General features: G+C 38.8%; 1 protein-coding gene across 1 annotated transcript; it reads right to left on the bottom strand.

Moving 5' to 3' along the window:
* Positions 1-71,531: 71,531 nt before the first annotated feature.
* On the bottom strand, positions 71,532-141,575 carry LMBRD1 (LMBR1 domain containing 1). Its single transcript, XM_066179719.1, has 16 exons — positions 141,505-141,575; positions 140,840-141,016; positions 131,758-131,818; positions 124,930-125,027; positions 123,912-123,979; positions 119,418-119,506; positions 115,483-115,556; positions 98,844-98,969; positions 96,319-96,471; positions 91,913-91,977; positions 91,056-91,158; positions 89,819-89,923; positions 88,448-88,597; positions 83,044-83,119; positions 72,669-72,760; positions 71,532-72,510 (listed from the first exon to the last, which is right to left on the bottom strand). The coding sequence occupies exons 1-16, from the start codon at positions 141,562-141,564 to the stop codon at positions 72,373-72,375; spliced, it is 1,635 nt and encodes a 544-aa protein (XP_066035816.1). The 5' UTR covers positions 141,565-141,575; the 3' UTR covers positions 71,532-72,372.
* Between the last annotated feature and the right edge of the window lie 481 nt (positions 141,576-142,056).

Here is a 142,056-nt window from a genome sequence, read left to right as displayed (position 1 = left end):
AGGGTAGTCAGCCCAAGTTTGGAGGGTACGTATCTCGGTCCTTGTTGGGGGTTAGGTTTGTTCCTTCTTTCTCTAAAGAATTTTTTCCCCACAAGTTACCAAGGAAACCAAGTGTTGGATACTTGAGAGTACTTAACTGAAACAAAGAGGTGGACAAAAGGTGGAAGGGGAAGATAACGCAGATAAAAGACAAAGCTTGAGGCAGCTGCGTGCTTTTCTTCTTCCGGCGTTCGGGGAGACGCGTGTCTGTGTCTGCCGCTCCTCGAGGATCTCAGCCGCCGCAAAGCACGCCGAGCGGAAAACGGCTGTTGCTAGCTGGAGGAGTTTCACTGTGGCCAAAAAGATCCAGTCCTGAGAAATCTACTATCACCAGTTCGACCTGAATCCTGAGTTTTCTCTGCCACTCGCAGAAGCTGGGCCGCTTTCTGCCTCGCCTTCGGCTTCTTCGGCGCTGCTCCTCTTGCTGCAGCGTGACCCTGCACCCCCTGCGCTGCCAGGACATCCTGCCCCTGCCTGCCGGGACACTCTGCCATCCCAGCTACCAGCCCGGGACTTTTCCACTGTTTCAGCTTGGTGCTCCGAGGATCCTGCAGGGACACCGAAACCAAACTGCCCTGAATTTTGTGAAACAAAGCCCTCAAGGTTCTTAGTACTGTTGTCGTTTGTCATTAATGCTGTAGTTGTTTAGTGGGGGGGGGGAGAGGTTTTTTTTGTGTTTGTTTGCTTTGTATTACATACTAATAAAGAACTGCTATTCCTATTTCCCAAATCTTTGCCAAAGAGCCTCTGATTGTACTTTGCTGCAGTTCACTTCTTTTTTTATGGTGCAGAGCATGGCAGTAATACCATGCAAAACAAAAATAAGGTCTGCTTTCCTTCAGATTAGTTAAAACCATTTGTGGTTTTGGACTCTGAAACACCAGAACTAAAGATTATAAAGATAACCAGTATCAATACATTAATTTTGAGAGTTTCCATTTATCTCTTTCCAAGACTGTAGCTGTCAATGCAAACAAGGTCCCTCTATTGGATATAATAAATCAAGTGGACAGTTTCTGCAAGAAAATACATGATAGAATGTTAAAAACTCTTCAAAGGATCATTAATAAAAGGATGAATATTCTTTCAACATATCTATGCTTTTATAGTAGTCATGTACTGCTTGCTGCTTGTTGCCTAATGCAAAAATTGTAATGCAAGGTCTGTCTGTTCTTGACATGTTGTGTTATTGAAGATTATAAACATCTCCAGTGCTACTGGTAACATTGTGAGCTGCTTTCCTGCAGTATTTACTGTAGACTTTCAAAAGTGCTACATGACTTAAGGGTTTGACTTATAATGGCCATGGTGACTTTCACAGGAATATAACAAAGCGTTTTATTAGTGTACTTTTGAATGTTTAGTAATTCTACAACAACAGTTTGCAGTGACTTTCTGTACAGCTCTAACAAGCAACTGAGGTTTTAAAAGACACAGGGGGAACAGTATTTGATAAAAAGGCATAAAAGGAATTGTCTCTCTGCATCAGCAGTAATAGCATCTAATACTTGCAGGGAAGATGGCCTAACAGGACCATTAATTATATTTTTTGTCTGATTTCATGCCAATAAAAAAGCAACACCTTCTAGTCAGTCTATTTTTTCATACTTTGCCCAGCAACAAAAAAAAAAACTCTAATAAAGAACAGCTTCAGCTCCTTGAAGACATCCAGACCTGTCATTCTTAGACAAGGTGGGAAGATAAAGACATTTTTCTTGACCTTTCTGCTTTAAAGTAGAAGTGTACATGACAATGTGCCTCTACATTTTAAATGAAGGAGGAACTAGGATACACTTAAGAAATACATGCTCCTAAATCTAAATACTGGACTACTCCTTAAATAATTTGTTTGTTGATATGAGAAATTCACATCAGATAAGCAATATGTAGCTTTAGTACACAGTGGTTTGTTTTTTTAAAGGTAGAAAATTAAGATATGCTAATATAAGCCTCTAGCAGGTAAGCCCAAGTGTAAGAATAGAAGCTTTCAGCCACAGAAAGAAGAAATTAGACAAAGTAAGGTGAAACAAAATGACAGAGCAATGTATCTAAAACTGCACATTGGTTCTAGGGCCTTGAAAGAATGTCATGTCTGATAGTATCAGACATCAGACAAAATGCCTGGAGGATGAGAATAAAATACTCAGGGTCAGACAAGCAAAGACTATCCCTATCAAGTTATGTACGAGCAGTAAGAGAACCTGAGCCTGGCTAGGAACTAAAGGGTGAGCTGGAGCAGGGATTACATGTGTTAACCTGACACTTCTTAAGGCTTTGTGCTAGATGCCTGGGTGAGAGGCATAGCATCAAAGGGAAAAACAAAAGACTGTCTCGAAAGAAATTCCTGAAAGACAAACTGCAGGAAAAAAAAATCTTAAGATCTTCAAATAAAGTTAAAGAACAAATATAAGTGTGTTTCAGAGCTTTGTCACATAGTTCTGCCTCAAATTCAGCAACACAATTGAGACTAATCTAATAAGAATACCTTTTTTTTTCTTTTTTTTTTTTTTTTGTTCCACAAAGTTATTTGAAATGTCACATACCTTGGAGAATTAGTTAGCCTGCAATAAGAAAAACTTCATCTGCTCTAACCTTTCAAAACACTATTTAGCTAGAAAAACATTCTAGGTGACTTGACCTGTCTATTAATGCTTGTCTTATTCTGGATTTATATGAGTTCAACAAGACCTGTAAGAATAACATATTAATATGCATATTATTTTCAGACCTCTTACATCTTGTTCAAGATCAAAGAGCTTTAGACTTTATCCCCATAAACATTTCATGCCATTCTAAAATGAAAAATATTTTTAAATAATATAACCTAACTGTAGGTGTTTGTTCTTTAATTTTGCCATCCACATTTATTTACAAAATGTAGAGGTTATGCAAAGAAGATTCTGGTATGTTAGAAGGATTTTGCAGGTAAATGTTATTTCACAGTTATGGCAAACCATATCTTCTTTCTTCATTTTTGTAATATGTTTCCATGTCATTCTTTTTGCACAGAAAAGAGTGTTAGGTGTGCCTGGGCTTAACGGTAGTGGTTTGTGGACTGTGGGTCAGGCGAAATGCTCTGCGAAGACAAAAAGGTTCAGTCTTACTTGTGAGCATCCATAACTCCGGAAAAGTGTGAAATCTCGGGAAAAACATGGCTTGCAAAAGTAGTGAAAGCCAGCAGGATGGTAAGAAAGGCAAAACTCAGAGGGGACTGTCATTTAGGGTGTCGTTGAAAGACACATGTCCTCAGAGAATGCCCAAAAATCTGACCCTCTCTTCCTGTGGGTAGACGTCTTCCTACTGTGCCCCTTTATTTCTGTTCTTTCTCATACTACACTTTCTCTAGTGCACACATTCTGATAAAACTTCATTTCAGAGACTCAAATGCTATTGATGTTCCCAGAGAAAACATATTAAGAAGTAAATCTCCCTCAACAGAATAGCTAGCACAGGGTTCACATTCACAGGTGTAGTTTAAATTCTTTATTTCCACAGGAATAATTTTCAAATATAGGCTGCCCAGACAAGGAAAACATATTTAATTTTCTAGGCACATCTCACAGTATTTTAGAAGGATGTTTAGAATTTGAAACAAAATCTTTTTTACTTCATCTGTACATTTCTTGGTTTATCGTGTTGGATTAATCCACATGCTTCCATTGTCTCACAGTGGTTCAATCAGCAAAGATACTTCATACAGGCAAAGCCAGGACCAGCAGGAACCCAACTCCCTGCTATTTGGTATCAAAAGAAACCATGATTTTTTTAATAAGTCTGAGAGAGACATTCATCAATGTGGATAACTCTTACCCTCTCGTACAGCCACCACTCTTCCACTAGACCTGTTCTCTGGTTTCCTACTTCCTTCCTAATATGAGGATATGACCTCACTTTCAGCATAATTGCTCATGCCATTCTTTATATATTAAGAGCCTCTCTGTTTTTTTCTACATTTCATGCCCAACATACCCTGTCTTTCAACTCTTAATGAAGTTTATAGTACAGAGAGTGAGAGCAGTAAGGGCAGATCGCTTGTCTCATGAGTCAGGGAGGTATGGCAGATGGTGGACTAATGTGTTAATTAAATGGCTGCTTTGCCTGTGATTTTCCTGTTGCTCACCTCCTGATGTTAAGAGCTGAGAAATGATGGAAGGGGTTAATGAGACAGAAACTTATCCAGGTGGTCAAAACTTCGCTGCAGCTCCTGAACACTAGGTGCCATCTCAGCAGTCAACAGCAAAAGGGATGAAAGTGACTGCCATCATTGCATGCCACCAGCACTACAGAGCACTGAATCCTGCTGCAGGACTCATGTGTCCTTGCAAAATGTATCCCACTGAGGCAGGCTGAGGTAGCATAGTGTCAGAGGATGAAGAAAAAAAGGCAGAGGCACTTAATGACTTCTTTGTCTCAGTCCTTAAGAGAAAAACCAGTTACCCTCAGGATATTCAGCTCCCAACTCTGGAAATTAGTGATGGAGAGATGAGTGAAGGCCCCATAGTCCAGGAGAAAATGCCTGGTGCTCCAGCTGGACACCCACAGGTCCGCAGGTCCAGAAGAGATTCACCTGAGAGTAATGAGCGAGCTGGAAAAAGAGCCAAGCCACTCTCAAAAATTTGGCAGCAGTCCTGTTTAACTAGAGAAATCCCAGTAATCTGGAAATCAGTGAATGTAACACCGTCTTCAAGAAGGATTGGAAATACGGTCCAGAGTACTGTCAGTACCCTGACCTCAGTAGCATGGAAGGCCATGGAGTAGATCATCCTGAGTTCCCTCACAGCATGTGCAGGACCACCAGGGGATCATGCTCAGCCCCTCACTTCAAGAAGGACACTGAGGTGCTGGAGTAAATCCAGAGAAAGCCAACAAAGCTGGTGAAGGGTCTGCAGCACAAGTCCATGAGGAGCAGTTGAGAGAGCTGGGGGTGTCTAACCTGGAGAGGAGAAAGTTTGGGGGAAACCTCGCTCCTTTCTACAACTACCTGAGGGAGTTGCGGTGAGGTGGGAATCTGTTTCTTTGCCACGTCTCAAGTGAAAGGATGAGGAAAAAATGGCGTAAAGTTGTGCCAGGAGAGGTTCAGATTTGATATTAGAAGAAAGAATTTTCACTGAAAGAGTGATTCAGCATTGGAATAAGTTGCTAAGGGAGCTGGTGGAATCTTTGCCTCAGGAAGCGTTCAAGAGGTGTCTGGTTGTGGCACTTGGAGATACCGTTTAGAAGTCGTTATGGTTGTGCTGGGTTGATGGTTGAACTGGATGACATTGAAGGTCTATTTCAGTCTTGATTTTCGTGATTCTATCGTTCTGTTATGTTGAAGGAGAAATGTTGTCAAGATGATAGAACCAAACACACCAGAGGGGAGAAATTATAGTAGTGCTATGACTTAAAGAGGGATAAAACCAGTGTTCTACAGAGTAGTTATCCCCATTGCTTCCTACCTTTTCCTAGGGTAAAAAAACTGCCCTAGATTAGTTGATCACATCCTAAGTTCTTTCCTATCTACCACAGCTAATACATTCACTTTTTCAGAGATAGCAGTTATCCACGGGTAGCCTCAGCTTACACCTTTCCAAGCAGAAGTACTTGCATCTCCAGCAGCTGCTTACACCAGTAAACAGGGAAACATAAAAGATAATTTTATCTTCATTACTGTGTCCTTACCCAAACTTTACACTGTCACATAGGAGTCCTGTGATGGGTGTTCTGTCATCAGTTTATGCTCAACATATGTGATGCAAAGCTGTTATCCTTTCTTCTCAGACCTTACTTCAATCCCATTTTTCTTTCACAAAGGAGAACCCCACTCCTTTTCCAATACTGTGATGCCTACAGAAATTCATAGTATCCTATGGTACCCTGACAGTCCTGCTTTTCCTTCTGAACAATGTCATTTTCCTGCTTTTGTATTTATCCATCTGCTTCCTATTTCCTCATGCTTACACTGGATATAGGCTGGACAAGGGATTATTTCTTTGTTCTGCATTTAAACAGTGCATGGAGTTGAAGCAGATCCCCTGGTTAATGATTACAGCTCCTAGACGCAATGGCAATATAAATAAATTAAACAATGTTAATAACCCTAGTCACTTCATTCTAGAGATTGAACAATATCCAAAGATCACACACTACCTCTGTTTTACTTCTGGGAATGTTTACAGGGATAAAGATGAAGAATGTTAAAAGCCTGTGTCCAAACCAACAAATATCCAGACTGAAACAATACTTGCAAGCATAGTTAAGTGAATCTCTGGTGGATTCAATAAGAATCCAATACTTGGCAGGTCATCAATCATTATAAACCATTCCAAACAAAGCTTTATATGTATCCTTGCTCCACAAACAACACCCTGATCTTGATTTTCATCTATATCCACCCACTTTTCATTTCACATGTAGTTACATTGGGGCCAGTCAGTGAAAGTCTGCCTGAGAGTCAGTAGGAAGCAGGCCAAGATTATTCTAGATACTTAGAGAAGCCAATGGATATCTGGGTAATTTTGAAAATATCACTAATATCCTATCTATCTCTTTTGGCTCCAAAATTCCTTAGAAAATATTACTGAGAATTATCTTAATTTGCTTTGAAAAAATTAGTCTGTATTTGTGTTTCGAATTAATTTTTAAATACATTAGGGCAGAATATAATGGATAATATTGAGAAACTGGAGAGAGTCCAGTATAGAGCTACTGAGATAATCGAAGGTTGAGAGCACATGGCCTGCAAGAACAAGTGGAAGGAGTTGGACTGATTTAATCCAACAGAAAAGTGGGCAAGCGGTGATTTAACTACCTGCCTATGACTGCATTAAATAATTACAGAAGTTCTGGAGATAAAGTGATATAAAGTTTGGCAACCACCACAAGCTGAGGTTTAGGAAGTTCAAATTAAATAATAGAGGGGGTAAAAAAATCATGAGAAGGTCAATTCAGTGTTGACTCTTGTTGTCTGGAGAGGTTATGGTCTCTGTGCTTGCAGATTTTCAGGACTTGATTGGACAAAGTTATGGCAAACCTGTTCTGTTTCAGGTAGGCATACAAACTCAAGGTTTTCAGAGGTCATTTCCAAACAGCATTTCTATGGTTCTGCAATACTGTGATGCAAATTTTTCACAGCATCAAGACAGTAAACATTTTAGAATTGTCAATCTCTTGAAAAAGCGTCACTTTGTTCCTTAGCCGATCATCTGTAAAATGAACACCGTACCTCCCTACTTTCCAAAGGGGCTAGTTAGGGGATAGTTCCCAAGGGAACTATCTGGATGAATGAATTATATCTGTTAAGCTGCCATCTACTACAGTTAAGAATGCCAGAGTAAATGAAAAAAAAAAAAACAAAAACTAAATAAAAATGAGTGACAATATATATATATTGATCTAAACTGCTGTAACTTTAGTGACTGAAACAATATTACACTAATTTACTCCAGCTGAGCTACCACCCCATGTTGTTTATCCAGCCAAATGAGCAACTGTTAAGTTGAATGCTCCTCAGTATGAATTATTAAAGTCAAGAAGTTTTGCACACAAATTATTGGCTGTCAGAAAAACGATGTTTGCCTCAATTTAGGATCACCATTGAGGAAACTTTAGAGAGCTGTGAAGGACTCCAGGAGAACTATGTTTAAAGGACTACTCTTACTGAAGGTTAGTTATGGTGACAGGGTGCTAAGGACTAAATGCTTTTCAGGAAGAGACACCATTTCTCACATTCTGTTAGAAGTATAGTTAAAACTAGTACCTGAAAATTCTAAGCTGCTATATTCCTTTGAAACTCTTTCTATTTCAAGACTGCAATCTCTTATGCAAATTTGAAGGACAAATAAAGGACCCTCACAGTACTTAACTGGCCTCTGTGTTTGTCAGAAAAAAACCTTGCACAGTCAAGCAAGGCACCATAAATTGAAACAATTTTCAAACACACTTTCCGGGAGATGGAAGAAAAGTTCATAAAAAGGTCAAGACTGCAGTCATCAAAGTAGTGGAATCAGTGCTTGAGGAGAGAACTACCATTTGCAGGGAATGGAAGTGTGCCAGATAAAGAAGCTTCTGCCCAGACTTCTTCAACCCTTCCATAAGAAGAGGGCTAATTTCTTAAAGAGCCATTAGAGAATTATGCTGTCTCCTTGAAAATGGGGCATCACTCAAGAAATCACTTATGAGGAAAGAGGAAATCTTTTCTGAGAAGCCAGGTCAACTTCACAGATAGTCTGGTAGAGAGATTGAATGTGATAAGCACTGTAAAAGGGTTCAGATTAAATTAAGTAACTCTTTATTTCTATAGAAAGCCAGCTGAACTTTGAAGAAAGAGCAGGTAATTAATTTAATAGGGTAAAAGATACTGCTAGGACTGGTCAGTAATTAATTAAATTGGAGACCAGTATGCAGGTAAAAGAGTGAGCAAAATCCAATAGATTTAAGGGCATGTAGCAGTGAGTTAGCCACTGGCAGTTTGAACAAATGTCCATACTGTCACAGATAAGGCCCATTTACTAGATGATTTTTGAATGCTGGTACAGCCCAAGAAACAGGAGGTGACAGTACTTCTATCCATAAGTAACTGTCATTTGGAACCTCCTGAGGAAAAATACTAGAAATAAAGGCTTTTCTTTAACTTGGCAGCCAGCCACTGTTGGTGTCCCCCATGGATCAGTGTTGTCCTCAGTCCTGTTGAATGTCTTTTTTTGATGATCTGGGTGAGGGGATTGAGTCTACCATTAGCAAATTTGCTGATGACAAAAAGTTGGGGGAGATTGTTTATCTGCTGGAGGGTAGGAGGACTCTGCAGGGGGACCTGGACAGGCTGGATTGATGGGCCCAATCCAAGGATATGAGATTCAACAGAACCAAGTGTCAGGTCCTGCACTTTGGCCACAATAAACCCCTGCAGCACTACAGGCTGGGACTGAGTGACTGGACAGTGGCCAGGCAGAAAGGGACCTGGGGGTGCTGATGGACAGACAACTGAACGTGAGCCAGAGTGTGCCCAGCTGGCCAAGAAGGCCAGTGGAATCCTGGCCTGTGTGAGCAACTGTGTGGCCAGCAGAACCAGGGTGGTCATTCTTCCCAGCCCAGGTGAAGCTGCACCTTAAGTGCTGTGTCCAGTTCTGGGCCCCCAATTTAGGAAGGATGTTGAGGTGCTGGAGCAAGTCTGAGGAAGGGCAACAAGGTTGGTGAAGGGTCTGGGACACAAGTGTGTGAGGAGCAGGGGTTGTTCAGCCTGGAGAAAAGGAGTCTCAGGGGAGACATTATCCCTCTCTACAACACCCTGAAAAGAGGCTGCAGCCAGGTGGGGGTTGACCTCTTCACCCAGGCCACCAGTGAGAGGACAAGAGAACACAGTCTTAAGCTGCAGCAGGGGAGGTTTAGGTTGGACATAAGGAAGAAGTTCTTCACAGAACAGGTGACTGGGCATTGGAATGGTCTGCCCAAGGAAAAGATCAAGTCACTGTCCCTGTAGGGGTTTAAGGATAGAGTGGATGCAGCACCCAGTGCCATGGTCTAATTGACAAGCTAATGTTCAGCCATAGGTAAGACTCGATGATCTCAAAGGCCTTTTCCAACCTAGTTGATTCTGTGGTTCTGTGAATAATAATAAAATATGTTCATAGCATAAGGAATACAGAATAATAGTAACATTAACAAAGAAAAAAGAAGGAACAAATAGAAGCCTCTGTGTCAGCTGTAACTCTTCTTCATAGTAGACTAAGGCAAGACAGCCTGACTCTTTTCAGGCCACACAACTCTGTTCTCTTAGCACCCCAGCAACAAGGAGGGAGCTGGGGATTAAGTTGTTTCTTTTTTACTTATAGAATTTTTTCCCATAAGTTGCTAGGAAACTAACTGCTGAGTACTTATGGATACTTTAGAAAAAACAAAAGAAAGTGGCCAGAGGAAAGGAGTGTAGCACCTGGCTGCACTTCTTTTGCCTCTGGGAGTTTTCTCTTGGAGGGGGAAAATACCCCGAGTTTTGGGGACGGGTAAAGGATGGGGCTGGGGGCAGCTTCTCTCTCTCACTCTCAGCATCAGAAGGACAGCCAAGCTGTTGTTCCTGCGGGGAGAATTCACTGTCACCACCAAACTCCAGTCCTAGGGATCAACCACCATCTGCTCGTGTGTCCAGAAATCCTGAGCTCACCTTCTCCTGCCCTGCTGGAGCTGGGCTGCCGCTGTCCCGCCCCGGCTGCTTCTTCCTCACTGCTCTGGGTCTTGCAACGCTGTAGCCCCGTACCCCGTGCCCTGCCGGGACACCCCGCAGTTCCAGTTACTGCTGTGGAGCTTCTGGTACATCTCATCCACCAGCCCCGGATTTCTGCTCATTCCTGCTCTTGCATCTTGCTGCTCCTCAGAGTCCTGCAGGGACACTGGGATCAGACTGCCCGAGGGTTTTGTGAAGGAAAAGCCTGTCTCGGCCGAGAGGGCCGTCAGGAGGTTCCTGGTTCTGTTTTGTTGTTAATGCCATAGTTGCTGTTGTTTGTTTGCCTTGTCACACATACTAGTAAAGAACTGTTATTCCTACCCCTCATATCCTTGCCTGAGAACTCCTTAATTTCAAAATTATAATCATCTGGAGGGAGGGGTCTACATTCTCCATTCCAAGGGAGGCTTTTGCCTTCCCTAGCAGACACCTGTCTTTCAAACTAAGACAGAGGGAAAAACAGAGGGGAGTACAAGCGGAGCATGGCTGTGCTGCTAAATTGACAAGCCCACACTGACAGCTTCCCCCAGAGCACTGTGAATGTTTCTTCATGGACAGCTACAACCACCCTCACATTCACATTGTCCTTGTAAGTCTGTGCTGATACCAAACCACAGCTACTTTGGGTTTACTGTCCAGTGAACACTCCTGCATCCAGCTGGGCTTGCTGCTTCCAGCTGATGTCTGACCCAGCTGAACATCACACTGACTACAGCTATCACATCCTTATGAATATACTCAGTATAACTCTGATGTACCTGATGTACCTGGAGTGTAATAGAAGCTCTTTACTAGGAGATATCATGATTAAAAAACAAGGCTATCTACTGTATGCACTGATTGAGGAAAATGTCCTGGTAAAAACAGTGTGCATTTATGTGGCTTAAGGCTATCTTAATGTATATTCCTCAGAGGTAATTTTGTATTTCCAAATTTTTGAAAGGTTGATTTTGCAGCCTTGAAAATACTCTTCTAATATATTTTTTAATCTTTCCTTATTAAGCCTTTTCTCTCATGTAAGTCAAGAGGAAAACTGTCATGTAATGCAAAAAACACATGCAGCCTGAAGTGGACAACTGATTGGAGCAGCCAGTTAGCATCATTTCAGATTTTGTCTGTACTAGTAAATATAACAGGCATTGATCCTAGGAGTTCATCCATACTTCATACCCATAAATTGTTAGAACTGCCTCTGGTACAGTTTCTTTTGGGCCAGGCAGCCTTGCCACCAGCTTGTTCAAAAATATAGGAGAAGCCAATAAGCTCTTCCTTCACAAGCAGGTTACCTGAAGTAACACTTTTCCTCACATTTCTCCTTTTTCCTCCAGGTCCACTAGGTTTCCCAATCCAGTCTCCAAGCACAGTCTCAATTTTTACTGTTACCTCCAAACTCACCCCCAGCTTTCCCCAGTGTCAATGTCCCAACTGATGACAGCTGACACGATGCAAGGCTAGAGGGGTTGCTGATTGTGTTGAGTGCTGCAAGTACAGGGTGCAAACTTGAAGCCCAGTCAGGAATGCTGCCCACAGCTGACAATGCAGCCTTCATCATAAACCAGCCCACAGGATTTTCACATACCAGATACCAGCTCTGTAAGCAGCTCCTTTGGAAACTGCAGCAAGTTTTATCTGACACATAAAACTGGGAATAAGGAAACATTTACAAACCTGAATATTTTCAGTCCTTGACATCACTAGTTTTCAAATGAAAATGGGGAAAATTCCAGACTACATAGCAAAGTAGCAAAGTTTTCATTCAGGTCTGCTGTCGTATTGAGAATATCCTCCGCATTTTCACTGAAGATGCTTCCATTAGCAAATTAACAGTTAGAGGGGTGAAAGGTGCACAGAGCTGTACTTGCTCTGCTTACAAGTACTCCTGTATAAGTATTATGATAGTTGTACACAGGCTGATAAAAATGTTATCCAGTATAATCTGAAAGTAATGTAAAAATACAAGACCGTTTAATTGTGTCTCTCCATTTTTAACCTAGAGTGGAAAAGGGAGAAGTGTCCTTATCTACCTGTTTCACCATGTATTAAAGAATTCTTATCAAGTTTTTTGATAAATGTTACTTAATCTATGAAAGATTAGAAAGCTTAGGAAATGGATGGACAGTAAAAAAATAAGAGTTATATTTCATGACAAATTCAGTTCAACCATTTTAAGCTATTGGGATACCACTGTCATTTCTTGGATGGAAGAATTCCTTTCAGTTTGGTTTTTGGGTTATCAGAAGCTCTGGTAATAGATACATTTCTCTGAGTACAGGAGGCAGCAGAGAAACATCTCTATCTACTCCTACAGGAGACTGATATGACAAGAAGAGGTTGAGTGTCACAGTGGGGGACAAAACAGAATTACTACATAAAATTGTGTATCTATAAATGTATTTTCCAATAAAGACTAGGGTTATGCGGTGTGCTGTCTTCATCTCAGGGGGATTCATGAGAATAAGTAAGATACCAGCACTGTAAATGCTTCTTTTGGCAACTGCAATAGCTACTGTAGGTCTGGCAGTAACTCACATGAAGTTTTTAACTTAAAAGTCACTTTTATTGGCTGATGGAGTACAGGCCAGAAAAGCTGTATTTTCTTTCTCTTCAGAAAGCACTGAGGGATCTTTAAATTTCCACTTGAATGACCAGCAGAAATGGGCACAAGCCTGGTTTTGGATTTTTTTTCTCATGTCTTTTTTAAGTAGGTCATTTTCTCATATGTCTTTTGAAGACTGCTATCTGAAGCATGTCCAGATAACACAGTTGATGCCAGTTATACACTCTCTGCCCTCTCCTCAGCAATTCTGTTCATTTACTAATTTGTTCTGAGGTGGCTAATGCATTGTACCCTTTAACGCCTGAGAGATGCAGCAGTGGTCTGTACACTGCTGAGTATTATATTCCACTCTATTCACGACCCCCTTCTTCAGCTGAGGCACCATCTGGGCCACCCACCATATCTGGATTTAAGAGCTCCCTCAAGACCAAGAACAGAACATTTCTAACAAGGAGGTGACAGCTGAGTTTAAAAAAATCCCCAACAACCAAATTAAAAAAAAAAAAACCCAAAAAAACACCTACACAAATTCTTCAATTTATCTATCTTAAAGACTTTTGAGAAACAAACACAGTGTACACAACAGGCAGAGATGACAGTTCTTGGCACTGACACAGCCCAAAGAGGTGGAGAGTGTCAGACCAACACATGTAGCAACCCTAGGCTGCAGCAGATTTAGACCAGCATTTGAAGAGAAGGGCACTGTGTTTGGCACTTAAATTAATATAGCAAGGGGGAAAGAAAATAGAGGGCCAGAAAAAGGAAGGGCATTTTATTCCCTCATCTTTTCAAATCTGACCAGAAATACAGTAAACTCTGAAATAAACCATTCTAGCTAGCATGAGATGACAGCTGCCACCCTTTAAAAACTGGTAAGTGCTAGCTAAAATGACCATAGACATTATGTCACACAAGCTGTTTTTAAGCAAGAGAACAGAAGTTATCCCACAGTACATCATCAATCTCAATGATACCAGTAGTGAAACAGACCCCAGAAGCTGCATACACAATCAGGATGCATCCAGGCTTGACATAGCTGAGCTGCCTGCAAGCAGTTGGTTCCACAGAAGTGCCTATCCTGTTTTTGCTATCCCAGAATTTAGTACCAGCCACCAGTACACAGGGTGTCAAAAGTAATGTTGGTCAACTTTACAAGTGTCTACTCCCTTGGTTTCTCTGAAGAGGGAGACAGGAAACACAGACTCCCAGACTGCCAGATTTTGGAAGTCGTTTTATTGAGAAAAATATACACGCCATGTACTTTCTCTGGGAAACTGACAGCATTAAAGCAGTTGATATAATAGTGATTCCTTGTTCCTAACAGATTTTGTTTAAAGCAACCTCTAAGAAACCTTCACCCACTGAGCAGATGGGTTACTGGGTTCACTTGTACCTGAGTAAGGGTACTAATGAGTTGGTCTTTCCAGACTGGCAGGTGACGTTTTAGACTATGCCCATTTGAGCAAAGCAGTGAAGTCTCTCTCTGCAGGAGCTCATATGCATCCATGCCAGTATAAGCACCTCTGCTTGTGTCCTGAAGTCTGTCACCTTGGACATACTGCCCTATCACCAGGTCTGTTTTCCACCCCTCTGTTAGCTGCGTTGGTGCAAGCTGTGGAACCATGGCATTGAGTTCTGCTGTGCAATGCTGACATAGCCTTAGAAACTCAGAGGTCAGAGTTTGGGGAAGCACAGAAGCTCAGAGTTTGGGGAAAAAGGGCAAGCAGGCATCAGGATACTGAACTTGGCTTAGCATTAGGAAAAGTCTCTAGGCCCAACACTGATAACATGCGTTACTGAATACACACAGTGCTCTGTACCATTGAGAAATTCCTGAATACTGATTTCAAATACATTGCATTACCACAGGTGACATTCAGTAAAAAACATAGGATGGTTTTAGAAGGCCTGGTGACCTCAGCCCATATGGTTCCAGCTACCCAGGCAGAGCTGAAAGCTTTAATCACAGGCAGAAACGACACAACCAAAGCCTACCAGGAGAGAATACTTAGAGGAAGAAACAAATGGGCCATGACATTCAAATATTATACCCAACGTGCCACAGAAGAGAAAGGAAACTCAGGGATCCATGGTTTAACAGATCTAAGTTTGATTAACCAGCATAGCAATTGGTAAGATTATCTTCTCTTCCTGGTTCTCAAGACTGCTACCACATGCATTTTCACTACATTCAGTGTGGAAAATATTCAATAATATCTGTTCATACTTGAAAAAATTCTTTAGAAAGCATTGCTAAGCCCCACATTTACTGAGATAACTAATGGAACATGGCATTGACCTAGAGGTATTTAGTGGCTTTGAATAGAAAGTCGGGTGTTTTTTTTCACTTTCACATGTTTATGCAGTAGCTAATAACATGTGAATGTAAAGATACTTGGTATTATCTCTCCAATAGAAAAAAAATGTAAACTTGTATCAGTACCTAAATAACGAATTGTGTCAAAATACTATATCAATTTCAGTTTTAGAAATTATAAAAATGTGATTTAAAATCTCTCCCTTATAGTACAAAATGGATTGCTATAATTAATCATCTGAAATCAAACACATAATGTATACACTTCTTGAAATCATACAACCCATCATTCAGTTTTTTTAATCACTTCCCAAAAGATTATTAGTGCATTTTGAATAGCTACCCTGCTTTTGTTACAGCTGCCACATTGTACTCCTGAGGTGATAATCTTTCAGGGGAAAAGAGAGAAGCCATTGCTCTGTTGTCTTCTTGCACATCCAAAGTTATCGGTGCAGGCACAGCAGCTTACATCCTGTATTCAGAGGCAGTAGTGTAAATCTGGCACTAGCACATAGCTATGAATGGACATTAGAGTAAGCATAGTGTGGGCACAATGCATATTCCTTTTTATTAAAACTCTAAAGCATTTTGAAAGCCCTCAGGTAAGAAGTACTAAAAGAAATGTAAAGTATATTAACAATTATCAATGTGCACACTTTCACACATAGAAATTCTGAGTATAAACTGCAAAGGACTACTGTTAAGGGAGTACTGTGAGAGATATAGCACAAACCACTTCAAATACTGGGAAATGAAAACATGCTTTTTACTGCCACACCTGCTCTAACATACACCTGGCTCAGCTCAGACATGCTCGGTGGCTGAAAACATCTAAACTGGAGCTGAAAATCTGGTAGTCATGTATCAATTTAAAGCCTGTGATGACTGACTTGTGATCCCAAAGGTGCACAACTGACAATGACTGATATGGCCTCTGTTTTCATGTTTATTCAAATAGTATGAATATTCAAGCACATCAAATTTACAGAGCATGGAGAACAGTCCCTACACTGTCTTAGTCCTGCTATGCTCTTCCCATCCTAAGCACTGAAGCTGGGACACAGGTCACTAAGTGTGAGTGAATAAGTGCAGGGAACATTGCACTGTGGGTTCTGCAAATGCACATACCCAAATCTTCCTATTCATGTCACTTCACACTTACCACATGGAATTATTTCTTGTAATTGTTTAGGGATGAACATTAACCATATTTTCTGGCCAGAGCAACTGCTTGAATAGACTCCTAATATTTTTAAAAATTCTATCTTGCTTTTTCCCTTCACTTTTTTTCCTTACATTCTGCTATTTCTTTTCTTGTATTACACTATCCCTCTCATTGTGAAGTTCATTCCACGCTCTCCTATCAGTAATTTTGGGGTTTTGTCATCCTTTTTTTCCAGCTGCTTCCCAGAGCTGCCAGCTATGGTGGCTCCATCACTCATTTGCAGATCCCTTGTCAATTCCAATGGACTCCAGCAGTCCCTTCAGATCCATGTGTCATGTTGCTAAGCAACATGCTTATTGGTAGGGCTTTTTATTATTGTTACTGTTGCTGTTAGTATTAGGAAAGGTAAACTTTTTGTTATATTGCAACCATTTTAAACACACTTTCATTACATAATTTGCTTCAGTTCAAAATAGAGGAACATGTTGCTCAGGGGAGTGAAGGAGCAAAGCAAATGAATCCTGCTGTGGTACAGAGATAATGTGAAGTTTGTCTGCATGGGCACTGCTATACAAAAAAAAAAAAAAAAACAGACAGGTATAACAACACAGCCATATGTTTTGTCACTCGGAAAGCACTGCATAAAGAACCCCATCCTGATACTGTCGTCACATTCTTTGTCAAGTGACTGGAGGGGTATGAATTACCATGAGCCTTAGAAGCTGAGGAAACAGTGCGAATATTAATGTTCTAATTAAAAGAAAGGAATCTTGCATGCCCAGTGAAGCTTCTCTGTAGATCAGGTCCTTGAAAGGAAGTTGCAACAGATTGGTACTAAAGAGATTTCTGTTTTATTATTATTATTAGGTTTCCTAATACGACTAGATCAAAGCAGTTAGCTCCATTTCAATAAAGGTAATTTTACTATAAGCAGTTATTTATATTGGGAAAGGCTAACAAGACAAAGTGAACTGGGAACGTGGTTTTTAATCTTGGTCCATTAGAGGCTTTTTGCGTAACATTAGGTAAGTGATTCATGCTCTTTTCTTGATTCTCCTGATCTAAACTTTAGGTGTTTCCCTCCTAGTTCTTAGGATTCACCACAGCCGAGTCAACAAACACTTCCAAAAATATGGAGTTATTTCAGTGGAAAGTGCTACATAAATATAAATTGATATTTTAAAGGAATAGTAGTTCCTACAAAAATCTTTTCTGACTCATACAAAGTGCTTTTGCTCTCCACTTGAGAGATTATTTTTGGTAGTATTTCAGCCCTCCCCCAGGTGTATGACTGAAATAATCAAAGTATGTATTTTATGCTTATGAGAGATGCTAGTTTGAAAGGTACCAAGGTGGAAGCAGTCTAACCACAGAGGAGATAAAAAGTTAGTTTTAAAAAGGCATGAAGCCAGTGATTTTGCCTAATAGACAATGCTGCTTCTAATGTCAACACAGTATTTTTCCTCCATGTTTGTATAATTATCTCTCCTAATCTAGACATTCAGACACTTGCCTCATTCAAATGTAAGGGCTTAGACATCTCTAAGGGACTGTTTCTCTATTTAGATTTAGGCATGTAAGAAGGAGGGAGGATGAAGATTACAGTCTGTCAAACAGGATTTATTTCTTCTAGGAAAAAAATACATTTCAACAAATATTAAAGGAATTCCCTTGCTCGAAAAAAGTTAAAGGACCAGCAAAAAAAACAATAACAAGTGATGCAGAAAACGTTTATATTCCGGGCTTCCCACCTCCCAAAATTAGTTTGTTGAGGCTGAACAAAATTAAACTTAACAACCAGCAAGAAAGTAAGCCAAAAAAAGAGGTTCAATATTTAGTAAATAAATGTATTCAATTCAGCAGGGTCTTATGATATTCACCACAAGCACTAGGGAAAAGGAATTAGGACAAACCATTTTCATCCCTTTGCGTTTAAGAACATTATCAGAAGTCTACTTAGTTTTAACCACAGAAGTCCCAAAGGACTAGAAATGGGAATCTTTGAAAATGGGAAGGTGTGGGTTGTGTGAGCAGAGGGGGTAAGGGAAGGATCCAGAGAGTTACAGAGCACTTGACTTCAATTCCCAGAAAAATTCTGGAGCAAACTCTTAAACAATCAATTCAAAAGCAGCAGAAGACAGTAAGATGATAAAAGACAGCACACTTGAGTGTGTTAAGAACTGATGATTTCAAACCTATCTAATGTCCTTGTCTGCCAATATAATTGGCATAATGGATTAAAGGGAAGCAGGAGATATAATGCTTTAGCAAGGACTTAGAAACTGTCTTGAGACACATTCTTTTAAAAAGGCTGAAGAAATATTAGCTAGATCGATTGTTCTCACAGCCTAAATACAAACAGCAGTGCTATATGGGCCACTTCAAAGCCATGCTCAGCAGCAGCTGTTCAGGCACCAAAAGCAGTAGGTGTGAGACATGGCTCTTCAGGCTTAGCTGCAAGAGCAGAGTGAGAAAAAAGTGGCTACAGGGGTCAGAGGGGTTTAAGTGAGTGAAAGAAAGGGAAATGGGAAGTGAAGTGTGATAAAAGGAAACAGGGGCAGTGAAAAATATGAGTAGGATCTCGATTTAAATACTCACCTAAGGAGCAGGCCAGGTAGGGAACACCAAGCTGGAGAGGCAGAGATGGTCAGTGGATTCTAGGTTAGAAATCTGCACAGGTAAATTAGGAATCTGCACTGGTGAATTAGAGTGTAGCGAAATGCATTTCTGTTTGGGCAGCAGCAGTGAACTGCAAATCCATTGTAACATTGCCCTGCGTCTACATTTTCAAGATGTTTGGAATTTGGCAACTAATCTGCACTGGACCTAGTGCACTATTGCTCTGTCAGAGCTGCCCACAGTCCAGAAAACCTAGACAAAGATATTAAAAAATAAATTTCAAAGGCAAAAAATATCCTGACTGTTATGATAAACTCTTTAATGGACACGGAGAATGAAATGTCACATAGGAAATTTGTAGAAATGCTGTCTTTCAAAGCTTTTGATGCCTCTGATATACATCTCTGAATGAATCTTTACGCTGCTTCAGAGTGGATTATGCTGGATAATTCCATGAGGTCTTTTCCAGTCTGGCATTTCCATGAGGACATCCTTTTACTGGCAGTTTAAAGAAGCAGCGCTGCACTCTGGACAAGGTCCAATGAAACAAAGGACAATCCTGCCACTAAAGCCCAGACTTGCAGGAGACATGCAAGCTGAAAAAGTGGACCTCTGATCGTCAGAGCCCCACCTGAAAAATGTGCTAGCAGGAAGTCTGCCTATTATCTGCCCTCCTTCACTATTCTCAAAAATTTAAAAAGTGAAAGGAAGTTGCTAAGTTGGTGAGTGCTTTGACAGTCAGATAAAAATATAGCAGTTACCATTAGCCCAGTTTCAGGAATACCAACACTTATTGTCCAAACTGACTTTTAAAAAGCCCATTTAATAACCCTGAATTTTTTATACAGGAAAGCCTACAAGTACAGACCCCTTTTCCTGGATGGGTATCATGCTTGTCCTTCCAACATAGTTTGGTGAATGCAGACTGACAGCTTCCTGCCCCTTGAGCAGTAGAGGCAGGAGACATTATGAGAAACCACCAGCACCCTGCCATCCTCAGTGGGAGAAGCATGATTCCTCGTGGTGGGGCTTTTTTCCCCTTAATCCTGGGTTTGCTTGTTTTCCTGCTCCCAGACTGCCAGCTGCGGTTTGGCAGTGGTCCCCAGGCCCCCCAGTCCCCCCACACAAAAGGCAATGGTTTGCCCGGCAGTGACTGGGGAGGGGCTGCCCAGAGCTGGATCTGGATCAGGGAGACAGCAGCCATCAGCACCAGCTCAGAGTTTAAACCTGCAACACCCAGCCCAGGCCATGGTGAGGCTGAGCCCCTGCACTGCTGGGCCTTAGCAAAGTAGGCAAAACAATCTCAAGCCATAAAATTGTACCTAGTTTACTTTAGTGGCAACGTACATAAGCTTTTATCTAGTGATTCAGAGACGTAGATGAATAAATAAAAGACAGTGTACCAGTGGAAACAATTTCCTTCTCCTTTCCCCAGGCTCAGCTTCAGCCCAGAATTTCTCCTCCCTTCAGCAGCTCTCCTCCACCCTTACTCATCCCAGCTCCTTTATTTTCAGTACGCTTGCACTCCAGCCCTCCTAAACCCTTGGCTGAGGGAATGGATGGAGCAGGAGGTTGGAGTCTGGGTGTAATGGCTTCTCTCTGCCCTCCTTTCTTCCTACTCATTGTCTTCTGACTGCCCCTTTGCTCATCCAGAGCCTACCCATGACTGGACCCCCTCAGGAGAGTCCCTGCTCTGGCATGGGCCACCCATGGCCACAGTCCCTTCAGAGCCAGCCTTGCTCAGTCACAGAGCACTCCTTTCCAAAAGTGAAACTCCAGTTGTGTCCCCAGCAAGTGTCCCCTTCTGCACCTCTCCTTCTGTGTCTCCTCAGATGTGTCCTCATGCAACTCCTCAGGTGAATTAACAGGTATCTCTTGCCTCTGTCAGCTCCTACCCTTTCTTAGACGCATTTAGGGATCACACAGTTCCAGTTTTGGGTTTGCTGCAGTTTTGGGGCACTGTGTGTTGTTTCAAGCTGTGGCCAAGCCCTGTGGAACTAGCCATGACCTCCCCAGGCACACACACCACCAGGTATGCTGAATGCAACCTCTAATAGGAAAATTAATTAATATTCAAGACAAACCAACATGTCATAAGAAAAAAGCAATGGGCTTCAAGGAGACATCACGGGCTGTGAATTGACATAAAGGCAGGAAATGGATCACCTGTGTGGGCCCCCTGGTCCTGCTCTAAACATAGAAATCAAATGGTTCCCAGACAAAACTGCACAGGATTTCTGCTCTAAAACACTGAGGACTGAAAATGCGGTTAAAGGTAGTTAGGAGTGATGGAGCAAAGTTCCTTTGAAAATCTGGAATTTATATTTTTTTCTCTTTTTTGAAGTTTGTGAGACATTCTACTGCTACAGTCAACACTGTCAACAGTTCTTTCCTCAAATATTGCAGATATTTGGCATGACATGTCTTTATAGACTGAGCAGAACAACCACTTGAAATTGGCACAGAATAGCTTATTTTTTAAAAAATTGCTAATAATGCCTATATACATTATTTAAAAGAAAATTAATCCTTTAGAATAGTAAAAGTCTGTATAATTAGGAGAAATGGAATCCAATTAGGTGGCAAAAAATCAAGTAATCAACAAATATCTCTGACACTGACATCTATTTGGCTTGGGAATGGCATCCCAAGGAAAATGGTGTACACTCTATCTTTATTCACTTTGAATTTAAATGACCAGGAATTCAATGACTGTTCAATAAAAAGCAGCCCTGCACAGAGTGTGAGTTACAGTCTTACTTCATCTAACTTATGTTTGTATATCATATTTCTTGAATTCAGAAAAGAGAGGTTCTCACATAAAGCATAAAAGCCATTATTTATATTCTCAATATAGATTAGACTGCAGTCAGAAAGAAATAGTTATAGATATCTACAGCAATTTAGGGCCTTTTTTGCATTGATTTATTGATGGCTACTCCAGATTTCAGCTGCACTAGAAGATGCAAATTTTCACCCAAGATTGCAGTAATTGCTTTCAAATCACCAGATATGTTCCATCAATGTTTATGGATATTACCTTCATGTGAATAAAAAAATCACAATGTAGGCACTAAATCCAAAGCTGCACTAGAAAATACGTTCCTTATGGCATACATTGAAATGATCATTTGTTGTTTCTATAAATTAGGGCTGTGTCAGTCAATCATTTTTTTTAAATGACTGCCTCCAACCTGCCAGCAGTTCTTTAGAAATGGGTGTCTTCAACCACTCACAAGGGACAATCTGTACTCACTAGCTCACCAATTTATTCTCACCCACAGCCAATGAGGCAAATGATTTTCCTGCTGGGTTAATGACCTCTGATTGTGCTGTTCCTACTGTCTCACTAGCCTGGCCTCACAATAGGCAGTGATCTGATGCCGATGCTGTCAAGATAAGGAATTCCCGTAAAGTCAGCATTTGTTTTGAAGAAAACTACAAGGATATTTAAAAGTGGAATAATAGGAACAAACATACTGCTTACAAAGTGTTGTTGAAGGACGAAGGGCAATTTTAAAATTATTTTAATAGACAATATAGTCTTAAATGGTCAATTCCTTCTCTGCTAACACAAGCAGGCTGAAGCACAGCATCACAGAACAAGTCTCTGCAGGCTGGTGGTGGCTTCCCACTCCTTGCTCCTTCTTTGCTTCTGTTCAGACCTATAGCTTCGTAGGGGGAGGGGAGGGGAGGGGAGGGGAGGGGAGGGGAGGGGAGGGGAGGGGAGGGGAGGGGAGGGGAGGGGAGGGGAGGGGAGGGGAAGGGAAGGGAAGGGAAGGGAAGGGAAGGGAAGGGAAGGGAAGGGAAGGGAAGGGGAGGGGAGGGGAGGGGAGGGGAGGGGAGGGGAGGGGAGGGGAGGGGAGGGGAGGGGAGGGGAGGGGAGGGGAGGGGAGGGGAGGGGAGGGGAGGGGAGGGGAGGGGAGGGGAGGGGAGGGGAGGGGAGGGGAGGGGAGGGGAGGGGAGGGGAGGGGAGGGGAGGGGAGGGGAGGGGAGGGGAGGGGAGGGGAGGGGAGGGGAGGGGAGGGGAGGGGAGGGAAGGGAAGGGAAGGGAAGGGAAGGGAAGGGAAGGGAAGGGAAGGGAAGGGAAGGGAAGGGAAGGGAAGGGAAGGGAAGGGAAGGGAAGGGAAGGGAAGGGAAGGGAAGGGAAGGGAAGGGAAGGGAAGGGAAGGGAAGGGAAGGGAAGGGAAGGGAAGGGAAGGGAAGGGAAGGGAAGGGAAGCTGTATCATGAATCAATTAGTCCAGTAAAACTGAATACTAAACATCAGAGTCTGCAGCCATTTTATATTTCCCATAGCCTCATCTGAGCAGAGGAAGGACATTTTGGTTGAAAACTCAAGGAGAAATACAAAGTTATTTGAAAGACATTACCAGCAGCAAGATCCCCTCTTGGTCTGAAAATGAGAATTTATTTCCCCTAAAAATACCTTAATTTTATCTACAGATCATTGTGCAGAATCTGGGGCAAATGTAACATACTTCTGTAAGAGAGACCTTGAAATCTAAAGACACATATATAAGTTAACAGGCTGCAGTTGGAAATCTGTTATAATTAAGAGCTGGTTGAGGAAGACAGTTCATGTTTATAGGCTGAGACTTATCTTGAAACACCTTGGAAAATATGCCATATGCATCAAATGGCAGTAGAAATAATGGTATGTTTACTTACCAAAAGTCCCTGGTTCTCAGGGACTTATTGGGCACTTCAGAAAAATAGAACAGAACGTTTCTATATAACCACAGTAAATTATCATCTTTATTGTTCCACCAGCATTTTTCTCTCCTTTACCTGGTCTTAATCCACACTGTGCATTAATTAATCACCATTATATAAAACTTAAATCTTAAATCACATTGCAGAGTACTTAGGATTCAGCCCATTGGTTAGTAATTAACCTACCTTGCCTTTAGCCATAAACCTTTACATTGCAGCACTGCTTTTGATATATGAATCAACAAGTCTGAAAGTCTTGAACTCTGTTCAGATTAATAGCTGACCAACTATAAGATAGATTTTTCCATTTAAAGACACCTCTAACTCATTGAAACTTACTGCTTTCTCAAAAGTAGGTTTATGTGACACATAACTGTGACTTAAGGTACCATGAAATTTAAGATTTCACACACAAATGACAGTGATAGGACTCCTATTGATTTGCCACCACTTGCAAGTTAGTATGTTCTGTATATTCCTGCTGGGAAAGCTCTGCAGGTTTCTGCTGATCAGTTAGGGTAGCTCAAGGCAACCATCTGCATCTCCTATTTACCTCTGTGGGTACAACTTGTCAGTTTAAGAAAGAACAGGGCACCAACCATGTGCGTTACATCCTTTCATGGAAACAGGACTCACGTTCTCATTCACAACATGTCTCAGCCATCCCTCTGGACTCTGAGCACCTCTGGGAGCACCTTTGGGCCTGCAGAGTACAGGTATTACTGAGACCAAGTAAGGTTCAGGTGGGACCACTTCCATTCTGCCTTGCCACAAATCTGGTAACTGCATTTGCACTGTTCCTCCTTCAGCTACAACAAGGCTCCTACCAGGCTCTTGCTTCTTACTTCCTTTCCAGAAACCTCTCACTTCTGGTAGCACAAGAAGTTCTTCCTTGCTTCCTTCCTTTTCAATATGGGGCTGACTTTCCTCAAGAGAGGCTGAGCCATTTTTGCTGTTCATTTATACTCACTCTGTGGACTGGGCAGTGTGCAAGCAGCACCTGACTGATTTTCATGAGGCAGTAATGATGGAAGCAGACAGAGCTGCATATGGAACACTTGTCAGCTGATTTCAAGAAAAATCCAGCCTGTTTATGAAGTAGGGGCCAGAACTGAAACGTAAACAATATTTTCTCTAGGCCGCTTTTTTTTTTTTTTTTTTTTTTTTTTTTTTTTTTTTTTTTTTTTTTTTTTTTTTTGTCCCCTCCCTTTGTTGTAAGTTAGGATTCTGCTCTTTGGATGCACTGGCTAAGCAAAAGAGGGTGAGGAAGAAAAGAAAGGGAAGGGGAGAGGAAGAGAGAGAGAGAGAAAAGGAGAGACAGAGGGAAAGGATTAGGGAAAAGAACTGGAACTGCAGGTCAAAACATTAGGTAGATGTCACAGTAGCAAACCCTAAACAAAGGAAAATCAAAGTATAATCACCAATCTTATGATTATATTTTTGAAACAAGAAAGTTTGAGGACCTAACTGGATCTGGATGAAATGCCCCTCTCTTTCTCTATCAGTTAAGCTTCAGAAAGAGATCTGTGGCCCACTTAAATTACTAAAATTTGAATTGCATTTAATTCCCAGTTGATTACAAGCAACTGATTTGGTTTCATCATAAGGAAATTAGTAAGATTAATTGGGGGGGAAAAAAAAGCATATGGAAATACTTCTTGGTTCCTGCAAAAACACTGGGGGAAAATAAGGGCATAACAGCCTATAAACAGTTACTATCTTATCAAATTTCTCCTAAAGTGAAATATTTTAGGGGGAAAAAAAAACCTGCTTGCATAACTAGGGACATTTCCACAAAATCAGAATGACCTTAAAATAAGATCGTGCCTAAGATTATTTATTTGACTATTTCCCTTTAAAAGAAAAAATCTTATGCTATGAAATAGGAGCTCATTAGATCATTGCTTAGATAAGCTCTTTTGGACTCTATTGATATTTTTTACCTCCCACAGTCTCATTAACAGACTGGAAAATTTCTTGCTTATTTTTCTCATTCCTTGTGGAATACATAGATTTCTGATCATTTTTATCCTTTACTTAACTTATTTTCTATGCTGGAATTAATATTTTTTTCACATAGTTAAAAAGATAGAAAAATGCACCACCTCAGATTTCTTTTTAAATAATTACTTCAGTATGATTAATAAAAGAGTATATTACTGACATGTGGAGGTGGTTTTATTTACCTGATATTCTTTGTCTGACCAGCAGCAGCATAATGGCAGGAATATTAAAAAGCAGCAGGGAACTGACATCATCCTACTTTTACAGGGCAAGTATTCTTACGGAAAAAGAGGAAACTTTCCCTGAAGGGAAAGCATGTTCTTGGCAAGGCCTTGAGCTGTGACTCAGGGTATCAAAAGTCATTTTCCTGTTCCACCACAGATTTTCTCCATTATCTTGCACAAGATTGCTTAAGCTGTGTGCCTGAGCAAAAGTTAAAAATATCTTCCTTCCTTTGACTGCTGTCATGACTATTTATCACATGCTCTTCAAGGGAAAAACTATTTCATCACTCTGCGCATGTCTCTGCAGGGAGGGACTAAGATGCCAGGGAGGCAGACATAGCTTATCGTGCTCCCTCTGCCCATCACAAGAGGAGCACAATATCCAGAATGCTCATTTACAGTGGGTTACGGTAGATTTTGAAGCTGAGTCCATACAGATTCCTGACAGTTGGAGCACTTAACAACAAACAACAAACAGATGAGACTAAAAGTTATTGTTCTCTATATTGTGACATGTCAGTCTAACATAAATTTCCAAAATACCACTTGGAAAAAATAACAATGATTAGTTATTAGGAAGCTATGCCTAATTCTATAAAGATAAGTATTTAGCTATGTATACATATATGCTTCTCAAATGCAGGCTTATTTTTGCTGTGAATTTCACAAGTTGAAATGAATGATTGCTTGCTCTAATAGTCAAGATTATATTCAGGATTTTCCAATTTAAGTCAAAGAATCTAAACACTCACAGTGAAACAATTAGTCAGAAATACAACTTTTGCTTGGTCTTCTGATGGTGCCCACAAAAGGAGATGTCTTTACAAAACATATGGAATTTCACAGGACACAGGATATTCTAAATCTGAAACTGAAAAATAAGCTTAGGAAAAAAATGTTCTAGCTTAAAAGCCTTTTTTTTTTTTTTTGGTAAAGACTGATATCTGTTCTACTCTCTGTACTCCAACAGTACATGACCCAGAAAGGCAAAGTGTGATTAGACATCAGACTAAAACACCAACCTTCACTTGTGTACACAAGTGTCTACAAGTGCACAAGGTGTCTAATTTCCTAATTTGGTCAAGGAAGATCTGTCCAGTAAAGTCTGTGGTGTCTCAGGATTAGTTCAAATCACTTAGACATCTGAATTCTTTTAGATAAATTGCATTTTAAACATTCTTAGCTGTACTGCTTAGGTTTCCAATAATCTGAGCTGAATCCTGCCCTTTTTATCTCCAGTTGACTACTCACACACAGGGTGTGTTCTGTTACTGAAAACTGATATCTTGCAATCATCTGAATACCACCAAACAGTTTGGGTAGCCTTATTTTAAGCAGCACTGCAAGGTGAACTGCATCCGTCACAGGTGTTTATGTTTTGAAAAAGGTAAACTTGTAGTTACACCTCCGGGGCTAACGAAGCCTTGAAATGGTTGATGGCTCAGGGGAAAGGTCTACAGACAGAAAACAGAATAGTGCCCATAAAATCCTACCCTGGGTGCTGCAAAATGATTAACCAGGATAAAATAAGGATTCAGTATTGCAGCCACATGCAACATCAAATCACCAGTCTTGTCCAAAAGGTGTCAGAAGCATCACCTCAGCCTCTCCTCCCTGACCGATGCTTTATCTGAGTCGCTAGCATGAGCACAGTGTGGTCCCTACCTGGCCGGCTGTCAAATGTGCCTTGATCATCCCTGGATGATGGCCTTAGTATTTAGTCTCTTAGGCTGGCATGGTGATAGAAAGCTGAATGTCAGTAGAACAGCAAAATCATTGCAGTTTTTTCCACAGTTACCTGTTCTTTTGGCCCAGTAGAGAGATGGGATGTACCGCACACAGCTTGATAGACATGGGCAAATTATAAACAAAACTGCTGGGGACTTTCATAAACTGTGCTGTGAGAAAAGTAGCACTAGCCATGTAAAATTATTTTAATACTGTCAATAATAAATTGTCCATACACTTTGCAACTTCCACATGAAACATCCTCAGCCAATCTCCAAACAAGAAAACATAAGTTGATATTCTTAAAGGATGTAGGAAATTGAGAGGTACTTCTCATTCTGGTGTGAGTTTTGCCACTGCTTTTCATAAGAAAAGATCATGAAGGCCCAGTAATCAGGTGGACATGAAGGAGAGCATTGAATACCAAGTTAAAGGATTAAAGAGCCTAGAAGACCACAAATCTAATAATTGTTTCTTACAACTTGATGTTTCCCTTGGCATGCTTACAGAATTACTGTGGTCTCCTGCTGAACATTCAAAGCTTGAGCACTCCCCATCTGTTGCTGATAGCTGGGGTCCCAACTGTTCGCATTTTCAGGAGTGTGCCAAAGCACTGAGTCACTCTTATTATCTTCAGCACACTGTTTTCAAAAGTGTTTAGGACACTCAGTCACACAAAGTCATTGTTGAGGCAAATTCTTGATACTGGTGAATATTTTAAGAGGGAAGTTGGTGGAGGGGGTTTTGTGGTTATTTATCTTTGTAGGAAGAGACAGGGCTATGTGTAAGTCAGGTTCATAAAAGATATTTTTCCATTCTTTATAATTAATTTATTTAATCTCACCAAGAAACTAGTCATAAACTTACCTTCTCATTTTATTCATTTTCCCTCAGGAAATGGTCTTTTAGGACTATCATGGAATATTGTAATTTATATTAATTGTATGTTTATGATTCCAACAACTGTTCGTTCTTCAGTAAATTACTCAGTTACTTACAGCATTTTTAGGGTCTGTTTATTATTGTTCTCCAGAAAATCTACTTTCTTTCAAACTGGCACTTAGTAACAGGTACCTCACCTAAAGTGTGATCCAATATCCAATTAGATCCAATCCAAGCAAGATCAAATATCCAATACAGAGACATATAATCCAAGGAAAAATATAAACTTTTTTTAATATTCAGCATCACCCATATCATCACACCTCATTTATACCTCAAAAATAATATGAATCAAAGTCAGATATATATGGTGGGGTAAAACTAGAAGCATCTTTCAGGAAATCTTTCTTCATTTTAAAAGAGATTGGAATCTATTCCCTAGTGATCCAGGTCAGGCTAACATTACTCAATGCATAGACATAAAAAACATATTACTTGCTTTCATCTGTGAAGGGCGATGCAAAGATCCCTGCACCAAAGAAGAAAAAGGCTGTCATCCTATATGGTACAATTTAAATATAATATGGACATCCAAACAAGAGCTGAAGATAGAATAAGCCATCTGACACTTTATCCAAATCAACAGGCAGTCTCAGCTTGGATGTACATTCTGTAAAAAAAGAAATACAGGGTTTCTAGATCCCAGCTGACTCTTGCATGACCACATGAAGCATTCTAGGTAGTCTGGTAAAGGCTAACAAGTATGATTTCTTTTGACTATGAAGCTTTCCCAATCATTACAGTCAAATAAACTATTTCATCCATGTAACATGATCCTCAGACCTTGAAGTACTTACAAATCTATTATTTAATGACAGTAATAGCATTGTAGCCAAGAATGTTATCAGAAATATGCCATTATGCGCATCTGTAGGATTTGTCACAAACTCTACAAGCAATCCTACTCCTCTCCAAAATACTCCATTGGCAATCAAAACGGGTGCCAATAGCTTCATGTCACAGGCCTGCCTCAGTCCTTTGCCACAATGTACACCATGTCCTTTATTGACAAAGTATCTGTCTAAAATTATATGATTGTGGCCTTCCTGCCTCTCATTTGCATCAAGATATATCTAGCCCATTCAATCCATGAGAACTCATGTGACAGAAAAAAAAACCAAACAAACAACAAATGGTCAAAACATACAGGACTAGAACGATAAGCACAGTGGGCATGCACTTTAAAGCAGTTACTGTCATAGCATGAAGTGAACAGCATATGGAGCAGGCAAGACTTTAAAATTAACACCTATCCATCCCCTCAAGTGTAGGACTTGGGAGGGCAAAGGCTGCTTCCATATGCTGCAGGGAAAAGAATAATTTAACTCCTTGACATTACCATATTTCTTTTGCATCTTTACCACATCAACTAAAGTTGAGTGAAAACTACTAATGAGGCCACACAAATAGAGCATTACCCTGAATAACACATAATTTTGGTACTGTCTGCCACTGCCCAAAGGAAAAAAAAAAAAGCTTTGTTACCTTAGTTACTTTCATTGACTTAGTTTTCTAAATAAAGTAATAAAGAATGTCCTTCTGCAGATTCTTCTTTGTTGCTCGGCAGTGATGCCAAAATGATTTTTGCTTTTCTATTTCCTTTTTACATATTCGTAGCTCTGTAGACTACTTTTGTATCGTTATACAGTTCCTAGCTAACTCCAGTACTTTTCCTACCCTGACAGGCAGAAAGACAAAACACATTCCAAAGGCTCCTCTCCTGTTTCCTCTGAGAACCAAGGTTAAAACCAGCCTCTTGAGATAATTTCTCATAAACAAAGAACAGCTACTACAGCTAGTAGCAAGAAAGGGGTGGTTCCTGAAGAGGTGGAACCAAGGCAGGGAATTACCTCATTACTTGTACTTCTAATTGGGAATTCTTTTCAATTATGCTAATTTTCTAAACTTATAAAACTGTATTTGCCCTATGTGAGGTAGGTACTTTTCCATCTCTGGCTCTGGAGACCTCCTGTACTAATATTTTCTCGGAAGTGTGTGTTTTATTTCTAGGTCTTTAAGGTCTTTAGGGCATATTTCTATGCATGATTCAAAATTACATGGCAGAAATTTTGCTAGGACCTTCTACTAAACGCTGTTGGTCTTGACTCTTTGACCAAATAGGGACACAGCCTAAATCTTCAGGGCGAGATGCCTTCCCAAGCAAAAAGTGGGAACAGGGGAATGAGGAAACAGGGAAGCCTGCCATCCAGAAGTGAGAGAGAAGGGCTCCCAACCAACAGGACTCTGTTCCATACCACAGAGGGGCCACCACCCTGCATTTTAGGTGATCAGATACTTTCAATTGCTCATAATCCATCAAGACCTTCAGCTGGTATGTAAACATAGTGCAGTTGGATTCAGAGACAAGGCAATTTATCCAGCTAAGGATCAACTGAAAGGGGGTTTTAAACATGCCCTCTGATGATATAACTAGATAGCACACAACTAGAAGAGCCAATTCCTTTGCTCTAAATTGAAATTGTGCTTCTGCATAGTGGAGAGAGAGCACTGCCTTTGTTCCAGGACAAATGCAGACCTGGATGCAGCATTCTAATTCTAACTTGTTTCTTACAAATTTCTGGGTTTGGAGGTCATGTCTAATTGCCAGTCTCATGCACATGTAAGGGAGAAATATTTTAGTTATAATTAGTATAAATAATTACAGGTACACAAAAAGGCAAAACCCAAAAATGTCTCATAAGAAAGCATTCTTTGTGCCATGTGTTTCTGTGCACCAAATTGGTTTTCAGTCCAGACAACCTCTTTCATTTTTCCAATTATGAACCTCAGCCTAATTTGGAGCAAACATAAACAGCAGGTGAAGATGCGAAAAGGGCACTTGCTTCTGACAAACATTGTGAATCTCCCTTTTATTTTTAATACTGAACCGTAATCTGCACAGATGATAAGGTAATTAAAGCATAATGGATGTAGGGTAAATTATAGTGACTTATATGGCATAGGAGAAAGACACTTCAGAGTAAGGCATTAATGCCTGAGAACAGAAAATAGTCATTATGCATTACCAGGCCACTGACAGATGGCTACAAATTATAAACTGTTAAGGAATTTTTAAACTGAATCGGACATAGTGATCTTCATAAAAGAACCAACAAGAAAATTCTTTATCATAATTAAAACAAGGACAAACTGGTGACTTAAACTGTAAGATGCAATTATCTAGGTGTGGGGAAAAACTCATCTTCTGTCAAAACACTGAATCTCTTCCTAAATGTGATTCTCTGTATACTCAAGAATATACCAGTTGCTTTAGGTCAATCCCTGGAATGGTGGCCATTAAATTTCAAATTAAACAGCCATCCCATTTCTTAAACTCTACAATGACTCAGAGCAAACAGCCTGTGACAAACCAACAGTGCATGAGACAAAACATGGGGACAACCCATGTGTGTCATGCTGGCACTCCTGTTGCTGTCTAAACCCTTTTGCAGACTGAGAGGCGCCCACATCCAACTCTGAATCCACCCTCTGAGAGGAGGCTTGCAGAATAAGCACAGAAGACTTCAGTTTAGCAGACCTAATGGTGGAATAAAGGCTTGGGAAGTGGACAAGGGAGTTAATGCATCTGTTCAATCTTACTCATTTAAAAACTATGGCTAAATGAAGAGCTCCACAAAATGGGTTCAGATATGCATAATTGAGCCTAATAAATGTTTTAGTGTTTTATGAGTAATTCTTAGAGAAGAACTCCACTGTAATGTAATATTACAGTCTTCATTATATAATCTTGTCTAGTAAAATTTAGCTGACAATTCTATTTCACTTTTTTTTTCCTTTGGCACCTTGTTTAGATTTCCATCTTAAGTAGGACTTTTAAGAGACACTTTGGCAGAAATCTTCCTCACACAGAACATCCCGTTTAAAAATTAATACCTTGCTGGCTCTACTAATCAAATCTGGAAGAGTTTACATTAGTGTTTTAAAACCAGAGTGCATGGTTCATTAAAACCCAGCTTCACCAAGCTTAAAAGAGAAGTGAATGCAAATGGATGCAAGGGAGATTGAGCTGCTATTACTTTTATTTCTTCTCTGCTCCTATGGAATATGATTCATTTACCTTGCAACCTTTAAACCTGACCTTTTTAATTTGGCCCACTACATGTAACAACAAAGTTATCTCTGCTGGTGTATATGTTCCCATGCTAAAGGAGAATACAAGAGACTCAAGAACCATTTTTTAAATTAATGCTATTCTGCTTTGATTGTCTCACACCATTCTGCTAGACTCTGAACAAGTAAATTCTAAAACTCCAGTGCAAGTAATGATCCAATTTAAAAAAAGGTACAAAAGGTTGTAATATACCTAGCCTAAGAGATATTATGAAGATATAAATACCCCCGCATAAACTTCAGCAGATCAGATCATTTCTGATTTGGGCTTGTAAGTTCAGAAATATCACTCCTAATGTATAGATCTACGACAGTACTTTCACCACCATAGATTATCATGTTTCTTCCACATATTTCTAACTCACTACATGAAACTCCAGACTACAGATGTTAAAGCTGAAATAAGTATTATTTGCAAGCATCCTGTTGACATCAACAAAAGGCTCAGCTAAACCACCTCAAAATTGCCTCTGAAAATAAAATGCACAAACCCAAACTATGTAGGACTGTAATTTACCTTTGTCAGTGGAGTGATCTACTACACAGTCCTTGTCTATCCTGCAAGCATTTCACCCCTTTAAGGCAGCATTCAATTACCTAAACAAGGAGCTTGATTCGATTAAGTCACCTCTACACTGTTCAGCTCCTCTGAGCTGCCTCCACATCCAGTCTGTCACCACCCTGTAGCTGCTTTGGCTATGCAGATTTACTTACAAGACCTGGGATGCTCTTTCAGATTAAGAGGAGACTCTTCCTCTGCTGTGCTCCAACTAGAATGGGGTAAGACAGGGCTCACAGAACATCAATTACACAAGATGGATTTATCACTGACGGTGCAGAATAAAGTTATTGCAAACACTGCAGGAATCAAGAACCTAATTTACCACTCAGTGTCTAGATGTGGCTCCATATTTTACCTTAACATGTTCTAGCAGTAAGAATTCACAATGTCCAGGAGCACTAATGATAGAAAAACTCTTAAAATCCACTTTATTTTGCATAGTTTTTCATTTTAATTTGCCTACCAAATGCATTAATTTAAGAATTAAATGATTAATTATGGAAATTTTCTTCACCAAGCTGGTGTTAACACATTAATTTGTTGCCATGTCAATATTCCCTTTGCAATTTCCCATATTCAAACAATTCTTACAAAATCAAACTTCAAACAATTCTTACAAAATCAAACGCAAATATATTGGGGGTTTTTGTCTTTAACTAAAGTTGCCGGCTTATTCTAGAAGACAAGGTGACTTATGTTTCAGCATACTTAGTATGCAACTCACATCGGGTGTGGTTCTCAGGTCTACATTTTTCCTGTCTGAATTTGTGTAAAGTTAAGACTTGAGTTTCTCATTTAAGCTCTCTGACTCAATTGGACAAATTGTGATATAGACCCTTTGCCAGTGAACATTTTATTCTTTTGATAACCAGCATGAACAAAAACTACTTTGTTACTCCAATGGCAAAACAAATTCCTAACAAAGCTTTCTAAACTTTACCTAACTGAACTTCAAATGGGATTTGTGCCATCTGTGGCTAGTGGAGAATTCTCTCTCCAGTGAAAACTGCCTACTTTGAATGCTCCAACAGCTTTGATCCTCTTTCTTTCCACAAAAGAAGTGCCAAAGCTTTGTGCTGCCATCCAGAAGGACCTAAGCAGGCAAGAGAAATGGGCTGACAGAGTTCACCACATGAAGAACAAAGGGAGATACAAAATCCTTCAGCTGGGAAGACACAATTCCAGGTACCAGTGTACGCTGGGGAACGACAAGCAGGAAAACCACCTTGCAGAAAAGGCTCTGGAGGGCATGGTTGACACCTTACTGAACACCAACCAGCACAAACCCTTGGCCCTTGTGGCAAAGAAGGCTAGTGACATCTGAGAGGCATTAGGAGGAGTGCTACCTGCAGGTCCTTGGAGGCGATCCTTCTGCTCCACTCACCACAGGTGAGGCAACACCTGAGATACTGTGTCCAGTTGGGGGCTGCCCTTCATGTGAGAGATATAATGGAAAGTCTACCCAAGGGCTGTAAAGACGATGAAGGGACTGGAGCATCTCCTCTGTGAGGAAAAGCACTGAGCTTTATATGTTCAGCCTGGAGAAGAGGAGCCTCAGCAGGGAATCTCACCAATTAATATGAATGCCTGAAGGGACGGTGTACAGAAGATGACCCAGGCTCTTTTCTGTGGAGACAGGACCAGAGACAAGAGGCACAAAGTGAAACGCAGGAGGTACTGTCTGGACATAAGGAAAAAATTCTCCTGTGAGTGACCAAGCAGGTTGCCCAATGAGGTTGTGGCATCTCCTCATACTTGGAGATATTCAAAAGTTATCTGCATACAGTGCTGGGCAAGGAGCTCTAGGGGAAGCTGCTTGAGCAGAGATGTTGGACCAGATGACCTCCAGAGGTCCCTTCCAACCTCATCCACCCGGTGAAAAAATTATTCTGTGAAAAAAAAAAAAAAGCCTCAGTAACCTCTTCACTGCTCAGAATTCAAACTGGATTTCCACATGCAGCCATGACAAACTGATGGAGAGGTAAGATTAACAGAGCTTTACAAGGACATCAAGTTCTGACTCCAGCTACTAAAGGTAAGAAAGTATTATTAAAGAAGGTATGAGATTAATCGGTGTAGTGGATTAGCCTTGGCTAGGACAAACCTCCACACAGCCTCTCACCCTCCTGCTTTACCTCCAGTCAGCAGGACAGGGGAGAAAGTAAGGACAATAGAACAACACCCTTCCCCCTTATCCCCCTCGCCCCCATTCCCAGGCTGACACCACATCTACAGGTAGCTCCTTCCCTCTCAAATTTTCTACCTTTCCTTCACCCTGAGCCACACAGGGAGATAGGGAACGATGTCTACGGTCAGACCCTAACAGCTCCTCTCAGCTGCTCCTTCCTTGTCACGCATTATTTTGCTCCAGTGTGGGCTTTGCATGGTTTGCAGCTACTTTAGGCCATATCTACCTGCTTGGGCAAGGGGCTGCAGCCCAGATAACTGAGCACCTCCTCTTCCTGTGACCTCATCTTCCCTCCTCCTTTCCATCAGGCACTTTTTACCCTTTATTAAATATGTTTTCCTTAAGGCATCAGCACCTCAGCTGCAGGCTTAGTTGTGCCCAGCAGCTCCAGTCTCTCCTCACAGGGGCCTCCAGCACAGCCCCTACTGCTGCCAGTGTGGCCCTAATCTACATAATTTTAGATTTTATCCCTTTTCACTTCCAACTTCTCAATTATTGTTTTCGTCAGGATTGCTCCTAAAGAGTGGCACACAGTTGAGTCTAGACATCAGGGTTTGTAGTTGTCTGGTTCATTTGTTTCTCCTTTCTTTAACAACAGAAGTTCAAAATCACAAAAGATATCGCTATGGAATAGCTGTAAGCAACAAGCAACAGAAATAGCATTTACAAGGGGACAGTCTTGCAGAGCTCAGACATCTGTCATGGTACTATCTTAAGAAGCTGGGACAGACCGTCAGTGTGTAAGCCCAGAGCAACAGCACTGTGAACAGAACAAAACAAAATGCTTTGGGTGGGAAGGGACCTTACAGACTGTCTATTCCCAACCCCCCTACCATGGGCAGGGACACCTTCCACTAGACCAGGTTGCTCAAAGTCCCATGCAACCTGGCCTTGAACAAGTACTTTCATCCACAACTTCGTTGGGCAACTTTTTCTAGGGCCCCACCCTCCATCCAGTAAAGAATTTCTCCCTAATATCTCACCTAAACCTACCCTTATTATTAGAGTACTTTTCTAAGTGCACAAGTAAGCCAGAAATATTCCTTTGCAGAAAAAAACAACCCATTAGAAATGGATGTTATTTAAATATATAACACAGGAGGAGAAAGGACAGTTCTCTGTTGGAGGAAGAGATTAATCCTTTAGAAATTGACAGCTATAATACTAGTTTCACTTCATGGTAGTCTTGCAAAAGTCAATAGAACTATTTGCACAGGAAAATGAGCAAGTTTTGTTATTAAATCTCATTTGATTGTTCAGGTTTCACTCATTTTTTTTTATATCTATCAGTGTAATTTTTTCCATCCAAAATGCAGAATTCCAGGGCTCAGAACATTCTACCAGTTACCAAAATGATTAATCTGCTCTAGTAAGATTAACAATGAAGAAAAATCAATAAATTAAATTATCTCTTTTCAGCTTAAACCCTTTTTATTTGGTCACATAAAACTGTTGATTGAAGACTGCACCAAAATACGTGTACTTTATGAACTTAATTTCATGTAGATCAAGAAACATGGATGGAGGTTCTCTTAAACACCAGAAACATATATATATCCCTATGACTGATTTCCATTGATTCAGGTTTGTGATTTCTGATGTTTATTACATATTTCTAATATGCATACTAAAAATAAAGACCTCTTTGTGTGTCTATAGCTCTCTCTATTAATTTCATGATGAATGTTCTATAAACATATTATCCACCCAGGTGCAGAAGTCAAAGCTAGGCCTTCTCCCAATTAGGGGGAACTGTGAAAACCAGGTAGGATACACAGCAATGCCACACTTGGAAGCACAAGGATTTGAGTACTTATGTCAGTGAGAGAACTTCTGGGGCAGAGAATTGAATTCTTTTACTCATCCCCTAACAGTCCAGCGGCGAGACATTCCCCAAGGAGATGGGATTAATACCCTTTTCATTGAGAAAGTAGAACCAAGTCTTCTGCATCCTGGATGAGTGCCTTACATGCAACATGGAATATATGAAGGAGGAAACCTAGCTAAGTCTTTCTCTGTCATGAAGTAGACACATCTTTAAATTATTGGATTTTCATTATTTGGAAGTAGCTAATTAAGCACCTCTCGTCAGAACACAGTTTCCAAGTCAGTGAAATTTCCAGGAGAGGCAATTTAAGATACATATAGTTACACTGAAAATCTTGAGAATGGAAAAAAACACACCCCATATATGGAACTAAAGTTTTTTTCTTAGGCTAGAAGGGGCGAGCAAGGAGATAATTTTGAATGTTAACATGGTATAAAGGGATGTGTCAGTCCTATTGTAGAAAATAGAAGGGTAAACTCAGGTGATAACACTTGTTGGCAGGACCATCTGATAGTGGGACCATCTGATAGTGTCCCTGGAGTTTGACTGGCCAGTGCTTCTCATCAAGCCCAGTGTTCTTAGCAGCATCTTGGTATCTGGCCTTCCTGCACTGTGACAGCAAAGCTCCAGGATAACCAGGTCCTTCCCCTCATGTGACACGCTGCAAGCACAGGTGAGGCTTTCAGGCTCTACAGCTATTTCAGTGGCCTCCTGTCCAGCCTGACTCCCTATAATGCACCCAGCTGTCAAAACAAAGCTTCCTGATGAGCTTTGGATTTCACTGAAGTTTTCCCTAGAGGAAGGACATAATCACTACCTGTAAGCAACTTTTATTTTGGGGTGACAGGAACTGAATTGTTCATGTTAGAACCATAATCTTTAGTTTTTATGTTATGGATATCTCTTGCCATATATTTTGAACTACCTAAGCAGTGCTTGTGCTTTTCAAGCAAGACTTGACAGTATTTAAACCAGACAATGAAATAAACACTGCTGCTGCCAAACAAGAGACAGGCCAGAAGTATGAGCTTAGATCAGCAAAACCTGAATTAATCACAAATCTGTGGCTCAGTTCCAAGCCTACTAGTGAAAAGCTAACTAGAAAATAACCTAAAACAGAGAGAAAGGAGAACCTGATTAGTGTTGCTGGTTTAAGCCCTTGGCTGGGACCATGGACTGCTGCCTCCCCAGCTCCAGCTTCAGCCCTGGGAATTGCCTTGCTGGGGAGGAGGTGACACACACAGCCCGTCCCCCAGCCACTGCCTGAAAAACCATAGCCATTTGTGTGTGGCTGGGGGCCACTGCCAGGCTGCAGTTGGCAGCTCAGGAGAAGGAAACCACTGAGGAGAAGAAAGCCCCACCATGACTATCACTCTCCTCCTGCTGAGGACAGCAGGATGCTGGCGCTTTGTCACTACACGTTCTGCCCCTCTGCTCCAGGAGGCAGGAAGCTGTCAGCCTGCATTGGCCAAGCTGCACTGGAAGGATAAGCATGATGCCCAAGGAAAAAGATCCACATTTGTAAGCTTTTCTTATGTAAGTGTGTTAAAGAAGCACTATTTTCAACTTTTTCAATCAATGTGGACAATGAGTGTTGGTATTCCTGCAACTGGACTAATAATAAGTGTTTGGTGTATTTTGGTTAGACTTTTAAAATATTCACCGGCATAACAATAAATCTTTAGTTCCATATACATATGTATGTATGTATAATGTCTTCCCTTTTGTCAAAAAGGAAAAATAAATTTGAATGGATCATCTGCTGCTTCTAGCTGGGGGGAGTTTTCTGTTAGCTTTTTGGCCTTTCTAAGGCATCTTATTTCATCTTCCTGACTGCTTCTGTGAAAAACACCTTCATGAGGGCAGTGGTCTATTACAGGGACCAGACACAAAGACCTGAGTCTAAATAAATTACCTGTAACTACTTGGGACGGGTCCAAAAAAAGCAGGAATTGAACTGAGATCATGTCTGCATTTAAGATAAATTCACCCTAACTGTCAAAATAGTATTTCTCCATAGTACTTTTCATCCCTGGGGTTTCCAAGGCACTTTACCTATGAAATCTGTGTGTTAATTATTCATTAAATTCTGGATTCATTTTCTTGATCTTTGATACACAGTAGTTATTCTATAGGACACAGCAACAGTCTGGGTACAGAACTGCGGTAGAGAAGTAAATTGTTAATTACACTATAAGTTAATCATAAGGCAGAACACAGTTACATGCCGGAATGTATTTTCCAGCTTAAAAAAAAAGCACCTTCAGCAACATAATGCCTGTGAAATTATCCCATATATCAATTTGTCAACGAAAAACTGTGTCCTAATGAATCACTGGGACCTTTTACAGTACATTGTACTTGATAGCCATAAAGCTCTTAAGGGCTGTGACCTACCAGTAGAGCCCCACAATGAAAATAATCTTTTCCTTAGATTAATTCATAATGAAACTCTTCTATTTTGACATTTTGAAATAATTTTGATACCTGGAATGGGGAACGAACTGAAACTTTCTCAGAGGCCACAAATTTCCATTACAGAGACAAATTTTCAAGAACAGTAATGAGTCCTTGGCATTTAGTACAACTGCATTTTAGTATGATTGGACATGCTCTGGAAGAAGAAAAGTATCATTTTCCCCTCCTCAGCTGGAAGAAAAATGACAAAGAAGAAAGCTGCAGAAGAAGCCTACAATGCTAGCTTTGTCAGGGAAAATTTACATCTCTACAGTTTTAAAGGAAAAGACTTTCTGCATTCTTCCGTTTCTGACTTTCATGTCTGAGCTGGCAATTTGCCTGAAGGACTGATCCTCTGACAGAATTATTGTCAGGGAGGTCAGCTGTAAATTTCAATCAGTCAGTACAGGGCACAAGGAAAACATTGTCAGGAGTATTTTCCTGCAACTTGGCATCAGATATAAACACTGAATGTATGGCTCTAAGCATAAATCTTCAAATAATAATTCACCCTGAAAATCAATAATTTTAAATTCTAACTACAGTCTGTTACTTATGTACAAAATCTCTACTGATTGAGCTGCTTTTCTGTGCTATGGAGAAAACTTTGGACACACTTACTGGAGCCAATGAACACCTCAGAAAAAAGAGAGGAAACATTATTTTATTACAGATATTAAAGCCCAGGAATTACTGGGATAATCACTTGCTAAGCAATAAATTAAGAGGAACCAAGAATTAAGAATTACATTGGACATCCATACAAACTGCATCTAAAATAAGACTAAATTACAACATTTGTATCCAATTTTTGGTGTTGCCAGTTCATAGATTTTAATCGTGGGGCTTTATCTTAAAACTTTAGATTTTTTTATTGTCTGGACATTACTACTAATTTAAATTAAGTTTAAAAAGCAAAGCCAGGGGAGAAACAAAACAAACCAAAAAAACAACGAAACCAGCCAAACAAAAAAAAAACCAACAATCAAACAAAAGCAACAACAAAAAACCCCAGCTAACGCTTTATATTCCTGACCATTCTGCTTACAGGGAGAAACTTGGAAATGGGCTACAAAGGCAGAAAGGTCAAAAAGATAATGTCAGAGGGCATGTATCTGAATGTGTTCTGACACATCTAAATGTATCATCATTAGTAACTCAATACCAACCTCATGTCAATTTTCTGAGTCCTGACAGGGTATTAAACAGGTGAGTCCTATTCTGCTTTCTGAAAGTTTCCTGACACCTTCAGTGCCAAGCCCTCTATGTGCTGGCTGAGCTGGGACCTTGGTTCAGCCACGTAGGGTCAGTCATCTCTACTTCCCTTTGAGAAGACACAACCTCAAACAGTGGAAATCGACAATTCTGATTTAGGTTGGGTGAGAAATCGTTACCAAACTTTCCAGCACAAGCCCCCATTACAGGCAGCAGTATATCCCTCTGACCCCCGCAACCTTGAGGGTGCAGCCATCATCTTTTAGCTGCTTATGCACATTCTCACTCAAAGACTGAAAGGGCAAGCAGCTCAGGCAGAAAGCCAAAGGCAGCACAAGTAAATCCTCACAGGTTCAAACACAGCCCTCCCAGTGCAAGGGAGCGTAGAATCAGGTTCACACAAGGTCTGGATGTCAGTGTTTGAAAGAAGTTCTCATAGTTTTCATATGGGTTCCCATGGTACCGTACAGTGAACTTCAGTCCTGCTCTGCTGACACAAACTCAAGTCTTATGTTAGCAGGATAAGCAAAGTGTTTTCACATCTACTTACCACTGAAGACAAAAATAACTTCTGTGGCTCTTTCTGTCCTCTGGCTACAAAAGTCTTGTCTTACTTGGTGGTTTGAGGATTCAGAAAACACAAACTGAAATGGAAAGACTGTTGCTATTGCTAAAAGGTCTTTTACATCCTCTGCTGTCTTCTAGGAAATAGTCAGCTATTACTGTATGTGTACAAGAGTTAGGACAAAAGCCGCAAACCTAACTTTCTCTATACCAACAAAAAATGTGCAGATAGGATGGAAAAAAGGAGATACTTTCTTTAAGGATCATTTTCCTCCTTCAGGGCTGGAGACATAGAGGGGACTTCACAGTATTGGGGCAGGGTCTTCAACAGGCCAAAGACTTGAAATTATGCCCTTTCTTCCACTGTGTACCTCCTGTAGACACAAAACATTATTAGAACACAATTAAAATATATAACTATTAGTAAAAATTCATCTAGAGAAGGAAAAAATTTTATTAAGTCTGTTAACAAGTGTATTCCCACCAACAATATATTTCTATGGAGAGCATAAAATGCAGGGTCCTCATGCAGGTTCTCTCAGCCCATCCTGCCCTCCACTCCCCAAGTGTGTTACCTGAGTGCATGGCCCAAGCTGTTCAGGAGAAAGACACGCATTATCTCTTCCCTTCCTAGGGTTCCCATTTGAAACAGGTTGCAGCAGCAAAATACTTTTTTCTTCCCCAGATACATCGGGGGGGGGGGGGGGGAGGCGGGGGGGGTTGGCTGTTGTTATTTTGGTTGTTTATTTTTTTTCCTTTAAGAAAAATAAAAAGGAGTTTTTGCCATTACCAGAAAACACAAAGAAAGGGGAAGAGCTCATACCTCTCACACCAGGAGGAACTCGTGGGGAGATAGAGAGGTCCCAAATAATTACAGTCTCATGCTTGGTCCCAGCCTCAGGACATCTTTTAAGTGGAACAGGGGTCCATTTGCAATGGATTGCTAGTGACAATATTGCAATATGCAGCACTTGAATTAGGAACCAGAAAGAAATTAAAATCTTCACCCTCTGTGTGACAGAGTTCATGAAAAATCACTGAAAAACCTATCACAAAGCAGGCAAATTTTTCTGAAGCATGCTTTCCCTGTTCTTGCAAGGTGAAAGCAAGCTTGGTAACAAAATAATACTTGTTTTATTTCCTTATTGCTAAGGGGCTCAATCATTAAAGTTGTGCTAATAAAGTACACTTCAAACATCTGATTAGTGTCCTAATAAATCCATTAAGGGACTAATTTATCACAGTGCCATTTTGCCACTTGGTCAAGTAGCAACAGGAGACAAAAAAAAAAATTCAGTGAACAACAGGAAAAATCTGCAGCTCCTTTTTGATTCCTTTGCATCACTATAAAGATGACTTCATGTATTTTGAATGAGGTTAATTTAAAACAATTTTCTCTTCTTCTTACCTCAAGTGCTAAGTGGTTGTGGCAAGGTTAAATCCTAAAGGATGAGATGAGGTTTTTCTGTTAAACTTCTACTGCAGTATTCAGGCAGTCAGGGGTGCAAAGGCTGGCATTTACTCCTGATGAGACACCTGAAAAATGCTTAGTTCTAATCAAAATAACTGGAAGAAAGGAATCATGCCTACTGTGTTCATTCTTTCTTTAATATTAAGTAAAGAGAACAGACAGAAATTTGGCAGAGCTACATTGAAAAGTAGCTCTGTGCAACAGGATGGATTTGTAGAATACTTACAATTCAAATTTGCAGAATTTTAATGATTTGGTGCTGAGAACATGTGTGTCCCCAGTACTGGAATTTTGAAGATTTTGATTCCGTCTGCCTCTGATGCAATCAGAATGAACACTTCCTCATGGCTGGAGCACACCTTAGATTTCATTTTAGTTAGCACAGGCCAAAACATCTCCACAATACAACTCCAAACCTGGTAAGCAGGAATTTAGCACATTTGGATTCACATCCAAAGTCTGTTCCTTGTTTGAAATCAAACATTAACATAGTTGCTACCTTTGAGTCTCTCAATGAAGAGGTTCTGGCATGCATGGGAATTTCTTGGCCATCTCCATGGCATAGCCAAAGCTGCTTTCCCTTTGGAATCTAGTCTTTCTACCGTGGTGGGATTAAGGGTTAATAAAAAACCATGTTTGCAAAGATTACAGGTGGGTTTCTGTATCTGTGCAGCACATTATGTTCCTGAAAGAGAGAATTTACAACCAGAGCTACAGGATTGCAATGCATAGGTGTGAAAAAATAGCTGCATCCAGAGTTCTGAAAATCTAGGATGTTATTTTAGACAATGAAATAAATAAATTGAATATTTAAATGTCTCCCATTTGTGATAATTTGAAAAAAGTACAAGTTGTGAAGCAGATATAGCTGAGAAGTTAGTAATTGCAAAGTTTAAAGGAACAACTAGACTGTAAACAAAATTTCAGTATTTTTTTTAAATATAAGAAAACATAAAGACAAAGAAAACATTTTAGAAATTAAGTTAAATGCTCCAAAGTGGGAAAAAACTGTGTCATCTGTAGTGTTTCTATGTCTGTTCTGAAAAAAAAGGACAGTAGGTATTTTTAAATAGTACCTTAAGAAGAACTTTCTAACTGCCTTTTTTTTCCTTTTAATTTCTAAGATAATAGGAAAACAAAAATCAAAACAAAGCAAAAAAGGCTGCCCACACACAGAGATTTAAGAGTAAGGTATCTCTTTATTGGACCAAACTGCTGGTCCTTGCCCTAAAAACCAGATCAGCTTTCATTTCTACCTGAATCTTTTTTTCTGCACCAAAGTCCAGGCCTCAGCATTCAGTGACAGGTTATTTAAATCACAAAAATTCAATTAAATATTTTTACTTCTGCAATTTTACATTGCCTGTCATTTCCTATTTCTGTCCACACCACTCACCTCCTACATGCTGTGCATCTTGCTTTTGCATCCTCTTGAAAATCTCCAATTAATTTATTCATTGTTGGTAGTACTATATTTGTCCTCAGGTTTAAAATGCATGATGACTCAAAATTTAATTTGAATTTGTCTTAATCTTGTCATCTTTGGATTTTATAATCAAGCTACAGAGTAAAGATATAATCAAATTTTCTCTAGCTTCGCTAGAGAGGTAGTCTTGACTGTTGGGAGTGATGTCTTACAGAGAATATTATGTCTCTCTGAGAGAAGACTCCTACACTTGTGTCCATCAGTAATGCCCCTTCTTCCTTTCTTTTCTCCCTAATACTGTCACAAAAGAGATGGTGTCTCTGAGGACCTCTTTTCATGCACAGTTGCTACAGAGGCTCAGTTATATAGCACAGGATTTGTTGCAGAAATTTACAATCAGCTTGGTTTCCCTGACGTGCCCACAAGGATAAGGAATATAAATCCAAGGTTACCACATTTGAGTTTCAAGCATTTTTCGTGTACCTCACCCATTTCTTTTTATCTATAAGAAACTGTGGAGGTTTGACTACAGACCATCAAGAATGAAAAAAGGAAACTTCTCTAGGAAATAATCTAACTGACCCTCGAAGCAGAAAATAAATAAGACGAACTCAAGTTTTCTTCTAGCACACATTCTGCGGTCATAACACTTTTGCACAGAATACTCGCTTCTGGAAGAATTGCCATTATTGTGATTTTATCAATACGTGTCCATGGGAAGTTTAATTATTGGTGAATTATGATTCTGTGATTCAATAATCCCTCAGCAGTTGGAGAGGGAGTTTGAAGGTGTATTTTCAAATACCATCTAAAAAACCAAGAATTTCTTTTGTTCTTTAGAATGTATTTGAAAGAGGAAGCCAAAATCACTATATTTTATTGAATTGCCTATTTTGGCACTTTTTTAAGAGATATATTGCCTAGATCAATAGCTTTAAAAGAGGCTATTATACATATGAGAAAAGATACATCTGCAAATATTTTTTCTTGACCTCAATACAGTATTTCATTTGGAATTTAGGAACATTTTATACATCAAATTTTTATTCATGTGAAGGTTTAAGAAAAGTCTTGAAGCTTACATTTGTTCATTAAAAGAATAAAAGGGGAAAAGAACAAAGCTATATTAAAAAAATCTTATCACCATGGTAACTAAACACATGCTAATTTTGTAACAAAATTTTACTAGGATGACAGACTAGATCACTACCTCTATATCACTTGATCAGAGATTAAGAAAACCCCAAATAAATGATTTCTGAATAAATAATAATTACCTGAATACAGAATGCTAAAAAAAGTCATGAAAATACATAGTTTCAGACATGTTTATATTATATCATCGAACATTTTCAGACAAGTACCTTTGTTTTAAAACTTTTAGAGGCTATTGGCAAAGAAGAAAACGTGTGAAGCTAATGATTACTTGCTTTCAAAGAAGAGTGTAATGTCTAAAGGCTAACTACATGTAATATTGAAAGTACTCCCCCATAGTTTTTTAGAGAGGATCAAAATTGCACCCAGTGTTTTGCACTGAGGAAAAAGTAGGAGATGTGTTTGATTGGCAGAAGTGCACAATGAGCTGCTCGCCTTACCTACGCACCACCTACCCATGCTCCAAATGTATGAGAATTTACAGGGGATGCAAATTTTTTGAAATGCCACAGAGTGCAAACACCTCAGATCAGTAAAGGGGCAAAAAAGATCCATCAGACTAATTACCATCAGCAGGCAAGAAAGAAACATCAGATTAATTTCTTTGTCCATTTAGGGTTTGACCTTTCAGCTGAAGCTACCAACAAAGGTTTCCATTTAATGGCAGTTTTGGTGGCAGTTTCTGTGGCATGCCCATCCATCTACAGCCTTCTACCACTTGCATCTTCCCAATAACTGAATACCCACTTCGTTATTAGGACTTTAATTGCACTGAGCAACACGTTTTTATGAGTTAACACTTATGGAGCCCTCACAGAAAGCCTAGATTTCTCTACTTCAGTATTAATATATTGCCTGCTGTCCTATGCTTTATGGAGCAAAATATTAATGTTCACTATAACAAATTCCCCACCAAAATAAATTAGTTTAGTGATCACCACTTCATGGCACACTGCAAATGTCACAATTCCTTTTTAAAGATTTAATCTCCTATTTAATATGCAGAGACTCTTTTTCAGTTCTGGTACTGACCAAGCTATTCTGAATGAAAAATTTTGGGGGGGCGGGGGGGGGGGAGGGTTGGTGGGTTTTTTGTTTTTTTGGGGGGTGGTTTGTGGGGATTTTGTTTGGTTTTGTTTTTAATAATTCCTTCTATGGTCCCATCAGGCCTAAGAGAACAGAAATGTTACATTTTACCTTATAACTAATATGCATTACTTTCAGCTACTGATAAAAGCCTATAAAAACATTTCTCAATAGCACAGTTGGCAAGTTTTTTTTTCAATACTTCCAAACAACATAATTATACACTATGTCAGAAACTGGACCTTTTTTTCCTCATGCTTGTTGTAGGATTGCCTTCATTTTACTTCATGATAGTTCTTATGTGGTCAGATACCATTTCCAGTAACCAATGAATATTTCAGTATTTTATATTAAGTGTTCATTGGAGCAGGAAATCAAATGATGCTGTTTTGCTTCCCTAGCAGGTACTCTAACTACCAGCCTCTACAGCCCCAGCCTTTTCTGCTTTCTGTCTTTCACTTAATGAATTTTTAAGTAGTGTGTACAAAGTGGATTTATTACAAGACAAGAAAACTTAAGGAATGGTGGAAAAACTTCATAGTCCTTGACTCTTAAATCAGTGGTTTCTAAAATAAGAAGGGGGGAAAATATATACACTTAATCACATTAAATGACATCTAAATATGTACTGGGACTTCTATGTTCCAAAAGCAAATGTCTATCTTGTCAATTCTGCCAGTACAGTTATATGATAGAAACTAAGTGATTTGAAGGTACCAGAGTTTAGGCAATGATGAGTAAAATTTAGTTGCAGAGTCAGGTTCAGTGGCTTCAAGCCTAATGGATATTCTGTGAACATTAGTGGGAGCTAAGTGCTACACTGAAGCACTTGGAGGAGCATGTGAGTGCATCATCTTCTTGATGTATCTACAACAGGGTATCCAGACTCTACAGGATTTATCTGATTGCTACAGAGACAGCAAATAGTTTTGTTTCTTAAACAACCTCAGCATGAAAGTCATCCTTAGGAGCTCTGTGGAATCAATTTTCCACATTTCACTCATTCTTTTATGGGTGGTTTCCAGCTCTAGATGAAGTGCAAGTGAGGGAAGACTAAGGAAATATACTGAGCTTGTGAATGAAAAAGAATTTTCTCTGGGTTTAATTATTTGTAATTTTGATGACAAAAATAACATCAAGTGAAGCATGTTAAGAATTGAAAACCATTTACTGGGAATGTGCTGTCATAATTCAAATCCATGCTATCCATGAAACAATGCCAGCCTCATCTCACTTTATAATAAGTCATTTTAGCACAGCATTTTAGAGGTTCTATTACAATCTCCAAGAAGCAATAAACACCTTGAAGCAAATTTCATTAAGACTTTGTTCTGAAAAAGTGTAAAATGAAATAAGGCTCTAAGAAGACAGGCTCAGTGAGGTATCAATGACATTAAGAAAAGGAAGATATGAATTTGTTCTCTCACTGCAGCCTCACCTCAGTGGATAAGGGTAAAACAACATACACAGGCAGGATAGGAAACATTCCAATTTTCCTTACTGAAACATTGAGCTGGGAGAGAAAGACTACCTGGAATCAAACCTACCCTTCATATTATAAGGGACTATACGATAAGAAGACAGTAAATTGAGTAAACAAGGTTGGTTTTACAAACAGAAGAGGAAACACCCATGGATTCACCACACAAATTTCCTGAGACCTAACACAGGACTGAGTCACTGATAGTTATGCCAAGAGCTTACTTGGTTGCTTAACTACCATAGGGATACAACTATGGAGAGCAAAAACTTCATAGACAGATGATTCTGGAAAAGCCTTCACATACTTGAAACAACAGATCTGCAAGAAGCCAGTCCAGCTTTACACTATTTATTGCCAAGAGGCAGGCCTCTTAGGAAGTGGAAGACAATGAACACTTTATTCGTTACCTCTGCACAAAACCGGTCACTCGGTAAGCACCTTTGCATCAACAGAAAGATGGCACTAGTAACAGAAGAGGAAAAAGAGCTCTGATAAAGCACACTCACTGAGTAAACAGGTTCAATTAAAAAATTACCTTTTCCTATTTGAACAACAGAAAAAGTAAGAATATTCATCCCAAATGCAAATATATGGCATTTAATGCCATTTGTCTTTAAGAGGAAAAGGAAAAAAAAAAAGACAACCTGACATACCATTTCTCCCTAGAAATCAAAAAAACTGGGTCTGGAAAGGAATTTGGAGGTCTAAGCAAGTGTAAGCGAAACGAAGAGAGATGGCCATCAGGCAAATTCAGTTCTCAGCTGCTGTATGAAAATGACTGAATGGTGTCTCACCAGCTCAGAGCAGCCATGACTGGAGCTCCTGATTAGCTTGGCTGGAACAAATAGCATCCAGAAAGAGAAGTGATAAGGAAGAACTCTTGCAGGAAAGAACTTGACACTGCATGCTCTATTATTTCTTTTCTTGGATGCAGAGGGAAACATGCCCTGTGAGAAACTTGACAAAATACAAAGGGCAACCTCTCCATGCTCAGGTAAAAGAAGAAAAACATTTACTCTGCCATGAGTTCCTGTACTTCTTGCAGTCAACGACTGGAAAGGCTCTCCTGGATCAATATCAGACTTCTATTCCACATTGTGAGTAGCTCGAAGAATATGGCTCTTCTTTTAGAACACCATACACTTCAATTTTGAAAATTCCACTTGTGGATTATACCTGCTGTTTTAGGTTGAAGACATTAATGGATTCATAAAGTTAACTCTGCAATAAAGTTAACTCTGTTAAGTTTTTCCTACAAACTATTTAAAAATTATACAGCCATCTTCCTAAATGTTTATCCAAGTAAGGTCTTTATTTATTGCTGTTGGTTAAGTTCTATAGTTCCTAAATTATTAAGTCCTATAGTTCTAAATTATTCCTTTGTCTAACTCACAGCTTAAAAGCCATTTTATATACTCACATAAGTATTAAGTGACTGAAAGACCTTTCTCATTCCCTTTCCTATTCAGATATATGGTCTAATAGAGCATCTGAAAAAGTAAGAAAACAACCCTCGTAGAAAAAAGTATTTATTACAACTTTTTTTATAATTCTGTACAGATAAGAAAAAATTCTATCTTACTTTTTAAAAATATACTTAAGTGAAAGGAATTTTCATTCTGGCACCTTCCTTATCTGGACTATCCAGGTATTCCTAAAAGTTTACACACATGCAAACAAGCAATGAATTTTTTTTTCTGTTGTTTGTCAGTAAACAAAACATTAAGACAGAAAAGCAAGATGAAGGAGGACTTATGACATGAGATAACAGGATGTGTAAATGCTTCAGATCTTTCTGCTTTTGTACTTGTGAGTAGGAATGACTCCTACAAGTGATGCAGTTAATGGTAGAATTTATGTAGATGAGATTAGGGGACAAAGAGGAAGCATTCAAAGGTTGATAGCTTACAGTGATGGCATTACTTTTCTTCCTCAGGAAAGCATGAGTTGTGTGCCAGGGCTTGAATCTTCCCTCTAATTACTTCCTGACCCAGTGAACAAAACACATTGGTCACACATCCAAGTCTTTCATGCTGTGATTTACTCTTCTTTGCAGCACTATGCTGGGCCATTAGACAAATCATCCATAGCACTTTCTAAGACCATGAGTCAATGAGTTGGATTATTGCCAATTCAGAAAAGTCCTGCTAAAACTAGCTGTTAAAAGTTATTCAGCAGAGGTCCTAAATTTCTGAAATTATCAGCACCAGAATTTAAAGGTTCCACGGAATTTGCAGTGGCCTTTGGTACCCTTTTGGAAAGCAACAACAACAACAAAAATATACTTTTTAAATAACCCTTGTAAGAAAGGTTTACTACATATAGGGTATCTCCCTTTCCATGCCAGGGTCCTCCTGGCAGCCAGCAGAGCCAACCCTGTCCTGGGGTACATCAGGCCCAGCATCACCACCTGGGCAAGGGAGGGGATTGTCCCGCTCTGCTCTGCACTGGGGCGGCCTCATCTCCAGTGCTGGGGGCAGTTTTGGGTACCACAGTAAAAGAATGATATAAAGTATTAGAGAGCATTCAAAGGAGGGCAACAAAGATGGTGAAGGGCCTTGAGGGGAAGTAATACAAGAGTGGCTGAGGTCATTTGGTCTGTTCAGCCTGGAGGAGATTGAGGAGAGGTCTCACTGCAGTTACAGCTCCCTTGTGAGGGGAAGAAGAGGGGCAGGCACTGATCTCTTCTCTGTGGTGACCCAAAAGAACAGGACACAAGGGAACGGCCTGAACTTGTGTCAGGGAAGATTTAGGTTGGATATCAAGGTAAGGTTCTTCACCCAGAGGGTGGCTGGGCACTGGAACAGGCTCCTCAGGGCAGTGGTCCCAGCACCAGCCTGACAGAGTTCAAGAAGTGTTTGGACAATACTCTCAAGCACAGGGTATGACTCTTGGGGATGGTCCTGTACAGAACCAGAAGTTGGAGTCAATAATCCTTGTGGGTCTCTTCCAACTCAGCATATTCTGTGATTCATTGACAAAAGTTACCATTTTTACTTGCAAACAAGACCATCTGCAAATCTAGATATAGCTAATCTTCACTTTTTTTGGCCTGTTTCATTGCCATTGGGGCAGAGAAGAAGACATGACTGCATAAACTACTAAGGCTATAAAAGGAAATCTTGGTTCATTTAGTGTGGCTTGATCCTTGCAAGTGCTCAAATAGTCTTTTGAAAAGAGAACTGATGAATTTATTATATACATACCACTTACTGCAATCAAAAAAAAAGGGAAAAAAAAATTCCAGGCCTTCTAAAGTCTCATGTGGTATTTCAGTAAAAAGAAGGATTAGTTCTCCAAAGTCAATACTATTCTTAACATTCAGAAGTTCTGCTGCAATGATGGAGATATGAATTATGGCTGTAGGCACAAAGAGCCAAACCTGTGATAGAAAAGCAAAGCTAGGCTATTCTTATTTTCTTTATCTCTGCAGTAGTTTAGACTGAAATGGTACTCTCAATAGAAAAGCAAATGCTGAGGAGAATTTTTAAATCAGTATTCAGGTGGAGTTCTTCAGCATGACAATAGTGCTCTCACACATGGCTTCTAAGGAGCTATTACAAATAGATTTTTTGCAAGGTACCACATTTTTGTATCACTTCTTCTGAATACTTTAAAAACCCAACTGTATCATTAATACCTCAATCTAAAGCCTAGATAATCTTTAACAACAAAGGATATGAAGACGGGAAGAAAAAAAGCTTTTAAATAACTAATGCGTCATTTAGTAATGAGCAAATATATGGGGGCTTCTGCTTAATTTCTATTTGAAAATACAAGTCCCAGCGGTGTGAGACTAAGCAATATTGGAGCAGAAACCATTTGTCTGTGCTACAGGAACCCCAAGAGATGTAGATCATGATTGAACTCCATTATTGCTGACATTTAACAAAGCCATTAAAAAAGAGTGCTCTCATTCCTACACTTACAGTCAACTACTGAGTAAATCTAGTTAAGGGGAAGAGTACAAATTTGGAATGAGATGAGGACAGGAAGGTTGTAGGGGCACTCAGGCCAACATGAAGCATTTGTAATGGCTAACAGAATCATGAATACTTGTATATGTCTGCATGTATGTGTAAATGCTATTGTAGGCACATGCAAGTATAAAGGCACTTGTCATGATCACTTGACAGCAAGCCATAGGTTCCTCACTTATTTCATCAAGGTCAGTAAGGGAAGATTGACTTTGAGCATGAAGACATTAGCACCTAAGGAGACCATATATCTCAAGTAGATGATAAAACATGAGACTGAACAGATGATGAATCAAGCTGAAAGTGAGAACTGACAGAGAATGTGAGCATACAAAATCAAGGAGCTTTCAAGAGCCCTACTGCTATGTAGAAAAGGGTGGGATATATTAAAAAAAGTAATTCCCAGTTTGTTCCCACTGTCACTGGTCTCACCACAGGGCACCACTGCAAAGGGCCTCCCTCTGTTCTTTTGCAGCTTCCCTTCAGGTATTTCTACTTATTGATGAGATCCTCCTGAGCTTTCTTTTCTCCAGGCTGGGCAGCCACAGCTCTGCCAGTCCTTTCTCATATGAAAAGTGTCCCAGTCTCTTACACGTTTCTGTGGGCCTTCAGCCATGTGGCCACTTCAATCATTAGTGTTTCAGTTTTCCTGTACTCTTTTGTAAAACCGTGATCTTTGTCCCTATCTTTTTGAAAACAGAAGCTTTTCAGCCAGTGAAATTGCTACACTATTTTTCTGTTAGAAGAAAGAGGAAAATTATCTTCAATTACAGGTGTTCTGATGATTTCTGGTCTTGTGATGTACAACATCCCTTCCCAAATGGATTTGAAATTGGCTAGAGAATACAATTATTCCACACTCTTCATACTTCAAAGCCTTGTCCAAAGCCCAGTGTATACGTATGAGCTCAAGCACACTTGATTTTCATAGTTTATGAGGAGGAGCTGGGGTTTATTTCATCTAGAAACTAGAGCAAGAACAGCTGCTGGGAGTTAGTTGCATTTCATTTGCAGCACATTCCTGCACAAACTCTGTGTAGAATAATGCTGGATGACATTTTAAGATCAATGTGAATCTTTGAATCAGAGCAGTGCCTTCAGGAAAAGAACAGACACTCAGGAGACACAAAAGCCAGACTTATTTTCTCTTTTCATAATGATAATTTTGTATTGTCATTACACTTCTTAAGAGAAATGAAGCACGCCTGTTTTCCTGACCATTCAGATAATATTTTCTGAAGTCAAAACACTAGCTTGCTTCCTCTTTAAATAAAATGGGATTACAAAAAGAAAGGTTTCTTAGAATTATAAAATAGTCTTCTGCTGCTCATGAATTCCTACAGTAACAGGAACTGAGCACATTTGACAGCTTTTCAGTATAATGTATTTCACCTGAGAGCAAAAATTTTAGTTATAACATCCTTTGAAACAAAGCAACTAATACTAGCCTTCAGACGGAATCTTCATAGGACAACAAGGAAAATTTAATGAGAATACTATTAGTCATCCTGCACAAATACTTCAAATGCCTCAAGGAAGAAAAATGATAAGGAAAGTGCTGTGTATATGCCATGGCTTTGAAAGGAATAATGGATCTTCATTTGCAGTGATAAAATTCCAAACAAATAGAAGAAAGTATGACAAGTACTGTTTTTCACCCCTCATCACTTTAGCAACTCAGAACAGAGTTAAATTGCTCTGCAGCATTGAGGAGCACTTGAGACAAATGAATGGTCAGGCAAAACAGGCTTCATTTTGTCTGGTATTTAATTTCTGCATTGTTGGTCCTGACCCTTCAGCAAATGTTGCTCTGAAATTAGCGCTGGGAGCTGCAACAAAAGGATGTGGCCACTCACCTGTTCACAAATTAGCAAAATCCTTAATGGTACAGTCCAGAGAACTAAGTCATTCCATCACCCAGTACCCAGTGTGGATTTACACAGGCTTGAATTACACACTTTAGATCCTTGCAAAGTGAATAGGGACAGTAAGTTAAGAATGGAACACGCAGCTGGCTTGCTAATTAGGATCAAGGCAGGTATCCATAAGTAGTGCCAAAGTCAGTCACATACAACACATCGTTTCTTTCTGAAATCTTAGGGTGCCCGTGGGAAACAGTTTCAGCACCTGACACACTTTAAGACATATAAAAAGATTTTAGCCACAGCAACCTAGGGCAAAAGGGAAAGTGTTTGTGTCAGCATCATAAGATAATAAATTAATTCAGGCAGGATGCAGCAGACATGGTGTCAGTCCTTTCTTCAGACTTCTCCCACTTCCTCAGCAGTTCTCTAAGTGCAGCACAACTGTGTAACTGTGAAAGGGTAAAAGGAGAAGCACTTTTTGTCCATCCTGCTAGCAGTCAGACACCATGCAGCAAAAAGTTACAATACAGAAATAAAAAAAAAAAAAAAACCAAAAAACAGCTAAAAGCCTCCTGTAAGCCTCACAAACTCTTGGAGCCTGACCCCAGAGACACTCAGAACAGTTCAAACACCAACTGCCTCACCCCACACATGAAAAGGCAAAGGGATGCTTTACTGCCAGCACAAGTTTTATACAGTCATTGCACAGTACATTCTATTGACAGCCAGGTAAATTTGCTTGCACCAACACCAGCCCTCTTATATCCCTCACAGCTATCAGACCTCTCCGAAATTAACACGTCACTTTTATCATTAATTTCAGAAGTAAATGATGCAAATAGACTACTTTTCCAATTTGAACCTGAAATACATGATCATTTGGGTTTCTGAGTAGAAGAGCACAGATTACTCCCCCATGCTGTGGCTGTGCTGTGCCATACTTGCAGAGCACCAAGGCTATCTGCTCCTCATGCTGCTCCCCACTGAGTAGGCTGGGGGTGAGGCAGGAATTTGGGAGGAAACAGAACAGTTGACCCCAACTGACCAAAGGGATATGCCATACCATATGGAATTGTGATTAACAATAAAAACTTGGGCAAAGAAAAGGAGGCAGCAGGAATCCGGACACTCCTGGTTATGGCTTTTGTCTCTCCAAGTAACCATTACACATGATGGAGCTCTGCTCTCCAGGAAGTGCCTGAACATCTGTTTACTGATAGGAAGCAGTAAATAAATTCCTTATTTTGCTTTTCTTGGGTGCACAGATTGTTTCACTTATTAAACTACCTTTATCTCAGGCCACAAGTTTTCCTACTTTTGGTCTTCAGATTCTCTCCATCCGGCTGCAGGGGAAGAAAGTGGGCAGGCAACTGGGTGGGTGCTCAGTTTCTGGCCCTGCTCAGCCCACTGCAGCTAGGCCAGCAAAGCTGGTATTTACCATCAGTGGCCATGGGCACTACTGAAACGTGTACACCTCTCCTTCAAGAGCTATTGGCTTTGATACAGTTGAGTAACTTCAGATAGCAGAGGCTGAAATGCTAACTAAGACTGCCACCAGCCTGAAAGACAGCACACAACTGGGGTAGCTGAGTACAAGGCTACAGTGAAAGTAACACCAAAAGGAAAGCCCAACCCAAATCTTTCCGGTAAGGTCTTCACCTACAGTCATACCCAACTGATATCACCATGTATCTTTCTCCAATTACTATTACTCATGTCGAAGAAGTAGATGAATCTGTCTAGGCTGTAAATCAATTAAATATCAAACAGCTACATTGGATTGGCACTGTGTCCAAACCAGTAAAACTAGAGGACATGAAGGGAAGGAAAAGGAAAATCAAAAACCTGAGCCCTTCATCATGATATAGGGACTACTTAAGAGCACCAAACCATGAAGATCCGACAAGTCAAGGTTCTGGGGTTTTTTTAATACCTACTGAAAAATTCTGAAGTACTCAACATAGTGATACTTTAGTATCTAGATCTCCATTGTGGAAACAAGTACAATACAATAAGGATTCTTCATCAATGTTTTAGAGTAAAAAATAGTGGACCACCTCTTCAAGCTGGAGAAAAGAAAAATATTTTCCTATAGTTCATTCATATAAATTAGAAAAGTTAGTTGAAAAGATGACAATAAGAGGCAAACTTGTACACAAGTGGCTGTGGAATTATACAAATGCATCTTTAGTTAGGCAACAAAGGAAGAGCACAGATTTTAAGAACATAGCTTTCAAGACAAATTTGCTAGTTAGGATAGCTAGGAGACAAGGGTGGGGTGGGGGGAGATTTCTTCAGTTACTACAGAATGATAGAAAAAACACAAGAACACAAATACAGAATGAAGAAAAAAAAGACAAAGGACAAAAATTCATGAGCTGTTCAGATGAGTACATGAAATAAAAATGGGTTCAAATTACCAAGTGTAAAAGACTCAAATGAGAAAGTCTAGGATAAAGTGAGACACACTGTTTCTTGATAATAACCACAAAAAAATTTCAGTACGTGAGAGTCACAAGAGGAAGCACAAACAAAGTGAAAAGAGAAGAAGGCAAGAATTCTGTGTGGAAAATGAGAGAAAAGGCAAGACCCATCTCAATCAGTGGATATTGAGATGTTTTAGAAAGTATTGCACCACATTATTATTGTCATCTCTGAGTTTTCAGAATTCTGGCCTAGAAAAATATTTAGTGTGACCCACACTACAACTCTCACTGTGTTCTTTAGCTATTCTTCTGCATTAGAACTGATGAAAATCAGGGGTCTGAAAAGAAGAAATTCCAGAAAAGATGGAAAAATGTCATTATCTGCCTTTCATGGGGGTACAACAAGGAGTCAAAAAAATCCATAAAATAGCTTGAACTCAATTCCAAAGAAAAGACTGGAACATGTAATCAAGCCTATTTTCAAGCAATGCACAGACAGTGAAGATGAATGTTTAACCTGTCAAGAGTAAGTCATTAAATCAGTTGCATTTTCTTCCACAGCATTTTTCTAAACTTCTCTTGTACACTTGGTTCTACGGATAACATCTTTTTGCTATCTTAACTAAACAGCTCTTACTATCAGTGTTCTAATGTAAAAACAGGAACACGAGTGCTATTTAACAGGGGGATGGGGCAGGAGGGGGATTGTATACCACTTAAGTACGGCACATTATCACATTTTGATTTTCTCTACATTATTTGCTTAACTTTCAGAAATTCTATCACAAAACAGCCTGTTTCCAAGAGTGATTTTTTTTTGTCACTGAAATTGATTTACAGCTTTTCAAAGATTTTTGCCCCAGTTTATCTTGGCAGTCACCAGCAGTGGATATTCAGTCTTGCTTTTCCTTCTTAAAGAGAAAACAGTGGAAGTCACAGTTGCAATCTATTCTTCATCTGCTCCTTGACAATATTTGAAAAAAAATATAAATTTCTTTTTGACTAAACCAGTAAAATGGGGAATTAATATCATATGGGCCACTTCTTCCTATAGTGTGAATTCAACCTCTGAAACACGTATAACCTGTAGACCTGTAAATGCTTTAAATCCCCATGAAAATACCACTGTGCTGTAAATTATAGCCCAGCACTCCTGCCTCCAACCTCATTTTGTTGTGGTTTGACGCTGGCCCAGCGCCAGGCACCCCCAGTGGTTGCTCACTAACCCCCCTGCCACAGCTGGGCAGAGGAGGGGAAAAGAAAAGTTAACAAAGGCTTCATGAGTGAAATAAGGACTTGGAGAAATATTTCAAGGACAAAAATGGCTTAACTTTTGCCAAGTGAAATTTCTTACTAACAGAATCAGAGGAGGATAATGATAAGTAAAGTAAGCCCTTAAAACACCTTTTACCCCCAGCCCCTCCTTCTTTCCCACCAACAGCACAGGGAGACAGGGCATGGGGGTTTGGTCAGATTATCACCAAGATTTTCTTCTGCAGCTCTGGGAGAGGAATCCCTCCCCTGTGAGGCTGTGGGTCCCTCCCACAGGGCACAGCTCTCCGTGACCTGCCCTGGCATGGCTTCACTCTCACGAGCAGCAGCCAGCCCTCACCTGCTGCAATGTGGGTCTCTCTCATGGGCAGACATTCCTCCCAAACCTGCTGTGTTGTGAGTCTCTCTTTCCACGGGGTGCAGTCGTGTAAGGACAGTCTGTTCCAGCATGGACTCAGGACCCTCTCTCCACCGGGTCTCCCAATGGATCACAGCCTCCTCCGGGCACCCACCTGCTCCAGCATGGGCACCTGCCCCACGGGCTGTGGGTGGATCTCTGCATTCCCCATGGATCCCCCTGGGCTGTGGGTGGATCTCTGCATTTCCCGTGGATCCCCATGGGCTGTGGGTGGATCTCTGCATTCCCCATGGATCCCCCTGGGCTGTGGGTGGATCTCTGCATTCCCCATGGATCCCCATGGGCTGCGGGGGCACAGCTGTTTCACCATGGTCCCACCATGGCCTGCAGAGGAATCTCGGCTCCAGTGCCAAGATTGTCCCTCCTTCTGCACCAACCTTGGTGTCTCCATGTTGTTTCCCTCACATGTTCTCACCTCCTCCTCTTCTCTGACTAGAAGCAAGCCCTGTGACTTTTGTTTAGATTTTCTTCCTAAATATGTCATCACAGAGGCATTACCAACTCCTCTAATTGGCCCAGCTTTGGCCAGCAGCATGTCCATCCTCAGAGCCTGGACATGGTGGAAGCTTCCAGCAGCTTCCCACAGGAACCATCTTTGTAGCCCCCCTTTAACCTAAAACCAGGCCAATACATCTTTATACCCTCACCTGTAAGGAGTAACAGAGAGACTATCAGAAAATCCTGAACAGCAAGTTAGAAGTATTGTTCATGAAGAAGAGAGTTTCACAAAACAGATGTTAATTAGAGATATGGGCTCTAATGTGTGCTGGTTAGCATGTTTGCAAGCCTGTCTTTAACAGCGTTAGCATTTGGAAGCATAATGAAGGATTTTGCAGTGCCTTGAGACAGGCACCTTCCTTCTAAAAAAAGCATAAGAACCGGTTAGACATGGATCATCCATGACAGACTCCATAACCTTCCTAAACAACAAGTCCCAAAAGTTCACAATTCTTGCTATTAAAACAGTTATTCTAGAAGTTCATCCAGCCTGTGCCTCCAAGTCATGTGTTGACACCTTACCATTCTTATTAGCCTCCCAAGAATTTGATCTGATTTGCTCTCAGGCGTCTTAAAGGCTGTACCTAGAGCAGCAGGATGTATTCCTCAAGCCTTAACATTTTTAAGTGGAAAAATGATTTTGCAGTTCATGAAGGTCAGATACCCATTTATGTGTTCTCATAAGTCTATTGAGGGGTGAAAAAAACTGTAGCCACAAACTGTACTTGTCCATCTTGTAATGCACAGTAAATTTCAGAGAAATTTCTAAGCTAGACCCAGTAGCCATTTGTCCTTTATTCTGACTCCATCTGGTCATATCAACCATTTCTGTCATTTCTCAGAACTCTTAAAAAGTAATTCTTTTATTCTACAGTGCTTGCATTCCTCCTCAAATTTAAACTAATTGCAGGTTTATTAAATCTATTCCACATTTCATGATCCTGGTCCAATCATAATGTTGCTAAAACACTGAATACAGGGAAGATGGAAATACCAAACCTAGTATGTTTTTCAGGGTATATTAATGATCAGTTAACACCTCTTGAGTGCAGTCCTCCAACCACTTCTCCATTTAGGCTCTAGGAGGTTTCCTGGTAGTGCTTATCAAAACACTATCGGGACTGTCAAATTGCCTTTCCCTGTCCACAATGCCCATACCTTTTTCAGGGTAGAAAACTGATTTCAGTAAATCTATGGCAATTATTACTTATCTGCTGTCAAGCTTGCAGGTACCTACCAACTTCAACCATTTTTTCTTGGAAGCTGATGGGGTTGGCTTTTTCTGAATACTACTTTCAGCTCTACAAGTGAAAGAAACACTCAACTTGCTCTTTTTTTCAGTGTTGTGACACATCACTGACTTACCCAAAAGAGCTGAAAGAGTGTCACCTCATCAGCCTTTTTTGGGGGGGTGGGGAGGTGGGACAGGTTTTGGGCAGGCAGCAGCAGAGGAATCTGGTCAATTTTAGGACAAAGTTCAACAGGCTTAACCCAACTGGTAATGTCTTACGGAAGTACCCTCTTAGTTGTTGGGGGTTAGGTTTGTTCCTTTTTTTTTTTTTTCTCTAAAGAATTTTTTCCCCACAAGTTACCAAGGAGACCAAGTGTTGGATACTGGAGAGTACTTAACCGAAACAAAGAGGTGGACAAAAGGTGGAAGGGGGAGATAACGCAGGTAAAAGACACAGCTTGAGGCAGCTGCATGCTTTTCTGCTTCCGGCGTTCGGGGAGGCGCGTGTCTGCCGCTCCTCGAGGAGCTCAGCGGCCGCAAAGCACGCCGAGCGAAGAACGGCTGTTGCTGGCTGGAGGAGTTTCACTGTGGCCAAAGGGATCCAGTCCTGGGAAATCTACTATCACCGGTTCGACCTGAATCCTGAGTTTTTCTCTGCCACTTGCGGAAGCTGGGCCGCTTTCTGCCTCGCCTTCGAGCTTCTTCGGCGCTGCTCCTCTTGCTGCAGCGTGACCCTGCACCCCCTGCGCTGCCGGGACATCCTGCCCCTGCCTGCCGGGACACCCTGTCATCCCAGCTACCAGCCCGGGACTTTTCCACTGTTCCAGCTTGGTGCTCTGAGGATCCTGCAGGGACACCGAAACCAAACTGCCCTGGGTTTTGTGAAACAAAGCCCTCAAGGTTCTTGGTACTGTTGTCGTTTGTCATTAATGCTGTAGTTGTTTGGTGGGGGAGGAGTTTTTTTGTGTTTGTTTGCTTTGTATTACATACTAGTAAAGAACTGCTATTCCTATTTCCCAAATCTTTGCCAAAGAGCCTCTGATTGTAATTTTACCTAGCAGATACCTGTCTTCCTAAACCAAGACATTAGTACGTCCCATCTTTATACAAAGCTAAATTTTACCTTTTCATCACTGGATTAAATCTTTCAGCCACCAGCACACAGGAGTCAGCTAACTGACCCTTTCAGTGAAGGCTGGCACAACAAAATTGTAGTAAATCCTCTGATGGCCTTAGGCAACGCATGTTGAGATCCTGGAGTCACAGAGGAGTACTTCCCCATTTTCTGATGTTCACAGGATTATCTTTTACTGTAATTAAAGCCCTTCCCTTTTAGTTTTGTTTCAGAGATGATTCTGAACTCCCTCTTTCGGCATGTAATTGAGCCTGACTTACACCATAATGAGTTCTGAACCCACCTGCTCCAGCAGTGCAAATACAGTTGCATTCTAAGGAACAGCAGGCGATGACAAATCAGTCAGCTCATCTATCTCATCAGTTCCTTTGGGACCCTCAAGGATCAAGTGTGCACTGCAATGCTTCAGCACAACTCAAAAACCCCTTTGTGGTGACCTGTCAAAGACACTTGGCTTCTCTCTCAGCAGGTGACAGCTGTTCCCCAGTCCATGCAAGTCTGTGGCTCTCTGGATACCTGAACAACATGGAAGAGGTCTGGGCATAGCCAAGGCATTGCAGAGATCTTCTGCATCTTCGTGTGAAAAATGTCATGTTATCAACTTGCCATTTAGACCACTTCTATTTCAACTCATGGTATGGCAAAACATTCCAAAAAGATTAAAAGAAATTTAAAAAGCAGCCAAAAACCACCATATATTAGCAGTACAGAAGTACAAATTATGTAAGATGATGCCATGATGACAGGCAGAGGTAGAGAGAAAGAGAATGGGCAAGAAAACACCTTGGCAACCAGACTTCCCTAGGACATAGGTCTCCCTTGGCTAGACAAGTGACCTCCAGCGTGGCTAAAACAGCACCACATCCACCTTCATATCCAAGTATGCAGTCCTTATATGGACATTTCTTTTTTTGGTAAAGCAGCTTCGTTCTTACAGTTGTCCTTCTGGAGTCTTACAGAGATGGAAAATCTATCTTTAAGAGCCTTACAATGTGATCAGCTGCTGGCTGTCCAGAGGTCAGTCACTATCCTTCCCCAGATCATCACCCCTCTCCACTCATGCTGTTGTTCTCCCCTCCTTTCCCTCCCTAGCTGCTGTTTAGTTTTGCTGTTACAGTAATAAACTGAGTGAGCTCACAAACAGATTAAACAAGCACTACATGCTGCAGGAATATGCAGAGAGGGTTCCTTTTGGCAGCAAGCTACTAAAGCCGTTCAGCATGACTCAGTTTCATTCTCATTCTATTGCTTCCTTACCTAAGGGACAGTGTATGATTATTCTTAATTCAAATAGGCACTGTTTTCACTACTGCATATATACTTTTGTATTTCACTAGTTAAAAAAACTGATTCAAGAGTGAGAACTCACTCTCTTTTTTAATAGCTGTCACTTCTGAGAATTCTGTATAAATACAACATAATTTACACTGAGCTTTATATGCTATACCAAACTACACATTTTATTAATGTTACAGAAATGTCCACATTATGAAAATTATGCTTCACATTCCTATCTCTGGGGCAAGATGAGACATAACAAGTTATTTTAATACTTTGGCACAACCATTTCCACCCTAGGAACCTTTTAAAATTAAACTTCATTGCTCTGGAGGAGCATTTTTCATAACTAAGAACTAACTACATGAACACATAAGATGCAAACAATATGACTCATTACTTGCTCTTGGAAGAGAATAACTCTACAGCAAAGAAGTGCTTTAAGGACAGTTAAAAACTGGCTATGGCTTGCTGGAACTGGGCAACTTCAGAGACAATCTGACAAACTCCTGAGTGGAGCACATTAGAGAGTTCGGGTTTTTTTACTTCATATTGATTACTGCCGCTGTATGTGACTACAGAGCAGGATCCTCTTCAGCACAACAGGAACAAGAACTGCTAGCTGAATCCATTTCAGTATGGAGAACAGCTCTCATCCATGCAATTTAAACAGTCAAGGCCAACACGTAAAGTTTTATAACTGCAATGTTATAAAACTCACACAGGAGCACTACAGATTTAGGGGTACTGACATATTTCAAAAAATAATTATGCTGTAAGAGCTGTGATGAAATGGAAGGGAAATTCTTAAAAGTACATCTGCCAACTAGCAGCATAATCTTTGCAGTTAAAGAGCTCAGGATCTGCAAAAGACTCACCAGGAATGGTTTTGGAAAGAGTCCAAACAACACACAGAGAGCAACAATAGGGCATGGAGTACAACCAGAACATATAGTTTCTTTTAGCCATGAGAGGATCGTGACTTAGGAGAATTCAACTACACAAACAGATTATTTAAATGGAGGATAAATTTTACACAGTTATTACATAGAATGAGTGGATTCCTCAAGGCATTTAAAGATCATTTGCCCACAGGATTGGATTAGAGTCCTGAAAAGGCGTTTTAAAATACAGACTGAAAAACAAATGGAAAATCTTAAATGGAAAAGCTTAAGAATTTGTTATTGGAGAATAGTGAGTTAAGTCCTACATTGAATTTAAATGGAATAGGTAAATCTAAACAAGGCCCATCAGAAACACATGGAATAAGATTAGAAGTAACACCATCAGCAGGGATATGCTACTTTTTTTATGAGATGAGCTCTTCAATTCAAAACATCCCCACCATATCAGACAGCTCAGAGTTGCTGCTACAAAGATTTTTTCAGGCACTGGCCTAAAACAGGACACTAATACGAAAACATTTCTATTTCAGTACATTCCTTAAGACAGAAATTCACATGCGTGAGGAGCAGCCCTTCTCCACATTATTCATCCAGCCCAATGACAGATTTGCCAAATCTGAATGACGTACTCATCGCTGTGTCTTTGGCATGGGACCTGGGAGCCTTACTGGGAACTGTGAACACACATCCAGCAAGCCTGTCAAAACAGGGCCTGTTCACACATAGCTAAGAGGATGAGACAGAACCATCCTCACATGATTTCTACAGTGGCACCGGAAATCTGTGGAAACAGTTGAAAAGCATTAAAACAGCTCCTTGCTCCACTGTAGGAGGATGCCAGCTTGTCAGGATGCTGATCTTCAGCTTTTTCTGAAACAGAAAATAGACATGCTTCATCTCCAGAAGACAGAACTCCTGTTGGTAGGATGTGGATTTGTACTGTTACCACTTGGAACTGGCACCATTTGTCTGCTCAGCAAGCCTTGCACATCAGTGCTGGTTCCACACACATCACATGGTAGCACTGGTTCCACAGCATGAAAAGCCTTTTGTTCAGCAGGACAACATAGCTGGATGAGCAATGAATGCACTTTTAGGTTGGACTGTGTTACCACACAGCTTTTTTCAAGCCTGAAGGACCAATCCAGCTACTCTTGGAATGCCTCCAAGACTAGAAAAACTATAATTCACTGCCAGCCAGGTGTACCACTCTGGTCAGACCACCACCACCCCCCTTGCCCTGTGGACACACCACAGAGCAACTGGCCATAGAAGCTGCTGCTTCTACTTTCCTTTTTGATGTCAAGAGATGTTTAGAAGTCTGCAATATATCAAATTCAACAGCAGGTACAAAGTTCTTCCTCAGAGCACAGGGATGAGGATTCTTTTCCAGTTGTGAAAACAAAAGTTAGTTTTACCCAAATTGAGGACACTGCCATGATCTAGCAGTACTGGGTAGGCATTGCAGCCAGCCTGCATGAAGTGCAGTGTACTATCTGTACTGCGAACACGTCAGATATTAGGCACATCTGCAGAGAAGGACATCTCTGAATACACAAGGGACCTTAACTACAGATTATCTAGAAAGATTGGTAACCTAAACCATAAACTAAAAATACCTGGTGTCAGGTTAGGTCTCCTCACCCGAGCTTAAAGATGTTAAAAGCTCTTTTTCCCTCCGAAAGCCCCGAGCCAGGCCGCAAGAAAGAAGCGAAGTCCTCAAGGTCTTGTTCTCTTGATATTTCGTGTTGTTTACTGTTTCATATCTTAAAATGTTCTCCGTGCCCAGCCGAGATCTGAACAGCAGCTAGGACACGAGGCGACTCCCCCCACAGTGGGACGTTGCAGTCCCTTTACACAGAAAGTTATGTATCACCTGTTTATACTTATATTCCAATACCTATCACCTATACTAAAATGGTCAACTTTACTCTAATCCAATCTCCTTAAACTACTTTGTGCCACCGTCACCAAAAGATGGAGGCCAGGGGAGAAGAAGGAAGAACTAAGGGCAACACCCTAAATCCTCCATCTTGTCCCCCACGTACCTATATTCTAAAAACTCAAAACTACATCATTCCTCATCCCATACCAAACTAAACTACTTTTTTCACATCTTTGTGGTTTGTAATTCTTCCCTTAATGTTGGAAGCCGTTCCCATGGACTGAAGTCAAAGGCAGTGTCCACATGAGCTCTGTGCCAGGATATCCAACCCCCCTGTACAGCTCCAAAACTCCCCTGTACAGATTCCAAACCCCCCTGTACAGATCTCAAACCCTCTTGTTAGGTCTGTGGCCTCCCAGGGCATCCAGAGGAATGCCCTGGACTCCGACAACCTGGAATAAGTTTGTTCAAACGAAATGGCTCAGTTTTCAGCTAGGACTTGTTCAGACTAAATTCGGCCCATGTGTTTTAATCTACCTTTGCTATGAATGTGAAAGATCTAATCATCCAGGATCAGCACCCACTCAGCTTCTACCAAACACTCCTCTTCGCCACATTCCAAAACAGGTCATACAGGTCTTGAGATCTAACTCAACAAGAATGTAATCCTATGATACCATGGTGAGAATCACAGAATGGTTTGGGTTAGAAGGGAACTTATAAAGCTCACCTAATCTAACCTCCTTTGCAATGAGAAGGGACAATTTCAACTAGATCACCTATCCAGTGATGGACTAGAGAAATCTGATTCTCTGTCAGCAACGAAAGCCTTTTTATAGACCAAAATTTAGAATCCTACAGATCAGGTTTAGGTCCTGTGCACCTGTAACCAGCAAGCTCCTTTCTCAGCACTCAGCTTTGCTTACACCCTTCAGCATTGACTCCCTACAATGCAAATTAGCCTAGAGTGAAGCAGCATGGAGCTGTTAGATACCAGATTGTCTGAAGTGTGGACCTCTGTAGTGCAAGCTTTAAGTTCTGTGAATCTAGCACATGTAAGAGTCTTTTCTCTCAACCTTTGTCTTTTCTATGAACAATTGCTTCCTAGAGCTGTCAGCCCCTTCCAGAATATTGTCATGTACCATTTAGACAAGCTCTGAACAGCACAGGACTAAAAGTCAAAGATTAAAAACAGCCTCCAGAAAAAAACCCCATTCTCTATTATTAAGTCTCTTAACTCTATGCTCAAAGATAGTTTCGGAAAGATTACAGTCAATTCTGATAGTACCATTCTGCTGCCTCTCAGAACCAGGGACAAGACCAGGTAAGTCTGAAACTTGTCCTACAATGACTGAATTAGTCAAGTACTAACTTTTTAGGAATGTAATTTCACATACCTAAAACTGACAACATTTTCAACTCCATTCATTAAAATCATGCTTTTAATATATTTAATTCCTTCATTAACAGAAAGGAAAACAGTTGGGTCTGTATTTTCCCTAAGTACTTCAAGCACAAAGCAGTGTGTTCCAAATCCCCTAGGATCGAAACCCTTGAGGTTTTCAGTAGGAGCTTCACTCAAAATTTTTGAAAATCACACCCTAAAATAATCCTGATATCAGTATCTGCACAACTTAAAAGGCATTATCTTTCTAGACAAGGAAATTAATAAAAATACCATTTATTTGATACAAATTTCTGAAAAAATAAAGTAGCTGCCTGATAGCTGGGAAAATGAGGATTCCTCTGGAGTTCATATTTTCCAGTTACGATTTTTTTCTCCATGCACTAGAAAGATACATCCATTGTTAAGAAATTAACTTCCAAGTTAAAAAAAAAAAGCTGTTCCATATTCATGACTTTGCACCTCAAGATAGAACAAAACACTTCTTTACAGTAAACTGAAGTTTTCTTCATTAGCCCATTCCAAAAGAACATTCCATGCAGATCAGATATACTTGTCAACAGCATCTTACCATTTTTATTTGGAAAGGCTGTAAGGGTAGCAGGCAATAAGAATGTAGATTTGCACTTTTCTAACTTAAAAGTTTAAAGAAGACTAAGTAAAACTCAGAGAATTCAAAAACATGTAAACGTTGTGCTTAGGGACATGGTTTACTGGTGGACTTGGCAGCGTTAGATTTACTGTTGGACCTGATAATCTTAAAAGTCTTCTCCAAGTTTTCCAAATGATTCTATAATTCTAAACTTCAGATGTAAATGGTACCTTTAAATCATATACTAAGTGTCAGAATCAAATATTTTAGTCCCAGGAGACTCTTTCAAAAGTCTAATAAAGTGGTAAGTTCATAGGCTGTAAGTTTGGGAAGGGGCTTATCTGTGTGAGAAATATCATAGACATTCATACCAAGTCGTTGCTGTCCTGAATCTGAAGTACTATTGGTTGAAGAAATATACTTAGGCAGCTTAGCAGAAGCAAAGGTATTAACTCAATCTATATTTCATGCCCTTGCAGGAGGTTCCACACATTTTGGTGAAAAGCACCATATCCAGACTGGAATTTCAGTAGAAACTCCACACTTATTCAGCATCACATTTACTTTGAATGTCTCACAATCACCATTTTTATGCAAGACTTTAGGATTCTCATGGTAACAATTTTGAAATTGTCCTGCAAAAATGTGCAAAAAAGCCGTTTGGTTTTACAGGCAACCTGCATTATTTTCTTTGTGAAAAAACACAGATTTTTATAACATTCAAAATAAGGACTCAATATCAATATAAGAGGATCGCGAAACTTACCACATCTATGGCTTACCACTATTACCAGCCCTCTATAAACCAGAATTCTTCTGTTTGACCCCCTAAACACATCACACTTCTAGAGGTAAATCTGGAAGAGAACTATAAATACAGGTTGTTAAATGTGCTTAAACTGTCTGTTTATTTAAAAGAAATAACCCTCTTTACAGCTATAAATTTGACTGAAGTGCTATCACTCACGCAACCTCTCTGAATAGAAGGAAGTTAAAAATAGCCCAACTTCCAGATAATTTTTGTAACAACCACATCTCACTAAAGCTGAAGAATTTCTGATCCATTTAATTATCCACAATTGGCAAGTATCTTAATTTAGAAGCAGAATTTGGTTTAGAGTATTAATAGAAAATCGTATCTTGCTACAATCAAAACAAGGCTTTTATTTCTTTTGAGAAGTACATTCAAAATACACATTTGCAGAAGAGATAGTGATTCTCAATTTCATTTCTTTGCTTTATCTGCAAGAAAAACGACCTTGCAGAAGGTTACAAGAGAACAGATCTACACTAATGTAAGAAACATTTTCAATATGAACTATAATCTTTAACCGAAGATCCTGAAAAATGTTACAGTTTGAGTATTTAAAATTATTTTAATAATTTTAGAAAAGGATAAATCTTTTCTCCTTTGCTTTATCTCAGAAGCAAGGCTTTATTTCCCTGCCCATGCCCAGAACTGTATCAGTGCAGTCATAAGGGCTGAATATCTGCTTACTTACTAGAAAAAAAGTTACCTTCTACGCTTATCAGTTACCTTAAACACTTCAACTGTACCTCTGCTATGTATAACAGCACTTAGCATTATTTTAGGATAATCCACATCATAGTTTCTACAAGGAGGTAATGCTTTTCAAAGCTCCTTTGTAGGCCAACTCAAACTGTCCAACTCAAACTTGTGTTGACAAAACCAAAGAACAGCTGAAAGCCCAAGAAATAGTTTCTAAGCAATAGAAGATCTCTCAAAGAAACTGCATAGTTATGTCTACGCTGATTATTCAGAAGCAAATCATAAGCATTGAAAAGGTTCATTAGTTTTCAGCTTAAATAGTCACATTTTCTGAGCATGCAATTACCATCCTTTGCAGCATGGCTCTTGTACAGGTACACTTTATCCAGAAGTAGATTATAATTTTCAGTGCAAAAATCTCATCTACCCTGCAATCACTTTCCTGAAATTAAAGCAAAAAATACAAAAAGTTAGCAGATATTTCTTTTCATCTTTACCAGGAAAGGCTTTTCACTTGTTTATGCCAATCAGCAGGAAATCTGCAGCACGCTCTCAGCTTCACATAAGAAACAAGCAGCTTTATCATACTTCTGACCTCGAACTCTGGATAAATTACCAATCACTGTAGTCCAAGTAGCAAAACAAGCACCTATTTGGCACATGTTGCTGAATTCTATCCAACATATTCCTAGTGATCTTGATTAATTTGACATGTCAGCAAGATTTGAGGCTCTCTAGTTTCTAAATATTCATGAGCCTCCAACATGAAGAAGTGCAACAACAAAGGTAACTTAAGGCAGGTCTGACAACAGCACTACAGAAGTTTTGAAAGCTCACATTTCAGAGATGGATTTGAAATACCACTCATTTAAAGAAAGAAGTGAAACAATTCTGATGCCTTTTAGTGACTTTAGTCCAGAAAACGCATCTCTGAAGACTCAATAGAAGATATTAAATGTTTGCTTGCAAGGTAGAACACTATTGTATCATGACTGCAATGTTCAAATTTGCTCCCAAAACTGCAGAAAACTGGACTATCATTTCATATTTAACAGCTAAGTGAGTGAGATGTGCTGCTACAGCAACACTATAACTTTGTGGATGAAAAGTAGTTAATTGTTCTAACTGCAAATATTTAAGACTGCACAAGAGGCAACTAGGACAAAAATATAGTGGAAGTTCTGTTTCTTGGAAGTTCCTTCAAGTATTGATCAAAGCCAAGTATTTTAAGCCACGGCTGTCTTAAACTTCACTGCTAGATTTCTTGACTGGGTGATAATCAATGCAGAAAAACAGCCAGAGTTCACGCAGTAAACTTCAAAAACACCTCTAGTTCATTTTAAAGGCACAATACAGCTAAAAAAGTCAAGTTTCCATTCCATCACATATAGTATTTAGAGATTAATTCTTGAGTGTATATTCATTACAATTACATTAGTGTGTGGAAAATCTTTTAAAACCTTGTCAGTCAAATGGTTCATTGAACTCTTAGAAAAATTTTAGTGATGATGTGGCAGGTGATGAATAATTCCGATTATGAATGCTGGCAGTTATTTACTGCTTCTGTGACAGAGGGTGACAGCAGATGTCTGAAGTAACTTTTGAACCCTCCTAGAAAAATCTGCTTCTTGATAGCTGCAATTAACAATGGGCTGCTTATAAATCTGATTAATACCTGGATTAAAAAATCCTGGTATTACTGAATCCGCCAATTAAAAAGACAAAGTCATCATTTCAAAGGCAGATTGTTGTATTTACTGCATATAGACTACTTAAACAGGAAAAAGAACTGTATTGGGAAGAAATACTTGGAAATTACGGAAATGCTAGAAACAGGAGAGGCCTATAACAAAATGTACCTAGGGACTAGCCAGGCATCTCGGCCAGTGATCCCCTTGGCCTGCACATAGCATGAAGCAGCCACTTGGCACAAAATTAACACCTTCCCAGCAATCTTCCCCAGACGATGTCCCCAGGGCAGAGTTAGGGCAGAATGCTTATAACTCTGCAAAGCTGTGTTACAAACAAACCTGTAAGAAGGAAGTGACAATTTCTGGTTAAAACTGAAGATGACAAATGAATAAAACCCACAAATGGAGGACATCTGAGCAGTTAACTTTATTTAAATTAGCTCATGTAAGTTTTCCACCAGGGCCTCTACAAGTATACTCCAAGTTCTTGCTATGCTCTGGATGCAGCTTCTGGACAGTCAACATCACAATCCACCTTCTGTCTGAATTACTTGAACTTCTTATAACTAATTCCTTGCAAGTTTCCCCAGTAGTCATGTCTAAATAATATTCAGCTAATTCTAGTCAGACAGCTCAGACTGCCTAGTCAAATTTCAGTATCTACTCTCAGTGTTTGAATACATTTCTGTCCTTTCAAATGTCACACTGGTAGCAAACCGATTGATTGATATTAGTTGAACAGACCTGACTGCATATTTTCAGCTTATGATCCACCTACAACACCAGGAGATGGGCTCAATGATCCATGTGGGTCCCTTCCAAGTCAGCTCATTCTGTGTGTGATTCTTCCACACTGCCACATCAGCATTTGTATTACTGAGGCAGCTGGCACAGGCAGCTTGTTAAAAGACATCAGGTTTTTCTGTCCCTATAGTCCAAACATCAGTTTCCTGTGTTCCTCCACTAATGACACAACTCACCTAAGACCTTCTCTAATACAGAATTAGGATTCAGAAGTTCCTGAGAGCCTGCTGTTCTGAAATACTGCAGAAAGTGGTAGACTGTTCTTGAATTAACTTTAGTGTATGCAAACATGAAAGCAGGACATAATATTAATAACTCTCCTACAGTCTAATAGCTATTTAACAATTAGTCTTATAAAAAAGACTACCTAATCACATTTTCAGGTGCTGGCATAGACTATAATGTCCCTTAGGTAGCACTAGAAGCATAAAAACCTGTCCTTGTAAACATTTTCTCTTTCAGAGTCTGCCAAAGGATATATGAAGATTTTTTTCATCCTCAGAAATTTGCTCACTAACTATATAGCTAAAATAGGATTAATTTACAAAGACAACACAAATGACAAAAATATTTCTGAACTGTGTTTATATAAACATATTGGCTTGTAAACAAATTGACAACATTTATTTTAAATATTGAAAGAACTTTAGACAATTTGCATTAAAGAGAAAAATAAGTTAAAATTAAACACATTTTAATAATTCCATTGGTTATGACTAGATCAGGCACCTGGAAGTTTCAGAACTGAACTGTACTAAAACACTGCAACAGTGCTGAATATTGTAATATACACTATGATTTCCTTTGAGAGTGCAACACCTCACAGTTACCTGAGGATTTCCATGGTAACTCAGCGGAGGTCACAGTATGAAAATGACGTATTTTTCACAGACTGGAAACTCACCATTTAAATAATATTTTTGGCATATTTTATTGGACAGTCTCTTGTTAACTATAGTTTTATACAGAAATCCCAGCAAAACTAATGCAAAAGTTAAGTCAAGTCCTTCTGAGAGTGTAGATTTCATCCAAATCTTTCCTGCAATATTGGCACTGTTTTGCAGGATTTTAGCTAGTTGTATTTATGAATAAAAAAATCCTACAAGTTAAGCATGAAAGTATTTAAGAAAACCTAAGAGAAAAGCATGGTGAATTAAGAAATAGTTACAACAGTTCATCAAATTATACATCAGAAGGTTACATATATGTTTAATCATAAAACAATATTTTCTGTATATTATTCAAAGTCAGCTTCAACATTTGTTCTCATTTAACAGTGATACTCAAAGCAATATTCAGGTTCTTTATCCCTTTAAGTGAGTACACTCATTTCATTTTACAGGTGCAAAGATGCTTATCTGGATAAGAGTTCCACGTGGGCATGACTCTCAACATAATTTTACATTTCTTCACCATGAAGGCAAAATGCTGTCAATAGTAACAGACGGTTCATCATCACTTGTATCTGAATCGTCATCATCTACTTCACCTTCAATGACTGATTTCTTGCCTTTGCAGCATGACACAATTAATCCAATTAAAAAGACCTGCAAATTTAAAGTAGAAAGTTACTGTTATTCAGTTCAGCGGCATCTAAGGGCAATATAAGTAAAACAAATTGTTGTGCAGTGATGCAAATGATGCAAGGACAACTACTGTAAATTATCCAACTTGATTCAGAGGCCTCCAAAATCCAAGTACTTACTGCAATGAATGCCCAGTTCCCAAAGTAATAGGCCGCACTGAAGAACCAGAATTTATGAAGAAAGAGGTACGTCCGAGTCACAATACACTGATCTAAATTGAAAGGAAATAGTACTGATCAACACATAACCAAAAAAATCAGCTAAATACCATATAGTAGGATAATATTTTAGCAGTTATGGAGAGTATTTAGCTCTGCAGAACAATTACACACTATTACATCTAATTTACTCTCCTGTACCAAGAAGGTATACAAAAGGGACACTTGTTACGGGAGAGCGACTGTGACAGGTTAACATGAAGCTACAAGTTACACAGGTAACCCCACTACTACTGGGAACAATTTCTCATGCAGATGTGTCAATTATTAACTAGAATCTGTCCAAAAGGGAACTCACTTGCCATTTCACATAAACCGCAGCCATATAAAGCCGATTCTGGATTAAAACACATTTCAGGACTACAAAAAAAGTCTCCCTACCAGGATTACATAAGCTTTGTAAAAAATCAAAAGTCAATTACATGTACACAAAAAACCTCCAACATATACTGGCTCTTTTGCCACCCAGATAACAGAAACCTTATTTGTACACAAGACCTGTCAGTACTGGTTAAACCATACTCCTCTAAAGCATGAATACTGAATATTTTCTCATGTGGCTGTATTTTTCTTCATTTCTAACTGGTAGATTTTAAAATTAAGAATCAAGTTTCCAAGGAATTTTCAACATGCAGACAGGGAGCATAAAGGCTTGTATAGGACACTGAACCTGTGACATTCAAGGGGTCATGCGAGAGGACGAAGAAAGAAACTTCATTAATCTCTCAAATACAAGGAAGGGCACACATGGAGTTCATGCTAAGGTAAAATATTTCCTGGTCGCTTTTTTTGAATCATTTATACTATGCTTACGATGTTTCAAACCCCACCTAAAGTCCATTTCACAGCAGGAATCTGTGTGCAAACATGTTGAACACTAGAGAAAGTAAGCAACCCAGAAACTGCCTGTTTGTCCCTCAGTTCAGACTCCAGGTTTGGAAATATTCCCCAGGTGCAGTTGAAGCAAAGATTTCCTGCATTCTAAAGTTGAGAGCGGCACACTACTTATATAGCTATATAGCTCACTTTAGCAGCCATCTAAGGAAGAAATGCTGGTGAAGATGCTTCATAATTGCAGATAATATTGTCAATACCATCTGCAGTTCTCCAGCTGGTTACTTGAATTAAAAAACAACTAAAAGACTTTCAGATGGTTCTTTATAATAATTGGATTAAATAGGTGATGATAAATATTTTGGAATAGTTTGACCTTCCAAGAATATTTCTATGCAATGTTATAAGAGCAGATAACTGAATTTTACCTATTGTTTCTGAACTAATGTTACTTAATAGGCTGACATGACATTTTTCATCAACTGATTGCTCCATATGACTCAATTTAGAGTAAGTTATAATAAGTAGCCTGAATTAAGATAGGTACTTGTTATCTAGAATGATCAATGTGAATATTAGATGTATCTTGATTAAAAGTACACACGGAAAGCTACCATGCCTCCAAGAGATATCTGCCTCCATTTAAAAAATACAACATATTCTATGTACATATGTAGTGCTAACCAAGGAACAAAGCCAAACAGCCAGGATTCAGGATAATTTTTTTTTTTAATAAAGAATAACAATTATTAATAGTCATTACTACCAGAAGAGTCAAGTATTTCTTGAGTCCACTAATGAAATTTTTCATTATGGTAAGAAACAGTTACACGTAATGTACTATTTTCAAATTAAGGCTTCTTCCAGGAGGTGAATTATCTAGTTTATGATGAATTACAATGGTAATTCTGTTCAAAGCCAAGTATTAAAGCCTAAAACAATTTTTTGCACTGAAAACCCAAACTATGAGAACTTACTGATGAAGTCTGTCTTTTATGCATCTCAAAACACAGTGAGCTTTCACAAAAGCATGTAGAAGGAAATAGTTTCTTAGGGAAGAGTTACAAATTGTTGTGAACAATGTAATTTATAAACATTGGCATTATTTGAAAGTCAATACTGTTCACTTGTTTTACCTCTTCATTTATCAACTAGACAATGAAACAGTTTACACCCTCTGTAAATCCATAGATCAAACTGGGGAGAAATAAAGAGCAGAGGTCCAACACACTAGATGGTCAGATTTAGGAATGGGTTCTTTTTCAAGCCCCTTGAAACAGTCCTCAAAGTTTAACAGAGACAGAAGCCCTGCACCTGGAACAAAGTGACACCATGCAATAGTGCAGGCTGAGGGTTGACCAGGCATAATGCAACTGTGGAGAAAGCAACCTCATCTCCCAGCAGACAAACAGAACATGTAGTTAGTTACCTGTGTTCATCTATAACTCAGAAATGTAGCTGAATATCAGGTTTCACTACCTGGAATGCAGCAAGTGAAGTCGACGAAACTGATCAATTCTGCTGTGACAAACTGCATCTGCAATGGTGCCATTTTGGGCTGCCCAGTACAAAAGCAGCTTTGACTTACTGAAGCAAATCTAGTGGAGGACCACTGCAACAGCTTACAGCACACAGCAGACAATGAAGATGTGTTCTTTCAGCTTGAAGTAAAGGTGTTTGCAAGTGTGTCTTACTGCTGCCTCTGCTATCTAGTGGGGGCTTACAAAGTATTAAATGAGATTCCTTCTAGACCTGCATAATAACAGCACAACAGATGACAGAGCTGCAGCAAGAAATGCACCTATTAAATAGTAGGAGAGGCAATCAGAATAGGTAAACATTGAAGCAGGGGGTCCCTCAGACATTCACAGCTGGATGGATGTGAGCAACCTGCTCTACTTGCTCCCTGCTGGGGCATTGGACCAGACTACCTCTTACGTCCTGTGTGTGATCAAAATCATTACATGAAGGTAGATATTGAGACAACACAAATCTAATATAACAATGGTAAATTTGGATGGGAAATTCCAAAGTGTGAATGTTATCCAAAGACAAATGAAATCTACATTCCCAGTTTCAAGCAGAACCTAGTTTTACTTAAATACACTCAAAACTACTTCCACAGGAAAAGCTGCATCCTTTCTGTGCTTGAACATCTAGGCACTGCAAAATTTCAGACTCTAAAAGTATTGAAGGCATAGCTTCAGGTATCCAAGAAGACTTATTTCATACAGCATTGCTGCCAATAAATCAGAAGCTTTGTTGCAAAAAGCAGCTGCTGCTTGAAGGTTCTAGGTATGGCTTTGGGCACAGATCAAACTGTTAAGACAAAGCAAGCTTCAGGAGTCTCTACAGGAGGATATTAACAGGTATATTAAAAATTTTTCCCATTTTGTACCTGTAATCTCACAACCTAACATCTCGATCAATATTTCATAGTGTAAGGTCACTCAAGTGCTTCCAAAGTCCACAGAAATTCATGTTAAAGATTGTATTTCACATATCACTTCCACTTTTCTATGGAAAAAGATTCATAGAATGGCAGCAACAGCTGTCCTGGCCACAAATACAGGATTTCTTTCTTTCCTTGTTGGCTAAACAGCAAAGAATAATTAGGTTCTTGACTGACCCTTACTCATTAGTTTCTACAAGTGTTTTTTTATATATTATTTGAGCATATCCCCACTTATTCCATATTCTTCTCTGCTGTGATATATATATATATATATATATATATATATATATGCACACACACACAGAATTAATAGCAGCCTCATTCAGCTGTTGAGGCTGTCTTTGCACTTGATAATCGAGCCCCTCCACTGCAGCTACTTCTCCAGTTTCACAAGCTAAAATTAATCTCCTAAACAAAGCTTTTCAGCTTTTGGATTGTGGCATCCCATACCAGTTATCTTTCTCTCAGCTAACTTCTCCCAGAAATTGCTAAAATTTCAATTCAACCCTCACTCAGCTTTCACGATAATACAAGTATGAAACAGCTTCAGCACCACTTGCTTCAAGGTTAGCTTTGCAATAAAATTACACATTTGATCCCTTATCAGACTGAAAAGCATATTGGAACACATACTACTCACATATAGCAGGGATGTGCAAATATTTCCCGACTGGTTGTATATAGCTACAATAACTCCCCACTTAGAGATGTGACTCACTAAGCTTCCAACACTTCAAGCTGACAGCACTATGAAGTACTACAGTGCACTACAGAAGCATGAGTATCGAATCACTCAGATGTTAAACAACAGTTTGCAGCTATCTAAAACCTTCTAAAATCTAGGTCTAACATACAAGCAAAAAAAAGCCGCCTGCTGTTTCATCCCAGTTGTCTGGCTTTGGTGCAGGATTTTTCTGCTTAGCTGGAAGTGGTAATGAGATGGCACCTAAATTAGACCTGTAGAGAGCAGAAGTCTAGCCAGGTAAAAGTCTAGCTCAAAATGCTACCTTATTCAGCAGAAGCTGCTCAGTAGGTCTGGAATCAAATCCTGACTTTTAGCAGGCTAAGGAGGAGCCAGAAACCTAGAAACCAGGAACTAATGAAGCACCTGGAAAAGTTATTTGGGACAAGTTATTTACAAAGCAAACTTTTTTCAGTGCTTCAAGCTACAGGTAAGTTGTGTATGATACTTCTCATGGTCTATCTGCAAATCAAACACAACTTGATATGAAAGTAGACAGACAGAAAAATTATGTAATTGATGTGAATCTGTCTTGTTTTATAACAAATAGTCAGATCTGATTTTGTAACAAAAAGTTGCAAGTCCTGATAACCAATAGGTATTTGCAGTTATTTTACAGTACATGAACAACTGCAGCAGACACAAAACTTCTTGATGATAATTACCCATTAAGAATGTTTACATTAAATGGCTTGAGAATTTTCACCTCCCATCAGTGCTAGCAGGGCTTTAAGGAGACTTCCAGTAAGATCCTCCAAGACTGTGTGCCAAAACAAGAAAAATATCACTAATCAAAGTTTCTAAAGGATAAATAATAAAAATAATGTCTTATTGAGTGATCTGGGTGTCACATTTTTTCTCCAACAGTCAAATTTAAATGAAGTGATATGTATGAACAGGATTCGCATTTACGTATGAATGAAGAATTTAGCTGTAGAAAAAGGCTCTGGATCTTACAATCAAGCACTAACCAGCTTTAGCTAAACATAGCAAGAATTTTCACTACTTTATTCTATAGGTTCAGAGAACCTGTTGGTCCTTTTTTGGCCATTTTATATTTGGAGTTCATCCTTGCACAGTTTTGGCATTATAATGCAAAATTTCACCCAGCTTTAAGGTTTCTATTTCACTTTGGTTACAGAGAATCTGTGAGAGTGCCAAGATTTGCATGTATTAACGGACTAGGTGAAAAACATTTAATGAGATTTGAAGAGCTAAACCTGTTAATCTCAAATCTCATTTTTTCACAAGTTTAAAGGATGACTTGATTTTAATGTTTATTAAGTACCTTCAAGTGAGGAAAATACTAATGCTACAAGTCCATGTATAAAGTGAAACGGTACAGCATTAGCCAGCCAAAAGCTAAATCTGAAGCCACTTTAATTCCAAAGAGATAATGCCCAGCTTCTATAAGGAAAGAATAAACCATTGGATCAGCTTGCTGATGGAAAAAAGTGTTCTCAGTGCTTTCCTTGCTAGTAGAAACATTGAAACTTTGCAACTTTGAAACACTGTGTACAATTCAGGTTAATTACAAGCACTAGCCACATGGGTTTAAAAACAAGCTGTAATTGTCATCTGAGGCCTTTGAATTGCCACCTTAAACCTGAAGTTCTTCAAGAGGCATTTTCTGAGTCTCCCTTGAAAGCGTTATTTTTAAGTAACCAGATGCAAACAATTCTTATTATAAAGATATAGCCAGTGATAAACAAAGGCAGTACTCTAGGGATGAACAGAGATTCAAAACCCTACAAAGGAAGCAGCAGAGAGCATAACCTATTCTTTTCATTCTTATCAAAACCTACTCCTCTAGGAAAAACAATTGTGGGAATTACACCTGCATGTCAGTGAACAATGTAGTGTAAAAAGACATTTATAGCATTCTTAGCTGCTCATATTGTTTACAGGTGCTGAACAGGGCTTTCTGTGCTCAGACATGCACCACTGTGATTATCCAAATGGAGTTCTTATGGTTATAGAGGACTTCAAAATAGTTAGGTGTAAGTCTAGATTCAGGATAAAGTACTTGTAAGGTCATACACAAAGCAACAGGAAAACGGAAAGTACTCACTAAAATCCTTACTTTATGTAAAGCATTTTGTAACTTCTCAAATTAATTAATTTAGAACAACAGCTTGGAAGTGGTAACCTACAGTCATAAAACTCTTCATACAAAATCACTAATATTGAGGATTCTGAGCAACTTGTTTGTGGTTTCCCTCTGCATGTTTCCTGCCTTTCTCTAGAAGAGAAACAGAATATGCTCCTGTTTTGGCATTTGTATTTGATCCCCCAGCTTGAGTAATGTCCATATCTAGTCTTTATTCAGGCAAAAATAAAGCCTGAAGTCCTGAACTTTTTGACTTCTAGCTAGTTAGTGCATCTCAGAAAGCAGCACAGATAAATTAGCACAGTAAATCCTCATTTCAAAGCCTTAGAAATGAGATTATTTTTTCTCACCTCACATGTAGTCCCAAGTCAGCACAGGTCTATGAAAAAGGCCTAGCAGATGAACTGTACCCAGCATGTAACAGGCCTTGGGCAAGGCTCATTTCCTCAATGAAATAAGAGAATCCAAGGGGAATTCAGAGCAAGTTATGCATTTAAAGTGAGTGATGCCTAAAAACTAGATCTTTTAATCTAGAAAGAGGCAAACAGCGTTTATCAGATCTCACAATTCAGGCTTGCAGCTGAGTCATTGCTCATTTACATTAAACCCCATTAACCTGTTAAGCTAAACCTATACCAAGTTTTCAACACGAGTCCTGCTGCAAGAGTCTTAATCACATAATCGAACTTCTTTGCTTTACCTTATGCTCAGTCGAATTGTGGACCCAACATTTCAGCTGTCATTAGCCCTTGAAAAGTCATCAAATGATACTTTTGCCCAACTGTCCTGACCACTGAAAACTAAAGCTTGTTTTGCCTATAACAGATATATTAAACTTACTGCCCCCAGAAGACTTTTTAAGTTAACCAGAACTTTTTGTGCAAGACATTTAAGTAAAAAAAAAAAGTACTTTGACTTATAAGATGTATCCTGCTCTATTATTTTTTGCCTTCTTTTCTGTTTCATATAGTTACACTATTATGGCCCTTATCTGAGTATAAAACAGATTTACCTCCTGCATATCAAGAGTAAATAGAGACAAGCTTTTCTGAATGAAAGCAGATATCAGTGCTAAAACCCCACAAATTATAGATCTCACTATAAATACTCGAGAATGTGTTTTTTGTAAGACTGCATTTTAACTGCCTTGTGTTTCTCCAGGAAGTGAAATTGTCCTTTGGATCAAACCAAACATTAGTTTGAAACATATCTACAGGACACACTGCCCAATAAAGCCTGAAGTATTAGCTGTTACAACCTGATCAGGTCTCTTCTAGCATCACAGAAAGAAAAAAAATAATTTACTTAGTAACAGTAAGTAGAGATCATATCTCCAATACCTGAGCATTTAATAAGACAACAGATTGCCATAAACTTATTTATCAGCACAGCCATTAAGACGTCATTGCTTGTTTTATGTTTAAGGAAAAACACCTGTTAGAAGTAAATCAATTTAATAGGAACAAAATTAATTGAGGAAACAAATCAATGTTTGCATTTAGTTACAGTTCACGGGTTTACATAAAACCCTAGTACCAAAGAAAGTAATTCAACCCGCAAGTGCGTGACCAACCTTTATCCTAAAGTTATTTGCATCTATTTTTTGCCCATGTCTAATATCCTTAAAAATAAGAGAAATTGTATTTAGAACTTAAGTTCCTACCTTTGAAATAAATCTGACTTGTCAGGATGCTCTGTCTGATCACAGAAAAGAGTAGTGTCTGCTTTATTTCATTAGTTTTGTTACCCGCTATTAAAAATGGCAGGTATTCCAAGGTAAGGATTACATTTCCAGTTTTTAAAACTGACTGGATGAAACAATCATTAAAACATTTTCACTTATGCAACTTTTTTTTTTAAGTTGATGATTACAAAATAAATTTTTCTTTCCTTTATAAAAACACATGAATGGCCCGAATGTATCATCTACAGTTAATACAACTCCAGTTAAGCCTTTTGATCACACTGATATTCCCATTTAAGAAATATCCATCCATCTTCTACTTATACTAGTTTAGCACAGAACAGCATAGTATAGAACTAGTATAGAACAGCATATCAACATCTTCTCTACCGCTTCTATTAAGAAAGGAGACCATGACTCAGACATAGCCACCGCAGCAACATGATGATGACAAACCAAAGCCAGCATTTACACAGACCAACTTGTATTCAGTGCATCAGAAGACTAGTTTTAAGCATCAGCATATTGTTTCCATTGATCAAAGTAAATTAAGAAAGAAAATAATGTAAAGTATTAAAAATATTTTAAAAAAATTCAAGTATGGGTTTAAAGTTTATTTAAATCTAATCCCAGTTGCTATAACTAAGCAAAGTCTGAGGAAATCAGACTATTTTAATTTCTCTCACAAAGGTCAAGACTAACAAACTTACCAATGCCAGTCAGTACATTCTGCTATCAGCAGATACTGGCCAAGTCAAGAAGCTGCTTACAAGAAACAAAGATCTGTGCAACTTGGACAAAAGCAATCTCCTTTTGAAAGGCAACACATTTGCTCTTCTAAATTTTGCCAGAGTTTCTAATTTTAATCACAACAACAGAGCATCTTAAACATGAATTGAGCAATTCTATTTGTCAACTTCAAACTGCATTAAGTCTAAAAATGACAATCAAAAAATGGATGTATGATTTAAAGTACGGAGGAAAGCAGGAAAAAAAAAATCTTTCACCCTTGGGAAATGCTATGAACCACCAGGAATGAGGCTAACACATATACTAAATTTGAAGATAAGCATAAAGACAAGGGAAGTGCCCTCCAGAAGAGACCTGGCTTTACAGGCTAGGAACAAAGAACTAACAGTCCAGTTACCTCCACTAGTACAAAAATAAATTAGGTTTTATATTTTCCAATAACAAAAGTAGAGAAAACTGAGTGGCTATTAAGAACTTCTAGCAGCAATCAAAAAATTAGGTGTTAGAGAATACTGATAGCAAGAGGATAATACAGGACAACTACATATCTTTCCTAACAATTAACTAATACTGTCAAGCATTTTCATAAGGATAGAAATGCACACACAGTATAAGTGCTGCTCATACAAAGGAGCAGAAAGTTGGCCACAGTAAGAACAATTGAAGGCTCGGGTTTGAAAAAATCTGGACCACTCTGAAGGCTATAAATCATGCTGAAATCAGTGTTAGCAATCAATATGATTGTGACCTTAAAGAGTACTATCAGTATGGCAACGGTTTCTGCAATTCAAACTGTGAAAAAACTGTTTATATGCAGAGGGAAAGGAAGTGTAAAGTAAGACTGCAAAAAATAAAACCAGCATGATTTCAATTAGCTTGGTTATTTTAATGAAACCAAGCTAAAACTCATTCACAGCCTTACTCAAGTTTCACAGAGGAATAAGCACTAAATAAAATGTTACCAGGCTCTCTCTCAAAAAAAGAAAAAAAAATCAACAGTAAGGCCTGCACAGACACAAAGTCAATGAACATTCCAGTATTATACATCTGCTTTCTAGTAACTACTCCACTCCATTCACTCCAGAATATCCGTAATACATCTTCTGCCCAAATAATAGTCAAAAAGGGGATATTTAGTAATACAGCTGAGAAAATTGATCATTCCCTATAATTTCCAGCACAACTCTAAGAGAATTAGAGAAAACCAGTCTAAGATTTCTAGTTCTACTGGTACTGCTGCTCATGAAAGAGCCCACGTTTACACCTCATTAAAAATTATGTAATTCTCTTATCTGTAGGTTTCCACTGAGAATCTCAAGTTCCACTGAGAAGCTCAGACCTTAGTTTTCCTGAGTACATTGAGAAACCAAACAGAATACTTGTCCACGTGTTTGTATGATAAACATACACAGTGAAGTGCACTTTCAATGCTAAGCTATTCACCAGCTGGGGTTTATTTTTAAGATCTTTTACATACACATTAAAGCAAATGTGAGATTTTAAAGTTAACCAGAATGTTTTGTTACCCATGGTTTCTACTAAAAATAGTCATTCCTTCAAATGAATAAAGTAAGCTTTAACTTAACTATACCTCAAAGCTTCATTTTAGGCAAATGGAAGCCATGAAGACAGATTAAGCTGCTTATTACAGCTGAGCATGCACCTATAGCACTGGAAATACAAGAAACAAATTCATCTTACCTTCAGGTGCATCTGCATCACAGTCTTTAGACACAAGTGTCACATTCCCTGGCTGACCATCAATTGTCTTATTACTCTGCATTATAAACACGGAAAATTAGTACATTGGTGTACCAGCAGCGGTCTTCCACAGACAATGATAGTGCAGAAATCAAATATATTTTCCAGTGAATTAATTAAAATAAAAACTTAAGCAATTCTCTTAGAATGTTCAGAAGTATTATTTTTATACAGCATATGCAGAGTAACCTGTGAGCAGTAAAACATGAACATTTCTAAGTATGATTTCATTAACAAAAATATTAATAGCTTGTGCACTTTTTGAAGACTTGTAAAAAATATACTTGGGCTCTGAAATTAAACCTTTTAACTGTGCATAAAATTAATTCGAAAATCAACTTTGGTGATGAAGACACCACAAAAGTGTTAGGATTGATAATGATAATGAATACAGTATACTTCTAGTCTAAAAAAGCCGGATAGTAGCACACAACATACTTGGACCACCAGAGTGGAAGAAGAGAACTTATGCTTAAGTGAACTATTGAAAACCCAAAGGTACCTGCTTAAATATCCCAAATCTTTGGAAAACTGAGCCCTTCAGGGAACAGGAACTCTGTGTTCCACATTTTTGAACAATCAGTAAATAATTTTAGCAGAGTTCAATGTAAATCCTTTGCACTATATTGATTTTTTTATACCCTGATTCACTTTAAAGGGTCCATTACCTACTGTACTTACTTGCACCCTCATGATTTCCTAAGTAGAAAACCCTCTAAAGAAATCAGAAGACTCAACACCTTTTCTTCAGATGGAAAAAAGTTCCTTAAAACATACCAGCAATCAAGTACAAGCTGGCACATAAAATTAAGCTCCAAAAACTTAATGGAAGAAGTTTACCAATATTAAGCAAATTCAGTTTTCACTTTCAACAACCAACCAAAACAACTCAATGTCTATCTGAAAAAGTAGAAATTCGTCCATGCAGTTAATTTTGCTTCATGCAAGGCCATGAAAATGGGGAGACTGCCTTTAAAACAGATTGAAAAGGAAAATGACTTAGTCACAGGGATCAGGAACAAAAGAGAATGTGTAGTCAAAACGACAGGGTAAGAACAGAACACCTGAAATTTCAATTGTTCAGTGTACATTTAGCAGTTTCCCATCTCCAGAATGTAATCCAGCTGGCTGTCACTATTCCAGCTTACACTGCTCAGTCATAGCAAGCACTTCTTTCAAAAGAACAGTATCATACCCTGTAAACTTCCATGGGACACACAAAAAGCACAAAACAATCACAACACAGCCATTTCAAAGTTTTGCCTTCCTTATCTATATTCACTTTAACATATTAGCAGGATTTTAAATACAACAATGTCTAGACCTATGGGCTTTCTTTGACAACATGTATGCTTTTTTCCAGGTCTTATATCACTGTTTTCCATGAACATTCCAATAATTTAAGACATTTTTAGTAGGAGTATTGGCAAAGTAAAACTTTGGTGTTCTGTTACCCCATCTACTCCAAGGCTTGAAAGCAGGATGCACCAAGGCCAAGCATGAGACAAGACCACGGACAGTAACTCAGTATGTGTGCTTCCAGAGCTGACACATTTTGGACATTTCAGAAAATAGTAAGCTATTATGTAAAGGGTTAGGATACAACCTGTTACACCTACATAATTAGTTTCTGCTTATGTTAAGGATCAAGAACTTGAAAAGATCTGTTTCCACACTTAGCCATCTAAGAGATAGTACTTCTGGATTCCTGCTGCTGACAATGAAGACACTCTGGGTTCTGCAATTTAGCTCCATTCCTCCAAATTATCCAAGTGACGACTGAAGAAAGGAAGTGATCACTGCTGTTCTGGTCCCCTACCAGGGAAAAGTATCCATGTTGCTTATGGCAAGTACTGGCTTTTTAATTCCTGTCTGGGTCAATCAAGTCTTAAAGGTCCACTGAGTACAAATATCAGCAAGCAGTGGTCTTTCTTTCAGACAAAGGCAAAATAACCCTTGGCCTTACTGAACAGTAACAGGAATTACACCTTAAGTACAGAGGAAGTTATGCTTTTGCTAGAAAGCTAAGAAGGTGGCCTGGATGTGGATACAGTTCCCTCTTTGTGAAAGGTTATGAAAAAACACATTGCTGATTAACAGATGTGACAAATTGCTTCAAGAGGTGAAACCAAGCTATTCTTGGGGTCTGAAAAGCTATGAAAGTTGAACAAATTCCTACAGAGGGATTTGGTTGCTTTGGGCACAATATCCAGAAGAAATTTTCAAAGGTTTCCTACAGACACCGCAGCTGAAGACACTTAATGAATTGGGGTCACATGCTCTGAACACACCAGTGCTCAGAGTTAATAAAGCAAGTAGCCCAGGTCTAGTTAATGTTAATTGCCTCACAAAAGCTCCACTTTTATACACCTCTTCAGTTAAAAGGAAAAGTTACTAGCACTCCCAAATTAAAAGCTCTTGCCAAGAGTTACGGTCTCCAAAGGAAACAGTTCAAGATTCAAACAGGAATCTAACCTATCCCATGCATTACTATAGACTGTGATAACAATTAAGTTTGACACATTACTAGATTTGGAATTACTGTAGAGCAAAACAAAGGGGGAAGTACCCCTTTTACACAGTCTATGAGTCACCATACTGTCATACAGATGTTTATCAGCCCACCAATCCACTAAGCTTTCCTGGAATAATGCTCACTTCTTACTTGGGTCTTATACACTGTTGGTTACCAGTATTGTTAGTCTAAAAGGATGAAATCAACTGTATCATGAGAGCACAATGAAAACCTGAACTGTCAAAGTGAGCTGGTGCATAGGGTTCTCTTCATCAGGAAGCTTGCTATGTCTAATTCACTTGCCCTGCTCCTGGTTATGTTCCTGGACACTCCTAAATCCATAATCACCAATTCATAATTCTCAAGAACCTCTTCATTGCTACATCCACAGAAAAATATCTTGCTTCTCTTCATTCCCAGACTCCATCTCTCCTCACTTAAAAACATCAAAATTTAACATCCAGTTACCAAGGTAGTTCGACACAGAAAATGTTTCTGGTACATTGTGAAATACTCTTTGAGAGGATGTTTTCATAAAACCTTTTATCTATTTGGTATATCAGAGAAGTCAGATGTAATTCACCAGCATATTCTTTGTGCCTTATGTTATTTCAACAATAAAACCAATTTCTACTCAAATTATATTATGCACTTTAAACACAGCTCTTTGAATTGAGACATAAGCTGAAGCAACCAGGCCATATCTTGACCACAACATTTTTGAATCCTTTAAAAAGAAACTTACAGCTCTACTCAAGCATTCGAGCTAATCCTTCTTGCAGTGCTGACCAGGATTATATTGCAATAGCCAAAAGAATGACAAGAGCCTTCTTACTGCTGTACTTTATTCTCTTGACCCATTTTCCTTATAAATTATGTATTTATCTTCAGATACCTCTTGTCATAAACAGCTAACATCCAAGTGTTTTTTCAGTCTTAATCCTTCTGTATATTCTGTCCCCCTTAATATACACACACATTTTATTTTATTCATAAAGCAAAACAAACTGCTAGCCACAGCCTTCATTACTTGTTTTTCTCTTCAAATCTTCCATGCTATCTACAAACTTTATCACAAAGGATTCCCTACTCAGGTCATAGCAAGGCTTAAAGACTAGTTCAGCAGGACCCATAATGGAATTTTTCTTCCCACTCTTACACCCACATTGGTTCTGCTCTGTAATTGGAGGCATACAATCATTCTACAACATAAAAAAAAAAACCAAACTGTCTTTTGCAGGGACTTGAGCTCATAACTAATTCAGATACAGCTATACGATGTTGCTACATAAACAGTTACTAACCATGCCAGAAGTTCTATGTGAACGCACCTAAACTGACTTTCATCCTAGTTTCATGCTGCTACTATCCTAATTCTGACAAGTGGAGCCAATTTATACACGTTTATTTTGTGTTAGCCATATTTAGCATAAAATCTAATAAAATGCATTACACTTCCTAAATACCAAATATTCAAATCCCCTACAGTGATTCTATTACTGTGTTTGGATTGGTATCAGGATGACCAATTGCCCATTACCAGATAATTCAAATGTAAATACAGCAGTAAAGTAGCATTTACTGAGACCTCTATTTCCTGCAGTGACAATCCTACCACACCAACACATTTAAGTTAAGCAAGTTCCTCTTTTCTAGCCTATTTAACACTACTCCAATTTCAATTTCTCCTTGTAATCCTTTTGCCCAAGTAGTCACCGTTTAACCTAAGAATTGACAGTAATAAGTTACAAAATTTACTAAATAGTTGCAGCTGAAGGAAATGAGCAGGTGTTTCATTTGTAAAGCAGCTGAGTGCTCCTCCAACAGGAACAGCCTCTTAGAGAAATACAGAGCAATTCCAAAAGCTCAAAGCAGCATCCTATCACTGCAATCTCATTTACATCCTTTCTTTTGACCACTCCAGCTCAACTGCTTTGTCTTTGTGAAACTTAAATATCAAACACCAACCAAGGGATCTTGACTTCACTGTGTCTGAATAAGCAACCAGTTCATGACCTGGTTAAGTTGTCTATATTTGAAAGATCAGATCTAATGAAGTCTACCCCTGTAAGATACCAAACCTGAATAAACAGCCACCAATGAAACCTCTGAAGATGCTTCTGATACGCAACTTTGAACTTCTCCACAAATATGCAGGCTGCCACTCAAACTAAGATGTAATACAATGATTTAATACTTCAAGTAGAGAAAATGAAAGACTCAAAAAATCAAAATACTGAAATACAGAAAAGTACAATAACAAAAGCAGAGACTAAATTTTAGCTGCTTAATTCTGTAGACAATTTTACAGTGCAAGAACCGCATGGAGTTGCATGAAGTGGGACAGTCCAAAGTGCCTGAAATGTGATGAATCTGCACACACCTAGCTCCACTCAGATTATTATTTTCTGCTGTACCAAGTTATCTTTCATTTACATAAACATGCACATGAAAATCATCAACTTGTAATCAAGTATTGATTTAATTCTGTACAAAGCCTTACACATTCAAAATAATCCCCACTGCAGTCACTCAGCAACCTAAGCAGACCAGTACAAAATCTAGTGGAAGCAAATAATTGTCTTATTAGAAGGAGTAAAACAAACCTCAGTTTCACAAAGGCTTGAGATGACCTAGAAATTAATTTGTGTAATATATAGTGCAATCCACTTCTGGCTTGTGTATTACCAAGACCTACAAGTATTTTAAAAACTACCTACCAAAGTCTCTTTTAAAACTGAAAATGTGTCTGACTTTCAAAGTTTCTGTAAACAGTACATTTTTAATGCAGAAAATAAATTTGAAACAGAAAAAAGGAATGCATCTCACCTGCACCAGGTATTTCTGGCTTCCATACATTACATACTGTGGGGCAAGACTGTAAATCATGTAACTTGTATGAAGAACTATCAACAGGAGTATCATGCAGAGAAATAAGAGTGCTTGAGGTCGAGTTTTTCCTCGTCTGATTTTATAAAGCTAAAATCAGAAAAAAAAATTAACACAATGAAATCTCTTTTTTTCCTGAAGGCATTAAAAAACCTCTTTAGTTCAAATAACTTTTAATTCTACTTCCAGAAGTGGGAGGTTGCTACAATTATCTTCTGGCAACTTAATTCCAGTGGTTCAAAGCAGGTTTTCAAAGCACAGTTATTTAACCAAATTAAGTTCTATTTGTATTGATGGCCCAAAACATTTATATGCTAGCATTTAGTTTAAATTGCCTGTCACACCTATAGGAAATTGCATTGGTTTACTGAAGAATATTGTGTCCTTTGCTCAAAGTGGGGTGTCATCTATCACTGTACACCTAATCAGACCTAGAAACAGAGGATGGAGTTATGAGAGAGCATTTCCAGGCTCTGAGTAAAATGACACACCATATGGTAGCATCTTGTCCATTTAGCACTGCAGGGAACAACATAATCCTTCCTTGCTGTCCTGTAGACGCCACTCTACTAATTTCCAAGGGTTCAACCTGAGTACCATGTTAGGGTAAAGAAGCTGGCAGCTGAGGGGGAAATGACAGCACCAAAACCGACAACTAATCTCTCAACTCATTTCAAAGACTGATGGTCACTGTTCACAATTCTGGAGTGTCACCACATGAAAACGTGACAATTTTAAAGGAAAACAAGGCACATTAGCAGGGAAATATTTAACCAAGTATTAGAGGCATGAATGTCATGCCATAGGATACAAAGCTGCTTGAATACAGTAATGTATTATTTGCATAATATTTAGATAGCCCTATCACCACTGCACTGTCTTCTCTCTTATGGAGCTAAGCACTCTTGTCACACAGATGGTAATTTAAGAACCTCTGACTACATGCCACATTATAGATTTTGACCATAAAGTTGAGTACTTCAAATATACCAATAATATGGCTTTAACTTAAAGAAGTCAGAGGCTAAAGGGACACTGATTAAACACTTGAACGAGTCAGCTGACCCTATTGTTCAAATTAAAACATCAGTGTTAGTGACTTGGCAAAGTCTGATAACTTGGTAAACTTAAATACCTTTCAAAAGCAGCGCAAATTGTACAATAGGTTTTTAACACTATATTAGGCATACAGACAATGCTATTGGCAACATCCCATATTTATGAAGCAATACAAAAATATTAAATATATTCAAGAGTGCATATTTGTTAAATATCTGAGTATTACAAACTAAACTCTCAGGTTATATTTACCCTTGTCCAGAAAAACCATATTCCCATATTTCGAATCCCTGCCATTGAAGTGAAGATAAAGTACATGACAATGGTTGTGATAAGAATATAATCAAGTGGAAAAACCTAAAACAAGAACACAAGAAGTTAAAAAGACAAGGAAAAAAGCTCTTCTCCCACTCAAAACTTAGTAGCTTTTACTTTTATAGCTTGTATCTGAGGTAGTCAGAGTCCTGTTTTAAAGTTTTTCATAGCTGACTCCAAATATAGCTAACATAGCTTGCTGCTAATAGAGCTTAGACAGTTTGGGAAAGCACTAAGCATTTTTATTAATTTAAGATTAGCAAATTAAGCAAATTTATTAATTTGCCTTAATTTTTAGGTGTTATACATTTTTAGACCAAGAAATAGTTAATTATTTTAAATGTGCCCACAGAATGACAAGTCCACAGTGGCAACAATTTTAGGACTGCATATTTGTGACTATTTTTCTGATCATATCTGCATACAGAACTTGATTTTTATATCTACATTATTAAAAGCTTGAGATAATATCGTGGCTAAACACTACTTTTCTCAGTGAACTACAAGCTCAGATATTCAATAGTTTTAAAATTTCCATGGGGAAGCAATGCATGTGCTGACCCATTATACCAACAATACAGGAATAACTCAACTGGCAGGGGGAATTAAGCACTAGCTTAATATTAAAGCTTTCCTTTTTTTCAGTTTACCCATGACAAACTCATTTGTATGCGTACTTGTTCCCTTCCAACTCTACTGAACTTAACTGATGTATGTTTTTATGTTGGGTTTGCTTCCAAGACTAATGCCTCGCTGTAACATACCCAATGTAGCATATTTTTCAATGTGCTATGTATAAAAAAGTGAAAAATTGCATTTACTTCATTAAAAAGGCCTAAGAAATCAAGTACATCAACTAGAATATATGTACAAGATGGAACAGAGTTGCTTTTATTCTGTGCATAGTAACTAGAAATGCTGTCATTTTCTGGTGCCACTCTATTCTCATCACATCAAGACCAGTTTCAAGCACCACCTTCCTTGCCCAAACTAGATTCCATTCACCCAAGATTTTCATATCAGTAATTAATAACTAAAAAATTATTAAGGAAGTTGCCTTGCTTTTACTGAACACACATTTAGACAATGTTGTTTTAATGAATTACTTGGGGAGAAGTTTAAAAGAAAACAGAAGAGCATCCTTACATAAGTATATCACCACTTCTTTACTTACTCTTTGAAGAACTGGTAACAGCATATTCAACGGATTGGTCAGATTAGTTCCTAGAATTATAAATCCTGAGTTGAAGCCAGCCGAATGCAGAGCTTTGTCCAAACTGCAGTAATTAGAAAAACTGTGTAAGTACTGTGGTTCTCTCAGAGTTTTATCTTTAGTTTAATTTTAAAGGGCAGCTTCTAAAGAAAAAAAAACCAAACTGAACTGATCCCAGAGACTGACAGCTGCCTTACATCTACACAGACATGCTTTGCTTTACCACACTCACTGCACTTGTTCTTTGAAAAATATATTGATTTCTCCATCTCCTCAGCATTTTTGCTTTTCCCTAGTTTGGGTCATATAGCTTATCTTCCCAGTCTGAAAGATCAAAAATACCAATATTTGAGACCTCTGGTTAGTGTCAATCCACATTGAAATCTACCAGATCTGCAGGTGGCTGTATTGCTTTCAACACTATGAAACCATTCCAGTGTAACGCACATCAAAAGCGATTAAACGTGTCACTTACTGCAAGATTTTAAGCAACTGTTACACAGTCAAAGAAGTACCTGCAATAGGATTCATTCAAGCAAGCAGAATACTTCTGTAATCTGAATGAAACTTCCTGAACATATATGGTTAATTTCTCTGCTGAATTAGAATTGCTTTCTGCCTGAAACATGTTTTTTCTTCAGTTTGTTTGGGTACATTTTGCTCCATTTCAATATATACTATTATAATGAGAAGTGTAGCTCTACTGACAGAAATGTAACATTGAACAGAAGGGGGCTGAGGCAAACCACCCCAATTTTTATATTAGAGCAGAAACTAGGTAGTTTAAATGGTCAAGAAAAATGCTGAAACATACTTACTTTGACAAGAACAGAGAGACAGTGAAGAGCAATGCCACGATGATGAAGAATACTCCACACACAATCTGCAAATAAAAATTTTGAAGAATTTAACTGAAAGTCTTTGCAGTTGATGCAAGAAGTGAACACTTGCCTTCATTTCAATGACAAACGAATGGTCTTGGAGCACTTCAGAGCTTAAATACACTTGAAACAGTAACTTTTTGGTAAATACTTGAGAGAAGTGTTCACAAAACTTTTATCCTGTTAAACACAGTTTGTCAAGTACATCACATGCTCTAGCGTAATATACAAATGTACCCCGATGTCAAAAGTGACTTTAAGAAAAGAGATGACGCATTACACTTAATGAACATAGCGCTTAGCAGAATTCACAACCTGTATTCTCTATATTATGTGGAAAGCCTTAACTATGTACATGCATTTAGGTTTAATCAAAGAATTAGAGATTGATGACTTGACCACCTTCCAGGTGTGATCACCTTCCAACAGGAGGCAACCTGTGCACAGCTTACAAGGAAGATGATCTCACCCTTCCTGAGTAAAAGCTCCCTGCTGTAGCACCATTCTGAAATGCACAACGACCTAGTCACTTGGGAGTGATGAAAAACTCAACCAAGCCCAAATTCCAGGTCTTCATTAAAACACGGAAGAGAGTTTTTATTATGCCTACCAAATACAGCACTCGAGCCAGGAATTGATTCTCCAAGCTGTCTCAACCAGAACACCTCCTACTATTTTTCCTGGGTTATCAGCTAGATCAGGAAACTATTCTTCCTCCTTCTGACAGGTTTTCTCCCTCAAAATCTTTTTCCTCGGGAGCTTAGGGGATGACACCAAAGAAGAGAGCCCAGACAGGAAACCCATCCAGTTACAGTTCCAACAGTTTCAGTGTATTTTCCTAGAAACCCTAGCCATGGAATACAACCAGATAACTGCACTGAACTCCCCAAAACAACGTTTTCAGATTGCTAGACCTGAGACCTAGACAGTGTTATTTCAAAATTCTATATGCAGGAACACAATGCATGGACTTCCACATGAATGAGGGAGTTTCACAGTTTTTTCATTAGCCTCAAAACTTGGCACACAACCATAATGAAAAGGTTAAGAACTTTGTTACAGCTCCTCATTAAAGACACTCAGAGATACAATGCTATTATTGTTAATTAAATTCTGAAGATAAACTTCCATCTGCAAACTCTAACACAGTATTAGAACACCACTTATAAAACAATTCAAAATATATGTCTTATTAGATAGAGATTTAGAGACCAATATCAAGGTATTAAGTTTTGCATTTCCACATAATTAAATGTACTAAGATTTTACCTCTCCACAGAAAACTCCTACTAGGTATTAGCTGTATGGGAAATAGATATACAAAATCAATTGACACCAAGAATCTGAATCTCATAGTTCTTCACTACCTTCTTTCAGCTATAGTCACTAGACAGGTATTTGTATCTACTCTGGAATATGCTTGTCTTCTGAAGTGACATCAAACATATAGAAATTTTAGGGTTAGGGGTTTGCCTCCTATCCCTGCTCCCAGATCAGTCAAGCTAAACTATTTCATCTATGGATAATTCTGAAGTGTTACTAAGACAATCATGAAATTTCAGACTTAATTTACTCTGAGCAGAAATGATCCACAAACAGTTGGTACATGTTTAAAAAGCCTCAAAAATAACTTCTGAATTGTTAATATTCACCCTGTAGACAGACACCAAGCTCAGACATTTCTATCCCACCCTATTAAGAGGACTATGCTGGAACATATAACCACATCTTAGGCCATGGAGAATCCCACATCAGAACACGAGGATATTTTCTAAAGGAAGCTGCAGCCTACAGAGATCCCACACGTGCATCTGACAGGAACTGAACAGTACATGGAGTCCATTCACACTGGAATAGAAACAAAACGTGAAGAGGAAGCAACAGAAGAGCAGAGGTATTATGGACTGATGGCAACTCCCTATTCCCCTCTGCGCCACTCTAGAGTCAGGACAAAAGGAGTTGAGCCCTGGAAAGAAAGAGTGGGGAACTCTGTTCATGCAGATCTCAAAACAGAGCACTTAATTTTCTTATATTATCTTAGGCATCTCCAGTTTGTTCCCCACAGCTGTGAAGTAGACCATGAAAATACAGATGCAATACTGCCAAATTATTATTGTTGAGCACACAATATGTTTCATATCCTACAGTCTTGCTCACATACTGAACAAACATAGCTATGTGCTCTGGAGTTTGTTTTCCCTAAACAATTTTTAAAAACTCATAGTATACCACATTGCTCTTGTTGCTGAGAGTATCAAATGAAAGTGTAAGAAACCATTAAAAAGGAGAAGCAGGAAATGTTACATTTTGTAGAAAGAAATTAGACTAATTCAGCATTACTGTAAACCCATGTTGGCCAATCCTCAATTCCCTGGGATCTTAAGATGTGCAGCTTTTGACTGACTTGAAAAACTAACAGCTTCATCTTTGTGTTAGCTTTGAGTAAAACAATTGTCAAATGAGGCTTTCTACTTAAAGAAAGAAGTTTTGCCTTTGTTTAACAACAAACCACATGCTAATAGATACTTGGCAGTAATAAAATAAAGCAAGAACACTTCAGGGCACTATAAAAAGACAATAGGATAACAGAAGTTTGAATGTCGACACCAAGCTAACACTGTAAAAGACCCTGAAGATTAAGTGCAATTCCTGAACATGTTATTCTATTCTGTTAGTCCCAATAAGAGCCTGCAACTCCCACAAACTGACCATCCCAAATACAAAGAAGAAAAAGGATTCTCTATCTAGTACTTGCTTCACAAGAAATGGAATTTCTGTTGAAGTCTGAGAAGAGGCCACATATTTGAACAGTAATATCCAAATTGAAGGCACTGAAGGAGAAAATGTTGTAAAACAGTAAGCAAAGCTCCTAGCCACTTTCTGCACTTCTACATTGAACAGAAGTACTACATATGGATATTGAACAGATTTTCACCTTTTCTTAAAGCCCAGTTGAACAACTGACAAGTTATATATCTCTAAAGACATCCCAAATGCTCTTCAAGCAGCAGTAAAACAGTTTCACAAGAGTTAACATGTAATTAAGTGATAGACATTACCACCTTCACAGGACAGCTCTAGTCAAAGTAAAAAAAGCTCTCTGACATGCTTCATAGCACAACCATAGTCTAAGAAAAATCTGTCAGGAAAGATTATCCATCTGCAACTTTGCTTTAGTCTATGATTCATGAGTCAACAACTCACAGTGACTGTCACAGTTACTGAGAGAATACAAAGCTTACAAACCACAAAAACAAGGAGACACCGGAATACCATCCAGACTGTAGGTGATAAGCTGTGAGTAACTAATGATATTATATCCTTTCCTGTGAGAACACAATGAACTGTTAAAGTCCCAGAGACAAAATACATGGCCAACATATTTTTCAAATTTGAGCTTTATGTGAAAAGTTACAGAAGCTTAATACTTAAAACACAAGCTGTATTAAGTATTTTTTAAATCAAAAGGAAGCCTCCGAACTGTCAACACGAGTACTTAGAGACATTTGTCCTTTCAAGCTCAGTCTGTATTCGTAATGTATCATAGCAAGATAACTCCACTAAGAATTGCACACTGAAAGCTTTTGTTCAGCTGCAATTTCAGCCCATTCCCTTCAGCACTCAGCATTAACAGCAGCAATGGCAGAAGAAATTGTTTACAACCCACCCCCCTCTCCCCAGCTTTCCCAAAAGCAGCCTACGGTTGAAAGTAATACTGAAATTTCTTCCTACATCTAGTTGGCAAGAAATACTTTATATGGCAATACTGTTCATAAAAGTACTAGCTTCAAAACCAGGTATCTACTGAAATCAAAGTCCTAAGATCAAAGAGACCAAGATAAAAGCTTTGCACCAGTAACCATCTCCTTTGCATTGGTTAAGTATCATGACATTAGGTTCTACTCAGCTAGCTTACTATTTATCAAGCAATTCCTTGGCAAGATGCTTGTTCCAAATGCATATATTATCAAAGTGTCTCTTATTTCTGCTGGATACATGTAATTTAGATTAACCTAAGCTAACTGAGAGCTGCAGAATTCTTCCTTCTCATTTTCATGTTTGATTAAAAAAGTAAGATATTCAGCTTTTTATGGCAGTAGCAATAAAGTGTATCAGCTAGGATTTGTTCATTTTTAATCCTAATCAGAGCTGAGACAAAGTAAAAGGTTTTCCAACAGCTCAGAGCTCACTATAGGGCTATAATTGTGTAGTGCTGGAATAACTATTTAAAAAAAGCAGTTGATATTCAGGGTGGTAATTGATAAACTTGACCTGTTATTTATGAGGGAAAAAGGAAGTTGGAAGTTACTTCAATTTAAGTATCAAAAAGTGGGAAGTTTTACCTTTAGAGGTCGAATACCTTTACAGAACTTTGTCCACCAGCTTTTCTCAATAGACCTCAGACGCCTCTCTCTCCTCCCAAGTGTCCTTAATCTCTGTTCTAGTCGTTGTAAAGTCTGTCTATCCCTTGATGACAGAGGACGACCATCTCTGCACTGGTTGCAAAAAAAGTGGAAAGATCAAGAGTCACCAAATCAAGAAAACAGACTTGACAGATACTTAAATTATTTACAACAACTCTAAAGAATTTCGAGTATATAATTCATGCGTATCAAGAGGATGAAGAGCAAAAGTCACAAGCTGCAACAAGAAGAATTCCTATTAGGTGGCAAAAACCACTTTTCGCAATGAAAATGTTCAAAAGCTTTAACAGAAAAGACAGTCTCCATAACTAGAAACTGTTTAAAAGCACAGTCATGATCTAAATAACCTGATCTAACCTGAAAGAGGTCCATATTTTGTGTGGAAGGTTGAACATGGTGATCTTCAGGTCACTTCCCATTAAATTCCACAATTAAGCCTATATATCCAGCTCGGCACTTCTTAATTTTCTTTCCAACATTCCACTTGATACTCAGCTATGTTTCTTGAGCAAGAAACACAGGTCAGATAAGAGGTAGCATTACCCCAAAATTAGCTGAATTACCAGATAATTTGTTTGATTATTTTGTTTAAGAATGTATTTTAATTTTGAGCCTTTAAACACTGAGTAGGAACCATTACACTCAGCTATAAAGTGAGCAGCACATCCTTGCAAATCTCAGTTACTTGCTATAAGCAAAAGAAACAAAACGGGCATTAAGCAGCTGAGCCAAAATTGTTTCTAACATTGATGCTTGTGTATTACAAACTCATACATGGAAAAAAAGACTTTTTTATAGTAGGAAATGCACTAAAACTGTATTTTAGTTTTGAAATTCCTTATTAATTTTCTTCTTATTTTAACAGCTCCTTCCTGTAAATAATATAACACTTTATACCAGTGAAGTTAAAAAATATTAAATAAATTGATTAAAAAGACTATGACTACATTATAGGTATACACAACACTTAAATAGGAAATTACAATATACTTTTAATAGGAATATATGTACTATACTCTGTACAGCACCTCTGACTTAAAAAGCACTTTTTGGCAACAGTTCAGGCGTCAAATATTTAAGACTAATGAAATAAACCTACCAGATGTACAAGAACACACTACATATTGAATCTCAGTAGCATACCTTCATACTTCTAGTTTTGACTGTAACACTTTCTTCTCAACTTAATGCACATATAACTGAAGAACTAACATTTCCATTATAGAATGAGGCAAAATCCTGACCAGAATCCATAAACCAAGAAAAATTAGTTTGCACTAAAATTCATACTAAAATATAAACATAAATTAAGAACTTCCTACTTCTTGAACCTATAGTTTATCCAGACTGAACAAGACGACCAGTTGCATGCAAATTATCATAATCCAACAAGGTCTTCTATAATAAGTAATGATGCATTTGTCACAGATTTCTCATTTTTCTCCTATTGATTTCAGTAAGGGATGCCTTGGGTGCTGCAGTACTTCATGCAAAACCAAAACACGATCATTTAAACAGACTAATTTTTAGATTTCTTTATTCAACAAAATATCTAGAACACTGAAGGTGCCCACACTGTGTAGAGGTAAGCCAAGTATCAAGAGAAGACTGTTGGAACTGCTTCAACATCTCTGAGGGTCTGCTATCACAGAGCACACAACAGCACAGATGGACTGCCAGGATGGAAATGAGGCACCTGCATGTCACTTTTCCCAATCAATGCTGTGAAAACACTGGTCAAGACATTAGCTGAAATGGGTTGAAGAAAGAGGTGGGAGATTTTCCCCCTATCATCTTGTATGTAAAGAAATCTTACCCTCCTTTGGCTTGCGCTTAGAGATTGTTAAAAATCTTGCTTATATGAGGCACAGCATTAGCTGCAAAACCATCATGGCTTTACAGATGGTGTTCACATCCTAGGCATATTCAGGACTCAGAACAGCTTTCCATATGTATGCTTTTTATGAAGAAATAGCTTGTAACAGCAAGGTACATTAACTGGGAAGTAAGGATATCTGGAGCTGTTATTTATTTATAAAGATGACTATTAGTTTGATGAATCTAAATCATGAAGCTCTATGTGGCAAGTATCCAGTGTTAACTACCCTGCATTGAGTAAGTCGTCAAATTGGATGCCATTTCTGGTAGCAGACTAAGTGAGGTTAATATCTATAATGTTTCTCTTCCAGCCAAGCAGGCCTGGAGAAGTTTAAATTTCATTTGTTAACACTTATCAGCTAAACAGAAATAACTACAGCTGCAGGACTGACACAAAGAATGTAATCACTGCTACACAAGTGCTCACGTGTTTCAAAGTAACTCAAATAACTGCAAGCTATTCATTTCTGACTTTCTACTCTTTCTGGAACAAAGACTCTGAAGCATGACCATGAACTAGTAGGCAAGGAAAAAAAAACATTAAGTGAGAACAATGAAGACCTTACCTTTGATTTAATCCTCAGTAAATGTTGTTCCACTTCTTCAATATCTTCAATGTTCTCTAAACGTTCATAAGATGCACTGGTAGTCCCCTTAATCAAGTTTAGAGGCAAAGCTGACATACCATAAGCCTTAAATAAAAAGGAAACATATATACTCAAATATTCTGCCATATTTTCATCTGATAAGACTGCTTTATGTTGTAGCTATGAGGTATCACTACTGGGTGGTTTTTTCACCCCATCTGCATACTTCTACTGAGGCAACCAATTCCTTTCCCTTTCTGAGCAAAACATAAATATGCAATGCAAATTCCAGCATCCCACATCACTCCAGTGGTACTTAAGTGTCTCATGATCACTCAAACATGCATTATGACTTCATATAAGCACACACACTAATGATTTATCAAACTAGCCCTTGTTTTTTATAAACCACATAGTTTCCAGAAACCTTAACTCTCCCACTTTAGATCAAAATCAACATTTTGTGCAATACAGAAATTTCTAGACATTAAACATTAGTAGTTTTAGAAGCGAAGTATACACAAGTTCTTTGCAGCCAGTAGTCTCCAAGTCGCTTTTAAAATAAAATTGGGTTGAAAGTACCTAATTTACTAAAACCAAAATTCTGCAGTAAAAAGGCAGCAAAAGTTATGTGAACAACTGAACTCAGTTACATTCCAAGACTGCTCAGATACCCATTCAAATTCATAAATTTTGCTGGAATTTATTCCTCATTATAAATTCTATGTCATTCAAAGTGTTTTGTCAGCTTCTACACCAACAGTACACCCAGATTTTTCCAATGCAAGGTCCCTAAGCTTTCCACTAACATAAAAAGAAACATATTTGAGGCAAGGTAAACAACAAGAAAATGGTACTACTTTCTCTCTGTTACCCTATGATTCTTAAGGATCAAGGCCAAGATCAGAAGCTTCTCCAGGCAGTTTAGAGACACTAGCCCTAAGCTTCGAAGTTGTTTATTGTAGATGATACGTTGCTCTTGGTGCAGAGCTCAGCAGGAAGGTTCTTTTCTCCCGCAGCAACTAACACATACAATTTTACTAGAGTCTTTGATATCTGAATACTTGCTAACAGAGAATTGTTTAGGCTGAAAAAGAACTCTAAGATTACCCAGATCAACCAGTAACCTAACACTGCAAAGTCCACCACTAAACCATGTCCCTAAGGGCCACATCTACAAGTCTTTTAAATACTTCCAGAAGTTTGAAAAGCAGTTTTCTAGATGTTCACAGAAATACCACTCCCTCCTTCAAGCACAGCTTTACATTTCCTACTGCGAATAGATTTAACACAAATGCTGGTGTGTTAAAAATGTCACCATACATGCTGTCATATCATGAGTTTTCTGTACACAAGACACAATTCGACCTGCTTAGAAATCTACTCTGACATACTAAAGTCTCATGCACTGAACCCAGAACAAGGCACTGCCTATTTTTTGATAGTATTTTTGAATATGCCGTAACTTAGCCTGGACTTCATAACTGCCCATAAGTGTGTCAGCTCTCCCTTTAGACTATCTCATTTGATAATATTAAGCTGCTTTGCCACCTACATGAGGCTGCAGATATTATCTACCAGGACTTCAGCAAAACCTTAAACACCAAATCCCCTAGCACTCTCTTGGAAAAGTTGTCAGTCCACATCTTGGACAGGAGCACTCTTTGCTGGGTTATGAACTGGTTGGGTGGCCAGGCCCAGAGAACGGTGGTGAACAGCACTGCATCCAGCTGGCAGCCAGTCACTTGTGGTGTCCTCCAGGGTTTAGTGTTGTCCCCAGTCCTGTTTAATATCTTTTTTGATGATCTGGGTGAGAGGATTGAGTCTACCATTAGCAAATTTGCTGATGACAAAAAGTTGGGGGAGACTGTTCATCTGTTGGAGGGTAGGAGGACTCTGCAGGGGGACCTGGATGGGCTGGATTGATGGGCCCAATCCAAGGATATGAGATTCAACAGAACCAAGTGTCAGGTCCTGCACTTTGGCCACAATAAACCCCTGCAGCACTACAGGCTGGGACTGAGTGACTGGACAGTGGCCAGGCAGAAAGGGACCTGGGGGTGCTGATGGACAGACAACTGAACGTGAGCCAGAGTGTGCCCAGCTGGCCAAGAAGGCCAATGGCATCCTGGCCTGGATCAGGAATGGTGTGGCCAGCAGGACCAGGGAGGTCATTCTCCCTCTGTACTCAGCACTGGTGAGGCCACATGTCAAGTGCTGTGTCCAGTTCTGGGCCCCCAATTTAGGAAGGACACTGAGATGCTGGAGAGTGTCCACAAAAGGGCAGCAAGGCTGGTGAAGGGTCTGGAACACAAGTGCTGTGAGGAGCAGCTGAGGGGGCTGGGGTTGTTTAGCCTGGAGAAAAGGAGACACAGGGGAGACCTTATCCCTCTCTGCAACTCCCTGAAAGGAGGCTGCAGCCAGGTGGGGGTTGGCCTCTTCATCCAGGCCACCAGTGAGAGGACAAGAAAACGGTCTTAAGCTGCAGCAGGGGAGGTTTAGGTTGGACATAAGGAAGAAGTCCTTCACAGAACAGGTGACTAGGCATTGGAATGGTCTGCCCAGGGAGGTGGTGGAGCGACTAGCCTTGGAGGTGTTAAAGGAAAGACTTAGATATGGCACTTGGTGCTATGGTCTAGTTGACAAGGTGATGTTAGGTCATAAGTTGGACTTGATCTCAAAGGTCTTTGCCAACCTAGCTGATTCTGTGATTCTGTAAAAAGCACTCTCCCACAATTCTCTAGGCCAAACAAAAAATTCCTTCAGCTTTTATTTATGGGTTGCTCTCTGCAACTTTGTAATCATGTCTACAAGCCTCCACTGGAGCCTCTACAGTTTACCTGCTTCATAAACTAGGGGACCAAAACCAGACAATTTGCAGGTATGGCTTTGGAAGTACCAAGCACAATGAAAAAAGCCCACGCTCTTGTTGAGGCAAGCTCTGGACATTATATTTCTGCTGCAAGGCACACTGCTGCATCATGCTCAGCCTGCTGACCCTAGGACTTCTACATCATTTCCAGCAGAACCATCTCCCAGCTGTTCAGACCCAAGCACGAACTTGCTTGGAATTAACCCATTGCAAGAAACTACCTTCATATCTGCTAAATTTGATGTCATTCTTGTTGGCCTAACCTTCCCATCTGTCAATGTCTGCATGGTGGCTCTTTGTTCTATCTACTTCTCCCAGTTTGGCATATTTCTCAAACTGGATGATTACTCAACCCCATCACCCAAGATCATTTATGTGGACTAAATAATATTGGGCCCATACTGACCCCAAAGAGCTCATTCAGGTCAGCTAGTAGCATAACTACAGAATTTAGGGGACATGTGAACACTAAACAACATTGTAAACTAGAATGCAGGTTGCAATTTATCTGAGGTTCCTCACTGGAACCCAAAACATTTCTAGCCAATACCACTTTGCAGAAACACAAGAGATTACTACAACAATGTGCCTAAACAATTTTACAAACCTGAGCCTAGAAGTAATTGGATTTCAACATCTGAGGTTTCCACCTGTTCTTCAAATAGCTAACATATCAATTAACATAATAAATATTCACTCTTTGAAACAGTTAAGAAATAAAATCCAGTGCTTTAAAGTTAAGTCTAAGTTTCTACAAAGAAAAATACAGCTTTTAAAGTGCTGTATTGTTTTGCTGTTTTTGAAAATGTGAACTACACACTTGAACATCAAGCTTGCTCTAGTGATTCTAGTGATAAAGGCTGTCTAAGGTCCTCCCCTGAATACAGAAGATGCTAATAGTAAGATAATTACGCAAGTAAGGCTCCCATCATCAGTGTGGGAAAAGCACACATCAGTCCTTCAAGATGATAAAATTTGAATGAAGGACACAGAAATGAGTCATATCATGTGATGTGTCACAGGTCTGAACAGAAGCTGTATTAGCTCATTTTCAGGGCTGCATTTTCCTTCAGGCTGATACAGAAGTTCAAGGCTGCTCTGGACAAAGTTCTAATCCCCTGGGTTAGTACAAGCGTTCAATTATTCAAGGACTATTATTTTAGGCATCTGCAACTTAACAAGCAAACAATGTATTGAGGACAGCAAACGAAAACAAAACAAAGATGCACACTATAGCCAAGAGAGGGCTTAGTTCTGAAACAAACTGTGGGTTCAAAATTTGGAATATGAATCAAAACATATCAAAAGAGCTTTTAAAGCAGTTAACACAAGTTAATTTATGTACATGAATTTATATAAAACAAGCAATTAATTCTTGACATAGTTATACCACTGAAACAACAGATCCCAGGACTTACTTTTAGACAAATTTTCTTGTCTAGAAGTGCTAAGTCAAATAAGACACTGTACAAAGAGTAAAACCAGACATCCAAATGCAATAGTCAATTACAGTATACATGCAGTCTTGTAACATAGGCCCTTCAAAATGAACTGAGTCTGGAACTAAACACTAACTGTTCAGCCTGGTATCTGATAACAGATGTTGTAAGGAAAGGTCTCTAAGGTCTCGGGCTCTATCTCTGCTCTTACCTGGATGCTGGATCAGCCTCACTGAAACCACATTTTTGATTAAAAAAAAAAAAATCTAAATTTATAGTTAAACCAACCTATTTTAGAGAAGTCTCCCTTCTCCTGAATCACCACAAGTGCTCAACACAAGATATCACTACTATCATTTAGTTTAAGGGCTGGAAAGGCAAATCCTAAGAGCTCACTACCTATAAACTACAAGTTAGAAGCATCATCCATGAGCAGTTGTCTTGTTCTCATTTGAGTTTCTGTCCACAGGCATCCCTGGATGGATGAAGTTTGTACTTGTAGACTTTTTGAAGTACAAGGCCTTCTATACTAAAGGATAAGGGCAAAAACACAGAAAAACTGACTGCAACAGAAAACCTGTCTTCCCAACCCTATTAGAACAGTCTAAACAAAGCTTTTGAGAGTCCTGTCTTATTTGTTACTCATGGAAGTGGTAGTTCAGTCTGAGACAGTAATTTGAAAATAAATCCAGCTAAAGCAGGAGCCTGTAACTCTCATGAATGCAACAAATAGATCAGTGTCTTTATGCAGTATCAGCTGGCACTGAAAAAGCAGTGAGCAGCATGCTCTACCTGTTCTCTGAGCATGCCACTGAGCCCAAATAAAATCCATGCTCCAGACAGAGCATTAAATAACTTATGTGAACTTACATGAGCATTGTGTCTGATTTGCTTAACTGCCACTTCTCCCAGGCCCCTTTCCATCTCATCCTGCAGCAGATTCAGCCACACTTGTGTCATTCAGTTAAGATTTTTAGAAGGAAGAATTGCTGTCCTGAATCTTAGTCTCTTGCAGACTCAGCATGTTACAGCACTTGAGATTTGCCCAATTCACATAACCTATGGCCAGACAAGGGAAGTCTTTTCCTTATTGGTTGCCTGCTATGCTAATAATAGTCACTCAGAAACAGGAAGTAAAACATAAGTGAAGTTGCAACAAGCTGAAAATTATGTTTTACTTAAGCTGTTGCAGCAATCAACTACTTCAGGGATAAACTCCTGAGCATTAAAAAAACCCAGAAAGGTTTTCCACTGGAAACCATAATCTCTAGTGTAAGATTTCTAAATTGCCTGAAGTATGGAAGAGTTACTCCCTAAAGGGAGTATTAAGGTGGGAACACCTAATCATCAATCACATCAGCCATAAGCACATAGATCAGCTGAGAGGAAGACGGCAAACAACATTAAAATTAATACACTAAATTACTTCAAAATAGAGTTAAATGACTAGAAGCTAAACACCTACCACAAAAAGCCTGAAGCCATCAGGCATTATAATTTAACTGGAAGTTGATTATGTTTCATTTCCTAATCTGCTATGTTCAGCTAACAAGACATGGTCAAATGATAAACCTGCGGCTTAACCAGGATAATATCTCCTTGTTAGAGATCAAACAAAACAAGTGAATTTTTTCTCATCACCTTGGTGCACAACCAGAACTAAAAATGAAGATGAGTTAAAAACTTTTTCTGGTTAAAGATATTTAAGAAATAAACTTGTGATTTGAATAAATTGTCAAAAAAGTACTTGTGTAGCATATCAGAATGACTTTCTACTCCATTTATTATCAGAGGTCTATATATCATGCAAGTGGCTTTAAAATGGTTATCACTGACGTTTTTAACACATGTATCTAGTCTTGGGGAAGAAGTGTAGAAATAAATATTGACAAACATTTCTTGCACAGCAGTGCCCTCTAGCGAAGTCACATAAAAAAGCCAAATTAAAAAGGGAATTCTTATAACCGTTGCATAAAAGACATCAGAAATTATTTTGAGAAATACTCAAATTCCTATTTTCTTACAACAGCTTATTTCAATACTTCACCTCAAAGTGTGACCATGAAAGACAAAATGTTCGGTTCTACCAACTAGACTGACCAAAATGCATATATTCAAGTTAGAAACAGCTAAACTACTTTAATATATGCAGTACTTAAGAAATACAGTTAAGTATGAGCTAATTTTCTTCAATACAAATTTTCCAATAAAAAAGCCCTCAATTTAAAGAATTATAAAAGATAATTTTATATACTAGTAGCCTAATTAGCTTTTTATTTGAATTACGCTAACCATGAGGGAAGTCACAGGATACATTTTATGTTTCACAACAATTGACACAATTCAGTTGCTTATATTGAACAGTTTCATATGGATACAAGGCATTCTTGCCAGCATTGCTTCTGACTGAGCATATCAGTCAGTCCAAATAAATACCCTCAAGGGAGGTGCACTTTCAGGTGTCACACCAACACAAGCAACACCGAGTTTATGTAAGAGGAATTAGGACTCAACCTTGACTGAAACTGTACCCTCTCTGTGCAGCTTGACTGCACAGTTCTCCCAAAAAGTAATCTGACCCTACAAGGACTCGTCATCTGCTTTTTTCTAAAGCCATGTCTCCATCTGTGACTACCTATTCATACTATCATTAATTCAAAAATAAAAATTGAATTCAAGAATCTCATTTCCAGAACAGCATTAAGCATGGCAAGTAGTGACAGCAGTTCATACATTTTCCCTTAAATTATGATCAGTAAAGGAGAAAACCTACTAAATGCATCTGAAGATGGCAAACTCTGTCATGGACAGTTGGCTATTTGCTTCCTCTAAAAATCTCACGCCATGCCGCTTCAAGAATCATTCAATGTATTATCTGGTAAAATTTTTCATGGAAAGTTTTAGCATCCAATCTTCAGTTGCAAAGAGAGCACAACTTCTTGAATAACATTGTTATAAAAAACATCTCAAAGCATAGAACAGATTGACCAAACAGAACAGGTAGGTTCACTATGGCAATTGTTGCATGATCTGCAGTGCACAACACGCACTGAGCACTTGTTTTTCCATTTCTCTGTTCTTCATCCCTACAGTATCCTGCTATACATTCACCTTCATTTCTCATAATAATGTTTTCCCTCCACCATATGGACTCATTATTTGTCAATGTTTAAGTGGACAAAAAAACACTGTCAAGGTTTCTAAGATAAAGAAGCCAAATACAACACCCTCTACACTACAGCTGCTCTGCTATGCTCTGTGAACTTGTGCTTGCTGGACAAAACATCTGTGAAAGAGTTAATTCCGCTTCAGTTACGATACCGACCGCAATTATTTAGCCTAGCTGTCACCTTCTGTACTGCTCCATCAGGCCTAGAAAAGCATTAACAACCAGAAGATTAATCCACTTTCCAATTCTAAAATTTTCAAGTAGAAAGCTATCATTTATCCTCCAGTTTAATATCTACAGTTCTTCAATAGTGTAGTAGGAATCAGGTTGTTAAAACAACCATCAAATTGGTTTGTTATTTTGGTTATTTACTACTTCACAGAGATGTGAACGTAATGAAAGAATTACATTATTTTACTATTTCAGACTTGGCATTGAAGTGATTAAATAATAATGATGATGAATGCTACTAAGATCTCAATTTCTCAATAGCTGTTTGACATCTGCTTAAAAGAATATCACTAGTGAATGAGTGCTTTTAAGGTTAGACAGATTCTAAAAGTTTTTAAGCTCTTTGGTTGTTAATAACATCAACTGTAGAAAAGTAAATCATAATCCGGACAAAAATTAGGTGTGAAAAGGTCATCACATTTGTGAGTAGACAAGCTAAGCTAACATTTCCTCTTTCAGGATTTTTCTCTTTCAGGAGAAAAAAGAGCATTTTATAGTTTCCTAAGAAATCAAATAATGTTTGTTAAATGTTTGGAAAAATTACAAAGCCAATTATTATCATCCTTCACGGACATGCTGAATGAGATGCACAAGACCACTCAAAAATTAATCTGCCTATCGTTGTATGAGTAACTCATTATTCTGTCTTGAGTTCAAATAGCAATCTGGAGCTGACAACAACTATTTTTCTAATACCTAAGACCATGACGAACCATTTCAATGCAAAACACATTAATGAAAGAATAGATGCAAACTACATCATCAGTGAAACTGTTTCAAACTCTCCCCCAGCCCAAACCAGCATAGCACTGCAGGCCTAATTTATCATTTTCTTGTTACTGTTCCATATTTATGGACATAGAAAGCCGCCAGTACAAATCATCAAGGTCATGGATTCAAAGAGGCCCCCGAAGATGACTTGTTTGCATGTCTTACAAAAACAATTTTAAGTATCAAGCACTGTACTTCAGTACATTACATAATGCCAAAAAAGTAGACTTCGTGATAAAGCTTGAAAATAGAAAAGCAACTACCAATTAAGGATTATGTTGAGAACTGAGACATATCAAGACATAGATCTAAACAATCTTGTTCATTTAAACATTGCACATACTTGAGAAAATGAAATGTTTATGCTCTTGCCAGTAATATTAATGTATCACATGAACATTTGTAGACTTTGTCTACATTATTCACCTACACTATTTTATTATTTCCCCTTAAAAAGTTAAAAAACTTCAGCATATACATCTTTCCTAGGTGCATCTTTTTTGTCCCTTCCTGGTCTTCCAAACTGTCAATTAAATCAAGAAAAGATTACTCTTTGGTGTATTTGGCAAGGAAACACAACACGAAGTTTTAGTATTATATTCTAAAACACCATGCTGAAAAGTATCAGCTCAAAGTAAGTCAAAAGAAACTGCAGCTTTTATATTGTTTCATCCATTTACAGAAAGAAGCAACTTTGCTCTTTGTCCAACCAAGTTGCACAGTTACGAAATTATGGAAAAAGAAATTTGTATTGCTTAGATTAAGAACAGTTATTAAAAGTTTAGCTGTTCCCCTACTCTGAACTGGCAGTCTCCCTTTCACTTACCCAATGAGCTTCTGAAAATTGCCACCTATCAAAGTACTTGAAAGTTATTATTATCTTCTGACACAGAATAGCCTTGCATGAGCTAGCAGTTAATAAAACATAATTTTCTGACATGGCATAATTTTTTCAACAAAGTGCCCACTGTACTTTTTAAAACATTAGTTGCACTGAGGTGAATAAGTCATAGTAAAAAACTCTAAATCTTTTCTTTATTTTCACAAATTATCAGCTGTGATGGAATAAATAGTTGTCCGAAATGAGCTAAATAAGGTTATAACAGTAAAACCAGTATTGTGGAAAAGATTAATCCAATAAAGAACCAATCTTATTGTCACTCATTGTCACCACAACTGTTTCATAGGTTAGATGTAAGCTTAAAGAGAAGACACCTCACACCATGAGGTACAACACAGCGTAACCCATTGGTACCACTGTAAACCCTGCAGATCCACACAGCAGAACACCTGAGCTTTGGAGGGACTCAGTAGGTCATCTGGTCCAACACCTCTGCCCAAGCAGGGTCCCTGCATGTCCAGGACCACACAGATATAGCTCCTGAATATTTCCAAGGAAGAGACTCCACAATCTGTCTAAGCAACCAGTGTCAGTGGTCAGTCACCTTCACAGAGTTTCAGCTTGTGGCCTCTGTCCTATTCCTAGGTACCAGTGAACACAGCCTGGCTCCATACTCTTCCTTCAGATGTTTGTACATTTTGATAAGACTTCCCTTCCCCTAAGTTGTCTTTTTGTCTTGGCTGACAGTTCTGACTCCCAGTCCTTCCTCATAAGAGGAAAGTGCCTTGATTATCTTTGTAGCCCTTCACCAGCCACCCTTCTACAGCTCAATCTCTCTCGTATGGAGAAGCCCAGAACTCCAGGTGTGGCTTCACCAAGGCTGAGTATAAAGGCAGAGTCAACAACCTGCTGGCAATACTCTAAGTCCACTTCATGATACCACTGGCCTTCTCTGCAGCAAGACTACATTCCTGGCTCATGGTTAACTTGGCTTCCACCAGAACTCCCAGGTCCTTCTCAGAGCTGCTTTTCTCCTGAGTGATCCCCCTGCATATGCACACATTCATTCCTCCTCAGCTTTGCATGTTCCCTTGCAGAATTTGATTCTGTTTCTCTCAACCCACATCTCCAGCCTGGCAAAGTTCTTCTGGATAACTCCAGTATAAACTCCAGAGGGTACTCTCCCAGTTCTGTGTCACCTGCAAGTTTGCTGAGGGTTCCCCCTCATCATCCTGATCATTAATGAAAAAGTTGAACAGGACTGGAACCAGTACAAATCCCTGGCATACACCACAAGTGACTGCCCTCCAACTAGACCTCATGCCACTGATCCAGTGGGCCTAGATATTCAGCCAATTTTCAATTCACTTCACTATCTGCTCATCCTGCCCATATTTCACAAGCTTCTCTATGAGGATCTTAAGGGAGAGGCTCAATGTGGGCTACACATACATTTTCCAAACATGGTGAAGCCACGTCACCACAAGAGATGTTAGCATGTTATGACAGTACAGTAGTGTGTGAAGAGCTGAAGGCTGACACGAGATGTATTACTTTGAAAACAGCTTAGCTCAAAAGTGTTCTTCAGAAAAAAAAAATTGAAGCTTCAGAATTAAGAGCTATGCAGATCTGTCCATAAACTTGCTTCCAGAATTTTAATTATGTTTAAAAATGGTACTGTAGCAATATGAATAGGATATTCATATAGAGACAGCACTCACTTAAACTGTTATATACAATTAGAAAGAAGTCATGCTGTTGAAAAACACTTTGCTTGACCACACATCTCACTGATTCTTGGTTTCTTTGGTCCTAACGTATACGTTTGCTACAGTCCAAGCTTTCGGGAAATTTAGACAATTCAGCTCTGTGCCCACATCTTCAAAAAGTAAGTACCTTAGGAAAAAAACTTGCTCATTGGAATGACCATAATTAAAACAAAACAAACAACAACAAAAAAACCAAAGCTGAAAAAGCAAAAGTTTATAGGGCAAATATAAGGAAAGCAAATTGAGAATTTACTGCTACGGACATGGTAATAAGATGAGACACATGTCAAATATAACAAAGATGTCTGCTTTAAATTATCCTTACACACTACTTCCAAAATGTCTACCCTCATGCCAGATACCTCTGATCTTGCTTTGCAATCAAGTTTTAGATAAGCTCTGTTTTTCCTGTAGAATGTCAACACTACTGGAAAAAGGTCCTGACTCAAAAACTACACAGCTCACACCCAGACATCTTTATAGTCCAGAGAAAACACTATTGCCACCTTCTGCAGGACTGTGCCAAATATCACCACATGGAAAACTAAACAGAACAAACCAATTTATGTTCCATTTAACAAACCATTATGTTTCATAAAGTGTGGAGTTAAAATCATCTAAATACTCCTTTACTCCTTAACCATGTTCCTTGCCTATCATCTTCTCATTTGAATGACATGGTGTTAAAGAAATACCATAAAACATTTAATTTGCTCCTTTATTCAAATATTAGCTCTTGACTCCTGAAGATATATCTTAGCAAACATGGAACTTGAATCAAAATCTAGTTCTTATAGTAATTATTATTTTTTACACATACACAATTTTCTGTATGAAGTTATTAATGAAAGTAGTTGTGAATTTTCTCACTGACCTTTTCTTGGAAAAGCAACTTTTGCACTAACTCCTTAAGCTGGTAAGTTCCATGCTAATACCTCCCCCCCCCCTCCCCCCAGTGATTTACCTTAAGGGATGAGAGGCTTTCAGGATCAGTATTTATTACTAATACTTCCCCAAGCTTTCAACTAAAAATTTACAGAAATTGAGGAGATCAGGAACTTTTCATACCAAAGTAGTTTTATTTCTTTGGCAATTTCAGTTTCAACAGTGTATTTCATCCTACCCCATTCAGATGCTGGGGAAAAGCTTACAACTCAAAAGCAAAACTCTGCATTTTCCCTCATATGGCAAGTAAAGCTCTTCTCTGTATGTATCACTAGATCAAATTTATTGTGATTTCGATGTTTGAAGCCATATTAAATGGAACCCAGCAATCTAATATAAAAACCCCACTGAGCTGTAGTGCTACCTACATCTCTATCATCGTCAGTAACACAAGTGCTCAGTCATCCACAACTCTGGTCCGGCATGATGCTTCCATTTGTGTTGTCCCTCAACTGTCACCTTCACCCCCGAAATCCCAACGTATCAAGTGCTACAACACACTACAATCTGGTAAGAATTCTGTTCTTCATTGCATTAACAGCTCACCATGTACTTCAGAGTAATATATTAAACCAATCAGGGCCTTGAGAGGCCCTGAACACAGGACTGAACCTTAAAAAATACATTTTAACTAGTTTAGTCCTTGGGGTAAATTTGTTAGTTCCATAATTTAAACTGCAGCCATTTACAACCTCAATAACACCACCTTGCTGTACCCCTTCCCCTGTGGAAGCAGGAGGGTAGGCTTTCATAAAGGAAGCCTACAAGAACACACATGCTGAAGTGAGCTTTTTCTCTCTATTTCTACTTAAATTCAAGGCTACCTGCTGACAGTGCCAAAGCCTTTCCCCCTCCCCCCAACTTCTCACAGTATTGTATATTACCACAACACAGAAATTCAATTTTAGAGCAGCCATAATCTAATTCTTCACACTGAAGGCCACACAAAGCAGTACTGCTAACATACGTTTAACTAATTGCAGAATGGATAAATTGCACTGCCAGGGACTTTAATAAAATCACTTGATTCATCTTTTTCATGGTTTCTTCCACAAATAATATTTTAAGATGAAATCAGTCAACTGCAGTCACAGCATTCCTATTTATTTTTAGTGCTTTATGTTGTAATAAGTATTCAATGTAAAGCTACTTTTAATTAGGTATGAAGGGACTTGTTAACATATTACTTATTACAATACAACCCTTATTATATAAGCATTTAGCATAGTTTTTTTCTTTACTGTGAATGAGTACACAGAAGACCAGTTATACCTATTGTTAAAGGGAAACTAAGAACACAAAAGCCACTCTGGCACTGAAACAGGCTGAAGATATGCAGGAGTCAGGGGAAAATCAAAAAACGTTTAGTTACGTCTATACTACAGATCCTCAACTCTTCATTGAGGACCGATCTGAGAACACCTGCGTCCAGAGACATAGGAACTGACACCACACATGGTGTTCCCATCTATTCTTTTTTCCATCATCTACTAAGCATTTGTGGAAAATTTTGAAATAGGTGTCTTTGTTCTAGTGTTCACTCTTACATAACAATAGTCTCTTTCTGTGCTTAAAAACAACTGCTAACACCAATCATCAAAGAGTGGTTTGATGACTAAGCACAAAGATGTCTCACCTTTTGAAACTGGATAAACAATTGGATAGGTAGCAGAAGGCTGTCTGAGAAACACAGGAGCCTAACTATTTACTTGTGAGATGTCCAAAGTCAGCAGAAAGCATTATAAACAATGCCCTACAAACTTGTTGATGCACTCACGTCTGTCTCATTTAGAATTGATTTTTTAAAAATACTAAAAGGCCAATAGAGAAAAAAAAAAAAAAAAACAAACCACCTCACAACACAAACACTTGGGAAAGAAACTACTAAGTTAATCCTTCCAGTATCACGTTCTCCTCCTCTGAAGTAGAGCAAGTGGAGTAATCCAAACTGGTAAGACGGACTGCACTCTGAGCCAACCTCTCCCTGAGGTTTAGGGAAGTACAACAGGCCAGAAACTTTACATTACTGAAGCAATTTTTGCATTACACCATACCAGTGGGATAAGTTCAGCCCATGCTGTTGCAGGTGAAAATAGCTTACATACGGAAGCCTGACCACCACTGCTAATGGGAAAGGTGTTATGAAAGCTCTAGAGTATAAAGAAAACACTGTTCCAACTTTGAGAACAGACCTTCTAATGGGGGTTTTCACTGTCTGTGACACATATGTACCTCAGTCCACTCATATATCAAAGCCAGCCCACTGTTTCAGCATAAGATTCTACAGCTGCCTGCAAACAATGACAAAACCTCACATCAGAGGTAGATAACCCACTCCCATGTGAGTCAATGCCCAAAACTTCAGTAAAATAGCTCCTCCATTTCTCCCACTCTTCCTTAACACCTACTGACAAACAGAACAGATAGTTCCAGAAGGATGAAATACATCAGTTAAAAATAAAGGAAATCAATTTCACACTCCAGGCATTTGCATAGACAGCTCAGTTGAAGTTTACAAAGCAACAAATTAGCCCAAAAAGTTTAGTAATCAAGGCATGCAGATAAGAGTTAGTTCTCATGCTTGATGTTTCACTTCATTTATCACTCAGCAATACCAAGGATTTAGGTATTGTCTTCATCTGAGAAAACACAGACAACACAGAAACACTGAAGTTATCAAACAAGGATTTCCAGGTTCCGCTGGTGTTGAGATCAGAATCATACCGTGATACACAGCTGAATGGTGCCTACAACCAGTCTTGGTTCAAAAATAAGGAGGCAATAACATTGAAAGTAGGAAATATTAGCAGTAAATTGAAAAAATTCCAAGAATCATATAATCATTAAGGTTGGAAAAGATCTGCAAGATCATCAAGCCCAACTTTTGATGGAATAACCACCATGCCCACTAAACCATATTACAAAGTGCCACATCTGCTAAGGTTTTTGTTGTAAATTGTTTACATTTCAGTCAGGAATAAAGTTGCTTTATTTTATCAAATCTCACATTCCAGATGTTTACTAACAGCTATAAAAACCATACTTGGTTGTTTGAACAAAACACTGATGATAGTCTCCCAGCTAAGGAGGTTTTCCTCTTGTTAGTCTCATGGCTGAAAGAACACTAAACGTGCTCTTCAGCAACATAATACAGTTGAACAAGAAATTAATCTTATCTTCTACTTCCCTTCTTAATTAAGAGATACTAATTAAAATCTGCATGTTATTGCAGGCTAAGTGGAACTCTAGACCTTTTTTGACCATCACATGATCCAGACATCAGCAAGATAGCCTGAATACTTTAATGACCCATGTAACTTTAAGAAAAGGCCAAAAGTAATAAAATTTATCATCTTGGTCAATATAAATAAAATTTATCACTTAGTCAATAGGGCTGAGAGCAATTCAGCTCACCTAAGATGCCCACTAGCTGATCCACCCAATTTCTCTCCTACCGACTGCACAGACCCTGATGGCCATCTGATGTCAGGGTTCTGACATATCTGCAAACCTGTCCTGAACTGCCTTCCATAGTCCTGCTGTAACTTACACCAGCTGGAGAGATCATTAGCTATACTTGTTGCTCATTTAAGAGTCTAAAGGTAGTATTTCATAAGCACCTTACCCCTTCCCTCTTTGTTAAATCTTAGTTCAAATTCTATACATTTATTGTTTGCCTGAAACAGACACCTCCTTGGGGACCAATGCTTCAAAATAATTTACTACGTAAGATATTGCTACAAAGGCACTAAACTCCACTAGCAAAGCTACATGGGAACAACTATGTTAGAGCCAGGCTCCAATGGAAGAAAACATTAAGTTCATGTCCTTGCTAATACAAAGATTAAAATCTGTCAGAAAAACAGGAATTTCTCAGAAATTTTAAAGCTTTGTCTTATCAGTCAGTTATCTTAAGCTTTTAAACTCTTTCTTAGCAAAATTTTACCTTGATAACAAATTAAAATATGTAGCATTACAAACCCACTGACTATTAACTGAATGAAGAAACAGAACAGATTGGGAGGGCAAATGACTACAAACATTAAAGGTTGGCCAAAGCTAGTAAGTTAAAACATTACCTTTTCTTTGTACATAAAAGCAAGAGTCAAGCAGATGAATTAATATAATCTTAATCATACCATTTACAGCTGGTTACAGAATGAACCCTTCTAAATCCCTCTCAGAAAGAACTGAAGTACTTTAGCTCCATATCAATTCTAGGTTATGCCACAGTTCAATGAATAAAAAAAGTGCAATGTGTAATTCTCTACATCAGGATGGAGAAATAAAGGCTTAAGAGCAAGAGAAGTCAGTTACTGTGTTACAAGTCATAAGTAATGGGACATGCCCTTGCATAAACACATCAAAATTAAGTCTGATCTGTGCTCAGTACTTAAACAGTGGTCCTTAAACCTGCAGCAAAAAGTTATCATTCAGAATGAATGTTTCAAACCATGAAAATCTTGAGCTAAATACACTGCTGAATCTTTTTACGATGACAAATTTTCCACACAGGTACAGCCAGGGATAACCACAAGTATTGTGAAGGTAAAAATATGAAAACTTTGCATAACAACTTACTGTGTAAGTGATAGCTGCCAACATTCCAATCACAGTCAAGGAACTAATGGAAAATGACAGTGCAGTCAAGCCATCTGAAAAAGAAAAAAAAAGAAACATGTTGAAAATACATTAGGTATATAAGAACACTTCTTCCCAAATTAGTTTCCAGAAGACATTTAAGTTCATGAGAAAGAAGAAAAAGATTAAGACATAGTTACCAATCTTAACTCAGATGAAAAATTTACCTAGAAGAGCTTTTTGACCCAGTAGATCTTTATCCCAAATTGCAGGATCCAGGACAGACTCTTGTCTTTATTACAAGCTCACAGAAGTTGCACTCACCAAAATAGCTGAAAAGCCACTAATGAACTTGCCCCCACAGCTGTCTACTACCTCCTTCAAGACTTATTTCTGACCTCTCCAGGGTGCTGTGGAAAATTGCACAACTTTCATGTGCATTCTGGATGGTTCATCTTAGTTTTGTTTGCCATCATATGATTGCCCCTACTAAAAGCACTATCCAGAATCAGACAAGCATAGATCCTTCAACCAACAAAAAAAAAATCCTCAGCTTCACTCAATATATATACAGACCAACGAACTGGAAACAGTTCAGGGGACTATGGAGTTACAGTAGCCTTATAACTCCAGTAATTAAAAGAGATAAAAGAAGAAAAGAATGACTAAATAAAAAGGCATTTAATTCCCTAAAACCTCCAGCACAATTCTCCAGAAAGGGTCTGTCACTAGCCTCACCAGGCAAGACATCACAAGTCGCTTTGGTCACTTGGTAACATCAAAACTTATAGTAAATTACAGAAATTAATTTTCGGCAAACAATTTCATGTTTGTGCGCAGTCATAACCAGTTTACTGTTCTCCACCATGTCCTCCCCTCCAGTTAATTCAAGAATTTAGAGTACAGTAACTTTTATTTCTACTCACACAGATATACTATTCTCTTTCCATACACTAGCTAGTTTCCATTCTTACTTACTGAACACAGCACAAAGCAGTCACAAACAGAAATCAGAACTTTCCTCTATGAGAAGCTGCACCTCTCTCCTGTTCAACCCTACAGGCCTCCTTCCAAAACCACCAAAAACTAATAGAATAGCAAAACCAAATCAAACTTTATGGCTCAAATTGCTCCTTTACTATTTTTGCTCCATAATATCAAACAACTTCCCCAGAGCTAATATCTTCCTTCAGTAGTTGTAAAAATATGAGTTGCTTCTGAAGTTTCAGGGGGAAAAAAGCACTCACACGAGTGACCCCTATTTGTAAAACATCACACAATCTACTTACAAACTGTATTTGATGATCCTCCTGTACAAGTACTTGAAATCAAAATTTAATATCCATTTTAAAAGTCTGAACTACGCTCAATGGAACATTAAGAAACTAACTGGCTGAAAAATTGATAATAGTATACCAGAAGTATATTATCACGCTTTGCCTCAGTGGATGAGTTTGTATTCCTTCCATAATCCCACAACCAACTACTAAGTGATGAGTGGATGTTTGTTTTATGTCACAAGATCTTTGTATTTCTTGGGTCACTACAGACAGACAAAGGAAAAGGGTAAATGAATATAAAAACAGGACAAAGGGGTACAAATAAAGACACCACAAAAGCCTTATTTCCTTATTGTCCTTATTTCCCCAGCACCTAGAACACAAAAGAACCTTCTGCAGAGAGCTGCTTTCTCTGGAGTTGCTCTGCGAAAACAAAAGGGCCCCCTGTGTGGGGGTCTTGGGACACAGCAAACTGAATATAAGCCAGCAGCATGCCTTGCCGGCACAGAAGTCCCATGGCATCCCAGGCTGTATCAACAGCAGCACATCCATCTAATTAAAGGAAGGGACCATACAGAGCAACCAGTCCTGAGGCCCCTGCTACAGGCTAGTACAACTGAAATCTGAGCAAGTTTAGGGAAGAACTATGTTGGTTGGAAGTTGGAGCACATGTCGTGCAGAGCAGCCAAGGGAGTCAGGCTTGTTTGGCCTGGAACAGAAACAGGTTTGGAGACACCCAACACAGCCTGTCTGCTTAGCAAAGAGGTGGAGCCCAGGCTCTTCAGTGGTGCACAGCTGTCAAGTGTGAGACAATGGGTAACAGCAAGTATATCCACAACAGGTAAGAGGAGAGATTTTTCCACAATGAGTTCAGTCTCCAAACTCAAGGGGTTTTGAAGAACTAGGTGATAAAGCTCTGAGCAACCTAGTCTGATCTTACAGATTCCTTCTTGGTGCAGATCTCAATAGATCACCTGAAGTCTCTTCAGTGTGAATTATCCTATGAAATCACAAGTCACAGGAGAATGCTGATAGAAGACAAAATCAGACTTCCACATACCAACCCAGCATCTTAATAATTTTACTTTCCTAGAAATAAACATTGGCCATACTGCATATCATAGCAAAGAGAGCCAAACACTTTGTTAATGTCATATCACGATCACCTGGAAAAATTAGCTTACATCTCAGCTCAACCATTATCTCAACTTGCATAAACAGTTTAAGAAGCATTTTCTCCTGCGCTGTTATAATCTTTGCAAAGCAAGAGAAACACCAACAAGCAGACAGCCAAAACATTCAATAAGCTATGGATTTGTCCTCCCCATCTCCTATGCTTACAAGCACAGATAGCAGCACAGAGCATAATACAGTTGAAGACTCTGCAAGGATGTCAAAGCAAACAAGGACGACTCTGAGTATTTAAGCGGCAAGAGGAAGAAGAGGCAAAATAGGGGCTTGTTGCTGAGTGGGGCAAGGGACCTGGTGAGACAGGACTTTTCCATGACAAGTCTGAGATACTGAATGCCTTCTTTGCCTCAGACTTTTATTTAGCAAGACCACACTTCAGGAAATCCAGACCAGATAGCTCAGTGAGAAAAGCTGGAAGGAATACACACCCTTGGTGGAAGAGGTTTAGGTTAGATAATACTTAAGCAAACTGTACATATAAAGTTGATGGGTCCTGAAGGGATTAGCCAACTCTGTCAGAGTTTGGTGTATGCCATTGCATGGAACTTCCAGTCAGTACAGAATTCCTAGAATAATGCAGACTATGACTTGATGAAGGCTGGTATGATTCTATCCTAAAACATTCACACAGAAGCCAACACACTGATGCATATCAAGGATGAAGCACAAGATAATGAAGTACTTATGCATAGGGATGAATGTTTGTTAGACAACTTTTTAGTTACTCTTTTTTGAATACATTTGAAAAGTGACATCAAGTCTGTCCTAGCTCACCTATAAAACACTTTCTTCACACCTTTACCCTGAAAACATACCTGAGCTAAGCACATGGCCTACATCACTTAAGTGATAAATAAAATTCCATGGAGTTTGGCCTTCTCAAACAGCTCTAGTGTAAAATATAAAAAATGCAAACAACAATTTTAAAAGACATCAGTACTCAGAGCAAAGGGAAGAAGTTGTAACACCCGGAGGACTTTCCTGTCCAAAGAGACAGAACCACTTGTCTCATTTTTACAGTGAACAGCAGTTCTGCATTTCATGAGGCCAATGATTGAAGACTGTCACAACATGATACACACTCTCCATACCCTGAAAGTCAGTGAACTTTAGCATCCAAGCAGCATTTAAGAGCTGAGTTAAGTGAAGACTATGGAAGAAAGTATCCTCTTCTCCCCACCATAAATATCAGCAGACAACACTGCAGTCCTTGCTGTCAAATGGCGACTTGTATTTAAAGTACAGACAGGAGATACTGGCAGTGTCTGCTTTTAAGATTGTTCTAATTTTTGTTTTTCTCTGAACAGGAAGAATAATATTATTGTAAATTACTGCAGATAAACAGTCAGAAATGTTAGAAATCTGCCACCAAGGAAATTATTTATCTTGATAAGTCAGTGAACAAGTGGCAGAGGTTAGTAGAGTAGCAACTTGTGCAAAGCTCAAAAGAAATCTCAAACTTACGACTACTTCCAAGTTCTTCAAACAGGAGCTTCACTTTCTCCCACTCTGTGGAATTCTTCTTGTTGGGAATATCCAAAGGAACAAAAGCACTGTAATACAGAAAAAAAAAAATCTTTCTTACCCTAATTAGTGCAAAATAAGAATTCTACTTCCTAATTAAGAAAACAGAAATCCATTAATCCCTGAAGAAAATACAGCATTTCACTTTATTCCCATTCCCCTCAAATGCTGCATTTAGATCAGCAGAGTACATGTATGTGTGTGTATAGTCAGGTCTGAAGTCAATGAACAAGTGATTTTCTATTTACCAGTCCTAAAAAAGGTAAGGACCTCACACTCAAGTATCGTTAAAAGACAAATATGATTTACTATCCTGATTTGATTCATATGCAAAGAAGCAAATAAACTTTAAGCATCAATTTAGACAAATTCTCTTATAAATATACACTTCTGAAAGCCAAAATAAAATAATGATTTCCCAAACAAGCATTAAAATATAAAGGGATGTGTTTAGCTCCCACTATCACACCTCAACACATCTGCTCCATTCCATTCTTTGTTCTGTAGTTGGCCCAGAGAACTGAGCTGCAGAGAAGTTCATTAAGTTTTTTTGTTCTTCCAATAAGCAGACAACAAAGAATGCTCAGAGAACAATGTCAGGTAAAGCAGTCCCCTAGCTGAAAGCTTCCCGTTGTGAGGCTCACCATCTAAAGTCAATAAATAAGAATAACCCTTCAGCATCTCTACAGACAAAACAGCTGAGTTGATAATAGCTAGAAAAACAGTACCTCCATACCAAAAAACAACTGAAACCATAGCTTTGAGACATGAAATAGAATGTCTACAAGTCACAAGGAAAACAGATTTGAAGGGAGACACTTTAGGCAAAGAATGAAAGAACTCAAACCGAAGTCCATAAAGAATGTTCACAAGTATCATTTGTACTTGTATGACAAAGACTACATAATAAAATCCCTGCTTGAAGTCCCAAACAAATATGTATATTCCAGGAGCAGTCTCAAACTTAAAGTACAAAAAAAAAAGCTTTTGTTTCAAAGGTTAGGGCTAAACCAACTGTGTGTACATATAATCATCACATCAAAACCAAACTGATACTCTGCCAAAAAAAAAATTGACATTTTAAAAGTCGAGATTTAATTTCTAAAAAAAGCTGCCTGTTTAAGAGGCAGATTGAGGGCAAGCATTTGCTTAAGTTAACACATGCTTGTTGACTAGGATTTAGTTCTTGTATCTGCCTTTAGTAGTAATTCTTTCTGTAAAACAGCATCCAGACAAAATAAAGACACGGGTATTAAAACCAACTTAGGCAACACCTTTACTTACAAACGATAGAAAGAAATAACTGTATAATAATGGTTAAAAAAGGAGACTGAGAACATAACTGAGCTCAAGTCCTTTTTATTTTAGCACCACTATGGATTTGCCATTTGTGGACCACATGAAGGGAACAAACAAGATGGAAGAACATTTTAGGATATTTATAACTTGATTGCTTTTTTCCCCCGAGAACAATAGGATGGTTTTTTTGTCGTTGTTGATACTATCTACAACCAGCATGTCAAAGGACACTAATCAGAGCAGGGGCTACTGAATACATTATACTCTTCAATTAGTACTCAGATAAGCCTTGACTGAAGGAGATGGACATCTGATTCTGCTCCTGCTCAAGTTCCATGTGCCAAAGGCCCCAAAAAGGAACACAGGAGTTTTCAATTTAGGTAATGAAAGCAAACAAAACAGCTCAGCTGTGATGTCCGATACTTGAGTTCTGGACACAAATCAAATTATTAACTGTGGTAATTTTAAGAATAGAAGCAAATTGCTATGCTGTTCAAAACACATCCTAGGTAAATCATGATTAAAATCTTGGTCAATATCTAAGCTGCAGAACAAGGCAAGTAAATGCAAGACAAGCAGTTTAAAACTATTCACTCTTCACAGGGCTAATACACAAGTGTAGATGGATAAAGTTCATCCTTAAATCAAAGAGTATCATTAACTGTCATCCTTAGGAAATTATTTTCCAACACACCAGATTTAGACTCATTTCCTTAAGTGAGTTCTGCTGCGATACAATTTGCATAACTATTTATAGGATAGATACATTCGTAGCTTTTTAAGTTTTAGATAACTTAAGGTAACCAGTTTAAATCTAAACACTGACAGTCAGGGAAGCAGGCATTTTGGAACCAAATATTCATTAGCCTCAAAAACAACCATTTTGTTTCATACTAGACTGCTTAAGGGTGCCTTAATGTACCTTGCAGTACCTCAAGCCTTTTGACATGACATTTAGAGAAAGAACAAGGAAAGTACATAACTTATGGGAAGGCAAAGGAATGACAAGTAAAACCCTGTATACCAGTACACCAGTACAAATTTGCCCTATACTTTGCTTTTAATGGTACTCTGCATCAAGTTATTTGTGTGCAGAGGATTTAAGTGTTACACACATGCAGATTTTCCCAGACAACTGTTTTGTAACAGACAAGTAAAGTAAGAGGTACAAACACTACTCCTGATAACAATTTGGACAATAACATTTTGCTCATTGAGCTGTGTTATCAAGTCAGAAAAACTTCCAAGATCATGTGGCACAAAACAGATTTTTTTTTCCCAAAACAGTCACAATGATCTATAGTAGAGCAAGGACAACATCCTGGTAAGAATAAGACACTCAAACTTTGAGCTTAACATAGCTTTCATAATTCATTTGAGGACAGCTGACCAGAGAAGAGGCAAAAACCTTATGCAGACCTTTAAAACTATTTATTGGCCTGTTTTAAACATATGATTTCCTCAACCAATCAGAACAGAGGCTGGCTGGCTATGAGACACTAGACAAGAAAGCACAGGAAGAAAGACTATTTGTTAGGCACTTAACAGGAAATACTCCAATCCTTTTAACTCCTGTAAGCTGTGTGCAGGAGCACTCTAGTCCACTAAGCCTAGAAACCTAGAGTCAAACCCAGTACATAAAATTCCAGACTATTTTAACATTACTTGGATCCTAACTACCATGAGAGAATCCCCCACTACTGCAAGACTAGTCTTCACTACCACATTCAGTCAAAGCACTCAAATAGAAGCTTCAGCTCCAACACGTTTATCTCCTTCCAGTCACACTGGCCACTTGCTGTGACCACTCCCTGCCCTTGCCATGAAAACAGCTAAGACAGGTAACGTCTTCAGAAAAAGCATACACATAAACACCGCTACTTAATCTATATATAACTATACTTGAAGCAGAGTTCACATTTTTCTCCAGCACAGTCACCTCAGTTGCCTCTAAAACCAAGCCTTTTCCCCTTGAAGGGAGTCTTGCAGTCTCACTTAAAGGGGAAATACAAAGAATTACCTTTTTCTATCTTACTGGGAGAGAGGGACGAACACGCTTACAGCTACTGAGGATTCAGCTGACACCCACTAGACACACTATCAAGATTTCTTAAATAGATATTTTATACATCTATCTATACCTATGATGTGAACTAACTCAGAAACAGCTTTTGCCAGAAATTTTAGTTATTTTTCTAGACAATGATTAAGGTAATAAACTCCGACAATCTCTTATAAGAGCAAATACCTTAGTTTCACTTAAAGGGACAAGAGACTTGATAGAAATATATGTTTAAACTTTTATGAAAACTAAAACAATATTCCAGTAAGATGGTATACAACTGGAAGCATTAGTTTCACTCTAGTTTCTACTTCACGCTCCAGTACTTTGATAGGGATCATTTTAGCATACACTTTGCAATTTTTACCAACTTTATTGCTGCAGTCAAAATGCTAAAAAGCTTATGACACAGCAGACATTAGAAAGATTCAGTATTGGTGTGCATATCATGCTTAATGGTGATCTGAAATCAATTTTCTGCTACTACTTGGAGCTTCATAACAACAGTACATGCTGCAAACAGCTTACTCACTTCAGTAACATTTGCCTTTTAAACAAATGCCAGCAAATCTTTATCAAACAAGGCACAATTAAATCAAGTATAACCCCACACTACACTTACATTCTTCCGACAACATTTCCATTTAGGAAAGTAGAAGCACATAACATCTAAGCATTTTCCTAAAAAGCTGTTTTACAATGTCCATTTCAGAAAAAGCACTTGAGAAAGGCAAAAACTATTTGATGAACATAGATGAGGACATATTTTTTACTCCCTATTGAAGAGCATTGATGTAGTTGTGTCAAAGCCACCACGTCCTTGATATCGATTCACACTGCATGTTCAGTCAGCTTGGAAGCACAAGCACCTCCACAATTAAGAAAACCATTTCATCTTCCAGTTAAACTCTTACTTTTCAGGTACATAATTCTCAGGATACTTAAACTCTATTAGTGATTAAGCTAATGTTGATTATACAGATTGAGTGCATCATAATTTACCTCTTAGAAGCATAGAACAGAGCACTGATAAATAAACCTTGCACAGAACAGTGCTCAATACAAATACTTACCCAATTAACAGAAGTACAGCACAAACTGTGATGAATCCCAGAGTGTATTTGAGTGCAGTTTTAACCTGCTGAATATTAAAGAGAAAGTTAATAGATTGACATGAAATGAATATAAAGGGATTTATGCAAACTATGAGAAAGTATACTTAGCATAACAGGTATTCTACAAAAAACCTGCATAAAAAGCATGAGTAGTTTTACATATAAGTCATAAGTATACATCCTTGAAGAGTCTCATAGCTTGAGAACTGTGAACAATGACATGGAATTCTGCTTCCATCATAAGCTATGCATTTAAGCAGCTGTGGCTGGGAGCCTGGATACACTCAATGAAAATACTTAGTACTAATACTTTATATTATGGCTATTATTTAAAGTCTTATGTTAAGGTTACAACTAAACAGAAAGAAAAAAACATGATTGACTAGAAGATTCTTTAGAAAAGTATTTTCATTTGAAATGTAGCACCTTATCGGCATGCAGTTACTGTACTCCCAGGGAGATCTCAAATCAGTACATTACAAAAGCAAACATATTAGCCTCAGGTAAATTACCACAGCCTACTTCAAGAAAAAATACTTCTGCTACAGTAGAAAGATAGGTACTCAAATTTGAGTACCTATTTTAGAATCAGAACCATCTTCCTATTCTCTGCTTTAAAAGCTGTCACTTTTTATGGGTTTCATTCTATGGAAAGTTTCACATAAGAACTTTTAACTTCCTGTGTATGAAATCTTGCTCAAAAGAATTTTTAGAAAGTTTAAAGAATTCATGAAAATACAGACATTAACTACTTATCTCACTAGAGTTCCACTTCATGTGAGACCACAGCACTTAGACTGGACAAAGTCAGACTACATCTTACTGAGAGCTGCTCCAGGTTTTTATGGAACTATACTAATAGATTAAATATTACAATGCTAATACCATTTCTAAGCTAAAAAAACCCATTCTGGCTTTCATATTTCGGCTATATTCGTCTTCTCATTGCTTGGTGCATTTGCTAGAGTAAACTTACTGAGCATGTGTTGCCATCATCATCTTCCTTCTCCTCATAATAGAAATAGACAAAGGGAATCCACAGAAAGACGCAGAACAGAATGATCGAGTACAGAGCTAGGAGGAAGAATTAAACAAAGAGACAGTTACATTGGCACTTCATTTACTACAAAGTAATTCAAAGGAAAGAGTAAAACATTAATTTCCTCTCTTTCTAGCTCTTAATTTCAAGCATTGAAAAGTCAGTAAAATTCACTAGCCAGCATACAAACTATTACTGTTTTGTGAACTCCGAAGGACTTTAAAGTGAACCCTTTCAGACTAAGGATTTCAGATCCATCTTCAACTCAGCAATACCAAAAGACTAAAAGTAATCAACTGTATGCAGGTTATATACAATAGTAGCACACTAGCCTAAAACATAGTGAATAAAAGCAAGCTAAGCCACCCAATAACAGGTTGTTCAAAAAAATGTAGATCAAATGAATTTAAAGCTATTTTGATCACTGGACTCAGCATCAGGTTCTACTATTAACCTAAGTACATCATGGATGAAAGACATGGTTGTTACTGACCTCAGCTCACAAAACAAAACAAGCTGTTGCAATATAGTAGCACCAGTTTATGCTCCCTTTTTAGAAGAAGAGGAGATTTTTAGAAGAAAATGGAGATTGCAACAGATATTTAACTGAGCAGCCACTAAACCAAAACAGGCATACTGTCATGTCGCTTTGACGCACAGGTGATCATAAGAAAGTAAAAGGTTTAACACCTGTCTTGACAAATACTGTCAAGTTTCGGAAACATTAGGACAGCTGATCAATATCAATTGGACTGATTAGGCAATGGTATGAAAAGACCAATTTCAGGTAGAGAATTCCACGTTTAAATCTTCAGCTCTCTGTATTACAAGTTGAACATTCTTTAGAACATGATTATTTAGGAAAAATTTTTAATACTTCATGTTTTCTTATACTATTAACATTACAGAAGTCCATTAGGAAACTAAAAACTGAAGCAGTATGTCACAGTATTTGCACCCCACAAGAAAAGTATCCTGGAATAGTTTATTAAGTCTTCAAAATGTCAGAAGTGCTACTCAACCAAGACTGCTTGTGCCAGCACAAAATTGCACTGTTGAAGGAATAAGCAAAAGTACTCAGGACCAAGTAAATCCTGTAACCAATCTTTGGCTATTTTCCATCTTTGCCCCATTCTGCATGACCAATTAACACCTTTCCATATACACATTTATGTAATTAACCTTTCCATGAATACATTCATTCCCAGCTTAAGTCTGTGACCTCTCACATTGACTAGTGCACTCCTCACAGTGCCCACATGCTCCAAAGAAATCTACCTCAGCATTTTTTTCCTAAAGTTGGTACAGAAGCCAAATGAAGTATCAACACCTAGAATCTGAATACGAATCACTAACTATATCTAAATAGAATTCGTTCTTTGGAAAAATATTTCAAAGTGTTAAAAAGTATCTACTGCTTAGTGTACTGAGTTAGTATGGCAATCCAAAAAGAGAAACAAGTTCTCAGTTCACGAATGCTCACATTTGCCAAGAGCAAAACATTCAAGGCTGTAAAAACACCTTGAAACGTCAAACTCTAAAAAGAAACCTTCCTAGATATTCTAGAGCAGTAGTCATACTACTTCAATATTGTGAATGCTTTCAAAAATCAAGCCTGTCTAATCTATAATCTGCTTTTTTAGACTAGTCCTAAATCCACACCACAATGGGCCAGTAAATCAGGCAAATTACACACATCATTAGTCCAAGATCAGAATAATCAGTCCATAGAGGTAACCACAAACACAGAAAAGCCTCACTTCCAAGTTATACTACACTGAATTCAGCATATCTTACCAATGAGGTATGCCCTTATTAGCCCATTAGATAATGAGACTGCAATCCATGTTTCTTCCAAGGGGATAAAAGAAGAAACACATTGATTAAAAAGACCATGAACTGTATGGGTAACTTTATTTACAAAGAATCATTAAGGTTGGAAAAAAACTGCAAGATCCAGCCTTTAAACTCATGTTATCTGCTGTCATTAAACTGCTAGATAATCACAGATTAAACAGATCTTCAAGTATTGCATGCAGTATTAAAAACATGCAGTAGTATAAACTCCAATCTACACTTAAAATTGCAAAAGCTCTGCAATTTTCTCTGTTGAAAAGCTTGTTTGCCACAGTAAATTTACAGGAATACCAAGAAAAAAGGCAGCTCTGCATTTGCTTTTCCCAAGAAAAACATTCCAAGACAGATCTTTTTGCTTTCGTATCAGGTGGTTTTAAACTGCCTGTGAGGATTTTTTATTAGGAATTGAAAATGAAGTTTATAACTCACATAGTTGAAGCAAAAGATTGTGCTTGCTATTTTGCTACAGAAGCCAGATGAGGAGTGGCTAAGGTCACTTGGTCTGTTCAGCCTGGAGGAGACTGAGGGGAGACCTCATTGCAGTTACAGCTTCCTGTGAGGCACAGGCACTGATCTCTTCCCTGTAGTGACAGTGACAGGACCCGAGGGAATGGCCTGAAGTTGTGTCAGGTTTAGGCTGGACATTAGAAAGAGGTGCTTCCCCACAGGGGGGCTGGGCACTGGAACAAGTTCCCTAGGGAAGTTAAAGAAGTGCTCCCAGGACAATTCTCTCAGGTGTGATTCTTTACTTTACACGGTGTGATTATTTGGGTGTTTTGCACAGGGACAGAAGTTGGACTCAAGGATCTTAATAGCTCCTCTCCAACACAGCATATTCTATGGTTCTGTGTAACTTTAACAGATTTGCCCAAGTGCCTATCAAAAAGACAGGAAACTGATCATCTGGTTTTTGAATTTTAATTTTCAGAACTCACAAAAAAGGAAATGCAGCACCTTTCATCAGCCCATAAAACTTAGTTATCTGAGGGCAAGAGTCTAATTGCCTGCTGTCCTACCCAATAAAAGGGCTGTTTATTCCCTGAAAAGCTAACCTTCAAAAACAAAGGTCTTGTAGCAGCAAACGGCCAGCCAACAGAATGACAAAGCTATTCCCTTCCCCCCTAATTCCCTTTTGGCATTAAACATTGTCTCAGCTTTCAGGGACTGCTGTCTCTTCTAGTTCAGAGGTCCAGCTTTTGTTTCAAAACATTTTTCTGGGTTGTATCAGAAGTTTGAAGCACTATCAGTGGAAGTTTGCTTCACGACATGGCCAGTACAGCAGTGTTTCCTGCCACAGTCTAAGGAATCTTCAGCAAGAACTCTTTTGAAAGGTTTGTCCGTTGTTAAGCTGTTGCTTAGACATAACTCTCAAGTTACTCCTTCAGCTGATTTGCACCAGATCAATACAAAGACACATTAAGTATGAGAAACTTACACCTCATAGTAGTTTTCAAGTAACAACCATAATGGTCCCTTTATTACGTTTTGACTGTTGGGGTTTTTTTTTCTTCTAGAACTGGAAAGGTTTCAAGCTGACTATCCAAGATCAACTTTCCCTCAAATCCTTTTAAGACACTATAGGAAGCTCTAGAATATTATATCATCAGAAGTCTCTTACATCACACAAAAATTGCTTTCCCAGATGGTATCATATACAAGGACATTACAATATCAAAAATATAAAGGTGCTTAAAACAATGATTTGTTACATATTTCCTCACTTTTTCTGCTGAGAAGTCACAAGCTGTTTCTAGAAACTTATGATCAGTCTTTCTTCCCAAATATGTTATTCTTACAAGCCATGAAAAATGTTTTTAAATAAGTTTGATTTAAGACTGAAAGATGATATCTGTTGTATTCCCAAGTGGAAGTCACAGAATACAAAGCTGTAACAAAATTTAAGTCAGACACTTGTTTGAAGCAATTCACCACAGTAAGTTTCAATGCACACAGACTTGCAATGTGTTCTATCACACTGAAATGCTCCCAGAAAAATTAGGCTAATTAGGGAAGTGTTTCTGTACATGTTACTCCACAGTATTTGTCAAATACAGCTATGGATCTCTCATTGTACTTAGAATGGCTTCTCCTAGAACCAGACTACGAAAACACAGTCATATTTGACTTGCACTTAATTCCTAGAAGCCCAAATTCTTGTATCAATGATTCAGTGTCAATGATTTATCAAACATTTACAGTAAGCAGACAAAACTCCATATAAAAATCGTCCAAGTAATACCACTTACCCTTTTGGATAAATTCTTACTCAAAAACTCAAACCTAGGCATCACCATACTATTGCTGACTTTAAAAGGAAATGGAAAATCTGAAATTCAGCACAGACTTCAAAGCACACGTGAAGAGATCCCATAAAATTTAGCAGACAGTCCTTGCCACACTGTAGCTGGGAACCATCTAACACATGCAGGTCAAAATCTTGGTCTATCTCACAAGAAGATTAGAACCTACCAATAATATCCTTTCACCATTCACAAATTTTCATCAAAGGACACTGAACATTGAGGTAATTCCAACAGGTAGTATTTACTTACTAGAGGAAGAACTACAGAACATACTTGCAGGTTACTGTCAATTGTTTCAACCTCATTCTCTTTGATACAAAGCAAACTGTGTTGGACAGTGTTATAACACTTTCTGAAAATAGTTTTCCTTCCAAACAAACTGACATGTTTTTTTAGAGCATTTGCCAATCACTGATCACTGTTCAATCACTAAAGTACTGTGAGGCATGTCCTATTACAGCTGGGTTAAAAATAGTGACACACTAAGCCACTATGGCTTCAAAGCAATTATTAGACTGGTTTCCTAAGAAAAGCTTTTAGGCTGCTGAAATCCCACTTCAAGAGAGAGCTATTCCAAGCTTCACTCTGAGAGGTACCTCATTTACCATTCTACCAATACAAACCCATTCTACTTTTGTATCAGTCTAGCCAAGAAACCAGGTGGGCACGAGAAGTAACATTTTTCATGGAGGCTAATAACTATGCAAAACTCAAAAAAAGCTTTTCTATATCTAGTTAGAGCATTATCAGTAAAAAAGCAATGCATGTAGCAAAGTAATGATTAATATTCTAAAACATCAGTTAAATCACAGTCTCCACATTCCTGCTACAATTACAGGTGACTTGGGTTGAAGGATAATGACCTAAGTGCACCAATTATTAATACCATAAAGTGTCAATACAACTACAGGAGTCAAGTAGGATCTATATAGTTATCTCTCCATCTTCAGGAAATACAAGAATATATTGGTATTCACATTCTTACGTACAAAAGGGTACTTCACTTCTGTTCATCCTGTCTGTTAAAAACAAAACAAGGCATGATCAAATACTTCCTAGGAAGATAGCAAAAAAAAAAATTAATAGTATTACAATGGAAGAGTTGCTTAACTTTCTCCTTCTCACTTGTTATGTCACTATGCTGGGCAACAGCAACAGGAGACTAGATGATGTAGGAGAAGCAATTGTTTTTAGATATGATTTTTGGAGACTTCTGGAAAGTAAGTTACTATTATTGCTCACTCCAACGGAGCTCTAGTTATAAAACTTTCTAGTTATGAAAAAGTGTACCTACTCAAATTAAGACTACAAAAGAAAAATATTTTAAAACCATGTTTAAATCTCTACCACCATCTGGAGGATATGCTATGAAATAAGACATTTGTTCTACAGTATTTCAAGTAGACCTCTCCAGAAAGGCCAAAAACAACAGCAGTTTTCCCAATTTAAGCCTATTTCAAAAAATCTTTTTCAAAAATAAGTTCAAGATTTACCAAAACATTCAGCTAGCCCAAAACACCTTACTGAAATTCATCAATCAGTCTCAAATCTATACCAAACAGTCCACAGAAGAGCTCGACGATTATTCCCCCTTATGAGTAGTGAAATACTTGGTCTGTTAAACAAGACTTTGGCAAGTTACAAAGAATAGAAAGCAAAAACAAACCAATTCCACTATTATAAAGTGCAGAATCTCTGTGTTAAAAGTTCCTTTTCGAAAACAGAGAAGTCTTCTTACTACTTTTGACTTTATTAATTTTTATGCTGAGTGAAGCCTATTCTTGTTTGTCACTATCACTGGCAGGCAATAACTAATCTGTAATCTAACAAAGTAAGTCCACTATTTGAAATGATTTCCTGATCTAAAAAATATATTCTAAAGAACCACAATATTCTAAGAGAAAAATCTTCAAGTCTTCAGAAATGTGACCAAAAGCAGGCAACCACCTCTGAGTTTGCACCATTAATTGAAAAAAGCGTTTCACTCAAACTGTGCTGAGCAACTTCTATACCCATTACATATATCCATTAGTGGTAAAATTTCTTGGAAGTTTCATAAGGACCACTAAAAAACTGCTATCAGACTATGCAGAGGTTTGGTGAACAGTTATTTTATTTCAGTCACTTTTTAAAATTTCTGTTCTATTTAGGATTACCACTTTTGAATAAACTCAACTCCTTTATGCTCCTCTACAGTAACTGTTACTTGGAAGATGGCAGTTGCTGAATCTGAACACTTGGAAGTGTTGCACTCATGGTTGCACGAACTTTATATGTAATAGACAAGTTTCACACTGGTGCATATGTTAAGTGCCATAAAAGTTATAGCAAAACCACGTGTTTCCCTTAAGGGACCACAAAATACACACACAGGAAACATGTGAACCACAGATTATAAAACACAAACCATTAGCTGTTCCATGAACTGGCTTCAGTATATTTGCATTTTTAAGGGGATCTTGAACATAAATATTCTTTGAAGGGCACCAAGTATAAGACTCACATTTAACCTAAAAGGGATAACCCAGTATGATCTCAAAAAAAAATTCTGACTTCACTTAAAGGTTCTATTATTAAAAAAAAAAAAAAAAGCTAAAATACTTACTGTAATATCCATAAAGTACAGTGTCTTCAATTTGCCTTGAAACATTAGTATCAGCCCAGACCTAGCAATAAAGGATAGAAGCACTTATTATCAAATGTAATAAAAAAAAGACTACATGAGAATCAACCACTAAAGGACACAAATAGAGGGAGATAGATAAAAGCACTACTTCTAAAGAATTCCATGCTAAAGTGCTAGCAACAGTGAAAACCACTGGACAAACAGGAATAAGCATAGAACAGTTTCACAAAAGGGTTCAGACCCAAAGGAACATTTAAGTAGTTTTGGCAGCTCCCATGTATATTCTGCTAATTCCCACAGTATCTTTGTAAGAGTCTCTGAAGATAATCATAGAAAGGGTTGAAAGGGACCTTCAAAGATCACCTAGTCCATCCAGCCTGTCACAGGCAGGAACACCTTTCACAAGGTCAGGTTGCTCAAAGCCCCATTCAACCTGACCTTGGAAGGCTTCCAGTGATGGGCATCCACCAAATCCTCTAGGAACCTTGTTCCAGAGAACCATCAACCTCACCATAAAATTCATCTTTATAGGCAAATCTTCACTCTCAGTTTAAAGCTGTTGTATTTTCTTCTTTGTCTACTGCCCCTGGTCAAAATTGTTTCTATATCCTTCTTATAACCCCCCCTCTATATTGAAAGGCTGCAACAACGTCTCCCCAGAACCTTCTCTTCCCAGCTGAACAACCCCAACTCTTTCAGACTGTCTTCACAGGAGAGATGTTCCAGATCTGACTGTGTTTGTGGCCTTGTTTTAAGAGCTTTCTTGTGCCATGGGCCACACAGCTGGACAAAGTACACAATGTACACAATATTTTCATCACAGAACAGTTGTGTTTAAAATTTGCATATACAGATGCAACAATACTTAAGACATAAGAATAAGAAAGAACTTTTAATTATGCTCAGTTATATATAATCATTAACTTTTATTTAGTTTTACATCAGTTTAAGCTATCATCTCCCATTTCAGAAGGAAGAGATTTCACTTTTTTGTTTGACCAAGACTTGAATTACACGAATATTCAACTTCACAACATCTAATTTCACAAGTCAAATTCCAAGAGCACTTATATCCCTTATTTGAGCAAAAGTAACTACTCAGTCCTGGGGAATGGTCCAGAGAATGGAAGCAATGAAAGTGAAAACACAACTCTTTAACTATATTGGAAACTGGCTGAAGTCAAGTTCTTGTGCCTATTTCCTCTCCTCTAAGAGAGGAACTACTGGTTTAGGGAAGCTAAATATTTTATTACGTAAGGGCTGGCAGAAAAACTCAGGGATTGAATACAACGGTCCAATGCTGCAGTACAGTTTAAACATATTTCAGAACTGTTTTAGTTTTGTGGGATACAATCTATACGTGGCCAAGATCAAGAAAGTAGTTACCCAGAAGCAGAATTCTTTAAAAGCTAGAGAACACACCAACATAACTGAATTGGTGAAAACAAAAGAAGAGAAAATATCCAGTAAATATCAATTATATCAAAATTCTTTTCCATTTCTGTGTGCAGGTTTTCTTCAAACTAGTAAGATCAATCCCTTTTAGTTGTAAAGATGCACACACTAACAGGGATAAATGAAAATGCAAATGAGCACTCTACTTAAACACTGCTCCCACAAGACTTAAAGACACTTTGGCATTTGGTTTATCTCAGTTCTCTCAGAACTATATAAAGTCTTCTGGAATATGGGCTTGATGACATGCCATGAACACTTTTTCTACAATCTCAGAAAATCAGCACCACCTTCTGTTTTCTTACTATATTAAGACTTCCAGTAGGTCAGTTTACATGAAGCTTTTAAAATTCACTGTATCAACTAAATTAATTATCATCCAACTGAAATTTGAGTAGAAAACTACATATCCATTTTGACACCTAATCAGCAAAAAGAAAGGATGAAAAATACTTTAGCAGAAGGGACAGAAGCAACACTTGAAGTATCTGTCAGGTACACAATAAGTCTTTGAAGACTGCCAGGCTTACACCCAATAGCATTTTAAATAAGAAATTTCTAGGCATTTGTATTAAAATATACCACAAAATAACTTGATTACAATAAGTAAAGAGCACACACAGAATATTTAATTTGCCTCATGTTAAATATTACAAAAATGTTTACTTTAATCAAGCCTAAGAGAAAACCGAGACAGAACTGAACTGTTTGCATTGCTTGATTCCAAGTAGCTATTGGAAGAAAGCACTCTCCTATGAGCAATAGACACATTTAAAATGCACAAAACCCAAGAACAAGAAAGAAAAGCAACAGTAAGACCCAAAGTTTAAGAGGCACAGCCACTGTATAGAAGTAGCTTGTAATGAAAATACAAATGGCTCAGCTGCCCAAGAACTGCTTCTCCTTCAGCTACAGAAAAGCACTCTTAACAAAATACAGACATAGAACTTTAAACATTGGAATTGCTTTTCTTTTTTTTTTTCAAATTAAGTTGCATACAGGACCAGAGTAGTATGCTAGGAAACATACACTACACCATATTAAAATAGTGAGCTGCTATATTACACTAAACAAAATCAAATTGCAAATGTGTGCATTTCACCATTACTTACATCTGCTTCAGCATTCAAACTTTGCATTACTCTGCACCAGAAGAATATGTAATGCAAGCCAATTTAATCATATATCATAATTATGTCAGCTTCCAGTCAGTTGCCAAAGCGCCACATTTAAACAAGCTAGAAAGCAAAATGTTTAATTCTAACTGGCAAATTATCCATATGCACATACCACCAGCAACTCAAAGGCAGTAACCAGTTCATCTGAGCTGTTTCAAAGGCCAGTGACAGCAGCACTGTCTTGTCAAAAGCAAGAACTGCTACCTAATGAGTATCAGAGTTCTGACAATCTTAGCATCTCTGGTGACATACTAAGCTGCTAGGTATAGAAATTTACTCAGCTAGAACATTCAGGACTCAGCTGAGAACTCATTTGGACAGCCTCTAGATCTAGTCTTTCTTTTCCATCTATTACAACCCAAGCTTACAGTAGATACAGTGAATGGCTTAGGAGCTCAATAGATTAGGGAGATGAAAATTCATACTGTCTTCAACAAACAGTTTAAGGTGTCAAAATGAGACCACAAATTCTCTTAAGACCTGCAGAATTCAGGCATTCTGCACTGTTGTGCTGTACTTCATTTCGTTCCATGCAGTTTAGCAAGTACATATCCCCTTTAAAATACCTGTACCAATGCATTGTACTGAGAAACAAGGGAAGCTACAAATTGCAAGGATATGTGCAGTGAGCATGATTACCCATATTAAATTATTATGCTTAAGTATTTTGTATAAGTCACATTAAAAACAAATGTAAAAAGTACACGCTAGTAAAATGTTGCTATGTAAGTATAAAAAAGCAGCTTAAGATACTTTAAGTTTACCTAAATGCTAAATCCAAAGCAAATCTCCCTTAGATTAATTTTATAATTATATTAATGGAAAATTAGTTACGAAGAACACTTGCTCCCACACTAATCATTGATCAGTCTTTCTCCCAGCAACTGTCCAGTTAGTGACTCATTAACATATTTCAACAGAACAGTACTAATCAAACTGTACAGATAACTCCCCCAAATAAAACCATTGCCAGTTAATCTGACTTTCCACCCTCTTTGGTGAGGGAACAGCCATGAATTTCATTCTTTTGTCCCCATTACATTTCACATTTCTACTTGTTAAAGGTTTAAGGCAGATTTTTGAGAGGCAACTTCCTAAGGGGCCCTCCCTCCCCTCTCCCAACCGGTTCGGGAAAAAAAAAAACAACTTCCCAGAGAGAAGAGGAAAGAACCCTGTTTATTAAAAAGGCAAAGCACTCCTCAGCACAATGAATTGGACAATGTCCGATGACAAAAACTTCCTGCCGTTCTGGAGAGATGACAGGATTAGAAAAGAAGTCCTTCCTGGAGGTGGTTGCTCTGTCTCAGCCCCTCTGGTGCTGGGAAACATTGCTGCGCAGGATGGAATCTAGGTGGGTTCCAGGTGCGAGCCCCCACGGCGCTCCCCCTTATCCTCAGTCCAGAGAGATTGTAACAGTTCCAAGGGAAGGTGAAAAAAAAGGAAAAAAAAAAAAAAAACAGGAAAGAAAAAGAAAAAAAAAAAAACAGGAGGAGATGGAAAAAAACAAAGCTTCTCCCCTCTGCTAGCTACTCACTAACTAACTAACTACTGAGAGAGAAAAAAAAAATGAAATAAAAAAAGCAGATCTCTCCATCCCTCGCCGTGTGTTGCTGAATCCGGACTCTCAAGGCCAGCCGGCGGAGGAAAGTTTCTGAAAGCAAACCGCGCGCCTCTCCCTCCCCCCTGCTCCCAGACCCAACAGACGACTGGGGATACAAACCTCACAACATCACCCCAGGACAGTACTGTTACTGTGGGACCCTGCAAGACTTTCATGAGTAGTCAGGGAAGCTAGTTCCCACTCTCTGCAAATGCCCCTTAACAGAGCTTAAAGGTATGCAACATTACACATTTCAGTATTTGTGATGTTTCATCAAATGTAGATGAAGAACTCATTCTTCTGATTAGTTCTCCCAAAGCTTAGACAAAAAAAGGAAGATACAGCAGAAAAGACTGGAGACCAAGTCATAGCATGGTTAGATATGAAGAAATTTCATCTCCAGATCTCAGATCTTCCACTCTGTTACCTCCAAAATGGGACAGTGCTAGGATTTTGACTGCCAGATGGAAACATCTCAGCCCCACCTGCCTAACATCAATGTTGGCCGAGTATTATTGCTTTAAAAGTAGTAATCCTTACTTGGGAAGGAGGCGTGGTCTCAGTCAATAATAAGTCAGCTAACACCTTTTTAAAAATAAAAACCCTGGACATTTCTAGTGGTTTTATATTCTGAGCATCTACATAATGAGTTGTTCCTCTCTCACCCACCTAAGACGCAAAAATCCTTAAATGGTCTGCAAAAAGTATCTCCCATTAAGCAGATGCTACTCTTTGAATCATTAAGAGGATAACTGGCTTTTAACAGCTCATGCAGACACCCCAGGCTTGTGATACATTCAGCCTTAACCAGACTGAAAGAAATGCCACTGGCTTTTAACTTCACAGTAGCAAGAATTCATACACTTCAAAAAGAAAAGGAAAGGTTTCATCATCTTCTCTGCCTTCTAGAACAGCAGGGGGAAAAGTCAGTACAATGATGTGAGCATCCTTGTTTCAAGCCATCTTCCTGCTGCAAGACAACATCAGCTATGCTTTAAGTATTTATGAAACTTGTAGGTCAGACCCAGAGATCTTGGGTTCCAGCAGCAATATTATGTTTTTAAGCTACGGTGAGGTTTTCCGTTCCTATGTGCTTGTTGCAAGTCCAACAAGTTTTCATACCAAATGGATCAGATGCAACTGGATGTATTTGAAGTCCTTTGAAACAAACTAAAGCACTGACAGTGCTCACAGCCAAAACCTTTGAGTTTAAGTGGTGCTCTTGAACATTATCAGGGCTTCACTTACAAGATAATATTCAACTCAGTATTAGTATTAAACCAAAAGCCTCCCTTCTTACTTAACAGTATGATGAATCAAAGTAATCCCATCCTCCAGAAAAGGTGTTGCAGTGAACTCTGCTGTGTAACTACTGTGCAAAACTTGCCAACACCCAACCTTCTCAATTCACTCAGTATTAAAAGTTTAAGATAATATTTGATAAGTCTCAAAATATGGTAAGATACACCATTATGTGCTAAATGCTACAAGCCACTTTTTACCATAAACAATAATTTGTAGTAATGGAAAGATATATAAACAGTATCTTAACAGTCCTGTTGAAATGAACAAAATCTCAAGTTAACAAAGGCATAGCACAAACAGCTCTTGTCAAGGAAGGCACTTCAGAACACATGACAGAAAAGGGCTCCATAACACTTTAAAGTGAACTCCTCCAGAAAGCAGCATAATATTCACAGCCTCCAGGAAAAGATACTCTGCTCGGGTATTACAGTTCAGGCAATCCTTGTAGACAGGACACAACACCTTCCCTTGTCACAGAACACTTACACAGTTCTCAATGAGAACTTTGAACCATCAAACCCTTCAATTTAACCTCTGCTGTCAGTATAACGTGATTCTCCCAAAGTTTGCTACAAGCTTGAGGGCAGATATCTACCCCTGAGGGTAGATATACCCTCAGTTATATCTACAAGTTGACAGTAGAGTCAGATACATTAAAAATGAACTGAATGTCATTAGTTCCTCTTTCAAGCTGAGCACCCTTGGTTCTCATCACTCTTAACACTGATACCAGGAATTACAGCTGGGAGATAGAGGAAAAGCATACGTACAGAAAAAAATTTCTTACTTAGAATCTGGATAACTGCCACTACTCTTTTGGCATCAGCTCTGAAATCACTCAGTTGGAAGGTTTTTTGATGAACTATTAATTTATCTACAGAGAATATTATCCACATCTGCTACCTGGATCTCCCTCAAAAAGTCACTGAGAAGATTAAAGACTTAAATCACTCTGCCCATCCAAAGCAACAAAGGGTTTTTTTTTTCCAGAGTCATAGTCCTTCAGACCCCAGCATCAGTTATAGGGTCTGGGAAGTGTTGGGTTTAAAAGAAGAAAGGCCAGTAATCTTCAGGAAATACTCTAAACACAATTCAGTCTATTCTACTTGAGAAGCAATAGCAGGAAAGCAGCACGTGTTACCGAGGACAGTTTAAAAGCTTAAACAATCCCTGAAGACCACATAATCAGAAAATGCTGAGTTGAAAGGGTCCACCAGGATCACCAGTCCCAGTCCTGTGCAAGGCACCATGTGCCTCATTTTAAGATGTTGTCAGCCTCCTACCTCAACAATACCCCTAAACTGAAATTACTGAACCAATAAAGCTGTCTTTACCCATAGGTCTGTAGATTCTGACTGATTTCAGATTTACTCAGCTTTGAAGGCCACATAAATATTTCTAAATCGTAATTTCAACACCTGTGTTTGGATCAAATGCATTAATGTCAACAGACCTCATGTTATTTCTGCAAAGCTAGAAACTAAATTCAGCTGAGATTAGAAGACACAGAAGAATGCTTCTTCAAGGCAGAATGGAGCAGTTGTATTTCAACAAGCCATGAGAAGTATCTACGATCATTACAAACAAGCCTCAGAAGCATAGGAAAAAAAGTACTTTACAAAGAAAGACTTTACCACAGGCATGAAAGCTTGCTCTCAGTACAATTTTTAAATAGAATCGATCCACCTCATCATATCACAGCATGTGTCCATTAACAAGGAATTCTAGCCCATGAAAAACAGTATTATAAGCAGTTTTCCTTCCAGTAATTGTATTTCCTTAATTAAAAATTTGAAGTGACTGCATGACCACCTCTGAGAACCTGTTCGCACAGGAGTGTTTCCAATCAGGCGAAGTATACATTAACAAAAACGTGTCCTTTGCAACAGGGAATTCTGCTTAGTCTCCACTAAAATTGCATTTTTCAGCTGGACCTAGTGACACTGTTGTACACTATAGCGACACAAAGACTGTGACTTTAGAAGGCTGAAAATTACTTCTTTATTTTTGGGATGTGTCTCTTTTTGATACTATTCTACACAGACCAATTCGATTGGTAAAACAAACTTTTTCAATCACATTGGTCAGACCAGAGGGACATTAAAAAGAAGTCCCCTCTAGGGAAAGAATGTAAACAATTTGCAGTTACAAAAACATGTCTCTTGTTTACAGAAAATTCCCTAGAAAAAGAATTTCAAAAAATCAAAACATCTCAGACACCAACGAGAGCTACAGCCTAGTTGCATCATGGTTATTTCTCTAGATAGTCAGGCTCAATGTATTTAAGATTATTATTTTCATTTAATTGCTAGAACCCTGACATATGAAATATCTCTTCCATCTTCTATATTTACTTTAATTCTAAACAAGCAAGGTCTGAAAACACAAACTTTTCAAAATAGCATTGAGTAACAGCTTAATTTATTCTGTATTAACCCTGAGCAATAAAGATGACAAAAAACACATCACAGCTCAATTCTAAAGGCTTCTCACAACTTGCATTTATATAAGCACCAGCCAAAAAGCACTGTATTAGCTGCAATCTGGTTTTGAAGCATTACACAGATCTGGCAAGACACATATCTTCCTTTGGAAGTAGGGCTGAAAGGGAATACAGTCAGGTGTGCAGGCATTTACTTTTCTCCCGCTCTGTCATTTGGTTCAGGACCAAAACTTTTACTATAGATCCAGTTAGGCTCCAAAACCAAGTAAGTTGTTATTCAAGTTAGCTACATGCTCCAATTCAACCTCTTGTTACTCACAATGTTCTCACAAAGACACTGGGTCAACACCTTCAAGAACTCTTCTTGAAAATGAAAGTAACATTCAAAGCATTGGGAAGATCTCTTACAGAAATGCTTAGAGCAGATGACAGCAAGTACTCATCTCATTAGGAACTCATTTTGCACAGCAACCAACCCCCTACAGTTTATAAATGTAGTAGTTCAGTTAAGGCTTCATCAGCCAAGAAGAGATACTACTGCATTGCCCTCCACCAAGGATTTCTGCAGCTTTCAAAACACTTGGTAATTCAGGCTTTACCTTATGGGTAGATCAGCACAGTAAATCTTTATAAATATTTAAATGATCCAGTACCAATGTTTTTTTGCTGACAAAAAAAAAAAATTAAAATAATCCTAATTTACAAAGGGGCAATACAGTCTATTTTTGAACAAAAGTGCAACAGATTTTATTCTACAATGCCTCATCACGATACACTAAAAAGCAACACTTAAACAATTTGTTTATATCTTCAGGACAGTACATTCACTCTTATGCACAACAGAAGGATAAGCATTTGGAAATGAGTAGAGCATCCGAGAAATAACAGAAGTCAAAACTGAAATCCAGTTCAAATACCAGACTTATTTTATGCACAGTCCTAGTACCCAGCTTTGAGAAAAGTCAAGTCACTAAACTAGGTATTAGCACTGGTTTTAAAGACTCTGACAAGCCAAGAGCATCCTTTTGCAACACAAGTGCTTGTTTTGAAGAAGTAATTAACGTTTTTGGAAGCCCATACCTTAAATGTACCATTTTGGTTTTTCATGTATGAGACCAAAAATATGTCCACTGGCAGGAGCGCTGATGTGATAAGTGCAACAGCCAAGGCAAAGATTGCTGTTATGGTAGAAATCACCTCACTTTCCCGCCGACTCTGATACTTGCGCACATAAACCCAGCAGAAAATCAGAATGACCTGAAATACACAGGAAAAAACACTTATGAATCGTAAAATAACAATGTCAGCAAGTAGGTACTGACGTTGGACCCTGTACAGATGACTGGCGTAGCATCAACACATTTTTTACCTGAACACTCAGCACCAGCGTTTTACTGACCACACAAAAGTCACTTTTCCTTAAGAGCAGATTGAGCAACACCACCAGCGCTCACACACGGAACACGCGAAAACACAAACAGCGCGGCTCGCCGGGCGGGAGGGCAAGGCAGCCGCCCGCTCCCAGCTCCGGGCTCGGCTCTGCCCGGCGGCACCACCGCCGAGACACCCGCGGGAGCCGCAGGGAAGCGCTCCGGCCGGGGCAGGCTCAGGGGCACGGGCAAGGAGACCGGACGGGATGCCCAGCACCGGAACAGCGAGCGGCCGAAGAAGGAGCAGCAGCCGGCCCAGGGAAGGGGAGGGGATGTTTGAAGGGGCCGCCGCAGGGCGGGAGAGCCGCCTCTCACCAGCAGCGCCAGGCCGAAAAGGCACCATCCCGTCAGCAGGTCAGACACCGCCGCCGCCATCTTCGCTGCCGTCAGCGGGAGCGCGGCCGCCCCGCCGAGGCGGCGCTTAAAGCGGGGCGGGCTCGCGTCACCGCGGCAACCACCCACGCCGCGTGACGTCACCGCCCGCGGCCGCCCCTGCGCTGCTGGGCGGGGAGCGGCGCTTCTCCGGGGAGCAGCAGTGGCGGGAGCCCGGAGACCCCCGCCCCGTCCCGGGGCAGAGCGCAGCCGTCGGGGGCGGGAAGGGAGGGTCGGGGTGATGAAGGGTTGTTCTCGCCTCTCGCTCCCGAGAAGGGTTTGCCTGTCCTTCCCTCCCGGGGCCGGGAGGCTGAGACTCGGTCCGCGGGGCCCCTTGCCTGAGGGACAGCGGGAAGGGAGGAAAGGGGTTTGAGGAAAGGTAAAAGGTGCGCGAAGAGGAATTAATCAAGCACTTTCAATCCTTTTATTGTTGCTTTTTGCTGTAAAAGTACCTGAACCATCTCCCTGCGTGGCCTGCAGCGCCCGGAGGCGCCG

Source organism: Chamaea fasciata, unplaced genomic scaffold (assembly GCF_029207755.1).
Source record: "Chamaea fasciata isolate MVZ Bird 193981 ecotype frontalis unplaced genomic scaffold, bChaFas1.0.hap1 SCAF_3, whole genome shotgun sequence".
Lineage (NCBI taxonomy): Eukaryota > Metazoa > Chordata > Aves > Passeriformes > Sylviidae > Chamaea > Chamaea fasciata.
Note: the sequence above shows the minus strand (reverse complement) of the source record. Positions and strands in the feature narration are given on the sequence as shown.

Bases quoted from the DNA above. Each gene is read 5' to 3' on its own strand.
- LMBRD1 (XM_066179719.1), bottom strand. From the start codon at position 141,564: ATGGCGGCGGCGGTGTCTGACCTGCTGACGGGATGGTGCCTTTTCGGC. The intron at 115,557-119,417 runs GTAAGTTTGAGA...TTTCTTTTTCAG, and splicing joins TGAAGAACTTGGAAGTAGTC to ATGGCTTGACTGCACTGTCA. The intron at 91,159-91,912 runs GTAAGTATGTTT...TAATTACTGCAG, and splicing joins GTCTCTCTGTTCTTGTCAAA to TTTGGACAAAGCTCTGCATT.